A 134,160-nucleotide genomic window follows, 5' to 3' on the forward strand; every position below is an offset into this window, starting at 1 on the left:
GATGAGCTTAAGCACTGCCGCCACCTAGTTGCAGCCTTGTGTATCAAATAATGTAGATCTGCCCTCTCTACGGCTATACCCCACCCACCACCACCCCTCCGTCACTTGTGTGACCCACTATGGTAAATGATAAATGGGTTGTACTTGTATAGCGCTTTTCTACCTTCAAGGTACTCAAAGCGCTTTGACACTACTTCCACATTCACCCAAAGTCTTCCTTCCTCCAAGGCCACTTTAGTCTCCTCAGCATAACAGAAGTGTTATGGAGGGAGCTGCCATGCAAGGCGCTAACCAGCACCCATCAGGAGCAAGGGTGAAGTGTCTTGCTCAGGACACAACGGGCGTGACGAGGTTGCTACTAGGTGGGGATTGAACCAGGGACCCTCGGGTTGCACACGGCCACTCTCCCAACTGCGTTGAGAAACATTGTTCTATAAACATGGTCTTTAAAGGGGAACATTATCACAATTTCAGAAGGGTTTAAACAAATAAAAATCAGTTCCCAGTGGCTTATTTTATTTTTCGAAGTTTTAAAAAAATTTTTACCCATCACGCAATATCCCGAAAAACTGCTTCAAAGTGTCTGATTTTCACCATCGCTATATCCACCCATCCATTTTCCTGTGACGTCACTGCGTGATGCCAATACAAACAAACATGGCAGATAGAACAGAAAGATATAGCGACATTAGCTCTGATTCAGACTCAGATTTCAGCGGCTTAAGTGATTCAACAGAGTACGCATTTATTGAAACGGATGGTTGGAATGTGGAGGCAGATAGCGAAAACGAAATTGAAGAAGAAACTGAAGCTATTGAGCCATATCACGACAGACAACGGCAACGAGGACGAATTCGGCGATTGTCTTCTAACCAACAATTGCATCTTTTGACAACTGGTGCACTTGGATCCGTCAATTTGGTATGTACAGTATTTGTTTGGCATTAAATGTGGGTGGAGGGAAAGGCTGGATGCAAATATAGCTACAAATGAGGCATAATGATGCAATATGTACAGACAGCTAGCCTAAATAGCATGTTAGCATCGATTAGCTTGCAGTCATGCCGTGCGCAAATATGTCTGATTAGCACATAAGTCAATATCATCAACAAAACTCACCTTTGTGATTTCGTTGACTTTATGGTTGGAAATGCATCTGCTTTAAGTGTCACAGGATATCCACACATCTCTGTCATAGCATCGCTATCGTCTGTAGCGATGCTATGACAGAACAGAACAAACGAGGGGACTTTTGCATCTTTTGACAACTGGTGCAACTTGAATCCGTCGATTGATATGTGTTTGTTTGGCATTAAATGTGGGTGGAGGGAAAGGCTGGATGCAAATATAGCTACAAATGAGGCATAATGATGCAATATGTACATACAGCTAGCCTAAATAGCATATTAGTATTGATTAGCATGCCGTGACCATTGATATGTCTGATTAGCACACTCCACGTAAGTCAACTTGAATCCGTCCCTGTTCGTGTTGTTACACCCTCCGACAACACACCGACGAGGCATGATGTCTCCAAGGTACGGAAAACAGTCGAAAAAACGGAAAATAATAGAACTGATTTGACTTGGTGTGTGTAATGTATTTGAGAAAATGGCCGATTGCTTCCTGTTGTGACGTCACGGGTGAAAGGTCATCGCTCCGACAGCGAACAATTGAAAGGCGTTTAAATCGCCAAATTCACCCTTTTAGAGTTCGGAAATCGGTTAAAAAAACATATGGTCTTTTTTCTGCAAAATCAAGGAATATATTGACGCTTACATAGGTCTGGTGATAATGTTCCCCTTTAAATAGAGTTTTGCAGTATGTCATAAATATATCAACACACTTTTATCCTTGAATACTTACCTGATAATTATATAGTACTAGCCTTATTGTGAGGTGACATGTTTAAGGTATGGCAGAGCCGTGTTTTGACGTTATGATCAAAAATACTAAAGCAATGTTAGTAAAAGGAAAAGTCGGAAAACTGAGAATGGCAGGATCATAATGTTTTCACCCTTGCCCAGGGATGTTACTGCCTTCCTCTCCTCCAAGGAGAGGTTTGGGGGTGGGGGTATGGATGGTACAAAAGAGGAGGTCAAGGATGAAAAACCATCCCTGAACAGAGAAGGTGGTCTGTGACACCACCTGTCTCCCACATACAACACTGTCCTTTCTACCATTCCTAAAAGACTCTGCAATTTAGCCTCCAACAAATAACAGGAGTTAGAAGGTCACAGAAGTTGACCAGAATGCCATTTGTTTGCAACTGGATGGAATGCTTACGTGGGGTATTCCGACTATTTTGGACCGGTAGTAGTCGATCCACAGCGATCGTTCTGCCACCCAATACCTCAATGCTAACGAGGGGAAATTACACTTCGAATGTCGAAGTGTAATTTTAATTACATCTCGTTTTCATCAAAACAGTCGTTTTTCCCCACTACGAAAGTATACTTTCCCTGGCACACCTTCCTGCTTTTTGGAGTCAAAATTTATGGGGTTTTGGCACCAGCCGCTGTACTTGATCTGACCAATCTAAGTCTATGAGCACGAACAGATGGAGCCTACTCGGATGAGTGGTGAAACGTCTTTTAAGACAAACCTAACAATTCAGTTGCGATCGGTTGAATACTCTAAGAATACATCATACAGAACACCACAAAGATCTATAGAGACAAAAAAAAGTACATAAAATATAAAACCAAGCTAACTAGCATACTACGCACATGTAGAGAAGAACACTACAGTCAACGATTAGACAATAACAAAGACAAGCAAGCAACATTGGGCATACTAAATAGTATCATTGAAAATGGTGCTAAGAACGGGTACCCACAATACTTTCTAGACAGAAATATACAAAATTACAACCTGGACAAAGGACAATGGAATCAATCGGAAACGAAGAATTCCAGTTGGTGGTGATTGAATCAGCTGAAGACTTGAATGGTGTTAGACCGAAATCCCAAAAGAGGAAATAATCAAAATGTTGAATAAATGCAAGTCCAAAACTTTGACTGACTATCATGGAATAGATACGGAAACAATAAAAAAAAAGTTATTGCAGAAATTTTAGAACCTTTTACGGACATCTGTAATCTATCACTTCAAACAGACAAATTCCCTTTTTACATTAAAATAGCAAAAGTACCAATTAAAAAGACTGAGGACAAACGATAATTTATGAATTACAGACCTGTTTATTTACTGCCACAATTTAATAAATAAGACAAATTCATAAACAAAAGAGAAATACTTGTGGAGATCCAATACGTATACAGAACAAACATTTTAACATCGATGACATTAATCAAAATAAAAGAGGAAATTACCATTGCAATAGATGGAAAACAGTGTGCGGCAACTGTATTTATGGATCTAACAAAAAGCATTGGGCACAATTATTCATAATATCTTAATTGATACATTAGGACAATACGAAATCAGAGGATTGATAATAAACTGGTTACATGAAGCTGGGTGAAAAAAACGTCAACAGAACTAAATCTATCTTGTGGCGTACCCCAGGGAACAATACTGAGACCAAAATTATTTAATCTCCATATAAACAATTGTAAAGTTACACATGACTTAATGTTAGTATTATTTGCGGATGATACAGCTGTGTTTTGTTCAGGAGAGAACACACAGAAACTAACAAACAACATACAGACTATCTGTGATCCTCAGCAAAGTTAAAATAATGTTATTTGTTAACAATGGAAAATAAGTCAAAGACAAATAGACAGAGTAGACATTGAAAGGGTAAAAGAAAACACATTTTAAGGTGTAGTCATAGAGGATTAAAAAAAATGATGATAAAATATACAACATTAAGTAGCAAGAAACATGTCCATAATGAATACAGCAAAACATGCATTGAACCAAAAATCACTTCATATTCACTACTGCTCACTAGTGTTACCATATCTGAGTTACTATGTAGAATTATGGGGAAACAACTACAAATGTGCGCTACATTCACTAGTGTACAAAAAAGATAAATTAGAATAATACATAATATTGGATATAGAGAACATAAAAAACATTTATTTATTGAATCAAAAATATTGAAATTCAACGACTTGGTGCATTTGCGTATGCACGGCTCAAGTCCTACAACGAGCTGAAGGAACACATTGATGTCCCCGAGCACGGAAAAGCCTTTGACAAGTACATCTTGTACCAGGGGTACTCCACCAAAGCTGTAAGTTCTTCCTCACTTTCGAGAACTCCATCCACAAAGACCACGTCACAGAGATACTCTACAACCCACTTTCCATGTGATAAGTTCCTTGTGGTCTTTGTGGCCATTCGCAAAAGAACTACAAGAACTTCGCCCAGGGTGACGCTTTCATCCACCTGGACGACTTTTTGTCTCTCAAGGAGCTGGTCGACTCCCTGCTGCTGCTGGACAAAAACGAGGAGATGTACCTGAGATGCTTTGAGTGGGGGCAGCACTTCAAAAGCCTACTGAAATGACATTTTCTTATTAAAACGGGGATAGCAGGTCCATTCTATGTGTCATACTTGATCATTTCGCGATATTGCCATATTTTTGTTGAAAGGATTTAGTAGAGAACATCCACGATAAAGTTTGCAACTTTTGGTGTTAAGAGAAAAGCCCTGCCTTTACCGGAAGTTGCAGACGATGACGTCACACGTGTGGGGGCTCCTCACATATTCACGTTATTTTTAAATGGGAGCCTCCAACAAAAAGTGCTATTCGGACCGAGAAAACAACAATTTCCCAATTAATTTGAGCGAGAATGAAAGATTCATGTTTCAGGATATTGATAGCTACGGACTAGAAAAAAATATATATTAAAAAAAAAAAGTTAAAAAAAAACGCGATTGCATTTGGACGGATTCCGATGTTTTTAGAGACATTTACTAGGATAATTCTGGGAAATCCCTTATCTTTCTATTGTGTTGCTAGTGTTTTAGTGAGTTTAATAGTACCTGAGAGTCGGAATGGTGTCTCCACGGGTGTCTTGACGCGCAGTGTCTCAGGGTAGTCGACGGCAGCTATGGACGGCACAAGCTCAGCTTTCCTCCGGTAAGAACTGACTTTTTAACCACAATTTTCTCCCCGAAACCTGCTGGTTGACATTTGGTAGGGATCCATGTTGGCTTGACCGCGCTCTAATCCATAGGAAAGTTTCACCTTCAGGAATTTTAAACAAGGAATCACCGTGTGTTTGTGTGGCTAAAGCAGGGGTAGGAAACTTATGGCTCTAGAGCCAGATGTGACTCTTTTGATGACTGCATCTGGCTCTCAGATAAACCTTAGCTGACACTGCTTAACACGATAAGTAATGAATAATTCCGCTGGTAATCACAGTGTCAAAAATAACGTTCAAAATATAAAACATTCTCATACATTTTATTCCATCCATCCGATTTCTACCGCCCCTGTTCAAGAAGTCACATTAACGGTAAGAATTATTTTATTTATCGTTGGTTTGCTTCAGAATAACAATGTTATTGAAACGTATAAGAGACTTATTATACTCTAGAAATGTTGGTCTTACTTAAAAATGCACGCATTTAGTTGTATTCAGTGTTAAAAATATATATTATATGGCTCTCACAGAAATACTTTTTAAAATATTTGGCTTGTACGGCTCTCTCAGCCAAAAAGGTTCCCGACCCCTGGGCTAAAGGCTAAAGCTTCCCAACTCCATCTTTCTACTGTGACTTCTCCAATATTAATTGAGCAAATTACAAAAGATTCGGCAACACAGATCTCCAAAATACTGTGTAATTATGCCGTTAAAGCAGACGACTTTTAGCTGTGTGTGTGTGCGTAGCGCTCATATTCCTAACAGCCCGTGACGTCTTGCGTACACGTCATTGTTACACGGCGTTTTCAAGACAAAACTCCCGGGAAATTTAAAATTGTAATTTAGTAAACTAAAAAGGCCGTACTGGCATGTGTTGCAATGTTAATATTTCATCATTGATATATAAACTATCAGACGTGCGTGGTGGGTATTAATGGGTTTTAGTAGGCCTTTAAAGTGAAACGAGCGTTATTGTGGGCAGCTTGATAAGAATATGCAGCACTTGTCATATCTATTTTAGATTCACATTTATCATAAGCCAATTTTGCTTAGTCATATTTGTTTATTTTTGTGTTGCGATTTCTCAGGGTACAATCTGTATGATTATGGTTGAATCTGTTCTGCTTTTTAGATGGAGCTGTTGTAATCAATTGCTTGCAAGACTTTGAAAGTGTCATGCAAACACTGTTGTTAAATCAATGAACCAATGTTTTCTTTTTGTCTTTCCTCTTTTGCCAAATCATGTGGTGGAGTTGCAGTTTTTTCCATTCCAGTGTCATTTATGGGTGATTCTAACACTGATATTGCTGATGCCCTTTCAAATAAAAAAATATTACAATTGGTGAATCATTCAGTGTTTGAGTTTTTCACTTTTATTAGATGCCAAAACTACTGTATGAGCCAAATGTTGTATGCACTTAAAACTATATGTCAAATAGTGCCAAAGAAAATAAACAAGGTGTTATGATCCGCTGCCCGGATCATAGTTTATTTACGTTTTCAGTTCACTTGTGTTCTCAGCACCTTTTTGAGTTTGTGTGTGTCAGTTGCCATGACGGCAGATTGCATTCACCTTCCTCTGGTTAGTGTTCGGGACGCGCACCTGTTGCCTGGTCACTAATCAGAGGGCTATTTAGTCCATGCCCTGGCCTCACTCGGTCGGGCTTCCTAATTTGTTTTATACAACAGATGACAACGTGTGGGAGCTACTTCTAGCTCCCACACCAGCTCCTTTAGTTTTTGCCTTATGTGCTATGAGCACGTTTTTCTTTGTTACCGTCTGATTTATTTCTAAATAAATAATTTGTTCCTACCTGCACGCTGTGTCTGAAGCCCGATCTGCATTCCTGGGAGAACGAACCCCGCATCACGATGCGACCCGGTCGTCACACAAGGGTGGCTTATACCAGCTGTTCTTAATCTTTTGGACATTGGGGCCCACTCAAATATTAACACTGAATTAGTAATTTTACTCTTCAATGATTGAGGAGGGTGGCGTGGCTTGCGGACCTGCCGCGGAACGGGGTGTGCCAGGACCGGCCTCGAAGACAGCGACAGGTGAGTAGATGGCCCAGGTGGGCCTGGTTATCTAATCACCTGTCGCCTTTATTAGCAGCAGCCAGATTGAGACACGTGGTTGGAGTTGGAGTCAGAGAGAGAGAGGGACATGAACTCAGAAAAAGCCTTTCAAGATTGATGAAAATAAAACAGTGTTATGCCCTGAAATCCGGGCTCTTCTGGCAGTGTTTGGTGGTGCGAGAAATCTACGAGAGGGCAACCTCTACAATGATAATTAACAATTATATCTAATTGACTCACAGTTTAACATGATAAACATTGTCAAATGTTATGAAATGTGTTAATTGCAAAAGATTATCATCAAGGCAAAGGTCAGAATGATTACAAATATACAGCAAAAAACGGGACTCATAAAAACTGATGAAAAATATTTTTACATTTTACATTATATTTGATTAATCGATTTGTTTTTCATTTACATACAATTCATTCTAAATTCATAACAATGTTAATTATGTTTATTAGCCAAACTGTCAATAAAATTGAAGTGCAAATGAAAACACAGATTCATCACTAAGTCATAATTTTTGCGCTAAAGCAATTTCTCTGACGTTAGCTCCAGATTTCTTGTTTGATATTGTCATTACTGCCACAAGTGGTGGAAAAATGTATTACAACTGGGTACCGCTGCGGCCCATATGTACAACAGCTGAGAAACACATAATTTTAGCGGCCCTCGAGAAACACTGGCATATAGGATACCTTCTTTTATATAATTAATAATTCCTGAACGTTATTACAAGTCTTACACGTAAGTCAGGAGTTCCCAAATTCTGGTCCAAGGGGCATTTGTCGCACACAGCTGCAGCATACTTTGTGAATCAAGACAAATACAAGGCCTGCTTAAAAACATTATGAAGAACGATGAGCACTAATGTGAAATCATAAAAACACTCTTAATGATAACAAAAGCATAATGTAAAGGTGATCGTATCAGACCCAATTGTTGCACAGGAGTAAAAAGTTAAGCACTGTAAAAAACAAAGTCAGTCCTAAAGGAGCTGCATGTAACAACGTGGCCAAAATGGTGCTGCAATCACGGTCAAAATTCTGTAGTCCCCTCCCTCTGACTGATACGCAGCCGAATCCAACTGGCAGGACTGGACTACCCCAAGGAACTTAAAACCTCCACTGCTTCTTACTGGGGCTGAGACACTGGAACCATAATAGCTGAATAGACAAGCGATTTGTCAATAAAAAAATCTCTAAAAAACACATTTTAGACAGAAATTAGGCTGTTTTCAGGAAGAAGTACGACATGCCTGCGTACAATATCACAACAAATGGCAATTGTCAGAACTATAAGAAAACAAAGACTAAAACATACTACAACAAACGCTGGTAATGGTTTTACTAGTGAAAATAAGCGGAGCATGCTTAGCAGCCTAATGTACGCCTAAAACTAAAGAGGAGACATTTTACCAAGGTATGCCTGTAAGCTACACAAATGAGAAACTATTTTATCATGTGATTTGGCTGTCTCCATACGTTTCACATTACCATGATGACAGCCGTGCTTAAGTTGGAACACATCTACTCAGCGTATCTGCATCTTGAGAACAAAATAGGAACCGACACTACCCGTATACACATAGGTTTTATTTGTCGAAAATATGTTTTGCTCTCTCAGTTTGATTACCTATTGACAAACAGGCATATATTTCCCCCGTTAGCGTATGTGTCGATATGTCATTTTAAGCATTCGTTGCACGAACATATTAGCTTTGTTAGACAAGATCATAGACTGTATTGGACAATATAGTTTACATACGAAATGTCCATTTTCTATTTATTGCAAGTAATAAAAAACAAATGCCTGACTTACCTATCAAGGGGGAAATTAGCAAGTTTGGCCTCAGATTAGAAAATTTTCTCCGCCTTCAATCGTCTCCATCTTTCAAAGGGCTGTCCGATACAAATCCTAGTTTTGTTCCTGGCTTTGTCATGAATAAGTTGATAATCGTAAAGACGCATTTTAGATTTACTAAGGTCTGACATGTTTAGTAACTTTACCAGTGGCAGACGAAGAGGGCAGTGTGTAACTGGCAACCTGGATGTGACACACTCACGGACTTTCTAATTAGTCAAACGGTAGAGGGCGGGGCATCAAAATGAAAACAATGACAAAATTTCGGGGCTGTAAATCTAATTTTGAAATGAGCATATCTACTGTTACTGTTAACTACTGTTTTCAGTTGTAGCGTTATTCGAAAATATTTATTAATGCCTTTTGACATATCAGGGCCATTTAATGATGACTTGACATGAAATTATTACATATGGCACCTTTATCTGATAATAAGTAACAACACGTGAGTGTAAGTCCATTTACTTCACGTCATGTGTTTATTCTACTCACTAGGATGTGTTATTTGATTTTTTTATTCAATTTCATGATGTAAAAAAAAAAAAAAACGCTGACTACGCATGTGGGGAAATTTGGGGGTGACAGAGCGGAGATTGGTGTTCTCATTTGACAGAAATTGAGATTCACACAAACACGTGTATGAGAGGCAAGCTAGCCTTAAAGGGTAACTGTACTTTTTTATTCATTCATTCAATCTTTAAGACAGACGTTTCTTTTTTATGCGTTGCAATTTATCACAAACGGCAAGTACGAGGTGGCAAACAATAGGAACAAGTAATATGTGCTTATTACATTTGAACAGTAGTGTAGTTTAAATGTTTCTTAACCATAGGGATGAGGCCATCCGTTTTCTACAGCTTGTCCCTTTTGGGGTCGCGGGGGGTGCTGGAGACTATCTCAGCTGCATTCGGGCGGGAGACGGAGTACACTCTGGACAACTCGCCACTGGTTTGACTAAGAAACTTCCATCCATCCATTTTCTCCCGCTTGTCGCTGTTAGGGTTGCAGGAGCCTATCCTATATTAATATTATTTTTGATTTAGTTAGAATTTATTTATTTTAGCACTCTGTAGTTGTAAGTGAAATATTTGATCATCAGATTTTATAAGTCCCTTATTTTGCAGTATACTTTATTAGCATTTATTTTTGTAATCCGCCTGACCTACGCCTTGATAATAATCTTTGTGATTAACACTTGGTTTCATTTAATTTGACATGATTTATCCTATCAAATTTTAAGTGTGTTATATAATATTACTGAATACGATTACAACCAGCTCTGCGATGAGGTGGTGACTTGTCCAGGGTGTACCTCGCCTTCCGCTCATGTACAGCTGGGCACCAGCACCCCCTGCGACCACATAAGGGACAATCGGTAGAAAATGAATGAATGGAAGATTACAATCAAATTACCAATTTACTGTGAAGATTTGTAGGGGCACCAGGCCACTGCGTAGTGGAAAAGTTGGGCCCCGAAGTAAAGAAGGTTAAAGGCCTACTGAAACCCACTACTACCGACCATGCAGTCTGATAGTTTATATATCAATTATGAAATCTTAACATTGCAACACATGCCAATACGGCCGGTTTAGTTTACTAAATTACAATTTTAAATTTCCCGCGGAGTTTCTTGTTGAAAATGTCGGGGAATGATGTCGCGTGTTTGTGACGTTATTGGTTGGAGGGGGCATATTAGCCCAGCACCACTTACGGCTAAAAGTCGTCTCTTTTCATTGCATAATTACACAGTAATTTGGACATCTGTGTTGCTGAATCTTTTGCAATTTGTTCAATTAATAATGGAGACTATTAAGAAGAATGCTGTTGGTGGAAAACGGTGGATTGCAGCTGCCTTTAGCACTTTGTTTGTTGTGAAGCTTTAACACAGAGCGGTCAAGCAAACATGTTTCTCTACGTCAACCAGCATGTTTTTGGATTGGAAAATTGTGATATAAAGTCAGCTCTTACCAGAGACATCAGTGGAGTACTGGTTGAAAAACGCAGGTGTAGATGGAACACGTTGAAGCAGAAAGTGGGGTTAGTGTATGTGCCTCACTATACGAAGGTCCTGAGTAGTGCTGAATTCAATCCCGGGATCTTTCTGTGTGGAGTTTGCATGTTCTCCCCGTGACTGCGTGGGTTCCCTCCAGGTGCTCCGGCTTCCTCCCACCTCCAAAGACATCCACCTGGGGATAGGTTAATTGGCAACACTAAATCGGCCCTAGTGTGTGAATGTGAGTGTGAATGTTGTCTGTCTCTGTGTTGGCCCTGTGATGAGGTGGCGACTTGTCCAGGGTGTACGCCGCCTTCCGCTCGAATGCAGCTGAGATAGGCTCCAGCACCCCCAGAAACCCCAAGGTAGGTAGGTCTTTATCGTCATTGTACAAGTACAACGACAAGCGATAGAAAATGGATGGATGGATGGATGGAAAACAAAAAGTAACTGTCACAAAAAGGTAAGTAAATCACAACAATAATCCAAAACTTGAATGTAACAAAAGGCAACGGTGTGAAAAAGGAGAACACAAAAAGCACCGTGATAAAAAGAACTAAAGCTAAACTACAAACAAACTAAAACTAGGGTCAAAGTTGCAAAATGTGCAAACTACAAAATACATACCAAGCTGGATGGCACAGGAAATAGTCTAGAATTTATAAATACAAGGAGTCTTCAGTCAACGGAGTGGAATTGCCGAGTGCCATCCAGCTATAGAGTTGCTGCTTAAATAGTGTCGGGATGATTGGACACAGCTGTGCACGTCTCACAACTCCGCCCACAGGGAAACACAGGAACTCTAGGAAGAAGACAAACAATAAGAGCCAGGTCTGCTGCACCAACAATTGCAAACTGAACACAAACCACAAGATGGCAGCAGGCGATGACAGTAACTAGGTATTTTAATTAGACTTGTAATTATTTTAACAAAATAATACAAACAAATGTGACACTGCATACGGTCTGTCAACAGCCAAATTAGGATCTTAAAGGCAACTTAATGCAACTGCATATACACCACTTTTTTCACCAAGTACCACTCAGAAAACACTTGGCTCTCCAAGTACCACCATAATGACCAACATTGAAACACAGTAGCGTAGTAGGCCCAAGTATTCATTAAAAACAAGGAAGAGGTTTTATTTAACAGGTACCATATATTTAATATTTTCGCCATTGTAATATTACCCAGAGTTTGAACAGTAACACTGTGTTTGAATATAGGAAAATAAAACATTTTACTTTGATCAAGAAATTCCCTGGCGCACCACTAGATCCAGCCTCATAGTTTGAGATACACACCGATTCAAACTATTGATTAATACACATGCTCTTGTATTGGACGTTGCTGTAGAACAGTGGTTCTCAACCTTTTTTCAGTGATGTACCCCCTGTGAACATGTTTTTAATTCAAGTACCTCCTAATCAGAGCAAAGCATTTTTGGTTGAAAAAAAAGAGATAAAAAAGTAAAATACAGCACTATATCATTAGTTTCTGATTTATGAAATTGTATAACAGTGCAAAAATATTGCTCATTTGTAGTGGTCTTTCTTGAACTATTTGGAAAAAAATATATCCATCCATCCATCTTCTTCCGCTTATCCGAGGTCGGGTCGCGGGGGCAACAGCCTAAGCAGGGAAACCCAGACTTCCCTCTCCCCAGCCACTTCGTCTAGCTCTTCCCGGGGGATCCCGAGGCGTTCCGAGGCCAGCCGGGAGACATAGTCTTCCCAACGTGTCCTGGGTCTTCCCCGTGGCCTCCTACCGGTTGGACGTGCCCTAAACACCTCCCTAGGGAGGCGTTCGGGTGGCATCCTGACCAGATGCCCGAACCACCTCATCTGGCTCCTCTCGATGTGGAGGAGCAGCGGCTTTACTTTGAGTTCCTCCCGGATGGCAGAGCTTCTCACCCTATCTCTAAGAGAGAGCCCCGCCACACGGCGGAGGAAACTCATTTTGGCCGCTTGTACCCGTGATCTTATCCTTTCAGTCATGACCCAAAGCTCATGACCATAGGTGAGGATGGGAACGTAGATCGACCGGTAAATTGAGAGCTTTGCCTTCCGGCTCAGCTCCTTCTTCACCACAACGGATCGGTACAACGTCCGCATTACTGAAGACGTTGTACCCCATACTCTCTGTGGGGAGGGCTCAGAGAGTATGGGGTATCGGACTGTCTGATTGTGGCGGTCCGCTCCCTGTACGATCAGTGCCAGAGCTTGGTCCGCATTGCCGGCAGTAAGTCGAACACATTTCCAGTGAGGGGTTGGACTCCGCCAAGGCTGTCCTTTGTCACCGATTCTGTTCATAACTTTTATGGACATAATTTCTAGGCGCAGTCAAGGCGTTGAGGGGTTCCGGTTTGGTGACCGCAGGATTAGGTCTCTGCTTTTTGCAGATGATGTGGTCCTGATGGCTTCATCTGACCGGGATCTTCAGCTCTCACTGGATCGGTTCGCAGCCGAGTGTGAAGCGACCGGAATGAGAATCAGCACCTCCAAGTCCGAGTCCATGGTTCTCGCCCGGAAAAGGGTGGAATGCCATCTCCGGGTTGGGGAGGAGACCCTGCCCCAAGTGGAGGAGTTCAAGTACCTAGGAGTCTTGTTCACAAGTGAGGGAAGAGTGGATCGTGAGATCGACAGGCGGATCGGTGTGGCGTCTTCATTAATGCGGACGTTGTACCGTTGTGGTGAAGAAAAAAATATATAAAAATAACAAAAAACTTGTTGAAAAATAAACAAGTGATTCAATTATAAATAAAGATTTCTACACAAAGAAGTAATCATCAACTTAAAGTGCCCTCTTTGGGGATTGTAATAGAGATCCATCTGGATTCATGAACTTCATTCCAAACATTTATTCACAAAAAAATAAATCTTTAACACCAATATTTATGGAACATGTCCACAAAAAAATCTAACTGTCAACACTGAATTTTGCGTTGTTGTATTTTTTTTCACAGTTTATGAACGTACATTCTTATTTTGTTAAAATAGCATTTAATAAATATATTAATAAATGATTTTTGAATTGTTGCTATTTTTAGAATATTTTTTAAGAATCTCACGTACCCCTTGGCAAACCTTCATGTACCCCAGGGGTACGCGTACCCCCATTTGAGAACCACTGCTGTAATAGAAGAGGTGCATGATGGGAAGTCCACTATCATGGGTACGTGAAAGCATGCAGGACTTGAACACGCTCACCAGTAACCAGCAAGTCACCCAAAGGGAGGAAAGGCACACTTTTCCATCCGGGGAATAGCGCGTCTTTACGGGGGGCCGAACCGTGCAGTGCACCGCAGCAGCAGCCGCCACGATGTGTGTCCGCCGCTCCACGAAGCTCCGCCGGGGAAGCGAGTCGTTGACCGGATGATGGACAGGAACTACCCGAGCTCCAGCTTTGCGGACGCGCCGGCTGCGGCAGCACAGCCCGCAGCTTCTTGGGCCTGTGACCGCGGCTTGGCATCCATCAAGCCAAGGTAACCGGTGAGGGAGGGGAGGGGAGGGGGCCGGGTCACCTCACTAAGGAAATGTCGGGGATGGAGGGCCTAGATGTCACAGCGCTGCGGAGACTGAGGCAACCAAAACAACGTTAACAGTATTTTCAATTAGCTTCGTGTCCACAAAGTAGGAAAATAATGTTAATATTAGAATAGTCCTACTTAGGCCAACTTATTTGAGGTTATTATGCTTTAGAGGAGTGATGTGCACACATGCTAAAGTTAGCCAACTTATCTTAACTTCGTCACCAGTAATAGAAACCATACACTGTGGCAGAAGTGTCGTAGCTGTTAAAAATAACTCATTTCGCGCTTACACGACTTCAAAGTTTATTTTCTAAAGCTAAACCAATGTGGTTATCGAACTAATGCATATAAAGAAGCTTAGTTACAGTCGATCAATCAAAGTTGATTTATATAGCCCTAAGTCACGACTGTCTCAAAGGGCTGCACAAGCCACGGATCCCACATCAGGGAAAGAAAAAACTCAACCCAATGGGATACAATGAAATATCTTGGAGGGGACCGCAGATGTGGGGATGTCGAGTGGATCGAATTAATAGTGTGAGTCCAGTCCATAGTGTTGTGGTTTGAATAATTATATTTATTCATTATCCAGGGCAGCATGGTAGGACAGGGGTTAGTGCGTCTGCCTCAAAATACAAAGGTCCTGGGTTCGATCCTGCGCTCAGAGTTTGCATGTTCTCCCCGTGACTGCTTGGGTTCCCTTTGGGTACTCCGGCTTCCTCCCGCCTCCAAAACATGCACCTGGGGATAGGTTGATTGGCAACACTAAATTGGCCCTAGTGTGTGAATGTGAGTGTGAATGTTGTCTGTCTGTCTTGGCCCTGTGATGAGGTAGCGTCTTGTCCAGGGTGTACTCCGCCTTCCGCCCGAATTTAGCTGAGATAGGCTCCAGCGACCCCCCACAACCCCGAAAGGGACAAGCGGTAGAAAATGGATGGATGGAATTGATTATCCAATATAGTGATGCAAGTTACATAGACTTAAATTGCTGTCATTGTGTTTTCATTGTGTTATGTCAGCATAGTACACACAATATGACTAATGGCCTCTGATTAGATGGTCAGATAAAATTCATTCGTTTTCTTCAATCTGCTTATATTTTTGAAACAGTTTTTCTATAGGTCAAATGTAAAATGAAGTTGGATAAATAAACAATGGTAATAACATGTAACACAGTGCAATGTTTACCCACTAAACACATGCAGCAATTAAGCTAACTTTTGTTAAAAAATACCTGCAGCCCACTTTACTATTTGATTTATATTCATCTTTAGTATTATTCTGGACTTTAACCAGATTGTATACAAACCCTGTTTCCATATAAGTTGGGAAATTGTGTTAGATGTAAATATAAACGGAATACAATGATTTGCAAATAATTTTCAACCCATATTCAGTTGAATATGCTACTAAGACAACATATTCGATGTTCAAACTGATAAACATTTTTTTTTTTGCAAATAATCATTAACTTTAGAATTTGATGCCAGCAACCTGTGACAAAGAAGTTGGGAAAGGTGGCAATAAATACTGATAAAGTGGAAGAATGCTCGTCAAACACTTGCATGAAAGATCCCACAGGTGTGCAGGCTAATTGGGAACAGTTGGGTGCCATGATTGGGTATAAAAGCAACTTTGATGAAATGTTTAGTAATTCACAAACAAGGATGGGGTGAGGGTCACCACTTTGTAAGCAAATTGTCGAACAGTTTTAGAACAACATTTCTCAACGAGCTATTGCAAGAAATTTCGGGATTTTACCATCTACGGTCCGTAAAATCATCAAAAAGTTCAGAGAATCTGGAGAAATCACTGCACATAAGCGATGTTATTACAGACTTTTGATCCCTCAGGTGGTCCCTCAGGTGGTACTGCATTAAAAACCGACATCAGCGTGTGAAGGATATCACCACATGGGCTCAGGAACACTTCATAAAACCACTGTCAGTAACTACAGTTGGTCGCTACATCTGTAAGTGCAAGTTAAAGCTTTACTATGCAAAGCCAAACCCATTTATCAACAATACCCCGAAATGCCACCGGCTTGGCTGGGCCCGAGCTCACCTAAGATGGACTGATGCAAAGTGGAAAGGTGTTCTGTGGTCTGATGAGTCCACATTTCAAATTATATTTGGAAACAGAGGACGTGGTGTCCTCCCGAACAAGGAGGAAAATAACCATTCGGATTGTTCTAGGCGCAAAGTTCAAAAGCCAGCATCTGTGATTGTATGGGGGTGTATCAGTGCCTAAGGCATGAGTAACTTACACATCTGTGAAGGCGCCATTAATGCTGAAAGGTCCATACAGGTTTTGGAGCAACATATGTTGTCATCCAAGCAACGTTATCATGGACGCCCCTGCTTATTTCAGCAAGACAATGCCAAGCCACGTTTTACTACAGAGTGGCTTCGTAGTAAAAGAATGCGGGTACTTTCCTGGCCCGCCTGCAGTCCAGACCTGTCTCCCATCAAAAATGTGTGGCGCATTATGAAGCGTAAAATACGACAGCGGAGAACCCAGACTGTTGAACGACTGAAGCTCTACATAAAAGAAGAATGGGAAAGAATTCCACTTTCAAAGCTTCAACAATTAGTTTCCTCAGTTCCCAAACATGTATTGAGTGTTGTTAAAAGAAAAGTTGATGTAACACAGTGGGGAACATGCCCTTTCCCAACTATTTTGGCACGTGTTGCAGCCATGGAATTCTAAGTTCATTATTATTTGCAAAAAATAATAAAGTTTATGAGTTTGAACATCAAATATCTTGTCTTTGTAGTGCATTCAATTGAATATGGGTTGAAAAGGATTTGCAAATGATTGTATTCCGTTTATATTTACATCTAACACAATTTCCCAACTCATATGGAAACGGGGTTTGTAGAACAATTGACCCATCCATCCATCCATTTCTACCACTCGTTCCATGCAGTTATTTTGCTGCTGGGACATGTGTACCACTTTTGTCTGTATTCTATTGCTATGTCACAAAAACTTCAACTTTCTATCTTGTCACCGTATTTCTCCATCATGCTTGCTGTGTGCATACTTTTAATTGTGTTGTGTTTTTATTGGGTTCCAGTTATGGCGCAGCACAGCTCAATGCAGGGCTCCTTCAGCAACATTGTTACACTTCAACACCGCAACTCCCCACCTACACTACAGCACATCTGGCTCCTGCCGCAGGTGAGCTTTTGTCGCTATAAAGGGTCAAAAAGAACATTTTATACATCCAAGCGCCAAAAGGAGGGAGCAAGTGATTTATGAAAACTTTAAAAGTGTACATTGTGTGTTCACCATGAACTCTGATGACAATGATTGTGCGAGTGTGAGGGAGGCGAGTTTCATGTTAAAATTAGATGCCGCTGACTTTGCACTGCAGTGTACATTACATTTTTATTTAGACATTACACTTTAGTTATCTCTGCATTAGAGTGCTGTATTTTGACAATCATTTTAGATATACCGTATTTCCTTGACTTGCCGAAGGGCATGTAGTATGCGCCTGCCTTGAATTACTGCCGGGTCAAACTCGCTTCCCAAAATAATTAGCGTATGGTCAAATTACTGCCTGGTCAAACTCGTGATGTCATCATTTTCAAAATGGAGGAGGCTGATTTCAATAGCGGTAATTTGAAATCGCATAAAGGGAAGAAGATTAAGAGCTATTCAGTAGGATTTAAGGTCCAAGCATCACACTCAAATTTTCACTCCATACCTTTGGTAAGTGTCGGAGTGAAAAGAGGTTTTAAAATAATTAGCGCATGCTTACTTTTACCGCGTGCCTTTGGTAAGCGCAGGAGTGAGAAGAGTTTTTAAATTAATTAATCAAGGAAATACGGTATCTAAAGAACTAATACTTGGATACCAAGTCGATACCAACACACAAACTACATATATTTATATAATAATGGCGGCCAGTGCCGCTTTAACATAATGAGAGGCCCCATGGCTGAGAAGTTTATATATACTGCGATGCTGAGATGCTTTTTTGAATATTAAAGGTTGTCTGTTATTGTTAATGACCATATCCATAAGCGCAATATTGTTCGGTGTGATGTAATAGTGGGATATATGGCCACTGGTGTTATTTTTTTTAATATGTACAAGTAGTTAAATGATAAATGGGTTGTACTTGTATAGCGCTTTTCTACCTTCAAGGTACTCAAAGCGCTTTGACACTACTTCCACATTTACCCATTCACACACACATTCACACACTGATGGAGGGAGCTGCCATGCAAGGCGCCAACCAGCACCCATCAGGAGCAAGGGTGAAGTGTCTTGCTCAGGACACAACGTACGTGACGAGGTTGGTACTAGGTGGGAATTGAACCAGGGACGCTCGGGTTGCGCACGGCCACTCTTCCACTGCGCCACGCCGTCCCTTTTTCGCTTCCCTAGTTTGCTTTTGGCAGCTGGTCCTGCAATTTAAATTCTGTGCAACAAGATTTTAAAGCACAGCAATCTATTAAAAGTCCAATAGTTAACTTCAGTACTTAACAGTTTGATACAGTTTCCAATAAAGCAGAAAATTTAAAGGAAAATGGGTTCTGTTTTTTTATTTTTATTTTTTTATTTTGCGCACCAAGTAAGTACCGAGAATTGGGGAAATTCACATGTATCGATATCGGCTCCTGAAATTTTGGTATGGCGACAACTCTACTTCCTTTTATGCTATTGTCAATCTTTTCCTTTTCTCCATCACTGTTTTTTGTTGTGGTATTATAACAAAGAAAACGCAAGTTACTCAGTCATTTAGATGCTTACTTAACTGAAGTCTCTGGAGAAATGTTCCCTATAATTTTTCTGTATGCACAGTGTGGCCATACCAGCAGCACATCCGTCTCATCCATCCATTTTCAACCGCTTTTCTCTTTTGGGGAATGCAGCTGACATAGGCGCCAGCGACCCCCCGCGACTAGGGTTGGGTATCGTTTGAATTCGAACGATTCCGATTCTTTGTTTCGATTCCGATTCCTGACTATTCTCGATTCCGATTCTTCTTGTACCATGCCGGGATCATTGTGTTTGACAGGTAGTCCCTGGAAGGTGGTATGTATTTTGGGTTGAGAGTTTTCACCTTATCCCTGCAAACATAAACAAACATGTAATGTTGCTGTTACTGTTTAGCCCAGTATCAATTAGCTTAGCTGTAACGTTATTGCTTAACTAACCTAAATGTTGGAGATTCCACCTCTGAAAAGGGATGCAGTCTTTTGACTATGTGTGCAGTGACCTTTCTGTGGCACTCTTCCGTCTGTGGCACCAACATCTTCCCCATTGCCGCTATGGTGAACGGAGTACGCTGAGCACATCGCGGAGCCTGGCTAGCAGGTTGTAAATTGTCTATGAAAAAATACGCGGGCTAATTTGTTAGCTGCCTCCATCCATCCATCCATCCATCCATCCATTTTCTACCGCTTATTCCCTTTTGGGGTTGCGGAAGGCGCTGGCGCCTATCTCAGCTACAATCGCCTCAACGTTGGCGCAAAACACATTATTTATTGCATATATATTGTTTTACTTACTGGATTCAGACTGCAGTGCAGTCACCGAGGTGCCAGGCTGGGCGTCGGAGCCAGAGGAAGAGGCAGAGGAGGACGGTCGGCGCAGCGCGTCGAAGACGGGACACGCATTTATTTGTACTCCATGAACTCGGAGGTGCTTCATCATGTTCGACGTGCGCCCTCCTAAGCACGAAACAGTCCTGTCGCACGTGTTACATTTCGCCGATATTTCATTTTTTTTAGTAAAATAAAGCCACACTTTCGACCGCCGACGCCCGCTATCCTTGCTTGACTGACTCGCTCGGCTACATAGGCTCGACTATGCTAACACTTCCGGCGGTTTGCGCTTCTTTGTTGGTGTTCAGCGGCTTCTTCTTCCGGTCGGTGGACTTATTCTTTTTTTCCGGTCGGCGGACTGGGCATCGAAACTAGGAATCGAAATCTAAACTTTTGAACGATTCCGGGAGAATCGGAAAGTTAGTCCCAGTTCCAATCGATACTCGATACCCAACCCTACCTGCGACCCCAAAAGGGACACCTGTCTCAAACGTGACTTAATGACAATTAAAATGTTTTCTGAAAATAATCAAATGACAGCAGTCATTTTCATGAGATAATTGTTTAATATAAGGTATTTGGCCCACTAAAAATTAAAATAACACAAACCTCTTGTTTTTCCATGAGGTATGTACTAGTATTGTATGTCTGGGTGGGGGTCCTGCTTTGGAAATATTTTGTAACCCTTTCAAAGATCTCATTTAGTTCCCCTTAAAACATTGACACTTTGCACAATGAGTTGTAAGCATTAGATAAAGTGTACATTCCTGTAACTTTCTGTCTGTAAAATGTATAATTTTATTAGAATTTCTGTAATCTAGTAACAGCATTTCATGATTAACGGGCGGCGGCATGGCGAAGTTGGTAGAGTGGCTGAGGGTTACGGGTTCAATCCCCACCTTCTACCATCCTAGTCACTTCCGTTGTGTCCTTGGGCAAGACACTTCACCCTTGCTCCTGATGGGTCCTGGTGAGCGCCTTGCATGGCAGCTCCCGCCGTCAGTGTGTGAATGTGTGTGTGTGAATGGGTGAATGTGGAAATACTGTCAAGCGCTTTGGGCTCCTTAAAAAGGGGTAGAAAAGCGCTGTACAAGTACAACCCATTTACCATTAATATCCATAAATTAACATTCTTAATAAATGACAGTAGAATAAGCACATCTCTGATTGGGGAAGGATAGTGTAACAACTTTGCATTTACACTTGGGTGGTGTTAGTGTTTTCCGACTTTTTGTTTGGCCATAAACGCATTAGTGGCAAGTGTTGATATGACAGCTCACAAAGTTTTTGGTACGGCAGACAATGACTAGTTTTGCCAAAGAGAAGTTTGTACTGATATTTTTGGTGTGGTTATGCCAAAAACAGCTTAGCTCAATAAAGTGATCAATAGAATTCCTGTCCTTTTTAAAGCATTTCGACAAACGTCACAATAATTGAACAGTGTTGACCAACATTGTTTTACTTGTACCGCTCTGCAAGCGGTGCTTTAAAACAGAACTAACTAGTGGCTAACATCCGTCCTGCGATGAGGTGGCGACTTGTCCAGGGTGTACCCCCCTACCACCCAAAGGTTCCAGCACCTCCGCGAGTCCGTTAGGGACAAGCGGTGAAAAGGGATGGATGGTTGGACTCAGGAAATATGTCCCTGGACACAGGAGAACTTTAATTATGACCAATGTATTTAGCTCAGCGTTCAACACAATTATCCCGCAGCATCTGGTGAGCAAACTGGCGCCCCTTGGCATCAGCACCCCTCTGTAACAGGCTGCTTGACTTCCTCACAAACAGGACCCAGTCTGTGCAGGTGGGCAACAACACTTCCAATGTCATCTGTCTGAGCACCGGCTCCCCTTGCTGGATCTTGAGTCTGCTGCTGTCCACCCTGATGACCCATGGCTAGGGCTGGGGGATATGGCAAAAACAATGATCACGATTAATTAATTTTTTACAATCTCGATTAATATCACGTTGTTGTTTTTTTATTATTATTGAAAAAGATTCTCCCGTGTAAGATTATTCCGAGTATTGCATCCCTACTGTTTACTACTGAAGTGTCTTGTAACAGGCACCATGTTTGATTGAGGTATAGATTCGTATGTAAATGTATATAATTTTGCTTATTTGAGGTGCAACAGTACAGGTAACCCACGCTACTGTCCATACCTGGTTTTAGGACCACGGTTTGGCTTATTTTTCGGTATATTTTGAGGGGTAAGGTGAACAACTTTTTTTCCTCTTATAGGTATTTTGGTTTTTTGCTTGTCATCACAAACATTTTGCAGTAAACAAAGTATAATCGGTGTACTTAATACAACAAGAGTATATTTCAAGTGTACAAAGACATGCACCTGGGGATAGGTTGATTGGCAACACTAATCTGGCCCTAGTGTGTGAGTGAGTGCCATCCATCCATTTTCTACCGCTTATTCCCTTTCGGGGTCGCGGGGGGCGCTGGCGCCTATCTCAGCTACAATCGGGCGGAAGGCAGGGTACACCCTGGACAAGTCGCCACCTCATCGCAGAGCCAACACAGATAGACAGACAACATTCACACTCACATTCACACACTAGGGCCAATTTTTAGTGTTGCCAATCAACCTATCCCCAGGTGCATGTCTTTGGAAGTGGGAGGAAGCCGGAGTACCCGGAGGAACCCACGCATTCACGGGGAGAACATGCAAACTCCACACAGAAAGATCCCGAGCCTGGATTTGAACCCAGGACTGCAGGAACTTCGTATTGTGAGGCAGACGCACTAACCCCTCTGCCACCGTGAAGCCCTGAGTGTGAGTGTTGTCTGTCTATCTGTGTTGGCCCTGCGATGAAGTGGCGACTGTAGCTGAGATAGGCACCAGCGCCCCCCGCGACCCCAAAGGGAATAAGCGGTAGGAAATGGATGGATGAATGGATTTACTAAACACTTTCAAATGGTAAATTATAATTTTTATTTAATTCTTTAATTACTTGTATGCACCAGTGCTTTGGCAAACAACAAGCGGTGACCCAGATTGTGGAGTTTTTAAAACTCAAATCCTGTATCTTATATTTAATATAAGTACCTTAAAGTTCAGTTTGAATTTGAGGTACTGCAAAATAATGTGTGTCAACTATGGATGTAACGGTAAACGGTATAATGATAAATCACGATAAAATTCCCGACGGTTAGTAATACATTTTTATGGGGCGGCATGGCGTAGTGGGTAGAGCAGCCGGCCAGAAACCTGAGGGTAGCAGGTTCGCTTCCCACCTATTGAAGTCCAAAAAATAGCTGCCGTTGTGTCCTTGGGTAGGACACTTCACCTTTTGCCCCAGGTGCCGCTCACACTGTTGAATGAATGATGAATGAATGATAGGTGGTGGTCGGAGGGGCCGTAGGCGCAAACTGGCAGCCACGTCAGTCTACCCCAGTGCAGCTGTGGCTACTGATGTAGCTTACCACCGCCAGGTGTGAATGAATGTTGAGTCCCACTTCTCTGTGAGCGCTTTGAGTGTTTAGAAAAGGGCGATATAAATCAAAGTTGTTTTTTTTTTAAATTACCGAAAAACGTCATTTATTAATGCATTTTAGGCAACAGTGCTTACTTCCCGGAAACAAAGTCACAGCAGCGCAAACCACACAGACTTTGCTCCTGAGATTTTCCCTCAGGCTAAACGGAGCCAAGCACTTGTTTTAACTTGATTTTCCCTCACTTCATTTCAATGGAGTCACGGCATACGTTTCAGAGCGCACTGCTGTTTTTAGATGGAGACAGGGGTGAACAATATTGAAGACGGACACATTTGTCTCACACTAAAAGTATAAAGCGCAGGAGAAAACTATTTGATGTTGCTTTTTTTTTTTCTAAATACAGTGCTCATTAGCTTGACTGAGCGTTAATGCCGTGAGGAAACATGCAGCAGTCAATGTGTTGTGAACGTTATCACAACTTGTTTATAAAGTCTTTAGTTTCTTTACTTGGATGCTCACTCGTCCTTTAACTGCAAACTGTATCAAAATTCAAATAACAGTCTGACTGTTTGAGGCTGTGGACAGGTGTCTTTTATACAGATAACGAGTTCAAAAAAGTGCCATTAATACAGGTAACGAGTGGAGGACAGAAGAGCTTCTTAAAGAAGAAGTTACAGGTCTGTGAGAGCCAGAGATCTTCCTTGTTTGAAGTGACCAAATACTTATTTTCCACCATAATTTAAAAATAAATTATTTAAAATTTCCTACAATGTGAATTCCTGGATTTTCTTTTTCACATTCTGTCTCTCACAGTTAAAGTGTACCTATGATGAAAATTACAGACCTCTGTCATCATTTTAAGTGGGAGAACTTGCACAATCAGTGACTGAATACTTTTTTGCCCCACTGTAAATAGTAGCTATAATGTTTTGTCATCTCATCAAACTGAACATAGGCTGTGAAAAAAATGTATTAGGTGTGAGTGGTATCACACCCGTTTTTTTTTTTGTTGGCCCAAACTGTTGCACTGAACCAATAAGAGGTGGTGTTAGAGAAGAACAAAGCTTGTTTATTAGACTTCATCTTCATTACCCAAACTGCTTTGATATTATATTGATTTAAAAAAGTAAACGCATGTGTTTTTTTTCCACATGTGTTTTTTCAAAGGTATGTATTACTTTAAAAGCCATTCACCAGGTGTGAATGAATGATGGGTTCCCACTTCTCTGTGAGTGCTTTGAGTATATAACAATAGAAAAGCGCGATATAAATCTAATCCATTATTATTATTATTATCATGTGACACAGCATTTTGTTCATGTTTTATTGTGTATAGGTAATTCCTATATGACATATTTCTGCCCAAACTCTTAAGGGATCTGTCCCAATACAGAATCTACATTTACATATAAATGTACATAAATTAAAAAAATATATTAATAAATAAATAAAAATACCTCCATCCATCCATCTTCTACTGCTTAGCCGAGGTTGGGTCACGGAGGCAGCAGCCTAAGCAGAGAAGCCCAGACTTTCCTCTCCCAAGCCACTTCGTCCAGCTCTTCACGGGGGGACCCGAGGCGTTCCCAGGCCAGCCGGGAGACAAAGTCTTCCCAATGTGTCTTGGATCTTCCCCGTGGCCTTCTACCGGTCAGACGTGCCCTAAACACCTCCCTAGGCAGGCTTTCTGGTGCCATCCTGACCAGATGCCAGGTACCAGAGGTACCGGCCCCGATGTCCACGCTGCAAAGTCTTGTCAACTAAGACAGCCCCACAGCATCCAGCACCTTAAGAAACTCAGGGCGGGTCTCATCCACCCCCGGGGCCTTGCCACAGTGTAGCTTTTTAACTACCTTAGCAAACTCAGCCCCAGAAATAAGAGAACCCAACACAGATTCCACAGGCACTGCTTCCTAATAGGAATACATGTTGGTGGGATTGAGGAGGTCTTCGAAGTATTCCCTCCACCGATCCGCAGTCGAGGTCAGCAGAACACCATCCTCACCATACATGGTGTTGACATTGCACTGCTTCCCCCTCCCGAAGCGGCGGATGGTGGTCCAGAATCGATTCGAAGCCGTCCGGAAGTCGTTTTCCATGGCTTCCCTGAAGATTCAAGATTGTTCATTGTCATATGCTCAGTTAAACAGACAGTTTGCCGTACAATGGAAATCTTACTTTGCTAGTTCACCCTCCAACAAGTCGCACGGCACTGAGCTAAAAATAAAAAATAAAAATTATATACAAGGCACAGTAAGTAACATAACATTATTACACATTCTGATTGACAGTCAACAGTATAAATATGGAGGTGACCTTGGGTCACAGCAGCAGTTAAAGTGTCTTTAGTGATCAAATGTGAAAAGTGTCTACAGTGATGGTTCACAGTTCAGGGGTGGTCAAAGTAGCTGTCCTTTGTTCAAAAAGACAAAAGTAAAGACGGGAAGGTGGGAGCTAGCATTTACAAGTTAGCATTCACAAGCCTGATGGCCTGTGGGTAGAAACTGTTTTTCAGTCTCGTAGTCCTGAATTTCAGGCTCCTGTATCGTCTGCCTGATGGTAGGAGGCTGAAGATAATGTGCTGGGGGGGTGTACCGTCCTTTATGATTTTGTGAGCTCTCCTGGTGGCCCTGGTAGAGTACATGTCCTGTAGTGAGGGGAAGGATGCTCCTGATATGTACTGAGCAGTTTTAATCACTCGCTGGAGTGCCTTCCTGTCCTTAGCAGTGCAGTTTCCATCCCAGACCGTAATTGAGATGGTAAGGACACGCTCAACCGTACTTCTATTTAAGTTGCTGAGAATCTTGGGTGGCATACCAAATTTTCTCAGCCTTCTTAGGAAGTACAGTCACTGCTGGGCTTTCTTTATTGTTTGTTGGGTGTTGTGATCCCAGGTGAGGTCCTCGCTAATGTGGGTCCCGAGGAATTTAAAGGTTTTCACCCTGTCCACCTTTGTCCCCCCTATGTACAAAGGTTTGTACTGTGCACTCCTTTTCCGTGGATCAATAATCATCTCCTTGGTCTTGTCTGTGTTCAAGGAAAGATTATTATCCAGATACCAGGCCACCAGTTCCGTACCTCCCTTCTGTACGCCGCCTCAGCTCCCCCGGTGATTAGTCCGACGACCGTAGTATCATCTGCAAACTTGATGATACTGGTGTTGTTCTGGGAGGCCACACAGTCGTGTTGAAGAGGGTGTACAGTAGGAGGCTCAGCACGCAGCCTTGGGGGGGGGGTTCCCTATGCTTATAGACCTTTTTGCCTGATGTCTGGTTGCCGATTCTGACTGGGGACGGTTTGTGAGAAAGTTCAGCACCCAGTCACAGAGAGTTGGTGTCAGACCAACAGTGAGGAGTTTAGCAGTGAGTTTTTGTGGGATGACCGTGTTAAAAGCAGAGCTGTAGTCGATGAACAATAGCCTGGCATTGGTGTCCTTGCCCTCTAAGAGGGTGAGGGTGGTGTGGATGACAGTGTTGACTGCATCCTCAGAGGACCGGTTCTGCCGGTAAGCAAACTGTAAAGGGTCCAGTGTGTCTGGGATGGTCTTCTTGATGTGTGACATGACTATCCTCTCGAAGCACTTCATCACTATTGGGGTGAGTGCAACAGGGTGATAGTCATTCAGACAGGTCACAGTGTTTTTCTTTGGCAGGGGCACGATGGTGGTGGTCTTGAAGCAGGTGGGCACAACAGCTTGTGCTAGTGACAAGTTGTATATGTCAGCAAGTACGTCAGCCAAGTCTGATGAACACAGCCTGAGGGCCTGGCCAGGGATGTTGTCTGGGCCGGCTGCCTTCCGTGGGTTTGTTCTCCTCAGAACTGTACGTACCTCTGCTGTAGTCACAGTGAGTGGTGGGTCCTGTGTGCGCGCTCCGTGGTCAGAACCCCTTTCTGTTGGTTGGTGTTGACGACCTCAAAGCGGGCGTAGAACTCATTCAGCTCATCTGGCAGTGATCGTTGGCTGATTGTGACCCCCTGTTCCCCTGCTTGTAGTCTGTGATGTGTTGCAAGCCTTGCCACATGCGCCGGGAATCTGTGGTGGAGTAGAATCCCTCCAGCTTTTGTCTGTATTGTCCCTTGGCCTCGTTAATGGATTTACGCAGGTCATATCTGGCCTTCTTGTAGTCATCAGCGTTGCCTGAGACAAATGCATTGGAGCAGGCATGTAGCTTGGACCAAACATCACAGATAATCCAGGGTTTTTGGTTTGGGTATATCTTGTATTGTTTTGTGGGAACAATGTTTTCCACACACGTGTTGATGTACCCAATTACACTGGAAGCATATTCCTCTATGTCCACAGTACCATCATCCTTCTGAGCAGCAGCTTTGAATATGTCCCAGTCTGTACTCCAAAGCAGTCCTGAAACACTAGTTCAGTGTCTTCATTCCACATTTGTAGAGTTTTTCTCACTCGGGGGCTTGCTTGAGGCGCTGTCTGTACGCTGGATATAGAAAAGCTGAGATGTGATCAGATAGTCCGAAGTGTGGTCTGGGTACAGCATTGTAGGCTCCCCTCACGTTGCAGTAAACTTGGTCCAAAGAGTTTTTTTTCCCTTGTAGGAAAGTTAATATATTTAAAAATCCCCAGCTACTGTGAACGCAGCATCGGGGTGCACGGTCTCTTGTTTACTGATGACGTCATGCAGCAGCTTCAGCGCTGTTGTGGAGTCCGCTCGTGGCTGGATGTAAACAGACAGTATAAACACTACACTGAACTCCCTTGGCAGGACTTCTCCCATGTCCCAGTTTTTGCTTCCGCGACTGCTGAATCCGCACACCGCTTGGCCTGTCGGTACCTGTCCACTGCCTCCGGAGTACTATGAACCAAAAGAACCCGATAGGACTCTACCACGACAGGCACCAACTAACTTGCGGCCACGGCTCCAATCAGCCGCCTTGACAATATAGATGGTGAACATGGTCCACTTGGACTCAATGCCCAGCGCCTCCCTCGTGACATGTTCGAAGTTCTTCTGTAGGTGGGAATTGAAACTCTCTTTGACAGGAGACTCTGCTATACGTTCCCAGCAGACCCTCACAATGCGTTTAGGCCTGCCAGGTCTGTCCGGCATCGTTCCCCACCATCGCAGCCAACTCACCACCAAGTGGTGGCCGGTAGAAAGCTCCTCCCCTCTCTTCATTCGAGTGTCCAAACCATGAGGCTGCAAATCCGATGACACATCTACAAAGTCGATCAGGGAACTGCGGCCTGTGGTGTCCTGGTGCCAAGTGCACATATGGGGACACCTTTATGTCTGAACATGGTGTTTGTTATGGAAAATCTGTGACAAACACAAAAGTCCAATACCAAAACATACGGGTTCAGATTCGGGCGGCCATTCTTCCCAATCAAGACTCTCCAGGTTTCACTGTTGTTGCCAATATGTGCGTTGAAGTCCCCCAGTAAGACGAGGGAATCACCCGGGGGAGCACTTTCCAGTACTCCCTTGAGTCTATTTAAAAAGGGTGGGTACTCTGAACTGCTGTTTGGTGCGTAAGCACAAACAAAAGTCAGGACCCATCCCGCCCACCCGAAGGCGGAGGGAAGCTACCCTCTCATCCACTGGGTTGGACTCCAACGTGCAGGCTTTGAGCCAGGGGGCAACAAGAATTGCTACCCCAGTCCAGCCCCTCTCGAGAGAAGTGGTTCCAGAGCCCTTGATGTGTGTTGAAGTGAGTCCGACTATATCCAGCCGTAAATTCTCCACCTCGCGCACTAACTCAGGCTCCTTCCCCTCAGCGAGATGACAATCCACGTCTCGAGAGCTAGCTTATGTAGCCGAGGATCGGACCGCCAAGTGCCCTGCCTTCGGCTGCTGCGCAGCTCACAACACACCCGACCTCTATGGCCCCTCCCATGAGTGGTGAGCCCATCGGACGGGGGACCCACGTCTCCTCTCTCCATGGGACCAGGCCCGGCCACCAGGCGCTCGCCATCGTGCCCCAACTCCGGGCCTGGCTCCAGGGGGGGACTTTGGTGACCCGCGTCCGGGCGAGGGAAATCGGAATCTCGGTTTTTGCATTTCCATAGAAGTACCTCCCTCTATCAAAATGTAAAAATAGAGATAAAGACATCATGTAATGAAAGAAAGCTGACACGTTGATATTAATGTACAAAAAAAAATATTCTCGTCATTAGATATATTGGTAACAATCATAGCCTTTTTATTAGACATTACAAATTACATGATGGTATTACGTTCACACCTCACGGCAACATTGCTTTACCAAACAATCAGTCATCATGATTTCAGTATTGATAAAAATTATGTTAATCATTATTTTGGCCAGAATCGGCAGCCCTATGTATTAGACTAGATCTCATACATGAGCACTATTTTTATTTATATGGACAAAAAGTGCAGTTACGTTTTATGGCCATCAAGTGCCATCTTTCAAAATTCTTTCATTGGTTTTTATTTTTGAATCTCTAATGTCCATAAAGTGCTATGTTGCACAATTTTCACATTTATTTTAGTTATTTGGTATTCTTTTTTTTCTGCCATATTACTTTGTTTATAATGCTTTTGTTGCTTTCATATGCACATTCCATGAACAGTGTTTTTATCTACAATAATGTTTCTCCTACAAATTAAATCATTTTGAATGTGTTGGTTTTTTTTAAATAAAACGTTGTTAAAAGATTTCAGTATAAATATTTTAAGAAAATTTTGAGCACATTTTAAAATACCGCAGTCATAATAACTGTTATATTTGGTCACAATAACCGTGATAAGAATTTTTCATGCCTTCACATTCCTAGTACCAACACATAAAACAAGTTTCAGTTCAGTTTCAGTTTATTTCCAACATGAATACGACACAATGTAATGCATTACACAATTCCAGTTGTTTCAATACAGCACATTTGTATGAATTAATGTGGAAATAGTGTCAAAGTGCTTTGAGTACCTTGAAGGTAGAAAAGCGCTATACAAGTATAACCCATAACCCAGTATGTGTAATTAAATGATGGAATGGATTAAGTTGTTAAATGATTATTTCAGGAACAGAATGTTATTACAGAGTGGATCTTTGCAGACACATAAATAAAGAGTCTGATTAAAACATGTTTAGATATAAAAGTGTATTTTCTGAGCAAATTATTGGGTGTGTCGGGACCAATACAGTCACATAGATTTTTTGTGAGTGCCTGCAATTCTGCATTCAAGGCATGATTACTGGTGAGCTGCAGCAGATAGCGAAATTAATGTGTGTCACTACAGTCGCTGCTCCTTTTTAGATGTTGTGTTTCAACTTCTATGCCAGTGTTCGTCATTTTGCTTTTCTGGGCTGCACTTTCAGCTGTGTAAGGAAGAGGCACATCGCTGATTGAACATTAATTATGTCGTGAAGAGACTGACTTTCGCAATAATGGGAAGGGATGGTCGTACACACGGACACACTTGCACACAAACAGATGCAAACGTACACACACACACAAATTCACAGATACACTCAGGTCCACAGTCAATGTAGGCGGATTGTTCCGTGCAGGATTATACCAAGCAGAATTGTTTCTCTACTGTTTACCAGCGGGGCAACTTCTTACAGACATTTACATGTTTGATCGAGGAAATATGCTAACAGCTGATCAACGTCATCGAACTCAAATGAAACATGTGGCCGCAAATCTGATGACACAACTACAAAGTTGATCATGGAACTGCGGCCTTTGGTCAATATCAATGATCACGATTATATAATCGCCAGCCCTACTCATGACTGCTGTGGCAGGATCACTACTAATCACATTGTGAAGTATGTAGACGAACCAACAGTAGTGGGCTTCATCCGTGATAACAATGACATGGACTTCATAGAGGAGGTGGAACATCTGGCTGCATCTCTGTCTGGTCGAGGGTCTGCAGTGCTGCCGATCAGAAGTCCCTGAAGAGAGTGGTGAAGATCATTCAGACGTCACTTCCTCCCACCTAGAAGACAGCAAAAAAACCGGTGTCTGAAGAGGTTTCAGAAAATCAGTAGGGACATCTCCCACCCCCAACAAGAATTGTTTTCGATGCTGGACTCTGGAAAGAGGTTCTGCAGCCTCCAGAGCAGAACTTACAGGTTCTGTAACAGCTTCTTCCAACAGACCATAACACTTTTAAACATCACAAAATATTCCCTCTATTCCCCCTCAAACGCCTTACAGAACTACCTCACTGGACTGTAAACGTACATCGAAAATGTGCACTAATATTTTATGTAAATACAGTTGTTATATATTTCAATATGCGCTGCAGTTTTTATTATGTAAATACAGTTTTTATTTCAATATGCGCTGCTGTTTTTATTATGTAAATACTGTTTTTATCCTGCACTACAACTACATGCATCAACATTTTGTTCTTATCTGCACTGTAAAGTTCAAATTTTAATGACAATAATGTCTTAAGAAGTATCCATCCATCCATCCATTTTCTACTGCTTATTCCCTTTGGGATCGCGTTGCCTATCTCAGCTACAATCGGGCGGAAGGCGGGTGTACACCCTGGACAAGTCGCCATCTCATCACAGTGTCTAAGAAGTGTGGCCCTATAACCACTTTGTTTTAAATCCTTACCCAAATTTCTCGTATCACCCTATACTTATGTTTAATATCCAAACAGAAGAATAAGTGCTTATTACATTTTAACAGAAGATTAGATAAAGCATTTTGAAACAGAATGTAACCAAATATTAACAGTAAATGAACAAGTGGAATAATTATCCATCCATCCATTTTCTACTGCTTGTCCCTCATGTTTTTGACAAAATAATGCAATGGGAAAAGACACAGTAAGTTACTGCACACTTAAACAGCCAAATTGAGAGCCTTTGTAATAATGACATTTTATGTGGTCCCCTTCATTTAAAAAAAAAAAAAAGAAGTATCAAAATACATTTTGGTGCCTGTATCAAAATACAAATTGGTGCGGGTATCAAAATATTGGTATCAGGACAGCCTTCATTCTGAAATATATGATCTAACTGTGTTTTTCAACCACTAGTGTGCCGTGAGATAGTGTGGTGTGTCTTGGGAGATTATGTAATTTCAACTAATTGGGTTAATAAAAAAATTCAAACCAGTAATTAGAATCCGCAAATGTGTCGTCGTTGAGTGTCTGTGCTGTCGAGAGCTCAGCTGAGTAACCGTGTAATACTCTTCCATAACAGTAGGTGGCAGCAGGTAGCTACCGTATTTTTCGGAGTATAAGTTGCTCCGGAGTATACAGTAAGTCGCACATGCCAAAAATGCATGATAAAGAAGGAAAGAAACATGTATAAGTCGCATTTTTGGGGGAAATGTATTTGATAAAACCCAACACCAAGAATAGACATTTGAAAGGTAATTTGAAATAAATAAAGAATAGTGAACAACAGGCTGAATAAGTGTACGTTATATGACGCATAAATAACCAACTGAGAAGTTGCCTGGTATGTTAACGTAACATTATGGTAAGAGTCATTCAAATAACTATGACATCTAGAACATGCTATACATTTACCAAACAATCTGTCACTCCTAATTGCTAAATCTGATGGAATCTTATACGGCTAGTCTCTTACGTTAATAAACTAAATAATATCATTTGATATTTTTCAGTAATGTGTTAATAATTTCACACATAATTCGCTCCTGAGTATAAGTTGCACCCCCTGGCCAAACTATGAAAAAAACTGCGTCTTATAGTCCGAAAAATACGGTAATTGCTTTGTAGTTGTCGGGAACATAGTTTGTCCTGATCTCAGTATGCGGGAGGCAGCTTGTAGGTAAAAAGGTATCTAACACTTAAACCAAAAATAAACAGAAGGTGAGTGCCGCTAAGAAAAGGCATTGAAGCAAAACGAAACTAAAACTGAACTGGCTGCCAAATAAAAACAATGCTGGACAAGACTTAGAGTGTGTGGAGCAGACGGCGTCCAAAAAGTACATCCGTACATGCCATGACAATCAACAATGTCCCCACAAAGAAGGATTGCGTGCGCACAACTTAAACAGTCTTGAATTTGACAACAAAGCAGGTGCGGGGAATAGCATTTAAGGAAGACATGAAACTGCTATAGGAAAATACCAACAAAAGAGGAAAAGCCACCAAAATAGGAGCGCAAGACATTAACTAAAACACTACACACAGAAAAACACCAAAAAACTCAAAATAAGTTACGGTGGGATGTGACAGGTCGTGACAGTACACTTACTATAGTGATGCATGGTTGGAATTCATATCCAACAATTGCGAGAATTACTTTTTATTCTTAATATTGGCTACTGAGTTTAATTTTTTTATGTTTTCTGCTGGTGGTGTGCCTCAGAATTTTTTAATGAAAAAAATGTGCCTTGGCTCAGAAAAGGTTGAAAGACACAGATCTAACCAAGTTAAATTTTAGAGGTTTCAGTGTATTCCTGTTAAAGTGTTCATTATTTACCTGGGATTCAGTTTGGATTGTTAATTGAAAAACAAACTGATCACAGATTTTGTACTAATCATGTAACTCTTTTGCCTACCAGGAGCGCTTGAAACAAACATTAATACTTCAGAGACCTCAATTATGAGCTTCCTGTCATCCATGGAGTCAAGAAGCCCTGTTAGTGCCTCACTGCTTCCTCCTTTTAGACCTCCATCATGGCCTGCAGGTGAATAAACGTGATTATTTTTTCAGAAGTAGTAGAAAATGCCATTTTATCTTTTGAAATAAAATAATAAAAGGTACACGCATATGTCTACACACTTTGGTTTGCAATCATTTCTAATCATATTGCTTTTCCCAATTCTGCAATTAAGGTACCAACCCCTCCACCACGGAGCTGTATTTGACTGGTGCTCTGTCTTCTGCCACCACATTTCCTACACCGGCTGCTCTGTCAACTTATCAACACACTGGTCCGTACACTTCCAGGAGTTATTCCACCAACCCAGCACTGGGTCTCCAGGAACCATCCTTCAGCACTTCCATCAATGGCCTATTATCTCATAACGATTCCATCCTCCAGCACAAACCCAGTCAAAGTATACTTTCAACAGCACTGGCCTTCAATCTTACTGGCCCCGTTTCGGGCTCAGCTCTTCCAGTTGAGTCCTCCACGTATCGGTCAGCCCAGGAGTCAGCCCCCCATCTCCTGCAACCACAGTTTAGCCTTCTACCAGCAGCCCTCCCTGCCCCTCAAAGTCCCTCGCAGTCCTACGGGGCCACCGTTTTCTCAGGCTCTGTTGAGAGAGCACTTCAGCGGGAATGTAGCGTGATCAAACACCACCAGAGGCCTTCTAGCAGCCACATAGCCTCAGAACTGCCGCCAAACTCTGAGGACTCCTCACAGAGTTACTATGGTTCTGTCGGGGAAGGGGCCATGTCTTACCGACAAGACTCATCGTGCGATACCTCGGTATCTTGCAGTCCTTCAACAGACACTGATTCCTCCCACGGTGTCAATAGTGCCATAAAACACAAAGTGGACTCATTTACTCATAGTTATTCTTGCACCACAGTCCCGACAGCTAAAGAGTGCTCCTCCAAACTCACTTTTGTTGGCCGTGAGGAGAATCAAAGCCTCTCTCAGAAGCAGAACTCTGTGATTGCTAACCAGGTACCAGCGCAACTACCCAGCCTTATGTCCAACACTCTGTCTCAGACCTATATCACGCCACATACGCAGACGGAGCCCGCCAATTCCTCTTCAGACAATTTGTCATCCTTATACAAGACATTGCCTTCCATCTCCAGTCTGTCTGCCAATGGGGCGTCTGTAAGTCAAGCTCTTCTGTTCTCTCCCAATCCAAGCCTGAGCCAAGAACAGTATGGTGTCGAAGTCCAGGGTTTGTGTCAAGGTAGCTACCCATCGTCTCACTCTCACACTGACCCAAATGTGGCTTATACGTCAGAGTCACAGGAGCAGGCCTCAGTGACTCAATCTCAGCAATATGCCACAATACCGTCTTTGAATAACTCTTACCAAGCCACTTCTGCACATGACTATACTCAGATACAAGCCTCTGTGGGACATAAAACACTTGGCACAGTTTCCCAGCAGGTAACAGTGCAGACTCCACATACTTCTGAGACTGTGTCTGCTACCTACTCTTCAACTTCCCAAGCTTTAAGTAATAATATCAGATTATCATTAAGGGACATAAAGCCAATGTATGGCAAACAAACACTTGAAGAACTTTCTATACAGGACCTACAGGCTCTCCAGCAGGCGTCCATGGGGGGCTCTGCTATTAATGGTACTGTGGCAGCTCACAACAATGTAATCTATGTTGTTTCAAAAATGGAGGACCTCCACAAAACGCAAAGCGTCATCAAAGACAGTTCACGTTCTGCTGACCAGCTCTCGCAGCTAAACACAGCACATGTTAACCACGAGAGGTTGAGCTCCATGGGCCAGCATCACAGTCACCTAAGCATTGTCAATGGCCAGGTAAATGCAGATCCAAAAACAAATAACTCTGGTTTTGTATCTTCACATATACTCCTGAGTCCAGAACTTAAGCAGCGGCCTCTCCACATCAAATTACCTGAGTCACAACAAACTCACCAGGACCATATCCCAGCAGTCCACACCCAGTGCATCACTGTCCCTAACGCACAGGTTCTCTTGGAGCCCAGCCAGATGAATCTCCTCCAGCAGCCTCTTGTGCAAAATGCTCAAATGTCTTCAAAGGTAGTATCTGCACAAGGCCTTCAATCAACCCAAGGTTTGAGCCCTTTTAATGTGCAGTACCTTCAGATGGATCGTGAACAACTGCTTTGTCGCAGTGTCTCTGAAAGTCAGCAAGTTACAGTCGTGTCTGAGCAGAGCTCAGGGTGCTCAGATTCCTCTAAAGACCACTACAGCCATTCAGCTAATGACCAGTCAAATGATGCTAAGAACCAATTTGCCCTTAACTCTCTTTGCTTCCCAGACTCTGTCTTACTAGCCGATGAGAGAAATATTTTATCAAACGTTGATGACATCTTGGCTGCTACTGTGGCTGCTTGTGGTGTCACACCGCAAGACTTTGTCAAAGCCGCATCCTCCACCCAGGCTGAAATTGTAGCAATGACAGGTTCTGTCGATACCAAGAATCACTTTCAAACGGTGGATATAACGCACATGTCACCCAGTTTCTCCACAGTGCAGACAATCCTTACAGGCAGTAACTCCATGACTATGATGCTAAATGAAGCACAGATCTCTACAGACCGCCAAGGACTGTCAGTTCATCACAACAGTTCTGATCTTGACACCAATGGAGATGGAGAGAGCTCTGAAAACGACTACCACTCAATCAGGCACGTTTATGACCTGTCAGGCTTGCAAAGCAGTGTCAAAGGAAAGTGTATCACAACTGAGAACGGCCTAATGAAAAATCCAGGTGTTGAGGACTTCCCCCAAAAGAAAGTTTGCCCTCTGTCTTTGATAAAGGGTGAGGATATAGTACAAGCAAAACCAGCCAAGCGCACTGTACAGGCAAAGCGGCAGAACTCTAGAGGCAGTGATTCCAGCCCATCTGCCTCACAAAGCACAAATGATAGTTGTCCACAGCAGGAAAGAATCAGGCAGAAAATTCGGGAAGTGGAAGAGAAACAACCCGAGGTGAAAAACGGTTTTATCGGCTCCTTCCTGGACTTCATTAAATCTGGCCCCAAACAACAGTCCCCTACAAATGCTTCAAGAAACACTAGTCGCCCCAAAAAGACTGGTGTCTTGACCAAACCACCACCAAGTATTGAACCCCCCAAAATTCAAACTGTACCAGGTTCACTGATTGCCCAGCAGAGTCAGGGAGTGAGCTCTCATCAGAAACGTTTGGCTGACGAGCTACAGAAGAATTTGGAGACGCTACCGTCATTCAGCTCCGATGAAGAGGAGAATACGGGAAGAAACCAGGCGCTAAGGAACAGTATCAGCTCAGCACTCTCTGCGCTTGATGAGTTCTCAGAACGGAAAAACAAGCTAGGTATAGTAACACTTAGCCAACATTTGTCAATACTTTTCTAATTCTTAAAAACTATTAATTACAAAACCTGGCATTTTTAAAGTGTGGCACATTGAGTTCCCCTACGAGGACATAATACTCCTCTGACTCGTCCTCCCCTACTTGCCAAAAAACACATTTTAGCATGTTTTCTGCTTATACCAGCCTCTGTTTCATTTATTGAAACAGAGGCTATTCATTGAGTCTTTAAAGGCCTACTGAAACCCACTACTACCGACCACGCAGTCTGATAGTTTATATATCAATGATGAAATCTTAACATTGCAACACATGCCAATACGGCCGGTTTAGTTTACTAAATTGCAACTTTAAGTTTCCCGCGACGTATCCTGTTGAAAACGTCGCGGAATGATGACACGTGCGCGTGATGTCACCGGTTGCAGCGGACATGTTCTTCCAGCCCGATCCAAGCTATAAGTAGTCTGCTTTAATTGCATAATCACACAGTTCTCTGGACATCTGTGTTGCTGAATCTTTTGCAATTTGTTCAATTAATAATGGAGACTACAAAGAAGATGTTGCTGGAAAGCGGTGTATTGTGGTCGGCTGTAGCAAAACAAACACAGCCGGTGTTTTTTTTTTTTTTTTTACATTCCCTAAAGATGACGGTGAAGCTTTAATATGGAACAGAGCGGTCAAGTGAACATGGTTCTCTACCACATGTCAACCGGCAGGTTTCGGTGAGAAAATTGTTGTAATAAGTCGGCTCTTATCGTAGACATGAGCGGAGCTTGTGTCGTTCCTCCTGCAGCTGTCAAAGAGGCAGCTGTGGACTCTTGGCTCCTCCGTGGCTTTCCTCAGAGACACTGGCGGACACCAAACCCCTCCGACTTTCAGGTATGACTATATAATCTCACTAAAACACTAGTAACGCAATAAGCAGATAAGGGATTTTCCAGAATTATCCTACTAAATGTGTCTAATAACGTCTGAATCGCTCCCACTGCCCTTGTCTTTTTTTTTAATTACCGTATTTTTCGGACTATAAGTCGCAATTTTTTTCATAGTTTGGCCAGGGGTGCGACTTATTCTCAGGAGCAACTTATGTGTGAAATTATTAACACATTACCATAAAATATCAAATAACGTCGTGGCGCGGTTGGGGACGGCGTGGCGAGGTTGGGAGAGTGGCCGTTCAATCCCCACCTTCTACCAACCTCGTCACGCCTGTTGTGTCCTTGAGCAAGACACTTCGCCCTTGCTCCTGATGGTTCGTGGTTAGGGCCTTGCATGGCAGCTCCCGCCATCAGTGTGTGAATGTGTGTGTGTATGGGTGAATGTGGAAATAGTGTCAAAGCGCTTTGAGTACCCTGAAGGTAGAAAAGCGCTTTACAAGTATAACCTATTTACCATTTATTATTTAGCTCATTCACGTAAGAGACTAGAAGTTTAAGATTTCATGGGATTTAGCGATTAGGAGTGACAGATTGTTTGGTAAACGTATAGCATGTTCTATATGTTATAGTTATTTGAATGACTCTCACCATAATATGTTACGTTAACATACCAGGCACCTTCTCTGTTGGTTATTTATGCGTCATATATCGTACACTTATTCAGCCTGTTGTTCACTAGTTTTTATTTATTTTAAATTGCCTTTCAAATGTCTATTCTTGGTGTTTGGTTTTATCAAAAAAAATTCCGCCAAAAATGTGACATATACTCCAGTGCGACTTATATATGTTTTTTTCTTTATTATGCATTTTCGGACGGTGCGACTTATACTCCAGAGCGACTTATACTCCGAAAAATACGGTAATTTATATATGTTTTCTTCTAGTCCTTCACTCTCACTATCCTCGTCCACAAATTTTTCATCCTCGCTCAAATTAATGGGGAAATTGTCGCTTTCTCGTTCCGACTCGCTGTAGCTGCTGGTGGCCATGATTGTAAACTATGTGCGGATGTGAGGAGCTCTACAACCAGTGACGTCATGCGCACATCGTCTGCTACTTCCGGTACAGGCAAGGCTTTTTTATTAGCGACCAAAAGTTGCGATGTTTATCGTCGATGTTCTCTACTAAATCCTTTTCAGCAAAAATATGGCAATATCGCGAAATGATCAAGTATGACACATAGAATGGACCTGCTATCCCTGTTTAAATAAGAAAATCTCATTTCAGTAGGCCTTTAAAAATAACAAAATTGGCTTAACACAGTTGTTCTCAATTATTTTTGTGTCTATAATTTTCCACTCTCTTCAATTGAACTGCCATTGAGAACCTGGTAGTTATCTATTTATCTGCCTTTTTAATGCACTTGCATTTGCTCTAAATAAAGAGCTGATTCTTCTTAAGCTTATAATATGTATTTGTTATCTACCACATTTAGAGTAAACCCTAAATAGAGTTTGTCATATTTTCTGGCTAGCCTGTTGATTAATTTGAGCACTGCTGCTACCTTGCTGGAAGCTTGTGTATCGTTCAGCCATAAATTCATAATGGCGCTAATAATTGAAATCCCTTTTTCACTCATGCTGACACCTGTCCCCACCATATCGGGGGGTCCCAACCTACTATTTTAGATGCACAATCTTAGCAGGTTTGAAAACCGTTTTTTCTTTATTTTCTGAACTTGCTGCTGATATATTTGACTCTTCAAGACTAAAATTGGTGAATCAAGAAAAATGATCGATGTTTAGCATGTTAATGCATACATTTAATCCTCCTCCAGAAAACCAGGTCCCCATTTCGATACTAAAACCACTCCAAGTCCCCGCTGTGACATTCAACATCACAGAAACCTGCCCTCCACCCATATCTACTTCCACCCAAACACCAAACGCGGTTGTCACAGGAATCACTACCACGACCAGGCAGCAGCCCAAAGAGATGCCACCTGGCCAGCTCGCTGTACAGCTGACAAGTGTGGCCATTGAGGGACTGACTGATGAGGAGCTGTCGGACAGTGGAGGTGAAGGAATGTACCGGGAGAGAGACGAGTTTGTTGTGAGAAAGGAGGATATTGAGACCTTAAAGGTATAACATATGCAAGTGTTTAGGCTTTTAGCCAGAAAATTAATCAAATCTTACTTGTAGATAACATGCACTGTGCTCTGTTATCAGGAAACTATGCGATCAGGAAGTGAGCCTCCTGCCATTTGGAAAGTCCAGAAGGCTCTGCTGCAGAAATTTGTGCCAGAGTTAAGAGACGGGAAGCGAGTGTTTTCGGCTACTAACAGTGTAAGTGAACATGGGTAACAATTGAAATAAAAATATATCTTGAAAGCCACTAAAATTTAGGAGATCTAACCATCATTATGCTTAACGTCACGCTTAACTAGCGAGCAGGTGACTTGTTTGAACAAGGCTTTCAGACTGTGAGGTGGGCCTCCTCTATTGCAGGTGTAGCAGCTTGAGAAAATTAAGGAAACTTTTTTTTTTTTACATGCTAAACTAACTTAAGTGATGTTTAGGAAAAAAGAAAAAAAAATGTTCTAGTTATAGATAAGAGCGTCTGGAATTACCAGAAAATGTGCTCCAGAAAATAAGTCTATAATGGCTAAGGGTAGGCCCTAATGGTGATATAATTTCTGACGGGGGCTCACTGTGCCATACTTTGAAAAGTCCAAGGCTCGATGCTATATATATATATATATATATATATATATATACATATGCCTTCTCAGTGGCCTAGTGCAGTGGTTCTCAACCTTTTTTCAGTGATGTACCCCCTGTAAAAAATGTTTTAATTCAAGTACCCCCTAATCAGAGCGAATCATTTTTGGTTGAAAAAAAGAGATAAAGAAGTCAAAATACAGCACTATGTCATCAATTTCTGATTTATTAAATTGTATAAAAGTACAAAATATTGCTCATTTGTAGTGGTCTTTCTTGAACTATTTGGAAATAAACACATAAAAATAACTAAAAATGTGTTGAAAAATAAACAAGTGATTCAATTATGAATAAAGATTTCTACACATAGAAGTAATCATCAATTTAAAGTGCCCTCTTTGTGGATTGTAATAAGGATCCATCTGGATTCATGAACTTAATTCTAAACATTTCTTAACCAAAAATTAAATCTTTAACATCAATATTTATGGAACATGTCCACAAAAAATCTAGCTGTCAACACTGAATATTTTTCACAGTTTTTGAACTTACATTCATATTTTGTATTATTCAATAAATATATTTATAAAGGATTTTTGGATTGTTGCTATTTTTAGAATATTTAAAAAAAATCTAACGTACCCCTTGGCATACCTTCAAGTACCCCCTGGGGTACGTGTAACCCCATTTGAGAACCACTGGCCTAGTGGTTGGAGTGTCTGCTCTGAGATCAGCAGGTTGTGGGTGCAAACCCCGGCCGAGTCATACTATAAAAAAAATGGGACCCATTACCTCCCTGCTTGGCACTCAGCATCAAGGGTTGGAATTGGGGGTTAAATCACCAAAAATGATTCCTGGGCGTGGTACCGCTGCTGCCCGTTGCTCCCGTCACCTCCCAGGGGGTGAACAAGGAGATGGGTCAAATGCAGAGGACAAATTTGGCACATTTACTGTAGTGTGTGTGTGACAATCATTGGTACTTCAACTTTAACTTAACTTTTAAAATTGGATTATTGATTTTACCCTATGTGGTGTGTGCAGTGCTTTTTAAGCGCAAACGAGAGGTGACCTTAACAAGATGTTTTGTTTTATTTTGAAATACGTAGTTACCTTTTTACATTCATACGTTTGTCAATAGTGTTGGGAATCTTTGGGCATTACATGATTTGATTACAATTCAGGAGCTATGATTAAATTATAAATCAATTATTTATGCATCTTTAATTACTATATTGTAAATGATTAATATATCGTTTAAATCAGAAGTGATAAATGCACATCCCGTGAGATGAGTTTGCAAAGTATAGCTGAAATTTCTGAATAAAAAAACTGCTGTTCCAAATGTGTCCACTAGATGTCAAAATAGCAATTTTTTTGCATCCCCTGTTGCAATAGTGTGCATGACTTCAGAGGTGGCGCAGTTATGTGCCGTATTAAGACACGAGAATAGAGACAACACTTCTTTGTTTGGACACTACATGCTTATTAGTGATAGAAATGGTACAAAATGTGGATTGTTACTTTCATTATTTCATTGTCAAATATGTTGTTGGTAATAAAACTTGTGACATTTCTACCCCCCAAAAATGCTTTTGATAATCTTTAACTTTCGTGTTGTACATTTTGTGGGTGCACATAAATATGCAAAAATAATATGTATCCCTTTCTAACTTCTTGTGTGTTATAATGAAATGAGTCCAAATTCACAAGTTTTGTTGTAGATTATACTACATATGTACAGAATATACCACATGACGTTTGTACATCGGCTTCGGAAAATTACATTAATAAAACCGTGTAATTTGATTGTGATATTATTATTCAATTCATCTTCTGATAGATTAAAAATAAACACCAATAGGAGCATTTTAAAACTGCCAGACTCATTTCCACCTATTTCACTGATGAACATTATCACAAATGAAGATAGCATACTATTAAGCGCAACATTTAAGTGTAAAAAGTATGATTTGTAAATTTTCAGAATGTGCTTGGTTTATTTTTAAACAAAGAAACAATCTGAATTATTTTTAAATTACCATGCCATGATTTTACCAGTCCGGCCCACTTGGAAATAGATTTTCTTTCGTATGGCCCCTGAGCTAAAGTGAGTTGGACACCCCTGGTGCTATTATTATATTGTAGATACTGTTGTAACGCTGTTCTAGTTACTTTTGTTGAAGTGTTCAAACCATTTATTTTATCTTTTTACTGCTTTACATTCAAGCTAACTTATCACCGCGACTTGCATAGCTTGTCCCCTTTTTCTCCCTACCCCATGAGTCTGCATTTGATCTGCATTTTAAAACAGTCTGTATTGATTTTTTAAAGGGGCTGACAGTGGTGAGTGACAAGCTTGAACACCAAACAAATTCCTCTGGCCAACAAGCAATTTTTATCCAGTATGTTTAGTAGTTGTGAAAAATATAGACACTTTTAAAAAGTATATGATCTTTAAAACCACTAAGGGTAAAAAAAAATAGCCCAAGGTGTTCTTGTTTTGTTTTGAAACACCCCATTTAACATACGTAAATTATACATATTTGAGCATTTGTCCATCAATTCAGAATCGTCCAAATTCCTAATTTCCTCACCTGTAGTTGTTAAATTATCAACATGTTCCTGAAAACTTGCCCATACATATATACTACAGTTAAAAAAATTTTCTTACCAGGCCGCTTGACACTGGAACAGATTGAAATGTGTTATTTTTTAATATCGTTTAAATGATTTCATGTAGGATAGATTTTAAAATCTGACCAACAGTCGACCTATGACCCGTAGTAATTTGTTTTGAAATGTTACTTAACGTGACATACTTATACTACTTAAAAAAATATATTTATGATTGTGCCTTCATTCCCTTGTCTAATGGAATGTTTGAGACGATCCACAAGATATCAGTTGGTGTACATTGTGGTCATCCAAGACTAGTTTAGTCGCCTATATAACATTGTTTGTGCTGTTTGTGTGTAGTATCTGGGATACTTTGGTGATGCCAAGACCATGTACCAGAGAGTCTATGTGAAGTTTCTGGACACTGTGAACAAAAGAGAGTATGTCCGTGTGTGCAGTCGGAAGCCACGCTGCAAGCCTATGAACTCGTTAAGGTGAGCTATGACTATGACCTCTGAGAGCAGAGGGTTGTTTCCGGCAGAGATGTCATCTTTTGGTCTGTTTCACAGAGGTTTTCAGGTGAAGACTCTGCTGGGCTTGACAGCTGCCCCTCTTTGCCAGTCTCATACCCAGAATCTTCGGCCCATCAAACCTCTCAAGCCAAGAGCAGAGCCACCGCCCAAGAAGAGGCGGAAATGGAAGGAGGCCTTGTCGCCCACTGCCTCGGGATCATCCTCTGCAGAAGAAGCTGATGAAGATGGTAGAAAATTATTTACATAGCACTTTCCATGCACGAACAAATGGCAACACAATAAAAAGTAAGAAGAGATATAAAAACCCACATACAAACACTCATGTACACTATTAAAAAAACGTGGCATGGCACTGAGGATTGAGGAAAAACCCAACATTTAAGACGTCCACACTGCATAATTACTTAAATAACATCATCCAAAACAATAGCATGAAACATATTGTACAATATATCTCAAAATAAAATATAAATAACACCTTATTAAAAACAGAATTGACAGAATGATAGTAATACTATTAGCAATTAATGAAATGGAAAATAACACGTTTAAAATACAAATGATAAGAGTTAAACATGATCAGTAAAAAGCCTGATTAAAAATGTGTTTCTTTATCCTTTTTCATAAAAATATTAAGTGTCTGCAATCCTGAGGCTTTCCGGCAGACTGTTCCACAGGTGGGGGCCGTAGTGGCAAAATGCCGCCTCACCCTGAGTCTTAGTTACAGTATTTGGTAAAGATAGAAGTTTTATTGTAAAGTTTTATTGTTCTCAGTTTGACAACTTTATGTAGGAATGTGTTTTAAATTTGCTGCTTTCTTTTCTCCAGACTTAAACCCTCCTGTGCCTTTTGCTTCACGACTTCTCAACACAAGAACCATGAAGGACACTTTCAAGAGCTTCGTGGAGCTGCTCATCAGCTTTATCCTCGACGAAAGTGTGATGACCGAACTTGAAAGAAGGAATGGTAATTTACCAAACTAAAACAAAAGTGTGGTCTCCAGCTGCAAGTCTGACCCAGCGTGTATTGTCACACGTACAGATGAGTTGTTGCTGCCACATATGAGAAGAATGGACGAGTTGATCAGTGACAACAGGAAACGCTTGCTTCACAAACTGCACATTGGGCAAGTCCTTAAGGTGGGTTTGCTTTTGAAAGTCAGTAGATGAATGTATGTATTTGTGGGTGCGCTGACGTGGGAAAGGGGTAGGATTAAATAAGCTTTGCTTCTTCCTACTCCTTTTCGGACATGATGCGATGTAAAGTGATATGATACTGTGTAATGTATTGTGTTGTAAATGTGCTCATGTTCGATATAAACTATGAAAATAAAAAGAAACATTCTATTGTTGCTTGTGAGAGAACAATGCAGGTTTTTTGTCATCTTTAGACGTCACTGGACAGCTGCCCAGAGATCTCCGTGGTGACGGAGTTGAAAAAGGATGGGGAGGCACCTATCTTTAAAGTGCGTCTCAGTGGGAAAGCCTACAGTAAGAAGACCATGAAGCCTTACAAGTTGCCTAACAAAGTACCACAGGTGGGCTTGTGTGTTTTGACAGCATTGTTTTATTAACTGTCAGTGCTTTTCAATTAGATAGATGATTTTTTTTTTAAATCTTAAAAGGGCAGGGTAACTGTACTTGTTATAAATGTTGCCTATCATTTACAATCATTGAAAGACATGCAGATGGATGTATTTTTTTTCAAAATGCATTCTAAATATGAAATAGATGCAATCAAAAGTCCGCTTACAATGGAGCTTATGGGAACAGCTCTATTCTACCTATAAAGCCCTTTAAAAAAAAACATCTTAACACCTCCATTAAGGCTTCATGTACATGATGTAAGTTTATATGTAATGTAGTAATGGGCACAGTTATAATGGCATTTTATATGTATGTACTTTGCTCATTTCAAACATACGTGTTGCATTAAATTCAAAAACGCATCGCTTATTTTTTAAACAAGGTCACTGGTTATTACTCAGACTTCATGAGAGCCAACAAACATAATCAAATATCACTTACTGCACAATGTCTGCTGTTTTACATTATGACTTCTAGGATGTTCATATATTCCCATTCAGATGAAAGAATGACTCTTAATGCTTGCAAAGGTGGGTGGAACAAAGCGTCTTTTCGTGTCGTTTACGTCTAAATTGGCTGTCAAAGCGTACCAACTTGTAGGAATACATTCTTTTGCTTCTGCTATGCAGGTGAGAGGCATGATTTATGATCTACAATAAAGTTTGATAAGCAAGGAAGCAGCTGATCAGTCGATCACAGCGCCGCTATAAATAGTTTGTCTGCGCTAGCGCTTATAATACTTTTTTTTACTAATACTTGGTTAATATTCAAGTTCCGAAATGTAATGGAGTATTGTTGGTGCTTTTTGGATGTTATTTTTGGTTTTCATGGGCGGAATAGAGGACCTCCCATTGGCTCTGCTGTAGGCAGACTTATATATATATATATTTAGAATGCTTTTTTTTTTTAAAACATCCGCCATCATGTCTTTCATAATGATTGTGAACGATAGACAAACTTTCCAAAAATTACTCTTTTTGGCTATTTGTACTGCAGCTGTATCCTTATCTTTTGTCCAGCAGAGTGCGCCATAGCACACCATTTAATACTTTTCACTTTCCTTCTCCAGGAGTACACGGTGGATCAGCAGAAAAGCCACTGGTTTTCTCTGTATCACTCTCTACAACACTACAAGTACCACACATACCTCATGTGTAAGGACGAGGTGAGCCTTTTAACACACGTATATCACGAGAACTCTTTTAATAAATTAACGTGGTGATGCTTGTTGTGCAGGTCCTGCGGGTGCAGGCGGGAGAACAGGGGCAGCAGGAAACTGTGCAAAAGTATCTGCAGAATTTAGCGTGGGTGGAAGGGCTTTTTAATCGTTTTGAGGAGCTGATCAATCAAGTGCAGCTGGCCTGCCGATGATGGATTCAAAAAGACAAAAACATAGTGATGGAATGTATTTAAACAAGGACTCCGAAGGCTGTCCTACCTATATGTCTGCTCAAGAGTGGCTGAGGCCTTAATAGGACCCCGTAAAGGTTAGTGTCAGCAAAAAGCACCGTTCAATGACTTTTTGGGTGTATTTTCCTCAATAAGCTTCTCCTAGTTTGTCTTAGTTTGCAGCCACACGTTTCCTGTTACTGGTCTCTGTCATGGAGTTCCAGTTTGTATTTGTTTTTGGCTGGATAAGTATTAACACTCGATAAGATGCAAAGTATGTGGCCTACAAAGTTAACTAGTTTTATCACTTTGACAAGTAGGCACAACTAGAGAGAAGCTGATAGATTGCACAAAGAAAAATCTATTATATATAATCTTAGTTATATACGGTTTGTCAAACATCCCTTTTTCAGAGTGCCAACTCACACGTGCCCATGCATGTGTGTGTGTATATATATATACAGTGGGGCAAAAAAGTATTTAGTCAGCCACCGATTGTGCAAGTTCTCCCACTTAAAATGATGACAGATGTCTGTAATTTTCATCATAGGTACACTTCAACTGTGAGAGACAGAATGTGAAAAAAAAAATCCAGGAATTCACATTGTAGGAATTTTAAAGAATTTATTTGTAAATTATGGTGGAAAATAAGTTTTTGGTCACTTCAAACAAGGAAGATCTCTGGCTCTCACAGACCTTTAACTTCTTCTTTAAGAAGTTCTTCTGTCCTCCACTCGTTACCTGTATTAATAGGAACCTGTTTGAAGTCGTTATCTGTATAAAAGACACCTGTCCACAGCCTCAAACAGTCAGACTCCAAACTTCACTATGGCCAAGACCAAAGAGCCGTTGAAGGACACCAGGAAAAGAATTGTAGACCTGCACCAGACTGGGAAGATTGAATCTACAATAGGCAAGCAGTTTGGTGTGAAAAACACAACTGTGGGAGCTATTATCAGAAAATGAAAGACATACAAGACAACTGATAATCTCCCTCGATCTGGGGTTCCACGCAAGATCTCATCCCGTGGGGTCAAAATGATCATGAGATCGGTGAGCAAAAATCCCAGAACCACACGGGGGGACCTGGTGAATGACCTGCAGAGAGCTGGGACCAAAGTAACAAAGGTTACCATTAGTAACACACTACGCCGACAGGGAATCAAATCCTGCAGTGCCAGATGTATCCCCTCTGCTTAAGCCAGTGCATGTCCAGGCCCGTCTGAAGTTTGCCAGAGAGCACATGGATGATACAGCAGAGGATTGTGGGAATGTGATGTGGTCAGATGAAACCAAAACAGAACATTTTGGTACAAACTAAACTCGTCGTGTTTGGAGAAAGAAGAATACTGAGTTACATCCCAAGAACACCACACCTACTGTGAAGCATGGGGGTGGAAACATCACGCTTTGGGGCTGTTTTTCTGCTAAGGGGACAGGACGATTGATCAGTGTTGAGGAAAGAATGAATGAGGCCTTGTATCATGAGATTTTGAGCCAAAACCTTCTTCCATCGGTGAGAGCTTTGAAGATGAAACGTGGCTGGGTCTTCCAACATGACAATGATCCCAAACACACCGCCCGGGTGACAAAGGAGTGGCGCCGTAAGAAGCATTTGAAAGTCCTGGAGTGGCCTAGCCAGTCTCCAAACCTCAACCCCATAGAAAATCTTCGGAGGGAGTTGAAAGTCCCTGTTGCTCGGCGACAGCCCCAAAACATCACTGCTCTCGAGAAGATCTGCTTAGAGGAATGGGCCAAAATACCAGCTACTGTGTGTGCAAACCTGGTAAAGACCTATAGTAATCGTTTGACCTCTGTTATTGCCAACAAAGGTTATATTACAAAGTATTGAGTTGAATTTTTGTTATTGACCAAATACTTATTTTCCACCATAATTTACAAATACATTCTTTAAAATTCCAACAATGTGAATTCCTGGATTTTTTTTTTTGACATTCTGTCTCACAGTTGAAGTGTACCTATGATGAAAATTACAGACCTCTGTCATCATTTTAAGTGGGAGAACTTGCACAATCGGTGGCTGACTAAATACTTTTTTGCCCCACTGTGTGTGTATATATATATATATATATATATATATATATATATATATATATATATATATATATATATATATATATATATATATATATATATATATATATACACACACATGTATATATGTGTGTGTGTGTGTGTGTGTGTGTGTGTGTGTGTGTGTGTGTGTGTGTGTATATATGTATACACATACATATATATATATATAATATATATATGTATGTATGTGTGTGTATATATATGTATACATATACATAGATATAAATATACTGTACATATATGTATATATATGTGTGTATGTATATGTATACATATATATATATATTTGTATATATATATGTGTATGTATGTGTGTGTGTATATATATATATATATATATATATATATATATATATATATATATATATATATATATGTGTGTGTGTTTGTACATGTGTACATTTTGTATAAAAACAGCAGCTAGCTAAACTGTATCTATTCCTGTGCTACAAAACCCCACATTTTTATGATGAATATTGTTTTCTTCTGAGGGTCGAATAAAGCTGTCTTTATACTCATTTGTATAGCTCCCATTTTAATCGATGAATAGATGTATTTTTCACAGACGTAAATATTTTTGTTCATGACTTTTATTTTATCAATACTGGAGTCTTTATGTCACTTTTAGGCAAAAGTTTTATCTTACTTTGTTGGTCTTATCAAGATGCAGTTTGAAAATAAAGAGCAACGTGTACTATTTATTTTCTGTTTTGTAACACCAAGCAAAGCACCACTTATGCAAGCTTGTAATATACATTTGTATCATTTTAAATTATACTTATGATATTATGGTTTGTTTGCTAAATAAGAAAAAAGCATACTAACTGGTTATAAACGACTAGTGTATCCTATCATCAACCATTTTCCATTCATCCATCCATCTCCTACCGCTTGTCCCTTTTGGGGTCGCGGGGGGTCGCTGGAGCCTCTCTCAGCTGCATTCGGGCGGAAGGCGGTGTACACCCTGGACAAGTCGCCACTTCATCGCAGGGCCATCCTCCATTTTAAGAAAACAATTAGGTCTTTGCTACATCCACAAAAATTAGCATATTGTGATATGAATACCTCTCTGACAGTGTTAATCATACAATAATCAATTTGTGATACAGTTTTTGTATTTAATGCCATTTTATTGTGCAGGTGTGCCTAATATGTTGAAAATCTTTATTTAATTTTTATTTTTTTGTTTGAATTGTTTAAAAAAAAAAACTTAAAATTAAAATGTAAACACTGAAAAATAGCACATTTCATTCCAAAAATATATTTTAAAAACAAAAAAGTTGTAGGTTTGAGATAGTTTTGTTTTTTTAATCACAGAATTTGGAGGTACATTAGTACCTCAATTTAAGAGCTTAATTGGTTATGTGACGTAGCTCTTAACACAAAACACTTGCATCTCCCATTGCTACTTGGCTCTAAAAATATTTTACATCAGAAATATTGTATGAAACAATACTCTAGAATGGACTTCCAACAACTACAGTAGTTTTATGAAGTAATTTTCTAATAATGTATAATTTACCTTGGAGAGTGGACTTTTTCGGTATTTCCTGCGAGCTCCTTCTCATTCAAAAACACCATCAGCAGCTTCTTCGTGTTTTCATGGATAAATGTCTGCTGTTTGGATAATGACGTCCTGAGCTGCCATTATGACTCATTCTGCATCAGTATGCTGCAGACCACTGTCGCCAAGTTGTCATGTTTTTGATGATTTCTATTTTTCAATGAAAATCATCCCCTTCATCTTTTCAGCACTGTCAACTAATGGCAGGAATGCTTGTACCTCAAAAATGTTCTTGCAATTTAAAGCATAACAACTAGCCAATACGTTGCTTTTATCTCAAAATACTTAAGTTGAGCCGCCACTTTAAAATATTTTTCATTACATAGCTATGATAAGTGAATGTTAGTTATAATGCATTACTGTAAGTAAAAAAAATTCTGCCAAATTCTTCTTGACTGGTTCTCATGAGAAAACTATTCAGTGGGAACTAGCCTGTTGAATGAAACATGACCATCATAGAGCAGCGACAATGGAAAAATGACTGTAAAACAAATATGTCTCTGTGCTGATGATAGAGACGAGCCTCTGTCCTCAATAGGAGGCGAGAATCAGTCCACCATTCCTCTACTGGTCAAACCGGTCAAGACATGCAGGACAGCTTTCTAGATTAATTTGAATGCACTGCATTGTTCTAAAGTGGGAGAGGGGCTCATTTGTGACTGGAAGGAATTAGACCTCAAGAGCTGTAAGTGTGATGGTGTGGTCAGGCCTTTTTTTTCTTGTTACTAAAGCAGTGGTTCTTAACCTTGTTGGAGGTACCGAACCCCACCTGTTTCATATGTGCATCCACCGAATCCTTCCTTACTGAAAAATAAAATGTTTTTGTTTTTTTTTTCTTTCAAAATCAAGACGAAGTTACAGTGTGGCAAAAAAGTATTTAGTCAGCCACCGATTGTGCAAGTTCTCCCACTTAAAATGATGACAGAGGTCTGTAATTTTAATCATAGGTGCATTTCAACTGTGAGAGACAGAATGTAAAAAAAATCAAGGAATTCACATTGTAGGAATTTTAAAGAATTTATTTGTACATTTTGGTGGAAAATAAGTATTTGCTTAACCATTCAAAGCTCTCACTGATGGAAGGAGGTTTTGGCTCAAAATGTCACGATACATGGCCCCATTCATTCTTTCCTTAACACGGATCAATCGTCCTGTCCCCTTAGCAGAAAAACAGCCCCAAAACATGATGTTTCCACCCCCATGCTTCACAGTAGATATGGTGTTCTTGGGATGCAACTCAGTATTCTTCCTCCAAACACGACCAGTTGAGTTTATACCAAAATGGATACATGGATGATACAGCAGAGGATTGAGAGAATGTCCTGTGGTCAGATGAAACCAAAAGAGAACTGTTTGGTATAAACTCAACTCGTCGTGTTTGGAGGAAAAGAATACTGAGTTGCGTCCCAAGAACACCATACATACTGTAAAGCATGGGGGTGGAAACATCATGCTTTGGGGCTGTTTTTCTGCTAAGGGGACAGGACGATTGATCCGTGTTAAGGAAAGAATGAATGGGGCCATGTATCGTGAGATTTCGAGCCAAAACCTCCTTCCATCAGTGAGAGCTTTGAATGGTTGACCAAACACTTATTACAAATAACAATTTACAAATAAATTATTTTAAATTCTTACAATGTGAATTCCTGGATTTTTTTTCACATTCTGTCTCTCACAGTTGAAGTGTACCTATGATGAAAATTACAGACCTCTGTCATCATTTTAAGTGGGAGAACTTGCACAATCGGTGGCTGACTAAATACTTTTTTGCCCCACTGTATGTTTTTTTTTTACTGGTGCACAAAATGAACCGTGCATAAACATCACCTTGTTCAAAGAACAAAACCAACACAGTGCATGAACTCAGAACAAATTAGAGGGAACATTCTTTTGGGGTATTCATAATAACGCTGATAGGGAGAAGTTTTTATTCAAACGATGAGTCAGGTGTGTCTTACTCTTGACCTCCGCGGTGGACTTGAGGCCGACTCATCGAACCCAGGTTAAGAACCACTGTACTAAAGGTTTAAGCATGTCCCATTGACGCTTCTAAGATGACACATTAGGAGTTGCAACATCTAACCTTCAAGCACACATGTCTGGAGTCCATTCGAGCAGACGTCACATTCTAGAATAGAATATATCTTTATTGTCATTGTACATTGTACAACGAAATTGTAAGCAAAACTAATTTAGAGCAGACGTCATATTCTCTACCTGCCACTTGCTTTAGCCTATTTCTGTCATGTGTGTGTGACAGTAAATCCCCAAAAGAGACATGTCTTTGTGATCACGCCCTGTTACAATGTGTTTTTGTATAATATTGATAGTTTGCATAAATGCAACGTTACAAAACCTTCCTAATGATTAAATACCATAAGCACGCCAGTCAATGTAATGCTGAAAAAATGTCCCTGCTTTATGAGGTAACTTTATCATTTTGTGCACAATATCTGATGATTGCCTGTTTTTTGTGTGCTTTTTTAAAATTGGGGCACACATGCTTAATGTGCCTTTAAGAAAAAGCTTGGCAAATGTACAACGTCACCAGGAGGAAAAAAATACATTACTATTATAACTAATATTAATAAGAATAATAACATCCAAACCAACTTTAGTGTTTACAGTAAGTAGTAGTGATGGGTAAGTGATGCCTGAGTGAGTCTATGGCACACTCACTACCTGTATGGTCACAGCACTGATATACTGTGTCAGTGTTTTGTAATGGCCATCTACTGGTTTTAAAAAGTCACTACATTTGACATGCAAATAGGATTGTTTGTTTATTAAGATGCCCATTAGCTGTTGGAATATTCTCCTGGGCTCTAAAATTTTGAAAACGCTTTGCTACATATCAAGATTAAAGCAAAAGTGAATACACACACACATGCATATTCATAGTTCATAAAACAACAGTTCTGCATGAATAGCATATAATAGTTATGTTAATGCTGACTACACAATAGCCTTAAAATTAAAGTTGTTTACAGAAAGTCCCACTCCTAAAAAAAATAATTTTGGAAACCAAAAATAGACCAAAAAGAAAATTATAGTTACTCTAGTGTAAGTTTTTTTTTTTTTTTTTTTTTTTTACAAAAAGTTACTAGATTCCTTACCAAAATCCAAAATGTAGCAACATTAAACAAATCTATGTTTTAGATTAGCAGTTGCACAGAAAGGAATGTTAAACGCACATTTACCTTCTTTGGCGCTATAATATCAACACGATCCCACACTTTGTTTTTGTTTTTTAATATTGTAAACAACTCCTTTTAGTACACGCTGTCAGTCGTAATCCAAAAGATACCCTCCTTGATTAACACTCCTTTTTAGTCAATTGACAAACGCTGTATTGTCAATGTTTTCTTTTTTATATCTGAAAGCACACTATAGCACTCCTTGTGTTTCACGGGGCGTCGATGCATCAGTATCGTTTCACCCATCACTACTAAAAGTGATTATAATAACCACAAGAAGTAAAACTGATGTCATTTACACATTAAAACATGACCAACAACTCCAAATAGCAGTGGAAATTGACGATACGGCCTGAAATCTATATCACTATGTACTGTATATTGCAGCCTCCTGCGATAACGTTATACATCACTATTTATAATTTGGCTTATAAATGATCATATAACAATATATAAGACGTGTTAAAAAGGCTCCTAGGCTGCTGACGGTAACATATTGCATCATTGTCATATTATTTTTTTCAAAACTCATTTTAATCTGTTTTGCTAAAATCTGTTTTTCTGGTTACTCGCTTTAGTAACATAGTTCTGTCTACACTTCTGTTAAAATGTAATAAACAGTTATTATTCTGTAGTTGGATACTTTACATTTGTTTTGGGGAAGTTTTGTAATACAAATGCTGATATTACATATTTACAAAATCATTGAATGATTCAATATTTGATCACAATTATAATCCGACAAAAATACAGGATGGTGGTATAACAATATCAATTAAATATTCAAATAGATTTGATTTTATTACATGCAATATTTTGAGCAAAATAAAGTCAATAGTGCAAAAATAACTAAGCAAAATCCTTTGGGTATTACTGTGTCCAATGACTGATTTCCTGAGTTTGTAAACAATAACAAAAACAAGAATAAAATCTGTGGTAATAACAAATAGTGACCTAATCACTGTTTGCATTCACCAGCTCCAGCTTTTATGAATGTGTAATGTAGCATGTTTCACTATTCCTCGTCCTCCGGTAACGTGTAAGGAACTCTGATTATTTCCCGCCACAGAGGCGAGGATTAGTTAGTCGCAAACTGCAGTGCATTGAGGACGCGGCTGTTCTCTCATTGCTGTCAAATATGCGGGACACACACGGCTGACAACTAAGGAGCATTTAAAGGGTAAAAGTCAAGGTAAATAAGTCCTTCCTTCAAAGAAACAATAGGTTATTAACTAACGATTACATGCCTTCTTTGCATTTTTTCGCTCATTGTGTAATAAACGACACAATATGCAACAGTGCAATCAGCGTTTTTTGGGGGGGCAGGTTTACAACACACCGGCACGTCATTCCGTGAGTTCCCGCGAAGAGTTGACAAACCGGTTTTACTCTAAGCCAGGAGACTTCTTACTCTGAAAAGACTGACTTACCTTTGCTCTTTAGTATTGTAAGGACAGAAGCAGTGACTAAACAAGGTGAGTGCAAATGAAGACTTATTTCCATTCCACTTTTAGACACTTTCTTCTTGTAAGAGTGAGACGACATTTCTTGGATTTTGGACTGATTTTATTTAACTTTTTTCTCCTTTTTGAACGATGTAACAATCAGGTTTGGCCTACCTTTCTTGAACCTCACCTGTTTGTATGTTATGCTTGAGTCACCTTCCATTCAGCGTGGAGTTTGTACATAGTGTCGCCTTACTTTGCCGGATTATTTACACCTGGCGACAGATGTCACTGGGGTCAGAACTTGAGGTCATGTGATGTATCGGTACCGTGTGTTGACAGTAAAGGGACTCCTCAGTTCTGTGACACCTGTGCATGAATGCAGTAAGGCCGAGCCGAGACCAGCTTGGGGACTGGATCTTATTATAGAGTGTTCAGGTGTAGCTAGTATCTGGTCAGTGTAAACCATAAATAATACTTTCTTACGTCCGCCATTAATGCAGCTTGTTTCCCCATGATGAGCAGATAGTCCTGATCAGATCTTTTGGTGGACTTTTAAGGTGTGACTGCGAGTTAAGTATTAGGTTGCACACTTCCTGCAGAGCATGTTTAGATTATTAATGGGCTGTGAGCATCTTCGTTCGGAACTGCAAGTTTTCTTTGCCCGGTTACAAGTTATTGTATTTTGAGGGAAGTTGTCATACATACCCGATTTAGCGTTCCCTAGGATCATCCGCTACTTTAAAACATTATCACAAATCCTGCATGGTTTTTATTTGGTTTGGTTTGCTGTCATTATTTTTACATTCTATTTGCACTACATGATCACAGTATTTTCCATTTTTCTATTCATGTTATTTTATTTAAATATTTTCCTGTATAACTAGGTGCGTACCGATGCAATATCTGATAGCAGTCCAAAAACAGTATCGGATGATATCAGCTTGCATCTAAATTCTCAGCTGTAAGCGCTCAGATACAAGCAAACTTGCAGCACGTTCACTCGTGCAAAGCTGCACAACCAGTTAACATCTAAATGTCTTCCAATCTTCCAGTCTTTTCTTGTATTTTAGTGAAGTCATTTAAAAAAAGGTCAACACTGTAGGCCACAGGTTACTGGGAGCAAGCAGCTACACAACAGCTAAACACTCAATACCCAGCCATACGCAATAGGTGTGCTTAATTGAACAATACTGCAATCTAAAACAGCATATTAGTCAATATAAAAGAGGATCGAACAAAGTTGTATATTACTTACACTAAAGTACAGGAACAAAACACATCTAGCAGCGTTGCCAGACGTGAGATAATTGTCATATTTGAACGATAATTAATGTGATCCTCAGTGCGATCATATCCCAAAGACCCATAATTTATGATAATAATGTATGTACTAATAGTAGTGAATTGAAGTGAATTATATTTATATAGCGCTTTTCTCTAGTGACTCAAAGCGCTTTACATAGTGACACCCAATATCTAAGTTACATTTAAACCAGTGTGGGTGGCACCGGAAGCAGGTGGGTAAAGTGTCTTGCCCAAGGACACAACGGCAGTGACTAGGATGGCGGAGGCGGGAATCGAACCTGCAACCCTCAAGTTGCTGGCAGGCCACTCTACCAACCGAGCTATACCGCCCCCCAAGTAAAGACTGACAATGTATGTACATACTGTATCTATATATGTGAATATGTATACATGTATATATACAGTCGTGGTCAAAAGTTTACATACACTTGTAAAGAACATAATGTCATGGTTGTCTTGAGTTTCCAATAATTTCTACAACTCTTTTTTTTTGTGATGGAGTGATTAGAGCACATACTTGTTGGTCACAAAAACATTCATGAAGTTTGGTTCTTTTATGAATTTATTATGGGTCTACTGAAAGTGTGACCAAATTTGCTGGGTCAAAAATAAACATACCGCATTGTAAATATTTGGTTACATGTCCCTTGGCAAGTTTCTCTGCAATAAGGCGCGTTTGGGAGAAATCCACAAGCTTCTGACAAGCTTCTAGTTGAATTTTAGACCACTCCTCTTGAAAAAATTGGTGCAGTTCAGCTAAATTTGTTGGTTTTCTGACATAGACTTGTTTCTTCAGCATTGTCCACATGTTTAAGTCAGAACTTTTTTTGAAGGCCATTCTAAAACATTAATTCTATCCTGATTTAGCCATTCCTTTGCCACTTTTGACATGTGTTTGGGGTCATTTTCCTGTTGGAACACCCAACTGCGCCCAAGACCCAACCTCCGGGCTGATCTCAAGACAAGTGTATGTAAACTTTTGACAACGACTGTGTGTTTATATATATATATATATATATATATACATATATATATATATATATATATATATATATATATAAACCACGTTTCCAAATGAGTTGGGAAATTGTGTTAGATGTAAACTTAAACGGAATACAATGATTTGCAAATCATTTTCAACCCATATTCAGTTGAATATGCTACAAAGACAAGATATTTGATGTTCAAACTGATAAACATTTGGTTTTTTTTTGCAAATAATCATTAACTTTAGAATTTGATGCCAGCAACGCGTGACAAAGAAGTTGGCAAAGGTGGCAATAAATACTGATAAAGTTAAAGAATGCTCATCAAACACTTATATGGAACATCCCACAGGTGGGCAGGCTAATTGGGAACAGTTGGGTGCCATGATTGGGTATAAAAGCATCTTCCATGAAATGCTAAGTAATTCACAAACAAGGATGGGGTGAGGGTCACCACTTTGTAAGCAAAATGTCGAACAGATTTAAAACAACTTTTTTCAACGAGTTATTGCAAGGAATTTGGGGTTTTACCATCTACATTCCGTAAAATCATCAAAAAGTTCAGAGAATCTGGAGAAATCACTGCACGTAAGCGATGATATTACGGACTTTTGATCCCTCGGGCGGTACTGCATCAAAAACCGACATCAGTGTGTAAAGGATATCAACACATGGGCTCAGGAATACTTCATAAAACCACTGTCAGTAACTACAGTTGGTCGTTACATTTGTAAGTGCAAGTTAAAACTCTACTATGCAAAGCCGAAGCCATTTATCAACAATATCCTGAAACGCCGCCGGCTTGGCTGGGCCCGAGCTCACCTAAGACCGACTGATGCAAAGTGGAAAGGTGTTCTGTGGTCTGACGAGTCCACATTTCAAATTATATTTTGAAACAGAGGACGAGGTGTTCTCCAGAACAAAGAGGAAAATAACCATTCGGATTGATATAGGCGCAAAGTTCAAAAGCCAGCATCTGTGATGGTATGGGGGTGTATTAGTGCCCAAGGCATGGGTAACTTACACATCTGTGAAGGCACCATTAATGCTGAAAGGTCCATACAGGTTTAGGAGCAACATATCTTGTCATCCAAGCAACTTTATCATGGACGCCCCTGCTTATTTCAGCAAGACAAGTGTTACAACAGCGTGGCTTCGTAAAAAAAAGAGTGCGGGTACTTTCCTGGCCCGCCTGTAGTCCAGACCTGTCACCCATCGAATATGTGTGGCACATTATGAAGCGTAAAATACGGCAGCGGAGACCCCGGACTGTTGAAAGATTGAAGCTCTACATAAAACAAGAATGGGAAAGAATTCCAATTTCAAAGCTTCAACAATAGGTTTCCTTAATTCCCAAACGTTTATCGAGTGTTGTTAAACGAAAAGGTGATGTAACACAGTGGGAACATGCCCTTTCTCAACTACTTTGGCACGTGTTGCAGCCATGTAATTCTAAGTTAATTACTATTATTATTTGATCATTCAATTGCATATGGGTTGAAAAGGATTTGCAAATCATTGTATTCCGTTTATATTTACATCCAACACAATTTTTCCAACTCATATGGAAACGGGGTTTTGTATATATGTGTGTGTGAGTGTGTGTGTGTGTATATGTATATATATATATATATATATATATATATATATATATATATATATATATATATATATATATATATTGTGTATATATAATGTATATATGTATGTATATATAATATATACATGTATATGTATATATACACAGTATATATATTTATGTATATATATACAGTATATGTATATATATATTCATATATATGTATATATATATGAATATATATAGATTTAAAAAAAATATATATATATATATGTGTGTGTGCGTGTGTGTGTATTTGTATCTATATCTGTATGTATATATATATTTTTTTAATATATATATATGTATGTATATATGTGTGTGTGCGTGTATCTCTTTCTTACTTTATCTTATTTTATCTTCCTGGTTATTTCGTGGCTATTTTCATTCACTTTTGTACGTAATTCTCTTCAATGTTTAGCAAAAGTTTCAATCACATGCTATTGTAAAGAGGACTTTTCAAAAGGTTTGAGCAAAAAGTTCGACTTTTTGTAGCCTACAGCCTTTTTTTCCCCATTCGGGAGAAAGGGCACAGCGTGGGCCCAATGGCACGTCACAGTGCATCACTGGGCTCTGATTGGCTGATAAACAAATCATGAATAATTCATGAGCAATGGGAGGACGGCATGGTTTCGGTTTGGAGGCAGTTTATGTGCCTCACTTTCATGGCAGTGAGGAGAAAGCAGATCAGTGCATGGCTTCTTTATTATCACTGCACATATTATGCACCGACTAACAGGTAGGACTCACCTATTATTATTATTATTATTATTATTATTGATCATGTACACATTATTGATCATGTACACATTAATGATCATGTACACATTAATGATTGTATATACATTATTGATCATGTACACATTAATGATCATGTACACAATGATTGTATATACATTATTGATCATGTAAACATTGATCATGTGTACATTATTGATCTTGTACACATTATTGATCATGTACACATTAATGATTTTATATACATTATTAATCATGTAAACATTATTGATCATGTGTACATTATTGATCTTGTACACATTATTGATCATGTACACATTAATGATTTTATATACATTATTAATCATGTAAACATTATTGATCATGTGTACATTATTGATCTTGTACACATTGATCATGTACACATTAATGATGATATATACATTATTGATCTTGTACACATTATTGATCATATACACATTAATGATTATGTATACATTATTGATCATGTAAACATTATTGATCATGTGTACATTATTGATCTTGTACACATTATTGATCATGCATGCAGGTGGTCCATGCGGCCTCACTTTGGAAAACCCTTTTTCATTGCGACTTGCTCAGTTTAGAACAACATATGTACACTTAATTCATTGTGTTTCCACTGTCTCATACAGTATGTTGTGAGTCACTACACATCCGTGGATAAGGTACAGTAGATCTTAGACATAAAAATGCAATGCAATTTAGACATTTTTAGCTTCTTTGCAGGTTTTATTGTTCATTTATAGTGCTCTTGTGTAATGTATTTGCTTTGAATGAACACTTGCTAGACTATGCATTACAACTTGGATATACATTAGATTCTTTACAGGTCTAATTCAGTTAGATTTAAGTTGTGTGTGATGCGCATGTGTGATGTGTTTTTTTTACACAAACTAGATATTGATGAGTCTTTAAATATTTAATGAACTGCTATCAAAATGATATACCAGAGCTTGCCAAATACTGTGGTGATCCCAGCCCCGGTCTTACACTTTGAAATACACCGCTCTTTGGCTATTTATTAACCATTTCTATGGACATATCTTCATTTTATTGGTTATGTTTATGGGTTTAGTTTATTTCCAACATAGCACATATTTTTAGTTTCTCATTAAATTATACTTCTCGTTTGTTGAGAGTAAGTGTTGTACATTTTTGGTTAGCAAATTATAGTTTGCTTTGTGCATCATTCTAGATGTTTGCAAATGCACCAATTGAATTTTATTATTTTTGATTCAATATATAAAGGGTTTGTATGTTTTCTGTATCCAACATTATGTATTATTCTAATTGATCTTTTTTGTAACACCGTTGTTGCTCACATTTGTAGTTTTTTCCCTATATTTCTACACAATAACTCAGATATGGTTACACTTGCAAGCAGTAGAGAATATGAATGGATTTTTGGTACAGAAAAACTTTGGCTTTATTCATTATTGAAATGTTTTTTCTGCTTGTATTGTATATTTTTATATAATATTTCTGGTTCTTTTTATCATTTATTACTACTACAAACATTTTGTTTCTTTCCCCCTTTCAATATCTACTCTGTCTATTTGTACTTCTTTGACTTTCCCTTCTACTGTTGCTAAATATCATTACTTTAGTTTTGCTGAGATTCAAAGATAGTCTGTTTTTGTCGGACCATATTTTTAATTTGTTGATTTCTTCTGTTGTTATTTGTATTAGCGTCTGTGTGTTCTCTCCTGAACAAAGCCTACTCGTGTCATCTGCAAATAATACTAACTTGAAGTCTTTTGTAACTTTACAAATGTTGTTTTTATAAAGATTGAACAATTTTGGTCCCAGTATTGATCTCTGGGGTACGCCACATGATATATTCCGCTCTGTTGACGTGTGTTCGCCTATCTTCAAGTATTGATTCCTGTTGGTTAAGTGGCTTCTTACCCAGTTGAAGATCAACCCTCTGATGCCATACAATTGTAATTTGATGATGAGGATATTATGATTAATTGTGTCAAATGCAACTTCACCCTGTTTACCGCTATTGCGTTTGTGAGCTCTTCCGTTATTTTGATCAATGCTATTTATCTTAGATGTTAGCTTTTTATCCGTATTGGTTGTCCGCGAGCATTCCACTTTTATGAATTCATTTATTTGCATGTTGTTGGATATTTTTTCTATAATTTTAGGACATTGTGGAAGTAAGTAAATGGGGCTATAATTTGTGAACTGGTGTTTTTTCCCCAGTCTTATACATTAGTACAACTGTTTCCAGTTTAATTTTGTGTGGGAATTTTCCTGTTTGAAACCATAGGTTTCTGATCCATGTTACAGGTTCTATTTTAATAAATCTTCATAATAACTTTTGTTATTGTTTCTATGTCAATTCCGTTACAATCGGTTGAGCTCTCAGATTTATGTAAAGTGGTGTATTTTTCATGTCAGCTCATAAGTAAACTTGAAAGGCTGCTGTGTGATATTTCTACCCTTGGATTGGAGGGTTTGTGTTTAAAAACAAACACAGGTAGGTAAAAGTGCCCCGCACACTTAATATGAAGGTTCAAATATTAGTGAGCCAATGACAGCACGGCTGTTTTGATTTTGACTGCTTAATCTCACTTGTTCTTGCATGCCGAAGGAATGAAGATTATCTGCACACCTGCTGGTAATGGCCTGCTGCCACACATACGGTCGCGATCAAAAGTTTACATACACTTATAAAGAATCACAATCAGAGTAAGAAATACTTTATTAATCCCCGAGGGGAAATTTAAATTTTCAGCACAATCCCATTCAAGATTAGACAAACATTAATCTTGTTAACAGAGACAGAACAGGATCGCTGACGGGTCTGCCAACTTTCTGGTGGCCTTTACAAAAAAGGTTTGATACAGGTAAACAATGGCGGCGGGGGGGTTGAGGAAAAAAAAAATCGGTCTAAGCCTGGAGAGGGGGTCCAGACTGAGGCCAAGGGAAAAAACAACTCATAGCCATAGCACACATGTCATGGCTGTCTTGAGTTTCCAATAATTTTTACGACTCTTATTTTTTAGTGACAGAGTGATTGGAGCACATACTTGTTGGTCACAAATAACATTCATGCAGTTTGGTTCTTTTATGAATTTATTATGGGTCTACTGAAAATGTGACCAAATCTGCTGGATCAAAAGTATACATACAGCAATGTTAATATTTGGTTACATGTCCCTCGGCAGGTTTTACTGCAATAAGGCGCTTTTGCCAGCCATCCACAAGCTTCTGGTTGAATTTTTGACCACTCAAAGTGATGCCTTTAATCCCAGGAACACCATCCCACCGTCAAGCATGGTGGTGGTAGTATTACGCTCTGGGCCTGTTTTTGCTGCCAATGGAACTGGTGCTTTAAATAGGGCAATGAAAAAGAAGAGTTAAAATATTCTTCAGGACGACCTAAAATCATCATCCCGGAGGTTGGGTCTTGGGCGAAGTTGGGTGTTCCAACAGGACATTGACCCCAAACACACATCAAAAGTGGTAAAGCAATGGCTAAATCAGGCTAGAATGAAGGTTTTAGAATGGCCTTCCCAAAGTCTTGACTTAAATGTGTGGACAATGCTGAAGAAACAAGTCCATGTCAGAAAACCAACACATTTAGCTGAACTGCACCAATTTTGTCAAGAGGAGTGGTCAAAAATACAACCAGAAGCTTGTGGATGGCAACAGAAACCCCCTTTTTGCAATGAAACTTGCCAAGGGACATGTAAACAAATATTAACATTGCTGTATGTATACTTTTGACCCAGCAGATTTGGTCACATTTTCAGTAGACCCATAATAAATTCATAAAAGAACCAAACTTCATGAATGTTTTTTGTGAGCAACAAGTATGTGCTCCAATCACTCTATCACACAAAAACAATAGTTGTAGAAATTATTGGAAACTCAAGACAGCCGTGACATTATGTTCTTTGCAAGTGTATGCAAACTTTCGATCGCGACTGTATATACACGCACACAGTGCAAGAGTGTGTGAGATCATCAGCGGTATGTTCTGACATCCTTTGGGTCCATCTAGACTTCTTACTGCAGCAAAAGATAATGATGATGATAATGAGGCTGGTGTTGTGGTTTGACCTCCGTTAGTGAGCTCACCAGAGGGACCAAAACGCTCCCCGTGTTGTTGGCATGTGTCTCCCTCTGCAATTATTTACCTGCACTGATGTGTGCAAACACCCCTTGTTCCTGCAGCTTTCTTTCATGTGCAGTTGGTAGACGCTGCTGTCGGTTATAGCAGAGACAGAGCACCAGTGGATTTCTGACCCAAACTGACCCCCTTCCCTCCTTTCTGTCTTTGTTGTTTTTAACAAGGGTTAATGGACATTGATCCGGATTTACTCAGCAATTAGTAATCCATGGAATTGTGTGGATTACCCAGATGGCCACAACTCGTATACCCAGGATTTTTAATCTGATAATGTAGTCAAATAGTCGTTGTCTTTTCCCCCTTAAACTTTAATTTGTATTACATACAGTGGGGCAAAAAAAGTATTTAGTCAGCCACCGATTGTGCAAGTTCTCCCACTTAAAATGATGACGGAGGTCTGTAATTTTCATCATAGGTACACTTCAACTGTGAGAGACAAAATGTGAAAAAAAATCCCGGAATTCACATTGTAGGAATTTTAAAGAATTTATTTATAAATTATGGTGAAAAATAAGTATTTGGTCAACCATTCAAAGCTCTCACTGATGGAAGGAGGTTTTGGCTCAAAATCTCACGATACATGGCCCCATTCATTCTTTCCTTAACACGGATCAATGGTCCTGTCCCTTTAGCAGAAAAACAGCCCCAAAGCATGATGTTTCCACCCCCATGCTTCACAGTAGTTATGGTGTTCTTGGGATGCAACTCAGTATTCTTCTTTCTCCAAACACGACGAGTTGAGTTTATACCAAAATGGATACATGGATGATACAGCAGAGGATTGGGAGAATGTCATGTGGTCAGATGAAACCAAAATAGAACTTTTTGGTATAAACTCAACTCGTCGTGTTTGGAGGAAGAAGAATACTGAGTTGCATCCCAAGAACACCATATCTACTGTGAAGCATGGGGGTGGAAACATCATGCTTTGGGGCTGTTTTTCTGCTAAGGGGACGGGCCGATTGATCCGTGTTAAGGAAAGAATGAATGGGGCCATGTATCGTGAGATTTTGAGCCAAAACCTCCTTCCGTCAGTGAGAGCTGTGAATGGTTGACCAAATACTTATTTTCCACCATAATTTACAAATAAATTCTTTAAAATTCCTACAATGTGAATTCCTGGATTTTTTTTTCACATTCTGTTTCTCGCAGTTGAAGTGTAGATTGCACAGTACAGTACATATTCTGTACAATTGACCACTAAATGGTAACACCCGAATAAGTTTGTCAACGTGTTTAAGTCGGGGTCCACGTTATTCAATTCACGGTAATGTGACATGCCTTTTAAGTTTTGGATAGGAAATATTGTTTGGAAAAACATTACCAGAGCATGCATCACCAGCAACTACAGTAGTTGTGTGAAATGATGTAATAATGCTGTTCAGCATTTACCTTTGGGGAGCAGAGTTTTGTAGATGTCTCCTGTAGGCTGCTTCTCGGTCGAGTAGCGATAGAAACTAGGAAATAGTTGATTACATTACACATGGACATATTTGAGTGACAGAGGGGTCAGAGAAACAAGCGATTGGTATGTCAGTGTACCAGTGGCCATTGCTCTAAGTCTGCAAGGGAAGCTCAAATTTGTACTTTTGTATTTACATTTTAATTGACTAAATATGCGCTAGAATGTGTTCAACTTTTGTTCAGAATCCGCTACTTTCGCAACAGTTGACGTAGTTTTTTTCTCACTATTTTCTTATTTGGGCGGAAGGCGGTGTACACCCTGGACAAGTTGCCACCTCATCGCGGAATGCAGCTGAGATAGGCTCCAGCAACCCCAAAAGGGACAAGCAGTGGAAAATGGATGGATGGATGGATAATTTCTTATTCATTATTGTCACAGTGCATTAAACAGTCTTAAATCGGAGTGTCCATTGACTTCAATGGGGGAGCATGGAGTTGGTGGTTCTGCTGCAGCCAAACTAGACAGTCATTGGATAGGAGCTCGGCTTTGTCTCGCCCATCGGACGTCGAGCTTGTCTGGAAGTGTATGGAAAGTGGCCTTGGCTAGTCTGGACGCTGCATGGGCTTCTGCATGATGGCTGGATGATCTGTCTGTGGCTAAATTGCTTTTTGATTGACAGCAGAATGAGCGAATCAGCGATCTCGAACTATAAACCACTGCCCGAGCAATTTTTCAACTTTCAGTCCTTTGTTCCGCGCTTGAAAGACGTTAAACACAGCATCTGCAGCTTCCCGATATTTTCATAGGTAAATGTTTGTCTTTTGGACGTTTGTGGCTAAAGTTTGTGTGATGCGAACTGACACACCTGCTAAGAGGTACGGCATAAATGTAATGGTTTGTTTCTCTGATCTGGTCTTTTCAGTCTTTTCCTTGTGCACTAACGTTCTTAGTTACGGTGGTGGAATGTCAGGATTTTGTCGAACTGTTAGCAGCGCTCAAACAAACATGTCAACTTCGAATAAAAACCTAGGTTTGTTTCTTGTTTAAACAATATATTAACTTTGTGTTGCTGAAATGGCACAACCCTGTGGTAAATACTTTTTCAGCCCGCAGACGAACGGGCTGGTAACTCAAATCCTGTTCGCTACCTAAATTATTCCAGAAGACGAAGAACTGAAGTAACACTCTATTGATTCATTGATCATTTTAGTTCCCCATATGGAATAGGGAAGGTAGTCAAATTCCTTCATAAAATGTCCTATCCTACTTTATTATTTCACATATTTTTCATTTGTTGCTTGGCAAAATTCATAGTGTCTAACCATGGGTTTTTAATGCTCCCCTGTAGTGGGACCATTGCACCTATAACCATTCCTGTTGCTGCCACACAGAACATGGGGAGTTGGCAGAAACAGGAAGTCACATTGACACACAATAATGAAATTACTTGTTAGTTGTTGTTTTTTTACTTTGAACTCCATAAAGGTCTGCTGTTTTCGCCTAGTCACAGATGTCCCTACTGTATAATAGCATTTGTCATCTTGTGTTACCATAACATGGGCTGGCACACACTGATTTACGGCCCCTGGCTGCTGCCACCCCTTCCCCATCCTAACATTTGTTCAACAGGCTTGCTTTTTGCCTGCTCCCGGAGGTGAGATGATAGGAATGCAAACGTCTGACCCCTGTCAAGTGTTCTGATTGGTTCAACCACATGACTAATGTCAAAAGTGGTACACTTTGTTTCAATTTGGCTCGCCAGTTTTTTGTGTGTGTTTCTTCTATTTTTTTATGGAATTTTGCCAATCATTTACAATTGCTATGTAAGACAAGAACACATTTTAGTTATTTATATGCATTCTAATTTGTATTATACGGCAAGTACGAGGGGGCTAACAATGCAGTTGATGGGAGCAATCCATTCCGCCCATAAAGCCAACTATATATATATATATATATATATATATATATATATATATATATATATATATATATATATATATATATATATGTAAATATATATATATATATATATATATATATATATATATATATATATATATATATATATATATATCTTATACATTGGGGCAAAAAAGTATTTAGTCAGCCACCGATTGTGCAAGTTCTCCCTCTTAAAATGATGACAGAGGTCTGTAATTTTCATCATATGTACACTTCAACTGTGAGAGACAGAATGTGAAAAATAAATCCAAGAATTCACATTGTAGGAATTTTAGATAATTTATTTGTAAATTATGGTGGAATATAAGTATTTGGTCAACCATTCAAAGCTCTCACTGATGGAAGGAGGTTTTGGCTCAAAATCTCATGATACATGGCCCCATTCATTCTTTCCTTAACACGGATCAATCGTCCTGTCCCTTTAGCAGAAAAAACAGCCCCAAAGCATGATGTTTCCACCCCCATGCTTCACAGTAGGTGTGGTGTTCTTGGGATGCAACTCAGTATTCTTCTTCCTCCAAACATGACGAGTTGAGTTTATACCAAAATGGATACATGGATGATACAGCAGAGGATTGGGAGAATGTCATGTGGTCAGATAAAACCAAAATATAACTTTATGTATATATATACATATATATATATATATATATATATATATATATATATATATATATATATATATATATATATATATATATATATATCCATCCATCCATCCATTTTCTACCGTTTATTCCCTTTCGGGGTCACGGGGGGCGCTGGCGCCTATCTCAGCTACAATCGGGCGGAAGGCAGGGTACACCCTGGACAAGTTATTCAAAAACACCATCAGCAGCTTCTTCGTGTTTTCATGGATAAATGTCTGCTGTTTGGATAATGACGTCCTGAGCTGCCATTATGACTCATTCTGCATCAGTATGCTGCAGACCACTGTCGCCAAGTTGTCATGTTTTTGATGATTTCTATTTTTCAATGAAAATCATCCCCTTCATCTTTTCAGCACTGTCAACTAATGGCAGGAATGCTTGTACCTCAAAAATGTTCTTCCAATTTAAAGCATAACAACTAGCCAATACGTTGCTTTTATCTCAAAATACTTAAGTTGAGCCGCCACTTTAAAATATTTTTCATTACAAAGCTATGATAAGTGAATGTTAGTTATAATGCATTACTGTAAGTAAAAAAAATTCTGCCAAATTCTTCTTGACTGGTTCTCATGAGAAAACTATTCAGTGGGAACTAGCCTGTTGAATGAAACATGACCATCATAGAGCAGCGACAATGGAAAAATGACTGTAAAACAAATATGTCTCTGTGCTGATGATAGAGACGAGCCTCTGTCCTCAATAGGAGGCGAGAATCAGTCCACCATTCCTCTACTGGTCAAACCGGTCAAGACATGCAGGACAGCTTTCTAGATTAATTTGAATGCACTGCATTGTTCTAAAGTGGGAGAGGGGCTCATTTGTGACTGGAAGGAATTAGACCTCAAGAGCTGTAAGTGTGATGGTGTGGTCAGGCCTTTTTTTTCTTGTTACTAAAGCAGTGGTTCTTAACCTTGTTGGAGGTACCGAACCCCACCTGTTTCATATGTGCATCCACCGAATCCTTCCTTACTGAAAAATAAAATGTTTTTGTTTTTTTTTTCTTTCAAAATCAAGACGAAGTTACAGTGTGGCAAAAAAGTATTTAGTCAGCCACCGATTGTGCAAGTTCTCCCACTTAAAATGATGACAGAGGTCTGTAATTTTAATCATAGGTGCATTTCAACTGGGAGAGACAGAATGTAAAAAAAATCAAGGAATTCACATTGTAGGAATTTTAAAGAATTTATTTGTACATTTTGGTGGAAAATAAGTATTTGCTTAACCATTCAAAGCTCTCACTGATGGAAGGAGGTTTTGGCTCAAAATGTCACGATACATGGCCCCATTCATTCTTTTCTTAACACGGATCAATCGTCCTGTCCCCTTAGCAGAAAAACAGCCCCAAAGCATGATGTTTCCACCCCCATGCTTCACAGTAGGTGTGGTGTTATTGGGATGCAACTCAGTATTCTTCTTCCTCCAAACATGACGAGTTGAGTTTATACCAAAATGGATACATGGATGATACAGCAGAGGATTGGGAGAATGTCATGTGGTCAGATAAAACCAAAATATAACTTTATGTATATATATACATATATATATATATATATATATATATATATATATATATATATATATATATATATATATATATATATATATATATATATATATATATATATATATATATATATATCCATCCATCCATCCATTTTCTACCGCTTATTCCCTTTCGGGGTCACGGGGGGCGCTGGCGCCTATCTCAGCTACAATCGGGCGGAAGGCAGGGTACACCCTGGACAAGTCGCCACCTCATCGCAGGGCCAACACAGATAGACAGACAACATTCACACTCACATTCACACACTAGGGCCAATTTTAGTGTTGCCAATCAACCTATCCCCAGGTGCATGTCTTTGGATATATATATATATATATATATATATATATATATATATATATATATATATATATATATATATATATATATATATATATATATATATATATATATATATATGTAGGTGTGGGAAAAATCACAAGACTACTTCATCTCTACAGAACTGTTTCATGAGGGGTTCCCTCAATCATCAGGAGATTTTAATGGAAGCATTCACATACAATGGTTTATATAGGGCACAGAGTGGGTGGGTACAGGCAGGCGTAGGGTGTGGTGATTGGCCCATGTGTTACCTAGGAGGTGTTTCCGTCTGTGGCGGCATGTTGAAATGATTTCACTGCGCTGGTTGAGGGATGATAGATCTGGATGATATATAATAAACAGGCAAATTCTTGCATCCAGCACACCTTACAACAGTGGTAATAAAAGATGCAACCTATGCTTAAAAGAGAAACTGTTTATTATATATCATCCAGATCTATCATCCCTCAACAAGCGCAGTGAAATCATTTCAACATGCCGCCACAGACGGAAACACCTCCTAGGTAACACATGAGCCAATCACCACACCCTACGCCTGCCTGTACCCACCCACTCTGTGCCCTATATAAACCATTGTATGTGAATGCTTCCATTAAAATCTCCTGATGATTGAGGGAACCCCTCATGAAACAGTTCTGTAGAGATGAAGTTGTCTTGTGATTTTTCCCACACCTACATATTGCGCTCTACCACGGTATCGAGCACTATTCTCTGGATAATCCAATCAAGACATATATATATATATATATATATGTACCCCGCCTTCCGCCCGATTGTAGCTGAGATAGGCGCCAGCGCCCCCCGCGACCCCCAAAATAAGGGAATAAGCAGTAGAAAATGGAAATGGATGTTACATGTGCTTCCTCACATTAAATGGGGACTTTACCTTTAATTATTATTATAGAGGTTGCCCTGTAGTGGGTTCTTCGGACCACCACACACTGCCAAGAGAACCAGGAATTCAGTGGACAACACAGTTTTACTTTCATAAATGTCCAAAGGCTTTTGCTTTCCAGCAAACTGTCTTCCTCACCTGCTTCCGCTCAGCAGCACCTCCAACTCCAACTACTCGTCTCATCTCGGCTGTTGTTAATAAAGGCGACAGGTGATTAGATAACAAGGCCCACCTGGGCCATCTACGCACCTCTCGCTGTCCTCGAGGCCGGTCCTGACACACCCCGTTCCACGGCAGACCCGCAGGCCACGCCCCCCTCCACAATTATATTATTATTGAGCGCTCAGTTGAAGGTGCTGAAACAGCTGTGCGATGTAAATGACATCTATGTGCTGAATCTCCTGACCTTTAGGTTAAATTACCACATATTGTTTCACCTTTAAACGCTTTTCCCCCATTTTGATCAATCACCAATATGTAAAACTGTCTTAGAGTTTGAGTTTATTTCGAACATGCTTAAAATTACACAGTTTCCAGTTTCTCTTATCAACATGTTTGAAAAGGAGTAGGAAGAAGCAGAGCTTATTGAATCCTACCCCTTTTCCATTTCATAGGAGTTGCCAACACTTTTGTTCACTTCCTGTACTCAAATTATGCACAATATACTCCATAAGTACAAAGTGCAATAACTTTAAAAAATAAATAAATAAATAAATAATATGTGGAAAGAACTGCGATGAGGTGGCGACTTGTCCGCCTTTTGCCCGATTGTAGCTGAGATGGGCACCAGCGTCCCCCGCGACCCCAAAAGGGAATAAGCGGTAGAAAATGGATGGATGGATGTGGATAGAAAGTTCTAGAAAAGTAGAGTTTTTAGGACAAGCAGGAGATCCGGTACATCCCAGCAGGCACGAGATATTGATACAACGTTGATTATGCATCCATGTCCATTAAAACTGACTTCCAAACAACGTTGTAAAACAGTTATATTTGTAAATTGAGACAACGTTGATGTCCGTTGTTGGTGGGGAAACGACCACATTTCAATGCTCAAATCGACGTCACAGCCCAACAACGTTGATTAAACGTCATTGACAAGCATGTTGTTTGAACGGTATATTTGAGTCGCTCAACGTCATGATCTAGTTCAACGAGTTCTCAACAGTGTTTTCATGTCCTGTGCCAGCTGGGACATGCTTTTCACTGATCGATGGTTATAAGTAACCCACCTGTTTTCTGTCCTCTCGCGTCCATCAGAACCAGGCATGGCTGGGACCCCGTTCCGGGCCACCCAAATCTGGAGCAGCATCATCTCCTATCTCCACACTCACGTGAAGGTCAAGAGGCGGCGCCACAACCTCAAGTCCTATCACGACTGCTTCCTTGGCTCGGAGGCCGTGGACGCCGTGTTGACTCACATCACCTTGAACCGCTTCTTCGGCGACGAGGCGGTCCCTCGCCGCAAGGCCGTCCGTCTGTGTCAGGCCCTGATGGAGTCGAGGGTCTTTGAGCCGGTGGGCGTCAAAGTGTTCGGCAAGGAAAAGAAGCGGGCCACGTTCGAGGACAGCAGCTGTAGTTTGTACAGGTTCCTGAACTACGCCGGCGGCTCGTCGCCGCTGGGCAACATCAAGTCCACCTCCACTGCGACCATAGAGAGCGGATACGACTCTCCAGGCCTCTACAGGAACAAGAACAACTACAGTCCTTTATGTGAAAGGTAGGAATGGGATCCATTACCTCCCTGCTTGGAACTCAGCATCAAGGGTTGGAATTGGGGATTAAATCACCAAAAATGATTCCCGGGCACGGCCACTGCTGCTGCTCACTGCTCTCCTCACCTCCAAGGGGGTGAACATGGGGACGGGTCAAATGCAGAGTACACGTTTCACCACACCTAGTGTGTGTGTGACTATCAGTGGTACTTTAACTTTAACTTAACTACATAAATACTTCCAGAGTCAAAGCTACATCCAACATGGATGGCCAACTTTCAAAACTAGGCTTTAATACAGGGGATTTCAAACGCACGGCCCGCGGGCCTGAATAGGTTTTATCCGGCCCGTGGGATGAGTTTGCTAAGTATAAAAATGAACCAAAATTTTTAAATGAAAGAAACTGCTGTTCTAAATGTGTCCAATAGATGTCGCAATAGCAATTATTTGTATCTTTGTAGATTTGATTAGATTTTTATTAAGGATCACCATTAGCTGGTTGCCACAAAAACCCACTAGTCTTCCTGGGGTCCACAAACTCAATACAATTACAAGTAAAAGCATATAATTATGACTACACAATACAGAACATTTTTTTAAAAAGCATCAATAAAAAAACCAGCAAACAATTTACAGTCACAGAATTAAAATTACCATTGTAGATGATGCTACATATGTAAAAATAAAAATAAACCACAAGATAGTTAGTGCACCAGTCGAGGAAAATGAGCAAACTACATAATTAAACTCCTGTAATTTGATTTTGATATTATTTTGTTATCTTGATAGATTGAAATTTAACACAAATTAGTTGACTGATGGACATTATCATATAATTTATTCAGAAAGTCTAAATAACAACAAATAAAGATAGAATAATATTAACCGCAACATGCTAGTGTAAAAAAAACCCCAACAACAATATGATTTGTACAATTTCTGAATGTGCTTTTTCTGTTTTTTTAAAAATGAAACAATCTGAAGTTGTCTTTATTTTTAAGTTATCATGCCGTGATTTTACCACTTGGGAGTAGATTTTTCTCCATGTGGACCCCGATCTAAAATGAGTTTGACACACCTGCTTTAAATAGGATGATGACTGGAAAGAGTATGGTGAAAACAGAAAATAGTTAAAAAGATGTATTTTGTCGAATTATAATGAAATAACCACAATCCAAACAACACAAAGTAATCCTGTTTGAAATGTGACATTCCTCCAGAAAAGAGGTGCCCAGCTACTCCACTCACTCACCTGTCAGAAGAAGCAAAATGGTGGAGGACATGCTGAGAAATCTCAACCTGGACACGACCATCACCCCTCAGTTGATCAACCTGGGCCTCTCCCAGAAGCGTAAGTAGCAGTCTGAGCAAAAAACAACAGCAACAAATGGTGCAAAAGGTCACAGGTGCACTGTGTTGTGTGGTCTTTTGACCTCGCATGACCCCCCCCACAGTTGTCCATGAGGTGTGGCGCCAGCAGGCCGTGTGCAGGCTCCTGCAGCTCATCGAGCTCCCGCTGCTGGAGGACTTGCTGCAGGGAAAGGACGCGTCGCGCTCTTCCTTGTACGCCGAGGACAGCAACTCAGACCTGATGTTGACGTCCAGCTACTTGGACAGAGAAGTGCTTAAGGCCTTCAGCGAGGCGCAGTAAGTGCATGTAAACACGGAAGTTGCAGTGTTTTAACCATTTACTTTACCACCTGTAAAAATGTATATTAATATATTTACCACCTTAGTGTGTCCCTTAGTGTAATAACTCTCCCTAGTACAAAGATTTAAAAAGGGGGAGGGGATTGTGATGGAAACCATAGAGGCTCCTCAGGACTATGCAAGCAATTCAATTATTAGGGGAAAAAAGATCTGACAAAATATAGGCTAAAAAGTCTACATTTTAAGTAACAAATACTGAAAACTTGTGAAATTTTCCGTCCATGCAGCTAGATAATTTTACTTGATAAGGGGTCATAAATTAAAAGTTGTATATCTAGAAATTAGCAGGATTCTTAAAATAGAAAAAAAAGTTTTTCATTCCCTGAATTAAGCATCCTCAGGATGTTGCAGACTCTTTAAACAAGATGTTTCATTTGGGGAAAAGCAAAATATCCTATTTGAATAGGGATTTTGTAAATGTTAACATTTTTTAAATAAAATAAACAAAGTGTAATTATTCATTCTAAAATTCAGACAATGTTGGTTGAGGGGCGGGGTAGACCCTAGACCAGGGGTCCCCAAACTATGGCCAGCCAGCGTAAAAAATCTGGCCCGTGGGAAGTCCCAAGTTAATTTTTTTTTTTTTTCTTATTCTGTTCTTTCTAATTCAATTTATACTGGTTGTTACTCTCTGTGTCTCCTAGCCGTTCAGGCAAATAATTTTCCCATCGATAACGTGACATCATCGCACTCAGAATATGCATATGTATATATATATATATATATATATATATATATATATATATATATATATATATATATATATATATATAAATATATAAATATATGTATTATATCTATATATATATATATACATATATTATATGTGTATATATATATACAAAATATACATACATACATAATGTGGCTTGTCATGTTATTTTTGTTTGGGCCCGCCAAAAGGTGGCTAGCAAATGTCCTACATATTCATACTGACCTCTTTCCAGCTGCACAAGCATTGATGGCATGTCCACAAGGCTACACTGTAAATAAGTCCGTCAATTTTACTGTAAATACCTGTCAGTTTAGTTGCCAGAGATTTACCGCAAAATCATTAGTGGTACCATATTTCCATTTACAGTAATGCACACGTTAAAAAAACTGAACTTAAATTTTTACGGTAAAAAAGGAGCAGCTCAGTCGCCAGAATTTGGCGCCAAAAATAACAGTGGCACTGTTTTTAAATATGTAGTAATGCACTGTGAAAAAAAATTTACTTTAGGTTTTTGTCACAAAAAAGGCAGCTCAGTTGCAAAAATTATACCATAAAAATAACAGTGGTGCCATTTTTCAATTTGCATTTTTCAATACACTGTGAAAAAATGCCAATTGATTTTATGGTAAAATAAAATGGCAGCACAGTCACCAAAATGTTAACATAGTACAGTTTTTTCAATTTACAGTAAGTTGGTGTAAAAATCACTGTACATTTTACAATAATATTCTGGTAACTGAGCAGGAAAGTTTTTTTTAATCATAAAATCTGTTCTTTTTTTTACGGTCTGAATAATTGCGTTTTAAATTTGGGACCCCTGTTCCAGGGTAAGGTTGTGACTTTTCCACGCTCTGTAAAGAAGGGAAGTCCTACAATGAAAATCTAAACGCTTTGAAATGTAGCATCCTCCATACGTCTAATCTGTCTGGGTAAAGTTTATAAGCAATCGGATTAAATATCTAGGAAGAAAAAGTTCTAGAGCAACACCTGAAAATTGCGAAAATCTGCAGGAAATACCATACGTTCCGGACTACAACGCACACTTAAAATACTTTTTTTGCCTCAAAACTCGACAGTGCAGCTTATTACTTGGTGCGCCAAATGTAAGGAAAAAGTTTGGTTGAGCTTAGCCACATCGAAGCTATTTTATTTGGTACATGGTGTAATGATAAGTGTGACCAGTAGATGGCAGTCAAACATAAGAGATAAGTTTTGGCTGCTCTATGATGGCAATATGTCTCAAATAAACAACACCAACATTTTAAATGTTCCATTGAAAATACAGAACATTACACACGGCGCTCAAAAATCTATCAAAACGTTTTAGTATGACTTTGGTAAGTTCTGAAGCCGCACCGCTTGAAGGTTTGTGAGTGCCTTAAACATACGAGTATTATTATGGTGTGCGTGTATAAGGTAAAACATTATCTGCCGTTTTGTTTTGCAATATTATGCAAAAGCAACTTTTCTTACCTTCTGGTACCTGCTGATCTGTCTTTGGGATCTGTATAAGTCCTAAATAATTGCGCGCGTCCGATAAGATTCTTTTTTTTTCTCTATCTTCTTGTTTTGGGACATTCACCCTCCGGTGTTGCCATTTCGAATATAAAGTAGTGTAAAGTTCGTACTTATATCTGTCAGTAAACTCGCCATGAAAACACTAAATCATACCGGTGTAGTGAGTTTAAATTATTCACCCAAGGAACTTTAGTTATTAGAGTTCCGGTCGGACGGTTTTTCACGGGACACATTTCTTGTGTTGTTGCTGAGGAGATGCTGCCCCGTTATTGATTTAAGTAAAGTCTGAATGTCAATAAAACAGTTAGCTCCATCTTTGCACTCTTCTTCCACTCCCGTCCTTGCACGCTAAACCGCTACAGCAAAGATGACGGGGAGAAGACAGTTCCGAAGGTGAGCCACGTAAATAAGACCGCCCACAAAACGACGCATCCTGAAGCGTCTGTCAGAAAGCAACTTAAAGATGATCTGTAAAACATAATCTATGCAACATGTTGACCAAAGAACCACCATTACATGTTATGTAGACCACAAAGAAGTGTTTTACATTTACAAAAAAATAACATGACTCCTTTATTGCTCCCTATAGTCCGGTGCGCCTTTTGTGTGAAAAAAGATCGAAAATAGACCATTTACCGGCAGTGCGCCTTATATTCCAGTGCGACCTATGGTCCGGAAAATATGGTAACCTTTTATAATGTTTTGAGGTTGAAAATGTACATAAAATATGCTGAATTAGGCACAGGACTCTGTGACAATCTATACTACCTTATAATTATTGGTGGTATAAGGGTTAAAGGCCTACTGAAATGAAATTTTTTATTTAAACGGGGATAGCAGGTCCATTCTATGTGTCATACTTGATCATTTCGCGATATTGCCATATTTTTGCTGAAAGGATTTAGTAGAGAACATCTACGATAAAGTTCGCAACTGGAGAAAAGCCCTGCCTCTACCGGAAGTCGCAGACGAAGACTTCACATGTTTGATGGCTCCTCACATATTCACATTGATTTTAATGGGAGCCTCCAACAAAAAAGTGCTATTCGGACCGTGAAAACAACAATTTCCCCATTAATTTGAGCGAGGATGAAAGATTTGTGTTTGAGGATATTGATAGCGACAGACTACAAAGAAAAAAAGAAACGCGATTGCATTGGGACGGATTCAGATGTTTTTAGACACATTTACTAGGATAATTCTGGAAAATCCCTTATCTTTCTATTGTGTTGCTAGTGTTTTAGTGAGTTTAATAGTACCTGATAGTCGGAGGTGTACGTCCACGGGTGTCTTGACGCCAGTGTCTCAGGGGAGTAGACGGCAGCTTCATGGACGGCCCAAGCTCAGCTGATATCCGGTAAGAAGCGACTTTTTAACACAATTTTCTCACCGAAGCCTGCTGGTTGACTTTCCGTCGTGATTCATGTTCGCTTGACCCCGCTCTGATCCATAGTAAAGTTTCACCTCCAGGAATTTCAAACAACAAATCACCGTGTGTTTGTGTGGCTAAAGGCTAAAGCTTCCCAACTCCATCGTTCTACTTTGACTTCTCCAATATTAATTGAACAAATTGCAAAAGATTCAGCAACACAGATGTCCAAAATACTGTGTAATTATGCCGTTAAAGCAGACGACTTTTAGCTGTGTGTGTGCGCAGCGCTAATATTTTCTTAAAATCCGTGACGTCTTGCGTACGCGTCATCATTACACGACGTTTTCAAGACGAAACTCCCGGGAAATTTAAAATTGCAATTTAGTAAACTAAAAAGGCCGTATTGGCATGTGTTGCAATGTTAATATTTCATCATTGATATATAAACTATCAGACTGCGTGGTAGGTAGTAGTGGGTTTCAGTAGGCCTTTAATTCATCACTTGTGGTGCTGTTGCATGGTAAAAATCACTGTTTGGCCCGCGGACCATTGGCACATTTTTACTTTGGCCCTTGGAGACAAAATGTTTGGGCACCTCTGATTTAAAGTCTCCAATTATTGCACATTTTTGGATGGTGGCATGAAGCCGGTGAGCCCGGAAAAAACTTCACGCAGAGATGCCCAAACAAAAATTTGAACGCAGGTCTCCTGACTGACTCCATGCTAACCACTAGGCCACGGTGCAATCTACAAAATAGCTCAAACAAGCATATTTCTAGCCAAAAGTCAGGTGAAATCAGAGCGAAAATGCCGCATGGACCATGCCAACGTGGACCCGACTTAAACAAGTTGAAAAACTTATTCGGGTGTTACCATTTAGTGGTCAATTGTACGGAATATGTACTGAACTGTGCAATCTACAAATAAAAGTTTCGATCAATCAAGCGGAGAAAAAGTTCCATTAAGGATTTTGGTTAAAATTATTTCAAAATTCCTAAGACTGTTTATCATTGAGGGGAAAACGTTGTTAGAACAGACCAAAAACCTCCACATGTAATCAATGTGTGTGTTTTTGTAGCATGTGTGCTGCAATATTAAATAGTGAAAATAAACTAAATGAATAAATGTATCATATCCCATAGCAACCATATACAGTATCTTAAAGGCCTACTGAAACCCACTACTATCGACCACGCAGTCTGATAGTTTATATATCAATGATGAAATATTAACATTGCAACACATGCCAATATGGCCTTTTTAGTTTACTAAATTGCAATTTTAAATTTCCCGCGAGTTTCTTGTGGAAAACGTCGCGGAATGATGACGCGTATGCGTGACGTCACGGACTGTTAGGAAATATTAGCGCTGCACCACTAGCGGCTCAAAGTTGTCTGCTTTAATCGCATAATTATACAGTATTTTGGACATCTCTGTTGCTGAATCTTTTGCAATTTGTTCATTTAATAATGGAGACTATAAAGAACAATGCTGTTGGTGGAAAGCGGTGGATTGCAGCTGTCTTTAGCACCGTGACACAGCCAGTGTTTCTTTGTTTGTTGTGAAGCAGAGCGGTCAAGCAAACATGTTTTCTCTACGTCAACCAGCATGATTATGGATGGGGAAATTGTCATATATATCCTACCGGAGACATCAGTGGAATTATTTGTCGTCCTGCAGCAGCTGTCAAAAAAGGCAGCTGTGAGCTTGGCTCCTCGGCTTCTCTCTGAGACACTGCGTGTTCACCGCAGCCATCCGACCTCGAGGTATGTCTTTACAATCTTTAAAATCTCACTAAAACACTATTAAAACAATAAGCAGATAAGAGATCTTCCAGAAGTATCCTAGTAAATGTGTCTAATTACATCTGAAACGCTCACACTGCCGCCGCCCAGAGCCGTCGCTTTTTTTTTTTTTTTCTTTTCTAGTCCTTCACTATCAATATCCTATTTCACAAAGCTTTCATCCTTGCTCAAATTAATGGGGAAATTGTCGCTTTCTCGGTCCGAATTGCTCTTACTGCTGGTGGCTCCCATTAAAAACAATGTGAATATGTGTGGAGCCCTGCAACTCGTGACATCACGCGTACATACTTCCGGTAAAGGCAGGGCTTTTCTATTAGCGACCAAAAGTTGCAAACTTTATCGTCGATGTTCTCTACTAAATCCTTTAAGCTAAAATATGGCAATATCGCGAAATGATCAAGTATGACACATAGAATGGACCTGCTATCCCTGTTTTGTTGGAGCTAAACATTGCTGGACACCAGGGAATCATCATTTAAAAATATATCTAAATTTGACACACATTGACTTATAGATGACAGCAAAATATTTGGCTTGGAACTGCAAAAACAAATGTAATATTTTATATGTGTCACTGGAAAACAATTAACTTCCATCAGATAACATATAACACATAATGTGGGAGGAGGTGTAGCCAGCACTGTCTGTAGGAGTAAAAGTCACCGCCGCTGTCCGTGGTGCTGAGGACAAGCGCCATCGGGCAGTGCTGACGCGAGACACAGCTGGCAGGTGATTAGGTTTACAGGTGATACGTGTTAATCTAATCATCTGTTGTCTGTAAAAGTGAACAGCCGGGTGCAGGAGGGGGAGGAAGTTTGAAGAGAGACTGGAAAGTCCTGAAAGAAAACATAGTATTTGATTGTTGGTGTTGAAAAACATTAAACTTGTTGTGAAATCTGTACGCTTATGCATACATATTTGACAACAAGTGCATATCTGTGGAACCGCGAGACAGCGACCTCCACACATTGGTACCAACCAAATTCTGTCGGTACTACTGAGTATCGATTCACGTAAAATGCTGCCCTATTTCGATACCTTTGTTGCTCATGACGTCACAGCTGGTTGCAAATTTACCACAACGGCTCAAACACTTGGCGGGGAAACAATCACTCAAGCAGCGCTCAGAACCAGACAGCCTCTAGTTCAGTGGTTCTCAAACTTGTTTTACCAAGCACCACCTCAGAAAAAACTTGGCTACCGTACTGGCCAGAATTGAAATACAGTAGTGTAGAGGTTTACCTCTTGTGGTGGGTTCTCCTGACACCGACAGATCATTGGGAGCCCGGTAGACAGTTTGAATCAAGTCTTTTATTGACATAAACCCCAGGGGGTGGCTTGCTTTCCAGCAATATATGTTTGACTTTTCAGTCCGGCGTGTCTCTCTCTGTGCGTGTCCGTGCGTCTGCTCACCAGCAACTCCAACTCCAACCACGTGTCTCGGACCAGCTGCTGCTAATAAGGGCGACAGGTCATTTAATAACAAGTCCCAGCTGGGCAATCCACTCACCTGCCGCTGGCATCAAGGACGGTCCTTACACACCCCGCTCCGCGGCAGGCCCGCAGGCCACGCCCCCCTCCACAAGTTGCATAGTAAACCCAAATATGTAATAAAAAACAAGGCAGAAGTTTTATTAAACCATATATATATATATATATATATATATATATATATATATATATATATATATATATGTATATATATATATATATATATATATATATATATATATATATTGCCCACTGTAAAATTACGCTCAGTTTGAACAGTAACATTGTGTTTGAATATAGTAAAATAAAACACTACTTTAATCAAGTGATTATTTGGCATAACACTAGGTAATGTTGCAATTTTGAATGCCAACAAAGCAAGTATGCCTCATAAAAAGCATTCGGACGTAATATAAGGCCGCACCAAAATGTGCTGTCTTGATGCTAATTTATATTTTATTTGCCACAGACATGCTACTGATCAGCATCAATGATTTTACATGGCAATTTCAACAACTCCAAATTTGGTAATAAAAACTAAAATACACGTTAAAATAAAACAGCTGGTTTGTAATAAGTACAATTTGTACAGTATAAACATATTTTGGGCACAACATAAGGCTAGCCTGGCACATTCAGCTCATGGCAAAGACTATTTCGTAGCTAGGCAACACATTGCATGCAGTTGCAATTGGATGCTTGACGACAGCGGTGTAAAGGCTGCAAAGTCTACTATATAATACTTGCAAATGAGACTCAGAAATGTCAAAAGAAAACAAGACAGCACAGTTATCATAATAGCTAATTTTTGATTGAATGGTACATTAAAAAATAGATTTATTCATAAATGATAAATATGTTGTAGAGGTCGCCCTCTAGTGGGTTCCTCGGACCACCACACACTACCACAAGAGCCCGGATCAGGGGTACAACCCTGTTTTTTTTTTCATCAATTAGTGAAAGATTTTTGCTTTCCAGCAAAATGTCTTTCCTGCATCTGTCTCTCTCTCTCTCTGGCTCCCACTCCAACTCCAACTCCAACCCCGTCTCTCGTTTCGGCTGCTGCTAATAGTACCTGATAGTTGGAAGGGTGTCTCCACGGGTGTTGACGCGGTGTTGAGGCGACAGGTGATTGGATATCAAGGCCTACCTGGGCCATCCAGTGAGTGGATGGCCCAGGTGGGCCTTGTTATCCAATCACCTGTCGCTGTCTTCGAGGTCGGTCCTTGCACACTACGGTCTGCGGCAGGCCCGCAGGGCACACCCCCCTCCGCACATGTATTATCGATTCCCAGGTTCCAGGAATTGGTAGCGTATGGATTCAAATGTAAAGGTACACGTCCCTATGCACAAACGAGTCCAACGTTGTCTTTCATGGTTCATTGATACTTTTTTTATTAGTAGATTGCACAGTACAGTACATATTCCGTACAATTGACCACTAAATGGTAACACCCGAATACGTTTTTCAACTTGTTTAAGTCGGGGTCCACGGTAATAAATTCATGTCCCAACCAGATGGAAATAAATGACATGAAAACACGCTGCATCAGGGTAGCTGCTGCTAACATGAACAAGAACCATTTTGAATGTTTGCCCACCAAGTGTAAACAGGAAGTGTCAGCAATACAATGTTTTTATAATCATCATCATGTTGGTCATTCCCTCCTAACTGTCCCTCAGTGAAGATGAGTGGATGTCTGGGGCGGTGGACTGTCTGGAGTTTCTCCCTGATGAACAAGTGGTCCTGGTCAGTCGAGGTTTGGCAGGCCGCGCCGGCGACCTGGTGCGGTGTAAGAGGCTGCTCTACGACGTGCTGGCTCAGCATTACGCTCGAGCCGACCAGCCGCCTCTGCTTAGCAACCACGTGTTGGACATCCATTCGGGCATCTCGGAGCTTCTAGGTGAGAAGATCTGGGACCTAGATTCTAGGTGGTGTTTATCTTTTTTACAAGATGTCTCTTCCCCGTCGCCTCATACTGATCATCGTTTTATGTGCTGTTAGTGAACGGTAAGTTGGAGCAAGCTTTGGAGGCCTTGCAGCTCACCCTGAAGCTGCAGGACTCTCGCAGCATGGAGGAGCTTCGACGGCTGCTGAGGTTCATGGCTGTCGCCGGCAAAACGCAGGACATCAAACTGCACAAAGAGGTGTGTGTGTGTGTGTGTGTGTGTGTGTGCGTGCGTGTGTGCGTGCGTGTGTGTGTGTGTGTGTGTGTGTGTGTGTGCGTGTGTGTGTGTGTGTGTGTGTGTGTGTGTGTGTGTGTGTGTGTGTGTGTGTGTGTGTGTGTGTGTGTGTGCGTGCGTGCGTGTGCGTGTGCGTGTGTGTGTGTGTGTGTGTGTACACTTGTATTTCTACCCTTCTTGAGTACCTTCCATATGAGGACCGGTAAACAAGTTAGGACATAAATCATGGTCCCAATACGGAAAAAACATCTCATCTAATAGAGAATGTCTCATTTGCACCCCTGGTGGTGAAATCTATCAACATTAGGGTGGTGTCAAAAAGAAGGGGTATTTCAAATTGACTGTGTGTCGGTTTTAAAAGTGCTCCCCTTCTGGTCAACATATGAAATAACAAGTGTGTGTAAAAATTTAAAGTGTGTCATTTGCACCCCTGGTGGTGAAATCTATAAACATTAGGGAGGTCCCAAAAAGGAGGGATTTTTTCAAACTGACTTTGTGTCGGTTTTAAAAGTGCTCCCCTCTGGTCAACATATGAAATAACAGGTATGTGTAAGACATTGAAATGCGCCCCCTTTGGCCACAGTTTATTAAAAAAAAAAAGAAATATATGTATATAGAGACATACTGCAATAAGTTCAAGTAAATAATGAAGATTAAACCCCCAATTACAAACAAAAAAAAAAAGAAAAAATTAACTGATAGCAGTCTTTTTCTCACAATTTGTCGACTTTTTTCTTATAAAATTGGGAACAATTTCTCATATTTCTGTTTCTGCAATAATGCAATATGTTGTCTTAAAATATCATATTTTAATGTAAAACTATTATTTTACATTACATTTTAGTGCAAAATGGCTACATTTGTCATATGAAATTCTAACTTTTATCACAATATTGCCAATTTTTTTGTTGTTCTTGTAAAATAGTGAAATTTTTTGAGTAAAATGATGACTATTGTCATAACTTTGCCAAGTACAATTCCGATTATTATTATAATACTGCTAAAATGTAAAAAAAAATCTTATGAAATTGTGACTTTTGTTGAGTAAAATTACAACTCAATTCACAAAATTGCCAAAATTTTAAGCGTTTTCTTGGGAAATTGCAACTGTTTTTGAGTAAGATTCAAACTTTTATCAAAATACTGCTAAAATTCAAAATTTTTCTCGTGAAATTCCAACTCATTTTTCTAAACAAGCTTTTTTTATATTTGCATCATAAGTATATATTATTAATGTTTAAATACAAATCTTTATATATCTAGAAAGGGTGGTCATAAAGAGGTAGGCATTTTTCGGAGGTCTCAAGAAGGCAACAAATACAAGAATGTGTGTGAGTGTGTGTGTGTGTGTGTGTGTGTGTGTGTGTGTGTGTGTGTGTGTGTGTGTGTGTGTGTGTGTGTGTGTGTGTGTGTGTGTGTGTATTACCGGCGAAGCCACATTACAACAGTACCTCAATCACTGAAATTAATCAAAATCAATTTATTCCATGCTGAGACCCACCAAAATAGTAGAATTTTAACATGTAACATGCCTTTTACAAAAAAAAAAAACGGATGGCTGGATAAGAAATCAGGTGATACCCTAATACCGTACTGTGCAATACGTCCGACACTGATTGTTATTTATTACTCCGGTACTCTTGTCTTGTTCTGTATATTGTACAGTATTTTGTATTTCTATAGTGTTTCGTATATTGTACAGGAATGCTTATTGTTTTTATTGGATAGTAGTCTGTTTATTTCAGTTGTTTGTTTTTCCTTTATTACCTGTTGTGTTATTTATTTTTACCCCATATTTGTTCCCACTAATATTGGAATTATGCCCGTCAGCGAAGAAAAATCCACTAATTAGCCGCACTGTTTTATAAGCCGCAGGGTTCAAATTGTAGGAAGAAGTTAGCGGCTTGTAGTCCGAAATTTACTGTATTTAGAAAGTCATAAAATGTTTTTTTTTTGCGTTCAAGCTATGAAATATTATATGATACATGAAATAATTCATTTATCGCGGTCATGTCTGGAACCAATTAACAGCGGTAAACGAGGTATTGCTGTACAATATAATGTAGTACTAACAACGATAGTAATTTTACAATGTAACGTAATAATATTCAGCATTTATCTTGGCGAGTGGACTTCTACGGTATTGCCTTCCAAAAAGCCGCTTCTCCGTCAAACACACCAGTAGCGGAGTTTTCCTACTTTCATGAATAAATTTCTGCCCTTGAGGCATTATTTTAACATTCTTGGCAGGTGATGGACTCGTTCCGCTTCAGTACAGTGCAGACTAGCACCGTAGACTTGGGACTGGAGAGTGGCTGTGCCAGCAACCAGAGGGTTTCTGGTTCAATCCCCACCTTCTACAATCCTAGTCACGTCCGTTGTGTCCTTGAGCAAGACACTTCACCCTTGCTCCTGATGAGTCATGGTTAGGGCCTTGCATGGCAGCTCCCACCATCAGTGTGTGAATGTGTGTGTGAATGGGTGAATGTGGAAATAGCGTCAAAGGACTTTGAGTTCCTTAAAAAGGTAGAAAAGCGCCATACAAGTACTGTATACCCCATAACGAGCAGCTACAAGCTAAGGCTAAAGAGTGAAACCAGATGTTTTGGGCGGATCTTACCGGGTTCAGCGGATGTTTTTAACTCTAAGTTTTGCTTGTAACTTACAGCTCTTATCTCAAAACACTCTTAAGTTGAGGCACCACTGTAACTTCATTGGCGGAGTTGTTGACCAACCACACGCGCTCTCCTCAGATCGAGAACCGCATGGCAGTGAAGAGGTCGTTCTCCAGCGCCATCGTCTACAGCAGGAGACTCTCCAAGGGCAAAGTGGACCTGATGGTTCTGTTCATGATGGACAACCACTGTGACCTGTTCAAAGTGAGTCTTCTGCGTGTGCGTCAGAGCACGATAAGCATCACGCTCTCAGCGAGAGCATGTTTCAGACCACGATAACAGGCTGTTTACGCGGGTTTGAGCCCCGCAGCCACATCAGGAGCTGCTTAAAACAGGTTCCATAAAACTCGATGCATCTGTCTGCCTAGAAGCAAACAAGAAAAAAAGAACTTCCTAACAGGAAGGAGGCAGTAAGTTACGTAAGAGAGATGCAGTGGGAGCCAATATAATAATACCGCTTTTGTCTGTGCTCCTTTTTAATATTTCCATCCTGCCTTCACTGACTACACACACATTGGACACTTGCACACTGTATTTAACGCATCTAATGATATATTTATTATTGTAATGTATTACTAATAAAGCCTTAGAATTATAGTGTTTTTTAAGGTACCAAATAGTATTAAATAGTGGTAAAACGAAAACATGATTGTCATGTTTTGTGGTCACGTTCTGTTTGGTTTTGGACTCATTGTGCACTCTTGTTTGTTTTCGTCACCATGACAACTCATTAGTTTTCACCTGTCATGTCACGCACCTGATTCACTTGGACTCACCACAGCACTATTTAAGCCTGCAGTTGCCAGGCAGTAAGACTGGCGACATCACCCTCTACACACCCTTGTTATCCATGCTGACGATCCATGCTCTTTTCTCGTTCCAAGTTTTCGTTATTCATGCCATAGTTTGCAAGTTTTGTTTTATGTCCATGGTTTACGTTATAGTAATAGTTTTTTTTTTCTTAGCCAAGTTTTGTACCTCCGCTGTGAGCGCCTTTCGTTTGTTCCTTTTTTTTTTTTTTTGTTAAAATTAAAAGATGTCATTACCTTCACGCCATGTCCGGTCCAGTCGATTTGCACCACCGGAAAACAAACCGCACCATAGTCATACTTGCCAACCCTCCCGGATTTTCCGGGAGACTCCCGAAATTCAGCGCCTCTCCCGAAAACCTCCCGGAAGAAATTTTCTCCCGAAAATCTCCCGAAATTCAGCCGGAGCTGGAGGCCACGCCCCCTTCAGCTCCATGCTGACCTGAGTGGGGACAGCCTGTTTTCACGTCCGGTTTCCCACTATATAAACAGCTTGCCTGCCCAATCATGTTACAACATCTACAGATTTGAATAAAAAACTGCACACACAAGGAGACGAAGCAGAAGAACGAGGAAGTTACATGCATGGCGACGCCGTCTGTAATAGAGTGGACTATGTTGTCTGTTGCCATCTCCTAGTGAATGTTTGCTATAGCGTTATGGGGTTCCTTTTTTATTGGCCAACGATTTACGTGGTGTTGGGCACCTGACGGCAAGTGAGGGAGTCTGTTCTGAAGCCCACAGTAAAGAGACAAAACTTCATCACCTCGCCTGGTTATTGAGTACAGTTATTAAAACAACTGTGTTTTTATTACTGTGTATTTGATAGGTGCCATCTGAAGTTCAACTATTTCTTTTATTTATATATATAATAAAATAAATTATATAGCTAGAATTCACTGAAAGTCAAGTATTTCATGGGTAGGCATATTATTATTATTAATTAGTATAAACATTTCAGGATCAGGATACGGCCTAAAAACTATATTTCGATATATATTGAAGCCCATCCATCCATCCATCCATCCATCCATTTTCTACCGCTTATTCCCTTTCGGGGTCGCGGGGGGCGCTGGCGCCTAGCTCAGCTACAATCGGGCGGAAGGCAGGGTACACCCTGGACAAGTCGCCACCTCATCGCAGGGCAATATATTGCAGCCTCCTGCCATAATTACGATATATTATTTGGCATATACAATAATAGAATTATTTGAAAACTTTTACAAAGACTTTTATAAAGAATTTGGCTGCTGACATCTGCTGTAATATATAGCGTCATTTATGATCGTATTAGAAAAGCGCTATACAAGTACAACCCATTTATTTATTTATTCATTTATTATTTTCCCAAAACTATTATTAATATACTTGCTAATTTAGTGTTGATATCTGATTACTTCCTGTTGTAACATGGTTCTATCTACACTTATGTTAAAATGCAATAAGCCCTTATTCTTTTTGTTGTGTGGATATTTTACATGAATTGTTGGCGATACTACAAATTTGAGTATCGATCCGATACCAAGTAGTTACACGGGCAATATTGGCCATATAAATACTGATACTTCACATTTTCATACTCATTAAATGATAACATTTTTGATCACAACTGTAATCCGACAATATCAGTTAATATTTACATAATTGCAAACGGTAGAAAATGGATGGATGGATAATCACCCTGTTTTACATACAAAATATATCAAAAATTCGATACTTCAAAATAACTAAATACCATCGGTTCTTATTTTGCGATTATAAAAAAATATCCATCCAACCACCGTAGTATCAAGCTAATTCTGATACTGTGCTTGGTATTGATACTATCGCTATCTGTATCAATCTGCTCACCTTTGTTTGCGTTCTCTCTAGCTTAGCAGTTAGAGGCGCTCCTACAATCTGTTTTGTAGCATGCTCAGCTATTCCTCGTCTTCAGGTCCTCCAGTGATAGTGATACTTGTAAGAAACGTAGTTGATTTGCCGCTATCGAGGTGAGGATTAGTGATTTAGAAGTTGCACTGTGGAGGGGCAATAGCCATTAGCAAGGACACTGCGTTTTGTTTAGGATGTCTTTGCCAGAATGTGTCAATAACATGCATTATTAGGATATAACGATAGTCTTAAAAGCTCTAACTTCGGCCAAATCCATATCTAACTCCTAGGTTTCTATTACCTCCACAAGATGGCAGTATTTTTATTTGAAGTATTTACTGTACATACCCCTGGCAAAAAGAGAGACTCAACAAACTTGGAGGGTGTTCATTCAGTTGTGTCATCTTGTAGAACAAAGAAGTTAGCACACATGACACAAAAGCTTTAGTCATTTTAAATGGCAGCTTTCTGGCTTTAAGAAACACTTAAAGAAATCAAGCTAATAAATTGTGGTTTCATTTTTAGATCAAGCACAGTTCAAAATATGGAATTACTAAATTCTGTGAGAAAATAATACGGAATCATGAAAAACAAACAAACCAACAACAGTACAGCAAACCAATATTACTTTGTTGCACTACTTTTGGGTTTTATAGCAGCTTGCAGTCTTAGAAGCATGGCTTTAACGAGAGACAAACAGTACTCTTCATCAGTCTTGCTCCAACTTTCTCTGATTGCTCTTGTCAGATCAGCTATGCAGGCTGGAGTCTTGACATTAACCATTTTCTTCAATTCTCACTTTAGATTTTCAATCGGGTTGAGATCCGGACTGTTTGCAGGTCATGATGTTGACCTTACTTACGCATCTTTCTTCAAGGGAAGTTTTCAGTTTTGCTCTATGGAAAATTGCAGTGATATCTTAAACATGATGTCATCATTCCCAAACATTGTTTCAACTGAAGGAATATGAAGTGTCCAAAATGTGCATATATTTGAGATGAAATGACAGCCATCTCCCCAGTGCCATTACCTGACCTGCAGCCCCGTATTATCAATGACTGTGGAAATGGGCACGTTTTTCTTCAGGAAGTCGTCTTCGTAAATCTCATTGGAACAACATCAAACAGAACGTTCTGCATCATTAACTTACCCAATGCAGATTCGCAATTCATCATTGACTATGACTTTCATCCAGTCATTGATAGTCCACAATTGCTTTTTCCTTAGCCCAATTAAACCTTTTTTTTCCTGTTTACATGTTTTACAATGGCTTTCGTTTAGCTTTTCTATATTTAAATCTCATTTCCTTCAGGCGTTTTCTGACGGAAGCTGACTCCAGTTTCGGCCCATTTGTTCTTCATTTGTTTTGCTGTGCATTTTCTGTTGTCAAGACATTTTGCTTTAAGTTTTATGTATTGACGCTTGATGTTTTCCTTGGTCTACCAGTATGCCTGCCTTTTAAATCCTTCATGTTTTTGTGACTTGGTCCAGACTGTGAACAGTCAACTTCTTTTTGCAACAATGCATGATGATAAGAAGTTTGATAATCCTCTCCTTGGTTTCAATTGACATTTATTGTGTTGGAGCCATGATTCATGTCAATCCACCTGGTGCAATAGCTCTCCAAGGTGTGAACCCTCCTTTTTAACTGCAGTCTAATGAACATATTATATATATATATATATATATATATATATATATATATATATATATATATATATATATATATATATATATATATATATATATATATATATATATATAGTGGACTTGGAGAAGGCATTCGACCGTGTCCCTCGGGAAGTCCTGTGGGGAGTGCTCAGAGAGTATGGGGTATCGGACTGTCTTGTGGCGGTCCGCTCCCTGTACGATCAGTGCCAGAGCTTGGTCCGCATTGCCGGCAGTAAGTCGAACACATTTCCAGTGAGGGTTGGACTCCGCCAAGGCTGTCCTTTGTCACCGATTCTGTTCATAACTTTTATGGACAGAATTTCTAGGCGCAGTCAAGGCGTTGAGGGGTTCCGGTTTGGTGACCACAGGATTAGGTCTCTGCTTTTTGCAAATGATGTGGTCCTGATGGCTTCATCTGACTGGGATCTTCAGCTCTCGCTGGATCGGTTCGCAGCCGAGTGTGAAGCGACCGGAATGAGAATCAGCACTTCCAAGTCCGAGTCCATGGTTCTCGCCCGAAAAAGGGTGGAATGCCATCTCCGGGTTGGGGAGGAGACCCTGCCCCAAGTGGAGGAGTTCAAGTACCTAGGAGTCTTGTTCACGAGTGAGGGAAGAGTGGATCGTGAGATCGACAGGCGGATCGGTGCGGCGTCTTCAGTAATGCGGACGTTGTACCGATCCGTTGTGGTGAAGAAGGAGCTGAGCCGGAAGGCAAAGCTCTCAATTTACCGGTCGATCTACGTTCCCATCCTCACCTATGGTCATGAGCTTTGGGTCATGACCGAAAGGATAAGATCACGGGTACAAGCGGCCGAAATGAGTTTCCTCCGCCGTGTGGCGGGGCTCTCCCTTAGAGATAGGGTGAGAAGCTCTGCCATCCGGGAGGAACTCAAAGTAAAGCCGCTGCTCCTTCACATCGAGAGGAGCCAGATGAGGTGGTTCGGGCAACTGGTCAGGATGCCACCCGAACGCCTCCCTAGGGAGGTGTTTAGGGCACGTCCAACCGGTAGGAGGCCACGGGGAAGACCCAGGACACGTTGGGAAGACTATGTCTCCCGGCTGGCCTGGGAACGCCTCGGGATCCCCCGGGAAGAGCTAGACGAAGTGTCTGGGGAGAGGGAAGTCTGGGTTTCCCTGCTTAGGCTGTTGCCCCCGCGAACCGACCTCGGATAAGCGGAAGATGATGGATGGATGGATATATATATATATATATATATATATATATATATATATATATATATATAAATACTGTATATATACATATATATATTTATATATATATATGTATATAGACATATATATATATATAATATATTTATGTGTGTTTGTGTGTGTGTATGTATATATGTGTGTATGTATATATGTCTATATATCTATATATATATATGTATACATCTATATATATATCTATACATATATGGATGTGTATATATATATATATAAATGTATATATGTATATTTATAGATGCATATATATATGTATGTATATACTGTATATATATAGATGTGTATATATATATACATATCTACATATATATATATATATATAGATGTGTGTATATATATATATATATATATATATATATGGATGTGTATATATATACATCCATATATATATATATATATATATATATATATATATATATATATATATATATATATATATATATATACACACACACACAAACATATAAAGTACAGGCCAAAAGTTTGGTTTGGACACACCCTCTCAATTTAATGCATTTTCTTTATTTTCATGACTATTTACATTGTACATTGTCCCTGAAGGCAACAAAACTTTGACACATGTGAAGTGAAAACACTTTTAGGTGACTACCTCTTGAAGCTCATTTAGAGAATGCCAAGAGTGTGCAAAGCAGTAATCAGAGCAAAAGGTGGCTATTTTTAAGAAACTAGAATATAAAACATATTTTTAGTCATTTCACCTTTTTTTTGTTACGAACATTACTCCACATGTGTTTTCATTCATAGTTTTGATGCCTTCAGTGACAATCTACAATCTAAATAGTCGTGGAAATAAATAATATGCATTGAATAAGAAGGTGTATATGTATACATATGTATGTATATACATATGTTATTTTTCTTCTTTTTTTTTTACTTGATCTATAAATGAAACCGTTAGTGACCACCATAGATGATTTTCTTGATTTATTTTAGTGTTTCTTAAAGCCACAAAGATGCAATCTAAAATGATTATAGTATTGTCTCATGTGTATTATGTGTTGTTGTTTTTTTCTACAAAATTAAACAACTGAATGAACATACTCCAAGTCTGGTGATTCCGCTTTCTAATGCACTCCAATGATTATTAAAGCTAAACAATTACATTTAATGTATACAGTATAATACGTCATTTTGAAAAGAAAAGGGAACATTGTAAAAATGTAAAATACAGTCTTATTTTCTGCCACCAGGTTCCTGTTTTGTTACACAAGATGGTGAGCGACAGATTAAAGAACATTGCAAATGGCAAGGAAACAGATGTCATAACAGGTATGCACATTTCACACTGTAATCATAATAATATTGATGATATCAACTGTCTGACTATGTGTGTTTAGGACTCACATATTGCAGCAGACAGAGCGGGGAAGCTTACACTAATGTAGAAAAAGACACGAAAGAGGAACTACGCTCCTTCCTGCAGACCATCCACGAGAATCCCACCCTGCCTCCCAAAGAAAAGCAACGCCTTCTCGGACAATTTTACAAAGGCCACCCGGACATTGTTGTGCAGTATTTTGGCAATAAGTTTTCCAGCATGAACATGGTGCTACATGACAATGTGATATAATGATGTGCAATTGAAGGTACGGATTGCCTTTCTGTAAATAGTCTGAAGAAATCCGGATTAAACTGTGATATTTTAGGGCATTTAAAAAAAAAAGTGAAATATTTATGCAGGACACGGACATGTGTTGTTCCTCCACTGGTAATATCAGTGCCTTTGCAATGGTTATGTTATGTTAACAATAAACAATGTGATGCAGACCAGCTGCGTCTGAGAAAACCTTCGGACGCAAATTTGAAAGTCTGATGTTGCGGTTTTGTAAACAGTCGGAGGGAGTCATAAGAATGTCCTCCCTGTGGGCATCGGAACCCCAAAAGCTTAGTTTCAGCTCAGTCATGTGGTCAGGGATGTTGTTTAAGGCTGCCTTGTTAGTAGGAGGCCACTAAAGCGTTCCCATGCTTGTTTGCAGGTTAAAAAAAATAAAAGTGGTATTTAGTCCACCAGTCAGGACACATACAAATATTTTTTGTACACGTTATCACATGCACGTTACATTTTATGGCAATAGAGTTGTGGTGCAAAAACACAGGAGAATCCTTTGCATGGAAGAGTGGACAAGTATTGTCAATGAGACTTAATGACGTCATTCTAGTTTGTAATGCATTCCGATACAATACCGATATTGGACCCGTGAGTGTTGATCCGATACGATACCAGCACAAATCAAACATGCTTTCATCATTTTTGCAGTGTGAGATGTGACAAAAGGTTTCATCCAATGGAATTAGTTCAACAGAGAACAACAGTAGATGTAAAAACTCCCAAATTTATTTCGTATTAATTTTCTGGGATGGATTTATGTTCCCTTTAAAGTGGTGTGGTAATTGTTTCTTGGTGACAACTACTGGCCACAATAATCCATTGAGATAAGCGCATGACGCGGTAAGTTGAATGATGCGGACACGTTTGTTACTGGATACTCTCTTTTCTGTCTTGGAGACTGTACAGTACAAGCCAAAAGTTTGGACAAACCTTCTCATTCACAACACAACATTGATGAAGCAAGAAACTCACTAATAAGCCCTGATAAATTGCACCTGTGATGTGAAAACCATTTAAGTTGACTGCCTTTAGAAGCCCATTGAGAGAATGCCAAGAGTGTGCAAAAAAGTAATCAGAGCAAACGGTGGCTATTTTGAAGAAACCATAAAACATGTCTGCAATGAGGTGGCGACTTGTCCAGGGTGTACGCCGCCTTCCGCCCGATTGTAGCTGAGATAGGCACCAGCGACCCCCAAGGGGATAAGTGGAAGAAAATGGATGGATGGCATAAAACATGTTTTTAGTTATTTCCCCTTTCTTTGTTAATACATAACTCCACATGGGTTCATTCATAGTTTTGATGCCTTCAGTGACAATCTGCAATGTAAATAGTCATGAAAATAAAACAAACGCAATGAATGAGAAGATTTGTCCAAACTTTTGGCCTGCACTGTATATGTACCGTAAGTAAAAGGCAACTATACTCATTTGACATTTGTCTACATTGACAAATGTCACGTTTTAGACTGCAATATTGTTCAATAAAGGGCACTAATTACATATTTCTAGCTGGTGTGCTATTGTGTGCTTAGCTGTTGTGTAGCTGCTCGCTCCACGTGGTCTACAGGCCACCTTGTTTATTTTTTGTAAATTAATTGACTAAAATACAAGAACAGGGTTTCCGCAAGTCATTAAAAAAGCATTTAAAGGATTTAATGCTTAAATGATATTACTAAACATTAAAACATGTATTAATAATATTTAATGCTGGGAAATCACACATGCTGTTAGCCAATCACAAGTCGGCGAATACTGCGATGAGGTGGCGACTTGTCCAGGGTGTACCCCGCCTTCCGCCCGATTGTAGCTGAAATAGGCGCCAGCGCCCCCCGCAACCCCAAAAGGGAATAAGCGGTAGAAAATGGATGGATGGAAGTCGGCGAATAAAGGCAGGCAGTAGTTTACAATTTTTTCAATTTCTATTTGACCTTTATTTAACCAGGAAAGTTCCTCTGAGATATAAACAAATCTTCTTTACCAGGAGGCAGCAGAAGATACAGTTATGTTAAAATTAACAAAAACAGTTAGCCTTAAAAGTGTTTAAGAAGTAAGTTAAATTAGTTTCAAGTCTTTTTGCAACATGTTTCATGTGAAGGGAGCAGAGGAAACAAAAACACTTTTCCCCAGTTGTGTGCGGCCAAATGGAAGAGTGAACAACACATGGTCACTCCTGTGTGTCGTTAAGGTACAATGCCACACTTCTTTGGCGTGACCAACAAGGCAACTTCTGCGCTCGACGCGATGCCACCACAACTGGCAGCTACAGCTACCAGTACAGAAAAATAAATACATACAAATTAATTCTCATATTTAAAGTCTTCTGATTCAATTGTAATTCACCAGAGAGTAGCAGTTAATGTAAATGTTTGAACTATTCAAGATGATCATTGTCTAACGCTTACAATTCGTCTATACAACACTTGTAAGCTTTTGACCATATACTATCTGCAGTAGGTCATAATGTGTGGCATTAATTAGATTTGCTGATACTCGCACAAACCCAGCGACTTGTCCAGTGTACACTGCCTACCACCCGAATGCAGCTGAGATAGCCACCCCCCGTGATCCCAAAAAGGACACAAGCGGTAGAAAATCCATGGATGGATGCACAATCCCAGGAGTAAAGGCCAACTTGTGCACTTATTGGAGGACATTAAGATGTTAACTGGCTGTCCAGCTTCGCACAAGTAAAACGTGCTGCAGGACTGCTTGTATCAGAGATCATATCAGATTTGAGATGTAAATCAATATCATCCGATTTTTTTTTTTTCTTTTTTGCTGATATCGGACCAGGAACAGCCCTAGTACTGACCATGGTTTTTATTTTTCCTTAAACAAATTAGGTTTTTAAAAACATTTTACAGCTAATATATTAGGTGACAGTGTTTAAAATGGGACAAGACACTGTAAAATGATCTTATAATAGATACATTTTGGATTTGGATTTTTTTTTAACATGTTTTCAGCTAAACAAAATTGGTTGTTTTAAATTGTAAATCTCATATTACTTTGATTATAAAGCTTTAAAATAATTTAATAATTCTATATTATATACCATGTACAGTATTTTTGATAATACAATGTATTACTATTTTATAAAACATATTCTTTTTTAAATGTTTGAAGTAAAATGCGACCCCATAAGGGACAAGCGGTAAAAAATGGACAGACGGATGGCTTTCACTTTACTAAGTGTCAAATACTGCTCTCTAGTGGACACTTAGAGCATTGTAGTTTTTAATCAGAATATGAAGGTTCCAAAAGAAAAGAGAAACAGACGTTGGACTTATTGTACACTTTTATTGAAAGGAATCATTGGATGGATCCAGTTATGTAAAAATATTTTCCGCCACTGGAACATCACAAGGCCAAAACGGAGCTGTGTGTCACAGCTGATGACTTAAAAACTTTGTACAGTATCTTGATCAGTCTTTCAACATAAAAACACAAGGACACTCAGGTTAAGTGTGTGAACGCAACAAATATTCCTCTCCTTTGGCCGCTTAGTACATTCTTGTAAGGCTCTTCCTTACCGGATCCTCTTCTGCTGGCGAGCGCGGTAGATGTCGTGGACGGGCGGCGCCACCGCACCTTTGTCGTCTTCTTCGTCCGAGTCGGCGTTGGGCCTCTTCAGGGACTTGGCGGCGGCGTGGTTCTCCATAGGGCCGTTGCCTTCCCCGCTGGCGTCTGGGAGTCGGCCTGTGATGAGCTCGACAGCAGCTTGGACAGCTTTGCGGAGGTAAACGTCGATTATTACATTCGGGATATTAAACAAAAAAAGTGAGGTGTCATGTGACTTACTTTCAGGAAGTGTGCATTTCTTGAACGTCTCTATGAGCTCATCCACTTGAACAAAGGGACCCTGCAGGGAAGAGCTTTAGAATCCGCACACAAGAATGCAGCAACCATTATGCTTGTCACTGTACTGACGTTAAAACATCCAGGAGGGGGCAGCAGCTTCATCAGAATGACGGCCACAGGGGGGACAGGGAAGACTCCGCCAGAGACAGGGTGCAGGCCTGCAGCTGTGGACACACCAAAAAGGTGAGTAGAAAGGCATCTTGGCGGCGAAAACAGGATGACGAGTACACACGGGCGAGGTGGCGCGGCTGGAAGGGGATCATCTGATTGGTGTCCGGTTTGGGGTACTCCGGTTTTCTGTCCAAGTCGTCCTTCCGCGTGGGCAAGGATGGCGCCACCACCGTCTCGGGAAGCAGCGATGCCAGTTTGGAACGAGACACGTCCTTCAAACACACAAGAACACACGTGGTTTGGATGCATTAATTTTTCGTTTGTTTTGTGTACCCGCTCCACACAACAGTGGACATTTGTCAAAACCTGGTTTGCAAGACCTTTTGTGGTAGGACTCAGCAATTAATTACTCATAAGACCTTGAGCAGGTTGGTCATGATTACAGTGGAACATTGATTCACAAACCCCTCACTGTATGAACATCTCCACAGACCCAATAGAAATATACTTTGGTGTACAAAACTGCTCTCGGTGTACAGTGTTTTATCCAGACATTTTATGCCCGGCAGCATATCCAATGTGGGCGGGCTTGTTGATCTCCGGTACTTATTCAGTCGGTGATACTTTGTGTGCTTTTTTAGCCTTTTTACTACATTTTTCTAGCTATCTCAACACAAATCCAAAGAAAGCAATGGACAAGCGATGTGTGGTTTAAAACTTCAGGTAGTATCCACAGCATTGTCGACATTGCCTCCTCCCCCTTTCTTCTGCTGCATGCCAAGAAAATGAATCAACAAGGTAAATTGAATTTCATTATTGGAGTAGCCCGGCTGTTAAAGAGTTTTGTGATTTCAAACTGTGTCTGTGTGTTTGTGTCGGAAGGGCGGCTGAAAATGAGGACGGTTCATTTTTTTATTTTTATTAACTTTGTTTTTGTGTTTGCATAAAATATTTTAATTGTCATTATTAAAGTATTATTAATTACAATTATTCCACTTTCAAAATGTTCTGCTCATTCATGACACGAATGCTACCATTCTTTTTTCTTTATTTACTTTTTCAGGAATTCCACATTTTCTGAGATATATTTTCCAATTTGAAATGTGGACTTTTTCAAACTTCCACACTTTTCTCCACCATTCTAAAGTCAAAATATTCCTTACGAGTGTCAGTCAATTGCTAGCATGCTCGCTTTTTTGGCAAATTTTGCAGGTATACACTTTAACATTATTTTTTGGTACTTGACACATTCTTACTGTTAGCATGCTACCCTAGTACAGTTGGGATAGACTCCAGCACCACCCATGACCCCGATAGAGGACATGTGGTAGAAAATGGATAGATGTTAGCTTTAAAAAAAAAAAAAAAAAAAAAAAAAAATATATATATATATATATATATATATATATATATATATATATATATATATATATATATATATATATGTAGGTGTGGGAAAAAAATCACAAGACTACTACATCTCTTTCCCACACCTACATATTGCGCTCTACCACGGTATCGAGCACTATTCTCTGGATAATCCAGTCAAGACATATATATATATATATATATATATATATATATATATATATATATATACATATATATATATATATATATGCATATATATATATATATATATATATTATATATATAAATATATTTATGAAGGTATACACCCTTTGTCATATATTTTTGTACTTGACACATGCTTATTGTTAGCATGCTAAAGTTAGCTTTTTTAAAAGCTATTCATGGAGATATACACCCTTAGTCATATATTTCGGTACTTGACGCATGCTATATGTTGGCATGTCAACATTAGCATGTTAGCATATTAGCTTTAGTAACTCATATTTCAGGTAAACAAATTAAAAGTCAAATTTTGATGTTTTTGATTAATGTTTTCCAAAGCACAACCCGTTGACAAATTTCATTAAATACACACCTTGTACCCGAGAGCCTTGAGTTCACTGGCAGAGCAGGGGTACAAGTCCATGAACTTGTATCTGTCGACCAGCAAGGCTGTCTCTTTGCCTTCATATTCGTCCTTGAAGGTGGCGAACCGGCGCCGCTCCACCTTTAAGATACTGGCTAGGTCTCCTATGTTGCTCTCAAAGGCCAGAAAACGAGACCAGATCTCACTGATAAGGAAACCAACAGAAGATATATGAGACAACCATGTGATTCATATATATATATATATATATATATATATATATATATATATATATATATATATATATATATATATATATATATATATATATATACATATATATATACATATATATATATATATATATATATATATATATATATATATATATATATATATATATATATATATATATATATATATATATATATATATATGTGTGTGTGTGTGTGTATGTATGTATGTATAAACACTTGATGTACCCTGACTTCTCCGGCGAGAGGTTAGTTGAGGTGAGGACACGTTCAAACAGAACTCTGGTGTTGTTATCCTCTGCAGGGAAGTAAGAAGGTAGAAATAAGTTACATTTTTACAGATAATGTTTCATTGTGTTTATTAGTGGCTTGTTTACGTTCTATGTGAAAACCATCTTTCTGCTGAAATTACTATATAAATTACTTCCTTAAACATGTCATGAAGCTCGAAACAACATGGCTGACCACCAACGTATCACATTAGCTACCCAAAAAGCAGCACCTACCGCAGCTTGTAAAAAAAGTGCAAAAGTTGCTGACTCGGATGTTGTCAGCAACCTTTCAGTGCGTTGTGAAAGATTGTCGCTGTCATTATTGTTCCAGTTGTCTCACCATGTTTTGTGGGTCCATGTTTACACTCAATGCTCCTTTGGATTACGCCCATCAAGTCCACTTCTTTCCAGCCTGTCTAGGTTCCTAACAAGGTATTTTCTTATTATAGTCCTTTTGTTTTGTATTACTTTCACTTGTAATATTTGTTAGCATATTTAATTTGTGGGAAATGTTCTATTAACATTTTACTTTTACAAATATAATATCTATATAAATCAATAGAAAAAAAAGAATACTGAACCTTAAAAACAAGCAATAATCTACTATACATGTATTGTTCATAACCCAGCCATCCATCCATTTTCTACCGCTAATTCCCTTTGTGGTCGCGGGGTGCCCTGGTGCCTATCTCAGCTACAATCGGGCGGAAGGCTGTGTACACCCTGGACAAGTCGCCACCTCATCGCAGGGCCAACACAGATAGACCGACTTAATAACTTTCTATCCATCCATTTTCTACCGCTTATTCCCTTTTTGGGGTCGCGGGGGGCGCTGGCGCCTATCTCAGCTACAATCGGGCGGAAGGTGGGGCCCACCTCGTCGCAGGGCCAACACAGATAGACACCCTTAATAACTTTCTATATAGATGTATTAGTTTAGCATTATTTATTATGTATGTACAGTAGAACAAGGGATTAACATAAATGGGTTGTACTTGTATAGCGCTTTTCTACCTTCAAGGTAATCAAAGCGCTTTTACACTACTTCCACATTTACCCATTCACACACTGATGGAAGGAGCTGCCATGCAAGGCACTAACCAGCACTCATCAGGGGCAAGGGTCAAGTGTCTTGCTCAAGGACACAACGGACGTGACGAAGTTGGTACTAGGTGGGGATTGAACCAGGGACCCTCGGGTTGCGCACGGCCACTTTCCCACTGCCCCACGCCGTCCCTATGTGACCCCTTTGGTCTATCTGACACATGAAACGTGACACATTTGGAGCGTGCACCATTTACTTTAGCCACCAGATGGCAGTAGGGTATTGCATAGCTTAAAATAGGTTTAATGGAAATTCCAACTTTGACCATGGGGTCAATTGCTTTGTAGAGTGGCGCTGTCTGTTATTTTAAACAGACTGCATTGTAAAATGAATGACACCCCACTTCCTCTCACGTGAGATCCACCCAGGAATGGGGCCATATTAATCCCTTCCCCACTGTATATATTTATGCTACAGATGTAATACAGGAAGTGAACAAAAGTATCAATAACAGCAATGACATGGAGAAGGGGTTGGATTAAAAAAAATCTGCTTCTTCCTCCTCCTTTTTGGAAATGTTGAACTTTGTGTGACACTGTAAACATGCTCTTTATAATCGTGTAATCTTGTTTCTATGTTCAAAATAAACAAACATATTACATTTTTCTTATTCTATATTGTTTTCCTATTTAAAATGTATTTTACAATTTGTATAATAATAATAATGGAAAAAACTATTTTGTTCAGATGACGGCCAACCCTTCTGAGTCCTGGGCCTCCCTGCAGTTGAGTAAATCAATATCCTGTGCCACTTTTTTGCATTTGTCTACACATTAAAACTTTCGGCGACTTTGCGATAAGACTATCCTAGCAAAAGTGCGGCGACATCAAGTTTCTTTTTTAGTACAACAAAACAACACACATTAGTCAAATGTAATGAGAACAGAACTTACCATTGAGATGCGAAAGGTAATCGATGTATGCAAGTATGTACTCTGGAATGTCACCATATTTCTTTAAACCAAGCTCAAAAATCTTAAAAGCCACAGATTTATCCTGTTGGGAAAAATAAATGAAAACATGAGTATGTGTTTAAGTGATGGTGCCACCTTGCAGGTAACCGTAGAAGCGCCTTACCTTGCTACAGTAGTACTCCATCAGTGCTGCGGTGACGTATACGTGGTGGCGTGTGCGCAGATCCTCTCTGGCCTTTTTGAAGATAGTGCGGCCTGATTTAATGCCCTCCGCCCTCCTGGCGAACTTCATGTACTGGATGTAGACCAGCGTGGGGTCGATGTCCTCCACAGCCAGCAGTTTGTTGTAGATGTTGTGAACCTTCTCGTGCTTCATACGACTCTGTTACGCAAACACCACCAATTAATTCTCCACCGGAATGCTCTAATTGTTTGAACTTGCTTGACCTACTTCTTCATAGTCTGCAAAAGAGAAGTAAAGAAGCATGTTCTTCTTCAGTAGTGTTCCGATTGCGCGTTCATAGATGTTAGCAGCCTCATCACTGAACAACTTAGAGTTATTCATGTCCTGTGAGCAATAAAAGCACTTTAGTAAATACAACTAGCACAATCGAGTGAGAGCCCAAGAACTGTAGATGTTTAAAATGTGGAAATATTATGCAATTGATCATTTTTAAAATGCAGTGGTAACTCAACCTAAGAGTGTTTTGAGATAAGAGCTTTCTCTCTGTTAATTGTTATGCTTTAAGTTGCAAGCAAAACATTTTGTTACAAGCATTTCCTCTCATTAGTTGACAAAGTAAATGTTACAGTAAGTATACCCATTACGATCCGACCAAAACAGCCGGCCTTACTCGCTGTCAATAGCTTACAGCTGGAACATACTTCAGAAATTCCAACCATAGCAAGAAAGAAAGTGAGTGTGAAGGACAGTGCGGAGAAAAAGTGGATGGAATTAATTGAATTAAAGAAAGAAATCACAAAAAACATGAACCAGCTCTTCGCCAACTTGGCAACTCCAGCGCATCAAGGGATACTGTACAAGTCCACCCGCCATGGTAAACACTGTACACTTTTATTACATTACTTCATAAAACTACTGTAGTTTGTTCATCAAGTCCCACCTCAGAAAAAAACTGTCTCTTCAAGTACCACCTTAATGACCAACATTAAAATACAGTTGCGTAGTATGCCTAAGCAATTTGTTATTCTTATAGCCCGACCTGTGTGTTTGTTTTCGTACCTGACGGTTTCGGCCACAACTGTTGCCTTCCTTAGAGGTTGTCACATGTTGTTCCTGTGACGTTTCTGCTGAGCTGATTTAAACAGCTTTTGGCGCTGTCTTCATGCTTGTAGTAGCAGGCCAACAGCGCCATCTGCAGTTTGACTTCTTCAGGACTGTGTCCCAGGTATGGGAAAGTTGGCATGGCCCCTTGTCCCAGATCACAGTCTGGGCGGCGTGCTTCCAGATCTCGATGGATTCTCTGATCCAACGATGGTATTTGTTGCACTCAGTGCCGATGACGTGTGTTGTCCCAATCCATGAGGTGGTTCTCCCTCTTGCAGTGGTCTGATATGGCAGATTTCAGCTGTTCTTGCAGTGCTTGTCGTCTGGTGGCTCGTGTGCATGCTTTTTGTTTCACACGATGTAATTTATTTACTTACAAAAACACAGATAACCGTCACCATCCACATTGTCCATAAGCGTGTAAAACAGAACAAAGCGCTACAAAAACGGACCACGCTCACCACTGAAGACATTACAAGGCTGTTGGAATTTTTCTCCACTTCAACCTACTTCCAGCACTAGGGTACTATCTACATGCAGGAGAAATCTGCCTTGGGGGACTTGTTGTTGGCCATAATGAGTGGCTTTTTCATGGAAGATCTTGAAGCCCAGGCCCTCAAAAACAGCACCAGAACACTGCAAGCCTCCTTATGGTAAAGGTATGTGGATGACGTCTTGGAAATAATACAAATACGACGTACACAGGATCTCACAGACCACCTCAACACACTGGATGAAACAAACAATATAAAAATTTACCTATGAGGAAGAAAAGGACAGCACAATAAACTTTCTTAACCTGGACATAAAACATTTGGAGGATGGCAGTATAAAAATTCTAATACATCGGAAACCCACACACACAGATCAATACTTCCTTTGGACATCGGAACACTCCATAAATTACAAACTCTCAGTCGTAAGAACACTTTTTGAACGCACCAATCTCATCTCCCAGGAACAAGACAGAAAGGAAGAGGAACAGCACATTACAAAAGCACTAAGAACTTGCAACCACCCAAAGTGGGCCATAGACAAAGGGTGGAATCAATCCCATACGTCGGGGGGGGGGGACGGGACATCAAAAGGAAACATCAAAAGCATGCACACGAGCCACCAGACGACAAGCAGAACAAGAACAACTGAAGTCTGCCATATCAGACAACTGTAAGAATGAGATCCACCTCATGGATTGGGACAACGCAAATATCTGAGACCCACAAATACCATCGTTGGATCAGAGAAGCCATTGAGATCCGGAAGCGCGCCGCCCGGACTGTGAACCAGTATGAAGGGACGTACCAACTTTCCCACACCTAGGACACAGTCCTGAAGAAGTCGGACTGCAGATGGCACTGTCAGCCTGCTACTACAAGCATGAAGACAGCGCCAAAAACCGTTTAAATCAGGTGACCAGACATGTCCCAGCAACATCACGTGACAACCTCTGAGGAAGGCTACAGTTGTGGCCGAAACCGTCAGGTATGGAAATGAACACACAGGTGGGGCTATAAGAATAATAAAATTTCATAATTTTTTGAAGACCTAAATAACCTATTTCGATTAGTAGGTTTAAGTATTCATTTAAAAACAAGGCAGATGTTTTCTTTAGCAAGTATATTTTTTATTTTTGGTCACTGTAACATAGCACAAGGTTTGAACAGTAACACTGTGTTTAAATATAGAAATATAAAACACTATACTGAAATCATGTGATTTTTTGGCTTACCCTGGAGGGAGCCTTTGTACCACAGTTTGAAAATCACTGTTCTATTGTATTGTTTTAAACAATGATTCTAAAATAAAATGTTTTTTTCCCTTTAAAAGGCATGTACATAGTAAAATTGTGGTGTTTTTTAGGGAGGCAAACACCAATTAAATTGATCTCACTTCAATTCAATGTGTAATTGATTTGACATAAGTGTTTTGAGTTGAGAGCTTCACCACATAGCCAATTAAGCCCGTAAATTGAGGTACTACTGGACACAGTTTGACTAGTTAAAGGACATTGTTACACATTACAGTTTTTATTTAACCCATGAGGGTTCATTTACTATAACAAAGTGAGTAAATGAATTGATATATTTGTAAACGCTCTGAAGTATTAAAGGAGTAGGATTAAATAAGCTTTGCTTCTTCCTACTCCTTTTCGGACATGATGTAAAGTGAAATGATATGAAATTGTGTGATATATTATGCTGTAAGTGTGTTCATGTTCTAAATAAACTAAAACAAAGAAAGAAAGAAAGAACAGAATGCCCTCCTTGGCTGCAACCAGCAGCAATCTTTCTCTATTTTAGGGCTCTTCAAAGTGCAGCATGCGGTTAGTTTTTATTGGCCTTCGACATGTTTTGAAAATGAAATAAATTCAGTGTTAATTAGGTGTAATCGACATAACGCAAAAAAACGATTTTCTTTGACACATACAACACAAAAGATAAGCTAATTTATTTTTAAAGCCAAGCATATTCTGATCTAAATTGTTTTTTTCCCCAGATCAATTTCAACGTCTGAATTGTATCAAAGGGGCCATTGCATTTTTTCATTTGTCAGCATGCACTGCCTGTGGGGGAGAAAGGTTGGACACCCCACCGTGAGCAGCATTATTGTGCTCAATAGAGCAATGTAACGAACACGGCAGTTCAGAAGATTAAGAATGATTTTAACATACATTTAAAATAGTTTTATTGATTCTTTTATGATCAAAACGGGAAAAAAATTGAGACTGCAAACTAAAACTAGAGTAAAAATAAAACCCTTAGTGTATTTTAATACTTTTAAAATATAGTACATCAAAAGTGAGCATTGTTGTTTAAAATGCATTACAATAGAGTATTTGAACTGTGGTAAATGTACCAATTGTGGTACGTGAGCTCAATCTAAGGGTATGCCCAAGAATCACTAAATAAATATTCAAACAGTGTTACTGTTCATACTGTGTGTTATGTTACGGTGGCCAAAATATCAAATATACTTGTTAAATAAGACCTCTGCCTTGTTTTTAATGACTACTTATGCCTTCTTTGCAACTGTATTTTAATGTTGGTCATTTTGGTGGTACTTGGGGGCCCAGTGTTTTCAGAGGTGGTACATGGTGGAAAAAGTTTGAGAACCACTGTGATATATATTTGAGACCCTGCATAATAATTGAAGGTTTGTGTCATACTCCTTTCTCTGCCAACAACTTGCTGGACTGCTCGAGGTACTGAGCTGCCTCGTACCACACGTCAGGATGGTGGCCCAGCACCAGCAGACACTGCTCATAGGCAAACATCACTGAAACAAAAGGTCAGATGTCCAACGTTTCATAGCTCCAATACAAAATCAGTGGATGGTAACTGCAGTCAGACTTTTTAGACAGACAATACCTCTTTTTGTGATAAGCGTCTGGTCTTCTGTCCGCAGCGGGTTACTTTTCTCCCACTGGATGTACTTCTTCCACATTTCCACTTGCTGGGATTCCTGTGGAGAGTTCTGTGGCGGCACTGAGGGGGCGTTCCTGTCCAGCCCCTTCATCACAGTCTCGTACTCCTGCGAGCCACCAGCAGGTTCAGCAAGACCATCCTGACGTTTCATTTTGGGAAGTGTCTTTACAAAGCTTCTTACCTTGGCAACTCTCCTTGCATTCATGTAGTCTCTGCTTCGATCCTCAATCATCTTTTTAGCCAAGTGTATATTGATACCCTGATGTGGGAAATAACCAACTGTCAGCATTCAACGTACTCTGTTGTTTTGCAGGGGTGTGAAACTTATTTTCATTGAGGGCCACATCACAGTGATGGCTGCCCCCAGAGGGCCAATTTTATCAGTAAATAATGTATGAATATAAATGTAGGATTTGCCTCATGAGCTTATTGGACAATTGTCAATGCATTTAATTAGATTAGTATATTATTTAACTTACACTGTAAAAGAAAACAAAAAACTGCAAAAACCTGGAAGTTCAGACACCAGAATGTTTCCGGTCGTTTGTACATTATTGTAAATGGAAAAAACTACACCAAAGTTTTTTATGGTAAAATTACGGTAATTAAGTTATTCTTTTTGCCATAAAATCTACAGTTGTTTTTACGCTGTATTACTGCAGATGGAAAAACTTTACAACTGTTTTTTAACGGTAGAATTCTGCCGCTGAATTGCGATTTTTGGATCATAGCACCTATTGTTATTGTACAGTGTAAAATTTGATGACTAGTTCTTCTTAAAATCATAAGCCAAACAGATTTTTTGGAATGCATATTTGTTGCATAATAACAGTGATTGTCATATATTTTGTGTTACTCCTCCAAGCAGAAAACATTTTGCGGCACCCCAAACTACCCGCCACGACTCTAAATAATATAACTTGTCCATACATTTGTTATCAGTGCACTTCTGCATAACAATGTATTCTTAGTAACATTAAAAATAATATAACATGTATGCAGATCAACTTACGACATAACAGAAAACTTTATTAACAATGTTTTTTAGACTTAAAAAGAAAAATGTAAACTGCACCAATTTGCCTAAAATAAAAAACTATAAACATTTAAACTATGAACATTTTTTTAACGACTTGAACCATTTAATATTGAAAAATGTAAATATGTAAACTCCATAAATAATACATTTAAATTGAGCAGTGACATTAACTCAGGAGCACAACATATAAAACACTTCAACCTACAAAACAAAAATGAATGGAACTAGTTATGTTGATTTTTTTAAATCAAAATTAAGAAGTCAAGATAAATGGCTCCAATGAGCATGTTGTGTAGTGCACAGTTTTTAGAAGCATGTTTGAAGCACAATACTGATAAAGCATGATCCCAGGGGTCACAAGTTCCCCCCTGGCATCTTTTTGGACGTCATGAGGGGAAAAACCTTGTTGCTCACACATATTTTATCACCTCTGAGTCACCCCAAACAAAGTGTGAAAGTTTAATAAAAACGCACATGTATAATTTTTAGATTTGTTTTCAGTAACAGACTCTGGTGGCTCAGCCATGCTTGTGCTTGTAGATTTGACGGCAGTTTTTGACACTGTGGACCACATCCTTTCGTCCGGGCTGGATACAAGTGAAAGACTTAAAAGCAGTTGATTACATTCGTCCTTAACTGAGCAGTCTTTTTCTGATAAACTTGGGTCATTTCCATCCAAACAAGTCCCTCTTGGTTGTGGAGTGCCTTAAGGTTGAATTTTAGGTCCTGTCTTGTTTTCTTTGCATTTGCTGCCAGTGGGTTCCATTTAAAAAAAAAACATTTGTTTCAATGTTTCGCAGAATATGTAAAAGTATGCCTTCCCTTCAGAGCAATAACAGATTTAAACAAAGCCTTGCAAAACTGAGTTCAATATGTGAAAAATTCGCTGTCTATCAAATTTCTTCATTCAAATAAAAATAAAAACTTAATTTACCTCAACTTATTAAAATTAAAATAGAAGAGCATCTGCAGTTGCCTGCGATGAGATGGCGACTTGTCCAGGGTGTACCCCGCCTTCCGCCCGATTGTAGCTGAGCTAGGCACCAGCGGCCTCCGCAATCCCAAAGGGAATAAGCGGTAGAAAATGGATTGATGATCTGCAGTTGCAGCCAGCAAAATATCGAAATCTCCCCAACAAATAAAAAATCAGTGGATTCTGTTAAATCAGATTTTAAAACACATGTTTATGCACTTTTAAAACCAGCTGAGCCTAACTTTTCTGGTCTTCTATATACTGTTATAAATATATCATTATTTTGTATTTGCTTTTATCAGCTATTCTATTTTTGTCATTGCTAAGCTATGTTTTTATTTATTTAAAAATGCCATCCATCCATTGTCTACCACTTGTTCCTTTTGGGGTCGCGAGGGCTGCTGGAGTCGATCTCATTTGCTTTCCGGCGGAAGGCGTAGTACACTCTGGACAAGTCGCCAACTAATCGCAGGGCCAACACAGATAGACAACTTTAACACTTACATTCACACACTAGGACGAAATTTTAGTGTTGCCAATCAATCTATCCCCAGGTACATGTTTTTGGCGGTGGGAGGAAGCCGGAGTACCCGGAGGGAACCCACGCAAACTCCACACAGAAAGATCCCGAGCTCGGGATTGAACTCAGGGCTACTCAGGACCTTCGTATTGTAAGGCAGTGGTCCCCAACCTTTTTGTAACTGCAGACCGGTCAATGCTTGATAATTTGTCCCGATAACTTGTCATGAAAAAGGGGGGTTTTTGTCATGAAAAAGGGAGGTTTTATGGGTTGGTGCACTAATTGTAAGTGTATCTTGTGTTTATTATGTTGATTTAATTTTAAAAAAAAAATAAATAAATACATCTAAATAAATAAATAAATAAAAATTAATACAAAATTATTCTGCGGCCCGGTGGTTGGGGTCCACTGTTGTAAGGCACATGCACTAACTAACCCCTGTACCACTGTGGTGCATGCATGCATAAATATATATATATATATATATATGCATGCATATATATATATGTATATATGCATGCATGCATATATATATATATATATATATGCATGCATGCATATATACATATATATATATGCATGCATGCATATATATATATACACACACACACACACACATATACATATATATATATACACACACACACATATACATGAATTATAAAATTACAAAATTTAAAACATACATATATACACACATATATATTTATGTAAATACTATTGTGTGAGTGTGGTCTGTTTATCTGTGTCCTGTGATGAGGTGGCGACTTGTCCAGGGTTTACCCCGCCTTCTGCCCGAATGCAGCTGAGATAGGCTCCAGCACCCCCCGCAACCCCAAAAGGGACAAGCAGTAGAAAATGGATAGAATACATATATACTTTTTTTTTTTAAGCTTGGGATGTCTGGATTGTGGGTGTTGGCCTTAGTTTAGGGACCCCTGGTCTTAACATTTCAAATACACTATTGAGGGACCTTTGAGAAGTATTTAAAATTGTTCAAGAATAACTTAGAACATAGCACCTTGAAGAAATAGATCTCACCTCTTCGTATTTGCTATAATCTCTCCAGAGCTGCTCTATGTTTATCATGGGATTCACGCAGCCCCTTTGGTAAACGCGCCGCACTGCGGTGATGCGCTGGTTCTCTGCATATGAGCCCACAGCCTCGCTGATAGAACATAAAACAACATTAGACCTGCATCACTTGCTACAGTTACAACTGGAGGCAAAATTACTCACACTCCCTTGAGAAAATTGATGTAATCCACCCAAATCTGTGACAAACACCAAAAATCATTAGGAAACCACAGTAAACAGAAATGTATGTTATAGAACACAATCTTATTAACCTGATACGACATAATTTCCATGCCGATTTTATCCAGGGCAAAGTCGTATGCCTGAGCCATCTTCTCTCTGAGGACAGGGGATTTTTTTTTAATCCATTCAATATTAATCAGTAATATTTACAGGAGTCATCTTACTTGTAGCTGGGCAACTTTCCTTTGGTTTCTCGCACGTAGGAGAGGTAACACTTCCATAGGTCGATGTGCAATACTTTCATGAGGCATCTCTGGAACAGCTGTAGGGTGAAGAAACCCATTTATACACAGCAGTAATGGCGGTGTGTGGAGGAAATCTTTGTGATCAGTAAATATATATTGCTATTAAAACTGCACAGATTACTCTTATGTATATGCAGTTCTCCTTTCTATATTATACAGTAATACATTAGTCGCTTAGATGTGAGGAGTGCACTCACTTTTATGAAATACAGTATAATTTGGAGTACTTTGATCCAAATGCAATTATTTTTCTGTATGTTGCAATATTGCGAAAAGAAATACATGTCAGTGGCGCTGAACAATGAAAAAATAAACATTAAAAGAATCTTGAAAAATACCATTTTTGTTTACGTAATAACATTACTTTTATGTTTCCGTATAACAATGTCAGTAACAGGGTAGCAGCAAAAGACAATTTCTTCCCAGGGAAATCCATAACCTTAATCAGGAACCTCCCCTATAGGGACTCTACTCACCTTTTCTACCTTGTCATAGTTTTTAGCCTTGACCTGCAAATAAAGAGTGTAAATGCAATGTTATTTTAAGTCATTTCCACCCCCATGCTGGGCTTCCAATAAACATGCGTTCATGCACACACAACCCTGCAGATCAACAAAGTGAAATTCACACAAGAACGACAAGGCACTTGTTAAAAGGGGTTTATTATTACTTTGGGTAGATTGTGCCTCGAACTAATGGCAAATATATACAGAACATACGAATAGCTGTAGAATCATATTCCAATGCAAAAGAAACCTAATATAATCTTTCACATGTGAGTAGTTGTAGCATCCATCAGGACTGTTGTTTTTGTGATGTTAATACTCCAGGTCAGCAGGATGCCACAATTGTAGTGCTACCAAGTAACCATAAATTATTTAAAACCATATATGTTGAAGTATTCCACAATGGTAAAGTCGACAGCATTTTGTGGTTGTAGCATGCACAATGGTTTGTTTTGTGAACTAACTGAAACGCATCTGCATGAACACATAGTTGTAACACCAGAGGGCAGCTGGGACGCGACCCCGAAAGGGACAAGCGGTAGCAAATGGATGGAAGGAAAATAACTTTCACGCTTTTGAAAAATATTAAACTACACTGCAATACCAACATGGTTGAGGCAAAACTGCATTTGCCCTACACATATGTAATCTATGGAAAAAAACATGACTCACATTAGATAAGTCAAAAGTTTATTTTATGTGTATTTTTATGCATATTTTCCAAACAGCCCAACTCACAGTGTTTTGTTGTAATACCACTGTACATCACGGGGGGCAATAGTGAGTTGTTATACCTTAAAAAACAGATTTTTACCACCCCGCCTAAAAGGTGTGGTCTTACACGACCTAAAAACAATCCAAAAATGTTGGTGACGTAAGCACTCTACACTGCTTTGCACAATAACAATACAGACATTCTCAAAAGACAGAGCGACAGGAAAATGCAAATGTATTAATTATGGATGCATGAAATGGTTCTATTGCTATTTGTTGATGTGGTCACTTTGTCTCAACGTGCTTCAATTTTGGCCATGAAGCCTGCGCAATTAACTGTTATAATCCCACGAGTCATGCCCTTTTTAAACACAGGTGCATGTCAGATCAAAAGTTTCATACTGACATGTCAGACGCTGATGCAGACGCCCCATCTTTTCTTTACAAAGGGTGTGTAGTCTTCCTAAATGTTAAAAGCCATTTAAAGTCACATGTTCATTGTGTACTAATTACAGATTGAAAACCTTAACAGAAATATTATAGTTCAGTATTGTGTACAACTGCATTGCATCATACTAGAAGGTGTTTCTAGTATGTTGAATTTAATTTTGCTGAATTAAGTAATTAAAATATTAGAACGGTACATTTAAATTACCAATGACAATAATAGTAGGAAACTTTAAATATGAATACCTTTCTGACAGTGAAAATCGTAAAGGCGTACTTAACACAACTGTTGTGTTGGACCAATTTGATTGTGCAAAAAGTCCAAATTGGACTTGCCATTTTCACCTGTCTACTTATGATAAATAATTTTCACTTAGGTGCTCAAAATTTGTTTGAACATTGCAGCCCCGATCAATCAAAATGTAGATCTAGCAGATTGATGGACTAAAAAGGGATTGTGGGGCCTGGGTGAGGTATGCATGCACTAAGAGTGCTTGGCATCTTAACCCACTTGGAAGGTGCAGCACAAATATTGTCTTTCACCTTACTTGACCATGAAAAGGCCCATTTTTGACTGACTGATGCATTCTATACACTGATTTCCAATTATAATATATGCCAGAGGTCAGCAGATTATAACATGGTGCTACGCTAAGGCTGTTGGTTTAAATCTAACAAGTCCTCCTAAGAGTAAGCACTGCACCGACAGATCCCAAAATAGCTCTGACACATTCTGACAATCACAACTTGATTTAAGCAAGACTTACAGCACAGGCCAAAAGTTCGGACACATTTTCTCCTCAATGCGTTTTATTTTTTTGACCATTTACATTGTGGATTGTCACTGAAGGCATCACAACTATGTGCAGTTATGTACTAAACAAGAAAAGGTGAAATAACTGAAAACATGTTTTATGTTTGAGTTTCTTCAAAATAGCCACCCTTTGCTCTGGTTACTGCTTTGCACACTCCTGGCATTCTCTTGACGAGCTTCAAGCACACCTGTGAAGTGAAAACCATTTCAGGTGACAACCTCTTCAAGCTCATCTAGATAATGCCAAGAGTGTGGGGAAAAAGTAATCAGAGCAAAAGGTGGATATTTTGAGGAAACTACAGTAAAAGACGTGTTTTCAGTTATTTCACCATGTTAAGTATTGGTACATAACCTCACTTGTCCATTCATAGTTTTGATGTCTTCAGTGACGATATACAATGTACAGTAAATAGTCATGAAAGTAAAGAAAATATATTAAATGAGGTGTGTCCAAACTTTTGGCCTGTACTGTATATATAAAAGGTATGTTTGCACTAGAATCTATCAGTCTACTATCAACCAAAACCCTTTAAGCAAATCCTGACAACTGTCACCCAATCTGTGAGCTAAAACAAGACTGCTGACTGTGCAAATGTGCTTCATTAATAGCAGGAGAAAAGCAGCATGATTGCACAATGTAATCTCCATATCCATGCTGCAAGAACAAGCGCCTCCTCATAAGTACCTTTATTTAGATCGATGTCTCTTTTTTGCATATAGCCAAGCAAATCTCACGCTTTAAATTCTTTTTTTTTTTTTTTTAATTCTTCTTTAAAATACTCTTCTTAGCCCTTCCCCAAAGGTTCTTTCAGCTACTTGCTTCGAAGTCCACTGGATGATCCTGGAAAGGTGGTCATTTCTGAGAGTTTGGTTTGGTTTTCAGTATCCACAGCATAACAACACTATAGTTGAAGTAAAAAATGGTTTAATGATTCTTATGCTGAGTTTAAATTTAAAAAGGGGGTGATTCGTTCTCTGTTGCTGACTGCATTACAAAAGAAGGCGAAAAAACAAAGATTTGGTCCTTTCCCCCTCCCTTCAGGGGGATTTTAGGTCTCTGGTATAGTGTGGGCATCAAAAAGCAAGAGTATAGGTTCATAATATTACAAAAGAAATGACACAGGAGGCAATAAATTGACACAACAAGTGAATAAAAGGCTAATGCACTCCAAATACCATTAAAAATGTTTTAATACTGTTGCAAACCAAACATGCAACAAATGCATTTAACCCACTTGAAAATATATGGCGAGAAAAATGCTTCTTAAATCCTAGGAACAGAAAAATAAACTTTCCCCTTTTAACGTTTAAAGACACAATCCTCAAAAAATACCATTTTACCTATTTATAATGAAATGCTTTGGCAGGGGATAACTTAAACCCTCATCAAACAAATCTCATGGATGCAAGACAAATAGTTTGTGTGAAAATCACATTGTTGATCATCTAAGGCAATAATAATCTCAGTCATGCATTTAATAGAAAGAGGGGAGAAAAAAATATTGACCTCAGCTTCAATGAATAGTTTCCAGAATCTGCCAGAACTTGGAAACTGTGTGACAAGTCGCTCGTAAGTCTTCCTTGCTTTATCAATAGGTTGGTTCTAAAAAGGGAGAGTGCATTTACATCCACACACATGTGAGGAACTACAAATATGTATTGGGCATTTGGTATTTTTAACAAATCAATAAACAACCCCCACCCTTGAACCTATTATTATTATTTTTACCCCCTTAATGCAACTCTTGAGTCACTAAACCTGTGCTTCTCGAATCAGAATGCTCCATGCGTCAAGGTCATATGGGTTTTCTTCCAACTTCTTCTCTGCCTTCTTCACCTTCTCCGGGACATACTCTGCTGCCTGCATGGGGATGACAAAATACATGATAATCAAATGTGCTGTGCAATTGCGACTTAACATAAAACTGATGACATTGTATTATGAAAAAAAAAGTGGCTGTTAAAGTTGCACAAAATGATAAACTTCCATGCAGTTCGTGGGTGGACACCTTTGTGATGAATTGAGCTAATTCATTATCTCATATCACTCAACAGCTTTTGCATCTTTAATATTGTAGTTATGCACTTACAAATAACAAGGATTTAGATATAGCAGATATTTGAGTAAAGGAGCGTGTCAGCCTAACGACGCAAAGACTTGGCGGCAACGCAGCAAATCGCTGGTCAACGCGGCCAAAGGGGAGGCTTGCAGTGACATATATCCCAACCTAGAAGCATTATGACGATACAGTGGTAAATCATGATATAATAATGTCAACATATACACTGTATAAACACAAAGTAGTACAAGAGCTAACACAAGCTAATAGTGGTAGCATTTGAGCAAGGGCCTTGGCAACGCTAGCTAACTTTACCTGGTCGGCTGCTGCATCGGTAGACATGGTTGGAAGAGTAAGGTGGGGTTAAATAACTTTTAGAACGTTTACCACTAAATGAAAAGGTTGTGGTGAATTCAAAATCACGCTATGTAACAGGCATAATCTTCAAACTACGCCGTCACGTTTCCCTCAAAGAGCCCAACGCTCGGGGACTAGCCGAATTTTCAAAATGGCGAGCAAAGCAAAGTCTTTTCCGCTTTGCATGTGGCGAAAACAATGACACATCCGGTTTCAATCCTTCACAATAAAACGAGACCTTAACGCAAGGTACTGTATTCCACAACAGTACTTATTTAATTTTAAATGTACTCAATAGAATAATTCATTTGTGCTCCTTCATTTTTTTATTGTATTTGATTCAAGTGGCACGTGGTTAGGATTAATAACAACAACGAAGCAAGTCGTGATTAAATATTTCTTAGAACGTCATAAAAAAATTCTACATATCAATCAATCAATCAATCAATCAATCAATCAATCAATCAATCAATCAATCAATCAATCAATCAATCAATCAATCAATCAATCAATCAATCAATCAAAGTTTATTTATTTAAAATTATGAGTGTCTCAAAGGGCTGCACAAACCACAACGACATCCTCGGCTCAGATCCCACATATGCAAATATGCGCCCCACTTCTACAGTTAAAAGTTAGAGTACCACTGATAGTCACACACGCACTAGTTGTGGTGACTCTCTATATTCGACCCATCCCCTTGTTGAGGTGAGGGGAGCAGTGAGCAGCAGCTGTGGCTGTGCTCGGGAATCATTTTGGTGATCCCCGTGAAATGCAATGCATTTTCCATCCATCCATCCATTTCCTACCACTTGTCCCTTTTTGGGGTCGTGGGAGGCTATCTCATACTTGCCAACCCTCCCGGATTTTCAGGGAGACTCCCGAAATTCAGCGCCTCTCCCGAAAACCTCCCAGGACAAATTTTCTCCCTAAAATCTCCCAAAATTCAGGCGAAGCTGGATGCCACGCCCTCTCCAGCTCCATGCGGACCTGAGTGAGGACAGCCTGTTTTCACATCCGCTTTCCCACAAATATAAACAGCGTGCCTGCCCAATGACGTTATAACTATAGAATGATCGACGGCAAGTTTTTGGTTTCTTATGTGGGTTTATTGTTAGACAGTTTCATCAACGTCCTCCCAGCACGGTAACAACACACAACAGCAGTCACGTTTTCGCCTACCGTAAAGCAGTTCAGCTGCCATAAACAGCAATGTTTTGACACTCTTAAACAGGACAATACTGCCATCTACTGTACATGCATATGATTAGAAAAATAGTGACAGACAATAGAACAAGGGTGGGCAATTCAACCCTTAACTCAACAATGAGTAGATGTGTGTTATGTGTGTGTATATGTGTAAATAAATGAACACTGAAATTCAAGTATTTCATATATATATATATATATATATATATAAATGATAAATGGGTTGTACTTGTATAGCGCTTTTCTACCTTCAAGGTACTCAAAGCGCTTTGACACTACTTCCACATTTACCCATTCACACACTGATGGAGGGAGCTGCCATGCAAGGCGCCAACCAGCACCCATCAGGAGCAAGGGTGAAGTGTCTTGCTCAGGACACAACGGACGTGACGAGGTTGGTACTAGGTGGGAATTGAACCAGGGGCGCTCGGGTTGCGCACGGCCACTCTCCCCACTGCGCCACGCCGTCCGTATATATATATATATATATATATATATATATATATATATATATATATATATATATATATATATATATATATATATATATATATATATATATATATATATATATATATATATATATATATATATATATATATATATATATATATATATATATATATATATATATATATATATAAATACATACATTAAATATTTGACTTGGTGAATTGTAACGTGAATATACTCCTCCCCTCTTAACCACGCCCCCAAACACGCCCCACCCTAAACCACGCCCCCGTCCCACCTCCCGAAATCGGAGGTCTCAAGGTTGCCAAGTATATCTCAGCTGCATTCGAGCGGACAGTTAGGCAGACAACATTCACACTCACATTCACACACTAGGGACAATTTAGTGTTACCTATCCCCAGGTGCATGTTTTTGGAGGTGGAAGGAAGCCGGAGTACCCGGAGGGAACCCACGCAGTCACGGGGAGAACATGCAAACTCCACACAGAAAGATCCCGAGTGCATGCACTAGGGCTGGGCGTATCGGTATCGTATCGATACTGGCGTGATGGTATCGATACTTCACCAAATTAAGCGAATCACTCCGATTTAAAAAAAAATGTGAGCGCAGCGCTCCTAACCACTCCACCCTCCTCCCTAGTGATGGGTCGCGAACGAGATTTAAAAACACTTTAAAAATTCATCTTCAACCCAAAATAAAATAAATACAATTAACATGACGCTTGGTGCATGTGCGCACACACATCAGTATAATTCGCTCCGAGGTTCACTCGGACACGCACACACACACACGTGCGTTTCCAGTGCGACTTAATGTCTTGGTTGTAAACTGTAAAGTATTTTATTGCACTAAAATAACGATAAGAATATCTCAGTTCTTTTGTTTTGTGTTCATTTTTACAACTGTTTAATGACTAGTGTTTTCTTTTTTACTTAAGTTCTTGTGTGTTGTGAGGCGACTAGCTAAGTTCAGTATTTGTTTTCACCTTATTTGCACTACTTACTTATTGTAATTTATATTGTTACTTTTTTATTTGAATTTCTCAGTTCTTTTGTTTTGTGTTCATGTTTACAACTTTGTTCAATAACTAGAGTTTTGTTATTTACCTTAAGTGTTTGAGTGCTTTGAGGCAACAAGCCAGGTTCAGTAGTTGTTTGCACCTTATTTGCATTACTTTATTGCTATTGATGTTACTTTTGTAATAAATATTTGAATGTTTGACTTAAATCGTTGTCCCGTGTTGTAACATTATCGTAATCAATTAATAAAAGCAAAAGTACAAATTTGTTTTTCAAAAGTATCGATACCCCGAAGTCCCCCCCCCCCCAATCAGATGACGACAGTTCCGGTAATGGTATCGTTATTGGCAACACTGGCCAGTATCGGATTGGTATTGATACCCAGATTTGCGATATTGCCCACCCCTAGCATGCACTAACCCCTGTTCCACCGTGCTGCTGTTCCCCTCTCTTCCAGTAGGCGGAGACATATAACAACCACCCTAGAGCCCGTGCAACAAATTGGACTAGACCAAAAAAGGAAACTACCGAGTCATCACCCATCCTTTTTTGTGGTGTTGAATCCCCATAATATCGAATGACTATACTTTTTATGTATAATATAACTGTATTTGTAGCTATGTAAACTAATGGATATTTTGTTGTATTTTCACATTAAATGGTTTGCGTTGACCCCCATCGAGTTATCTGTGGTCGATTGATCTGGCCTGCCCAATGCCGTCAGCTCACAAACATTCGCTCGCAGACAGACATGTTGGAAGCTAGCAGGGCTGCGGTGCCGAGCATCTAGACAGGGTAGCGGCCACCCTTTGCCAGATGGGCTACCTCCACCCGAATCGGAGGGAGACACATTAGAACTGCGTAGTTCTCACCTGGACACGACTTAGTGTCCGTAGACGTTCATATGCGGGAGCCAGTTGACGTTTAAAAATGCGGGAGATGGTGGCTTTACCGAGGGGGAGCTCTCCCTTCCTGTCGTCCAGGACAAGATGGCAGCAGTGCAGGCGAACTGTGCATGCTATGGATTCATAAGTCCGTAACATGTTCAGAGAAGCGCTGGATTATATTTATAGTGACTTTACGTGAAGGTAAGTCGAGAGGGACACAATCCTATTCCAACCATTTATTCGTGTCGATCCACATTTACAGTTTAGCCGTGACGTAACATTGTCATAACTTATCAACAAACTTAGCCAGCGATTGGTTTTTAATGATATGTTAGCACTTACTGGCTACGGCAACATCGTATTGGGAGGTCCATTCTAGGCTTTACTTGTAACATTTCTTCTACGCGACAGTGACGTTGGTAGTAATGATTAACGCGAGTGCTTCAGACACTCTTCTATTGTTTTATTTCCATGTTGTCACGGGGAAGCGTCCATGTAAACATTGCCACAGCATGCTTGAACACCGCGTTTTGCTCCGTGGGGAACATGGACCGCGTTACTTGTGATCCGTGAGTCTGCTTTTAATAGCAATGTCACTCCTTTGATGGCCTTGTAATTAAAGTCAACATCGTTTATGGGCAAGTTAGCACAAACAAGGCAGCCCTTTGAACGCTGCAAACTATTGGGATTGTGCACACATTGTTATGTTGCTGTGAATATCTCTGTTTACTAACTCTAGTTTTTAATTCTAAGAAGTTGTCTTTAAGTGTCCCGACGGAAAAGCAACTACGTCACTGCTCATAATCTCACTGGCATCCTTTGTTTTTGTAATCGCCTCATAGTTCACAGCATTAGGTACACCTTATCAGATCCAAAATGGCTCTATCTAAATGTTTTGATGGGTATTGCAGAATAAGTGTACCTAATTCTGCCACCCAATAAGGGACAAGCGGTGAAAAATGGATAGATGAAAAATTATGTGAAATATGTAGGATCAGGTCACAACAATGATGAAAGTCTCATATAGTTTCGCCATGCTTTATAGGGAATTAGTTTAAAAAAGAAAACGCTAATAATTCACAATTCTTATGAGAGAAAAGAACACACATCTTTTTGTTTTAATTCATTCTACCTTAAGTAAATGTATATGAAAGTCCGCTTATAACGAAGTCAATGGAAGTCATGACAACATTGCGTCGCATAAAACCCAAAAAATAACTATCCAACGGGCGCCAACAAAACTCCATTTACTTTTACTTACCTAAATATTTACCAAGTATAATAGTGATAGTTTTTCTAAGCACTAACGTTAAGGACCTATTTTTGGTTGCACATTTGTCACAGAGAGGTAACTTCCTTATGGTTCTGTATTATAAATCATGCCTCTCCCCTGGATATTAAAATGATGTAGACATAAACTGAGAACTTTGACAGGCAACTTAAACCTGGAAATCTGGATTTATTAGCAATGTCACTCCTTCGATGGCCTTGTAATTAAAGTCAACATCTTAAGGCGTTTATGGGCAAGTTAGCACAAACACAGCAGACCTTTGAACGCTGCAAACTATTGGGATTGTGCATACATTGTTATGTTGCTTTGAATATCTTGCTTATTAACTCTAGTTTTTAATTCTAAGATGTTACCTTTAAGTTTCCCGATGGAAAAGCAACTACGTGACTACTCATAACCTCATTGGCATCCTTTGTTTTTGTCATCGCCTCATAGTTCACAGCGTTAGGTACACCTTATCAGATACAAAATGGCTCTATCTACATTTTTTGATGGGTATTGCAGAATAAGTGTACCTAATTATGCAACCCTATAAGGGATAAACGGTGAAAAATGGATGGATGGAAAATTATGTGAAATATTTAGGATCAGGTCACAACAATGATGAAAGTCTCATATAGTTTTGCCATGCTTTATAGGGAATTGGTTTAAAAAAAGAAAAGCTAATAATTCATAATTCTTATGAGAGACAAGAACACACGTCTTCTTTTAATTCATTCTACCTTAAGTAAATTTAGTGAATTGTGAAGTGAATTATATTTATATAGCGCTTTTCTCTAGTGACTCAAAGCGCTTTACATAGTGAAACCCAATATTTAAGTTACATTTAAACCAGTGTGGGTGGCACTGGGAGCAGGTGGGTAAAGTGTCTTGCCCAAGGACACAACGGCAGTGACTAGGATGGCGAAAGCGGGAATCGAACCTTCAGCCCGCAAGTTACTGACATGGCCACTCTACCAACCGAGCTATACAAATACAAGTCTGCTTATAACGAAGTCAATGGGAGTCATGACAACATTGCGTCGCATAAAACCCAAAAAATAACTATCCAACAGGCGCCAACAAAACTCCATTTACTTTTCCTTACCTAAATATTTACCGAGTATAATAGTGATAGTTTTTCTAAGCACTAACGTTAAGGACCTATTTTTGGTTGCACATTTGTCACAGAGAGGTAACTTCCTTATGGTTCTGTATTAAAAATCATGCCTCTCCCCTGAATATCAAAATGATGTAGAGATGTTGTAAGCATTTCACCAATCCCGTGCACTTTGCAAATTATACATCATTTCAATTGTGCGCAAGCCATTTGCATATCGCAAGACGAGATTTTGTGGATGGTTTAGTCAGTAACCCTACATTATTATATTTTATAAATAGTAAACCAAGTTGTGGTAGTAGTTTAGTCGTGGATGTACACTGTGTAGTGGTTATAGTTAGGGTTAGGGTTGGACTGATTTGAGGGCAATACTCAGTTATATTGTCCTGACTACAAATGAATAGATTTACATAAGTATTTAATAAATTATTTTGACACCAAAAACATGTATTTGCGCCCATTGATTTGCAAAATGTGCACCACACATTATTCAAATATATAGCTGGAAGCAATTTGCCAAAAGATTGCGAATTTTACAAATTTGCATAATGCGGTTGCGCATTTTGCAAATTGCTCACATTGGTATTGTGCCTACAACAGACATAAACTGAGAACTTTGACAGCCAACTTAGACCTGGAAATCTGGATTTATTAGCAATGTCACTCCTTCGATGGCCTTGTAGTTAAAGTCAACATCTTAAGGCGTTTATGGGCAAGTTAGCACAAACACGGCAAACCTTTGAACGCTGCAAACTATTGGGATTGTGCATACGTTGTTATGTTGCTGTGAATATCTCTGCTTAATAACTGTAGTTTTTAATTCTAAAATGTTAACTTTAAGTGTCCCAATGGAAAAGCAACTACGTGATAGCTCATAATCTCACTGGCATCCTTTCTTTTTGTCATCGCCTCATAGTTCACAGCATTAGGTACACCTTATCAGATCCAAAATGGCACTATCCAAATGTTTTGATGGGTGTTGCAGATTAAGTGTACCTAATTCTGTGACCCTATAAGGGACACGCGGTGAAAAATGGATAGATGGAAAACTATGTGAAATATTTAGGATCAGGTCACAACAATGATGAAAGTGTCATATAGTTTCGCCATGCTTTATAGGGAATTTGTTTAAAAAAGAAAAGCTAATAATTCACAATTCTTATGAGAGACAAGAACACGCGTCTTTTTGAAATCCATTCTACCTTAAATAAATGTATTTAAAAGTCCACTTATAATGAAGTCAATGGGAGTCATGACGACATTGCGTCGCATAAAATCCAAAAAATAACTATCCAAAAGGCGCCAACAAAACTCCTTTACTTTTCATTACCTAAATATTTATCAAGTATCCATAGTGTTAGTTTTTCTAAGTACTAGCGTTAAAGACCTATTTTTGGATGCGCAATGTCACAGAGAGGTAACTTCCTTATGGTTCTATATTAATAACATCGGCTGGTGAGCTGCTTTCTCGCTTCGGAGCTCGGGAAAGTAAATTCCGGATTATAAATCATGCCTCTCACCTGGATAATCACATGATGTAGCTATAAACTGAGAAGTTTGACAGCCAACTTAGACCTGTAAATGGCCAAAAAGACCCGTAAGAGACACTTCTTTACACCTTCCATTTTTCTTCGCAAGGATTATGAATCCGGGTTTATTAGCAATGCCACTCCTTCGATGGTCTTGTAATTAAGTCAACATTTTAGGACGTTTATGGGAAAGTTAGCACAAACACGGCAGACTTTTAAAGGCTGCGAACTATTGGGATTGTACACATGTTGTTTTGAATATCTCTGCTTACTAACTCTAGTTTTTAATTCTAAGATGTTGCCTTTAAGCGTCCCGATGGAAAAGCAACTACGTGATATATATCTCTGCTTTCTAACTCTAGTTTTTAATTCTAAAAAGTTGCCTTTCTCTAAGTGTCCCGATGGAAAAGCAACTACGTGACTGCTCATAATCTCACTGGCATCCTTTGTTTTTGTCATCGCCTCATAGGCCACAGCATTAGGTACACCTTATCAGAGCCAAAATGGCAGTATCTACATTTTTTGATGGGTATTGCAGAATAACTGTAGTTAATTCTTTGATATATTTAGGATCAGGTCACAATAATGAGGATAGTGTCATATAGTTTCGGCATGCTTTAAAGGGAACTGCTTTGAAAAAAAAAGTAAAGCCAATAATTCACAATCCTGATGACAGACATGAACACGCGCCATTTTTAAACACATTCTACCTTAAATAAATGTAAATAAAAGTCTGCTTACAATAAAGTCAATTGGAGTCTTGACAACATTAGCACAAACACGGCAGACCTTTGAACGATGAAAACTATTGGGATTGTGCATACATTGTTATGTTGTTGTGAATATCTCTGCTTATTAACTTGAGGTTTTAATTCTAAGATGTTGCCTTTAAGTGTCCTGATGGAAAAGTAGCTACGTGATTGCTCATAATCTCACTGGCATTCTTTGTTTTAGTCATCTCCCCATAGTCCACAACATTAGGTACACCTCATCAGAGCCCAAATAGCTGCATCTAAATTTTTTTGATGGGTATTGCAGAATAGGTTTTAGGTGTACCTAATTCTATAGGTTGATTGGCAACACTACAATTGGCCAGAGTGTGTGAATGTGAGTGTGAATGTTGTCTGTCTATCTGTGTTGGCCCTGCGATGAGGTGGCGACTCATCCAGGGTGCACCCGCCTTCCGCCCATGTGCAGCAGGGATAGGCCCCGGCACCCCCCGCGACCCTATAAGTCAGTGGTTCTCAACCTTTTTCAGTGATGTACCCCCTGTGAACATCTTTTTAATTCAAGTACCCCCTAATCAGAGAAAAGCATTTTTGGTTGAAAAAAGGAGATAAAAAAGTAAAATACAGTACTATGTCATCAGTTTCTGATTTATCAAATTGTATAACAGTGCATAATATTGCTCATTTGTAGTGGTCTTTCTTGAACTATTTGGAAAAAAAAGATCTAAAAATAACTAAAAACGTGTTGAAAAATAAACAAGGGATTCCACTATAAATACAATTTTCTACACATAGATGTAATCATCAACTTAAAGTGCCCTCTTTGGGGATTGTAAAAGAGATCCATCTGGATTCATGAACTTAATTCTAATCATTTCTTCACAAAAAAAAAAAAACATCTTTAACATCAATATTCATGGACCATGTCCACAAAAAAATCTAGCTGTCAACACTGAATATGGCCTTGTTGCATTTCTTTTCACAGTTTATGAACTTACATTCGTATTTTTTTGAAATATTATTTAATAAATAATTTTATAAAGGATTTTTGAATTGTTGCTATTTTTAGAAATAATTTTTAAAAATCTCACGTACCCCTTGGCATAACTTCAAGTACCCCCAGGAATACGCGTAACCCCATTTGAGAACCACTGCGATAAGGGACAAGCGGTGAAAAATAGATGGATGTAAAATTCTGTGAAATATTTAGGATCAGGTCCCAATAATGATTGATTGTCTCATATAGCTTTGGCATGCTTTAGAGCAGTGGTTCTTAACCTGGGTTCGATTGAACCCTAGGGGTTCGGTGAGTCGGCCTCAGGGGTTCGGTGGAGCCTCCGCCGCGTAAATCGAGATACACCTGACTCATGGTGTAAATAAAAACTTCTCCCTATAGGCGTATTATGGATACGGCAACACTAATTTTTAGGTGTGTAATTTGTTGTGAGTTCATACACTGTGTTGGTTTGGTTCTTTGAACGAGGTGATGTTAATGCATGGATCATTTTGTGTACCAGCAAAAAAATATATAACTTTGTCTTGAATATGAAAATTTATTTTTTGTCTTTTATTTTTTCACCTAAAGAAAGGTTCGGTGAATGTGCATATGAAACTGGTGGGGTTCGCTACCTCCAACAAGGTTAAGAACCACTGCTTTAGAGGGAACTGCTATAAAAAAAAATTGCAGATAATTCACAATCCTTATGAGAGAGAAGAACACATGTCTTTTTTCAACACATTCTAGCTCTGATAAATGTAAATTAAAGCCATCTTACAATGAAGTCAATGGGAGTCATAATGACATTGCGTCACATAAAACCCCCAAAATAACTATCCAAAAGGCGCCAACAATACTCCATTTACTTTTCGTTACCTAAATATTTACCAACTATCCACAGTGATAGTTTGTATAAGCACTAACGTTAAGGACCTATTTTTGGTTGCCCATTGTCACAAAGAGGTAACTTCTTTATGGTTCTGTAATAATAACATCATGAGCTGGTGAGGTGCTTTCTCGCCTCGGAGCTTGTAAAAGTAGGGCTGGGCGATATGGCCTTTTTTTAATATCTCAATATTTTTAGGGCATGTCACGATACACAATATATATCTCAATATTTTGCCTTAGCCTAGAATGAACACTTGATGCATATAATCACACCATTATGATGACTCTGTGTGTCTACATTAAAACATGCTTGTTCATACTGCATTAATATATACAATTTTTTAAAAACTTTCATGCAAAGAGGGAAATCACAACTAAGTCAATTTACCAAAACTGTATTAAACAATTATTAAGCAGTGGCACAAACATTCATGTCATTTCAAAACAGAAAGTGCAAGATTGTCAAAGACATTTTAAAACAAGCTATATGTGGACGTTTGTGAATTATTTCACCTAGACGACATATCAAAACAACACTCAAATAAAGTGTACTTTTTGTACAGAACACCACTACAATGGTAAAAATCAAAAATAAATAAATTGCACTTTTGTGCATGATGTCACACAAGGTATTTCAATAACTGTCAAATTTAAATGAGCTGCATAATAGGTTCCTGTGTGAATGTGAGTGTGAATGTTATCTGTCTATCTGTGTTGGCCCTGCGATGAGGTGGCGACTTGTCCAGGGTGTACACGCCTTCCGCCCAATTTTAGCTGAGATAGGCACAAGCGACCCCAAAGGGAATAAGCGGTAGAAAATGGATGGATGGATGAATAGGTTCCTGCGGACGTTATCTCCTGTTGTTGACTTTTTTTTTTCCCATACAGTGTTGATGTGGAAATAGTTGCTTCGGCATTTTGTTTGTGTGGCACCGAATGGAGAGGTTGACATGCGGAATTTCAAGCACTCTTCATTCTCTAGCGGGTGACTCTTCAAATGATGCTACAATAGCAGTGCTGCTACTTTTTGTTGCAACGCTTTTGCTGCATGAATGTTGAACATATTCCTGCTTGAAGCCAAACCACCGCTGGATGATGGACCCCGCGCTGTTTTTCTTGAGAATTAATTTTTCCTCCATTGTTACCAGATTCGCACCTTCTCTCTCTCTTATTACCACCCGCACCTTAATATTAACATCACAGTTAACGTTACCATGTCGCTACCTGTCTGGTCCATGGGAGTGTGTGACGTTGCACACTTGAGGTATCTAAAAAGGTGCGCTTGGTATACGTCTCTGTGAGAAGGAGAGACAAGAAAGAGTAAGAAACGCATGCAGTGTAATGCCCGCAGCTAAAAGCAACTGCGTGAGAATGTGTACTCGAATATCACAATATAGTAATTTTCTATATCGCACAGAGACAAACCCGCGATATATCGAGTATATCGATATATCACCCAGCCTTACGTGAAAGTAAATTCTGGATTATAAATCACGCCTCTCACCTGGATAGTAAAATGATGTTGACATAAACTGAGAACTTTGACAGCCAACTTAGACCTGGAAATGGCAAAAAAGACCCACAAAAAGACGCTTATTTCCACCTCCCTTTTTTCTTCGCAATGATTATGAGTCAGTCGTCATTTAAACAGGAATACCGTATTTCCTTGAATTACCGCCGGGGCGCTAATTAATTTAATACCTCTTCTCACTCCTGCGCTTACCAAAGGCATGCGGTAAAAGTAAGCATGCGCTAATTATTTTAAAACCTCTTCTCACTCCGGCACTTCCCAAAGGTATGCCGTAAAAATGTGAGTGTGATGTAAGCTTGTACCTTAAATTCTACTGAATAGCTCTTAATCTTCTTCCCTTTATGCGATTTCAAATTACCGGTATTGAAATCAGCCTCCTCCATTTTGAAAATGATGACAGGGGAAGTGTCACTCATGACGTCACGAATTTGACCAGGCGATAATACTAAGCATGCACTAATTATTTTGGGAAGCGAGTTTGACCCGGCAGTAATTCAAGTCAGGCACATACTATATGCCCTGCGGCAATTCAAGGAGATACGGTATATCAACATCCTAACAGTCACATTTCAATGAGAGCAGACATAGTGCAGTAAGTGATATTTATGTTTGTTGGCTCACATAAAGTCTGCAGAGTAATAATCAGTTAACAATTTCCCTTGTGGACATTTCGTGTATATATACAGGGTGTATATAACATTTGACGGAAGTGTTTGGATGTTTCTAAGCGCTTTATAGGAAGAATACAAAGACTCCTACAGGCTCCACTGTGAGCGGACATTTGCTTGCATTATTTACTAATTAGAATGCATAAAAAATAAAAACATGTTTTCTTGTTTACGTAAGGGTTGTGAATGAGGGGCAAAATTCCCCCCAAAAAGTACAATTCCCCTTTAATTGCAGAATAATAGCGGAGATCTGCTTGTGTACTGTGTCATATGTAGGAAGAAGTAATCATTATGTTTTTATATTGAAAACTCTTTCATAACTCTTGTTTTTGGTAGCGGGAAGTGTGTTACGTATGCAATTCAAAATCACTGTTATTGTAACCATACTTATCACAGTTATCATTACTATCATGGTATTGTTGAATGTGCTCAAAAAGTACTTATAAATACACTGAAATTTCAACCAAGTTTTGTTAAAAACATAAAACAACTATACACCCACTATATTTTTTGGGCGAAGTAATAATAAATGTTCTGGTTTCTTAAATGGGACCTGTTGCATAACCTACTTTTTTTTTTACCTGGTGGTACCTGCTTTTGTGTATTTGCAATAATCATTAGTCTCAAAAATGTTAAATCAAACTATGGGGGCATTGCAGAGATAATTTTAAAATAATCTTGCCTTCCTCCATACTTCCACCAAACTAGGTGTTTGGAAATTGCGCTGACTTGTGATGATTTCTCACTTGTGACATCAGCAGATATCCCTTTATGGTAGAAATTTACCTGTAAACCATTGCGCGAGTTTGTTGTTGTAATCCAATGTTTTAGTCAATAAGATCCTAATTTTTCCTTATCCTCTTGTTGTGGGACAGAATTGCTTTTTCAATTTCAAATACAAAGTACCGTATACTTTAAACTTATATCTGTCAGTAGACTCGATAAGGAAGTACTAAAAACTATATCATGGTTGTCAGGGAGGAGACACAGTTGAAAGGGAGCCACGTAAATAAAAATTTCCACAAAACGGTGCTTCCTGACGAGACGGTCAAAAAGTAGCTTGAAAATAGTCTGTAAAATACTTGAACTAGTCCAAGAGGGAAGCAACAATGCCTCTGTTGTCTGCAGCCAAGTAGTGCATATCATTTTGACCAAATTTTTAAATTACTCAACAATCACAAACAAATCATTCTTAATGATTGATTTGGGTGTTAAAGCCATTCTTAGAAGCTATAATTATAATTACTCTGATTGACAATGTTTGTTATTGTTCAACCAAACAATCAAAAATAATAACTATCTGGTTCTTCTCCAGCTTATCATCCCGTAGCTGACTTGGTATTACGCAAACTAGTTTAGTGAAGCAACAGTGCCTCTGCTGGTTGCAGCGTAGTAGTACACACCGTTTTGCCTTCAGCTCACTTTTAATAAACAAAAGTTATTATGACTGTCCCTATTTAGTTGTGATTGTTTTGTTCCACAAATTACAAAGCTACAGCAGTTACTGTATTTTGGCAATACGCTGCTTGTTTGTGAGCCAAAGATAAAATGGCCAACTGATTTTTAAGAAGGGTCTAAAGCTTACAAATATTTATATCCATGATATCTGTAAGTACTATAGGACTATCGGTAATGCTTTCTCAGACATTGTCTAGTTCACTTCTTAGACGCGCTTATCCATTTTTCTTAAAGTAAGAGACTCTTGTCATTGCCCACTGTGTCTAAAACCATTCATGGTTGTAAAGGCAGCGATTAGTTGTTATCTTAATCCTCTCATAAACACTCCTGTCTGTGGTCCATGTGTCACATTCTTCTGTTTATCAATAGCATAGCCTCTGGAACTTGATGTCACGCCACGCTGGTCTGCAAAACTTGGATGTATTCGCACATAAAGACTGGTTTCTCAGTAACCTCCTGAGCATTTGAGGCAGAAAATATAACAGTGAGCACCATGAGAAGCTTGGAATTTCTGTGGAAAACTGCGCAAATGGTTCGACAATTCCATCGGAAGTAAACATGGGTTTTAAAAGCACTGCAAAGAAGCAGCTTGTTTATTTGAACATTCGTCAGATAATTGGATTTGAAACAAAAGCAAATACATGAGAAACAGGGTGAGAATGTCTATCAAGAAAAGCAACCTAATCACAAATTAAGTAATTGAGGGAGGAAACTACAATAGGGAATCCGTTGGTCTAATCTGAGTGGTTATCCATTTGCTGATAAACCTATTAGCCTTAGCCATCTTTAGAATCATAGAATGCCTAGCTGGTTTTCCTTCACTTTGTTTGACCAATAAATCCTGTATATTACTAATATAAAGTAATAACACAATTTGAACAATCTAATTTTTGTATTAATTGTAATGCAAGGTTATCTTTGTACAAACCCTGTTTCCATATGAGTTGGGAAATTGTGTTAGATGTAAATATAAATGGAAAAAATCAAATCATTTTCAACCCATATTCAATTGAATGCACTACAAAGACAAGCTATTTGATGTTAGAATTCATAAACTTTATTTTTTTTTTGCAACAAATAATTAATTTAGAATTTCAAAGCTGTAACACGTGCCAAAGTAGTTGGGAAAGGGCATGTTCACCACTGTGTTACATCACCATTTATTTAAACAACACTCAATAAACGTTCGGGAACTGAGGAAGCTAATTGTTGAAGCTTTGAAAGTGGAATTCTTTCCCATTCTTGTTTTATGTAGAGCTTCAGTCGTTCAACAGTCCGGGGTCTCCGCTGTCGTATTTTTTTATAATGCGCCACACATTTTCAATGGGAGACAGGTCTGGACTGCAGGCGGGCTAGGAAAATACCCGCACTCTTTTTTTTATGAAGCCACGCTGTTGTAACACGTGCTGAATGTGGCTTGGCTTTGCTTTGCTGAAATAAGCAGGTGCGTCCATGAAAAAGATGACGCTTAGATGGCAGCATATGTTGTTCCAAAACCTGTATGTACCGTTCAGCATTAATGGTGCCTTCACAGATGTGTAAGTTACCCATGCTTTGGGCACTAATGCATCCCCATACAATCACAGATGCTGGCTTTTGAACTTTGCTTCGATCACAGTCTGGATGGTTCGCTTCCCCTTTGGTCCGGATGACACGATTTCGAATATTTCCAAAAACAATTTGAAATGTGGACTCGTCACACCACAGAACACTTTTGCACTTTGCATCAGTCCATCTTAGATGATCTCGGGCCCAGAGAAGCCAGCGGCGTTTCTGGATGTTGTTTGTAAATGGCTTTTGCTTTGCATAGTAGAGCTTCAACTTGCACTTACAGATGTAGCGACAAACTGTATTTAATGACAGTGGTTTTCAGAAATGTTCCCGAGCCGATGTGTAGATATCCTTTAGAGATTGATGTCAGTTTTTGATACAGTGCCATCTGAGGGATCGAAGGTCAAGTTCATTCAGTGTTGGTTTCCAGCCATGCCGCCTACGTGGAGGGATTTCTCCAGATTCTCTGTACGTTTTGATGATATTATGGACCGTAGATGTTGAAATCCCTAAATTTCTTGCAATTGCAATATGAGAAACGTTGTTTTTGAACTGTTTGACTATTTGGTCCTGCAGTTGTGGACAAAGGGGTGTACCTCGCCTCATCCTTTCTTGTGAAAGACCGATAATTTATTGGGAAGCTTTTTTTCTACCCAATCATGGCACCCACCTGTTCCCAATTAGCCTGCACACCTGTGGGATGTTCCAAATAAGTGTTTGTTGAGCATTCCTCAACTTTATCAGTATTTTGTTTGCCACCTTTCCCAACTTCTTTGTCACATGTTGCTGGCATCAAATTCTAAATTAAATGGTTATTTGCTAGGGGTGTAACGGTACACAAAAATTTTCGTTTCGGTACGTACCTCGGTTTAGAGGTTATGGTTTGGTTCATTTTCGGTACAGTAAGAAATCAAAAAAATATAAATTTTTTGGTTATTTATTTACCGAATTTGTAAACAATGGCTTTTTCCTTTTAACATTGGAAACACTATAATAATTCTGCCCACGTTAATCCACATTAAACTGCCTCAAGTTGTTGCTTTGATTAAATAAAATGGCAAAACTTTTCTTCTACATATAAAAAGTGCAACATTTTACAGTTTCAAGTCAACTCATCAGGCTTAATTTATTACAGCATTTGGGAAGCCTGTAGTTGACTTTTATTATGTAAATGTTATATTTTTATCAACATGTGATAGCATGGAGCCTGCCATTCAAAACTAGGCTGCTACATTACTAATGATTAATGTAACTATAGCTGAAAAAATAGTACAACAGCAATAGGAGAGACTATTCATCCCAGTACACCATGGAGTTCAATGAAATACCAGACAGACAGGGCTTTGCTGCCTCTAACACACACACATGCACACATGCACGCACGCAGACACACACACACACACACACACAGCAAAATGAGCTAACGTTACGCTAAAAGCTAATTAGCTTTCACCTCAAGCCATAACTGCGAGCGAGCTGAGCTGCAGTTTAAGTTTCTAGAAAGTCAACGGGCTCATAGATATGTTTAGAAAGTAGTTGACTTGGAAGTGTTTAGTATAATTTGGGGAGAGTCCGCTGGTCCCCTACTAAACGAATATCTGCTCGACGCTGAAGCATTGACTCATGCGCTCTGACTACGCACTGCTGATTGGCTGTTACAGCGCCCTGAATACGTACTGCTGATTTGCTTTGTATGTAACCAATCAGATGGTTGTGTGGGTGGTACAAATGCTTGCTGCTGAGACAGAGGCAGAAAGCAGTGCAGCTAATGAAGACTTACAAACTCGTTCGGTACGCCCGCGTGCCGAACCGAAACCCCCGTACCGAAACGGTTCAATACAAATAAACGTACCATTACACCCCTATTATTTGCAAAAAAAAAAAAAAACATGTTAATCAGTTTGAACATCAAATATATTGTCTTTGTAGCATATTCAACTGAATATGGGTTGAAAATGATTTGCAAATCATTGTATTCCGTTTATATTTACATCTAACACAATTTCCCAACTCATATGGAAACGGCGTTTGTAGTTACTATGTTTGGTAACATTAAAGGATACCTATGATGATTTTTGATATAAATTTAAAACACTTACTGGTAGTCTATGTCATATGTTCTGGATATGCGCTGGTGTAAATTGTGTCACATTATGTTTTTGAAGTCTGTCAGCAAGATGGGTGTTTTTGAAGGCGTTCCCAGATTGCATGGGAAACCATGCTTCAACCTTTCCAAAAGTATCATCATTAATATTTTGAAAAAGTGCATTGTTTAAAAAGCCTGGCTGAGTGCTTGACCTAACGTCCAAATAAGTACGTCCACCTCGCTGTGATGTGACAACGTAGCCAGACCGCAAACCCAGCAAACAGAGGCATCCAAATTTGCAATGGAGCTCACGCCAAACAAAATATATGAACATCACAATTTGACACTTTGACATTGTGTAAAACAAGTATCCAACTTTATAACAAATTTTTTTATACGTGAGAAAAGACAAAAACATCATAGGTCCGAATGGATTTCAGTATTGCCAACAACCAGTAGCAAGTGCATTTAAAGCCCAATTTATATGCTGCCTAAACAGGCTGCTGTAGTAATAGAAAACATTGTTTGGTAAATGTGTTTGCTTGTTTAAAATTTAACATTTCCACATGAGGTGGCGACTTGTCCTGGCTTCTGCCCGAGTGCAGTTGGGGTAACCCCGCTCGCCGAAAGGGACAAGGGTCAGAAAATGAATGGATATATGGTTATTAAATAAAGACTGGGTCAAAGGGGAATTAGTGAGATTTCCCAAGCTGGCAAAGTTTTAACTCATTTTAAGGCTGCATGTGTATGGCAAAAAATTAAATCACAATTAACTGAACCTTTTGCCTTTGTTTTTAAGATTACTCTAATTTCAACTGTCCCTCTACTTTTTGGTCACCGTCATCCTCTTTGTAGCCAAAGTGTGTCCAAACAACTAAAATGGTATTTTTTTTGGGTGAAAGCTTCACACGTTGTACTGTTGGCTCGATGTTTCAGTTTGCCTCAATGGCGCTTCGATGTGGCAGACTGGACGGGAAATTGTTACTTGGCTGGTACTTTTTCTTCTGCTGGCTGTCTGCTAGCCTTCATGCTTTGCAACACCTGGCTTTCTGTCATGTAACTTC

The 134,160-nt window shown here is 39.5% G+C and overlaps 4 protein-coding genes across 6 annotated transcripts in view; 3 read left to right on the forward strand and 1 right to left on the reverse strand.

Moving 5' to 3' along the window:
* The first annotated feature begins 14,151 nt into the window (after positions 1 to 14,151).
* On the forward strand, positions 14,152 to 49,241 carry qser1 (glutamine and serine rich 1). Its single transcript, XM_061880578.1, has 13 exons — positions 14,152 to 14,493; positions 17,621 to 17,724; positions 34,052 to 34,177; positions 34,326 to 37,481; positions 40,194 to 40,498; positions 40,586 to 40,702; positions 44,054 to 44,187; positions 44,263 to 44,453; positions 45,055 to 45,192; positions 45,268 to 45,365; positions 45,617 to 45,763; positions 46,882 to 46,977; positions 47,049 to 49,241. Exons 1-13 carry the CDS (start codon positions 14,384 to 14,386, stop codon positions 47,181 to 47,183), a joined length of 4,857 nt encoding a protein of 1,618 aa, XP_061736562.1. The 5' UTR covers positions 14,152 to 14,383; the 3' UTR covers positions 47,184 to 49,241.
* A 6,169-nt stretch (positions 49,242 to 55,410) lies between these two features.
* depdc7a (DEP domain containing 7, paralog a) lies at positions 55,411 to 95,016 on the forward strand. 2 transcript variants are annotated; one of them, XM_061880597.1, is made up of 9 exons: positions 55,411 to 55,534; positions 72,383 to 72,842; positions 74,058 to 74,188; positions 74,292 to 74,484; positions 83,132 to 83,352; positions 83,454 to 83,596; positions 86,386 to 86,511; positions 93,098 to 93,176; positions 93,245 to 95,016. In XM_061880597.1, exons 2-9 carry the CDS (start codon positions 72,391 to 72,393, stop codon positions 93,475 to 93,477), a joined length of 1,578 nt encoding a protein of 525 aa, XP_061736581.1. In that variant the 5' UTR covers positions 55,411 to 55,534; positions 72,383 to 72,390; the 3' UTR covers positions 93,478 to 95,016. The 2 variants fall into 2 exon arrangements, with proteins under 2 accessions (XP_061736581.1, XP_061736573.1); XM_061880589.1 differs by lacking the exon at positions 55,411 to 55,534 and adding an exon at positions 60,056 to 60,155.
* A 1,780-nt stretch (positions 95,017 to 96,796) lies between these two features.
* Positions 96,797 to 115,872, reverse strand: cstf3 (cleavage stimulation factor, 3' pre-RNA, subunit 3). Its single transcript, XM_061880611.1, has 20 exons — positions 115,639 to 115,872; positions 115,023 to 115,124; positions 114,771 to 114,866; positions 111,259 to 111,291; positions 110,702 to 110,799; positions 110,567 to 110,633; positions 110,457 to 110,491; positions 110,259 to 110,385; positions 106,867 to 106,944; positions 106,629 to 106,791; positions 106,427 to 106,536; positions 102,424 to 102,540; positions 102,136 to 102,354; positions 101,952 to 102,054; positions 99,910 to 99,979; positions 99,437 to 99,632; positions 97,610 to 97,760; positions 97,447 to 97,541; positions 97,318 to 97,378; positions 96,797 to 97,245 (listed from the first exon to the last, which is right to left on the reverse strand). The coding sequence occupies exons 1-20, from the start codon at positions 115,663 to 115,665 to the stop codon at positions 97,046 to 97,048; spliced, it is 2,148 nt and encodes a 715-aa protein (XP_061736595.1). The 5' UTR covers positions 115,666 to 115,872; the 3' UTR covers positions 96,797 to 97,045.
* A 3,246-nt stretch (positions 115,873 to 119,118) lies between these two features.
* hipk3b (homeodomain interacting protein kinase 3b) overlaps positions 119,119 to 134,160 on the forward strand; it is an 85,654-nt gene continuing 70,612 nt past the window's right edge. For both annotated transcript variants that reach the window (XM_061880622.1, XM_061880628.1), the window contains exon 1: positions 119,119 to 119,471. In XM_061880622.1, the coding sequence (XP_061736606.1) occupies positions 119,399 to 119,471 (73 nt within the window). In that variant the 5' untranslated portion in view covers positions 119,119 to 119,398. The remainder of the gene's footprint in view (positions 119,472 to 134,160) is intronic.

This window comes from Nerophis ophidion, linkage group LG02 (genome assembly GCF_033978795.1).
Source record: "Nerophis ophidion isolate RoL-2023_Sa linkage group LG02, RoL_Noph_v1.0, whole genome shotgun sequence".
In the NCBI taxonomy this organism is placed as follows: Eukaryota; Metazoa; Chordata; class Actinopteri; order Syngnathiformes; family Syngnathidae; genus Nerophis; species Nerophis ophidion.

What these genes read in the sequence shown, in the direction of transcription:
- cstf3 (XM_061880611.1), bottom strand. Translation starts at nt 115,665, where the DNA reads ATGTCTACCGATGCAGCAGCCGACCAG. An exon ending in GGAAAGTTGCCCAGCTACAA is followed by an intron (nt 110,634 to 110,701) that starts GTAAGATGACTC and finishes CCCTGTCCTCAG; the next exon opens with AGAGAAGATGGCTCAGGCAT. An exon ending in CCCCTCCTGGATGTTTTAAC is followed by an intron (nt 97,379 to 97,446) that starts GTCAGTACAGTG and finishes TCTTCCCTGCAG; the next exon opens with GGTCCCTTTGTTCAAGTGGA.
- depdc7a (XM_061880589.1), top strand. An exon ending in TACAGTCCTTTATGTGAAAG is followed by an intron (nt 72,843 to 74,057) that starts GTAGGAATGGGA and finishes ACATTCCTCCAG; the next exon opens with AAAAGAGGTGCCCAGCTACT. An exon ending in AAGGCCTTCAGCGAGGCGCA is followed by an intron (nt 74,485 to 83,131) that starts GTAAGTGCATGT and finishes ACTGTCCCTCAG; the next exon opens with TGAAGATGAGTGGATGTCTG.
- qser1 (XM_061880578.1), top strand. Translation starts at nt 14,384, where the DNA reads ATGATGGACAGGAACTACCCGAGCTCCAGCTTTGCGGACGCGCCGGCT. An exon ending in AAGCCTATGAACTCGTTAAG is followed by an intron (nt 44,188 to 44,262) that starts GTGAGCTATGAC and finishes TCTGTTTCACAG; the next exon opens with AGGTTTTCAGGTGAAGACTC. An exon ending in ACCTCATGTGTAAGGACGAG is followed by an intron (nt 46,978 to 47,048) that starts GTGAGCCTTTTA and finishes CTTGTTGTGCAG; the next exon opens with GTCCTGCGGGTGCAGGCGGG.